At 34.2% G+C, this 121,896-nt stretch overlaps 8 protein-coding genes and 1 long non-coding RNA gene across 19 annotated transcripts in view; 5 read left to right on the top strand and 4 right to left on the bottom strand.

Moving 5' to 3' along the window:
• Nucleotides 1–10,565: 10,565 nt before the first annotated feature.
• On the bottom strand, nt 10,566–26,538 carry LOC145307551 (uncharacterized). Its single transcript, XM_080150008.1, has 16 exons — nt 26,276–26,538; nt 25,497–25,600; nt 23,714–23,768; nt 22,719–22,880; nt 22,375–22,457; nt 21,737–21,795; nt 20,392–20,483; nt 19,941–20,034; nt 18,373–18,415; nt 16,552–16,689; nt 15,066–15,165; nt 14,019–14,139; nt 13,097–13,146; nt 12,420–12,482; nt 11,551–11,692; nt 10,566–11,196 (listed from the first exon to the last, which is right to left on the bottom strand). The coding sequence occupies exons 2-16, from the start codon at nt 25,597–25,599 to the stop codon at nt 11,134–11,136; spliced, it is 1,368 nt and encodes a 455-aa protein (XP_080006134.1). The 5' UTR covers nt 25,600; nt 26,276–26,538; the 3' UTR covers nt 10,566–11,133.
• A 1,234-nt stretch (nt 26,539–27,772) lies between these two features.
• Nucleotides 27,773–38,573, bottom strand: LOC145307132 (putative neutral sphingomyelinase). Its single transcript, XM_080149492.1, has 14 exons — nt 38,495–38,573; nt 37,474–37,526; nt 36,665–36,716; nt 36,116–36,202; nt 35,547–35,656; nt 34,633–34,744; nt 34,238–34,306; nt 33,008–33,070; nt 32,542–32,613; nt 31,704–31,764; nt 30,785–30,913; nt 29,094–29,145; nt 28,260–28,316; nt 27,773–27,874 (listed from the first exon to the last, which is right to left on the bottom strand). The coding sequence occupies exons 1-14, from the start codon at nt 38,495–38,497 to the stop codon at nt 27,796–27,798; spliced, it is 999 nt and encodes a 332-aa protein (XP_080005618.1). The 5' UTR covers nt 38,498–38,573; the 3' UTR covers nt 27,773–27,795.
• A 565-nt stretch (nt 38,574–39,138) lies between these two features.
• LOC145307308 (putative neutral sphingomyelinase) lies at nt 39,139–41,681 on the bottom strand. Of its 2 annotated transcripts, XM_080149670.1 has the most exons (4): nt 41,015–41,681; nt 40,415–40,445; nt 39,591–39,648; nt 39,139–39,226 (listed from the first exon to the last, which is right to left on the bottom strand). In XM_080149670.1, exons 1-4 carry the CDS (start codon nt 41,055–41,057, stop codon nt 39,158–39,160), a joined length of 201 nt encoding a protein of 66 aa, XP_080005796.1. In that variant the 5' UTR covers nt 41,058–41,681; the 3' UTR covers nt 39,139–39,157. The 2 variants fall into 2 exon arrangements, with proteins under 2 accessions (XP_080005796.1, XP_080005797.1); XM_080149671.1 differs by lacking the exons at nt 39,139–39,226; nt 39,591–39,648 and adding an exon at nt 39,699–39,815.
• A 2,322-nt stretch (nt 41,682–44,003) lies between these two features.
• Nucleotides 44,004–62,720, bottom strand: LOC145307550 (serine hydrolase-like protein). The gene is made up of 15 exons (XM_080150007.1): nt 62,674–62,720; nt 62,118–62,151; nt 61,069–61,111; nt 59,854–59,923; nt 58,853–58,922; nt 58,539–58,591; nt 57,741–57,784; nt 57,119–57,170; nt 55,087–55,162; nt 53,825–53,866; nt 53,239–53,314; nt 52,020–52,082; nt 47,087–47,232; nt 45,213–45,304; nt 44,004–44,116 (listed from the first exon to the last, which is right to left on the bottom strand). The coding sequence occupies exons 1-15, from the start codon at nt 62,711–62,713 to the stop codon at nt 44,004–44,006; spliced, it is 1,014 nt and encodes a 337-aa protein (XP_080006133.1). The 5' UTR covers nt 62,714–62,720.
• LOC145307227 (uncharacterized) lies at nt 48,854–50,073 on the top strand. 3 transcript variants are annotated; one of them, XR_013875356.1, is made up of 3 exons: nt 48,854–49,034; nt 49,442–49,491; nt 49,793–50,073. It is a non-coding gene; the product is annotated as an uncharacterized LOC145307227 (long non-coding RNA). The 3 variants fall into 3 exon arrangements; XR_013875354.1 differs by having other exon boundaries at nt 48,854–49,106; XR_013875355.1 differs by lacking the exon at nt 48,854–49,034 and adding an exon at nt 49,081–49,110.
• A 4,733-nt stretch (nt 62,721–67,453) lies between the features above and the next one.
• LOC145307299 (acidic leucine-rich nuclear phosphoprotein 32 family member A-like) lies at nt 67,454–89,877 on the top strand. 4 transcript variants are annotated; one of them, XR_013875387.1, is made up of 13 exons: nt 67,454–67,544; nt 69,020–69,081; nt 76,745–76,793; nt 78,398–78,468; nt 79,173–79,254; nt 80,005–80,105; nt 81,484–81,570; nt 83,078–83,182; nt 83,906–83,981; nt 84,635–84,730; nt 85,436–85,490; nt 86,229–86,322; nt 86,677–89,877. XR_013875387.1 is itself a non-coding variant. In XM_080149659.1 (12 exons), the coding sequence occupies exons 2-12, from the start codon at nt 69,034–69,036 to the stop codon at nt 86,266–86,268; spliced, it is 810 nt and encodes a 269-aa protein (XP_080005785.1). In that variant the 5' UTR covers nt 67,454–67,544; nt 69,020–69,033; the 3' UTR covers nt 86,269–86,374. The 4 variants fall into 4 exon arrangements, 2 of the variants coding, with proteins under 2 accessions (XP_080005785.1, XP_080005786.1); XR_013875386.1 differs by having other exon boundaries at nt 86,553–89,877; XM_080149659.1 differs by lacking the exon at nt 86,677–89,877 and having other exon boundaries at nt 86,229–86,374.
• On the top strand, nt 89,863–100,183 carry LOC145307302 (E3 ubiquitin-protein ligase RNF181-like). The gene is made up of 7 exons (XM_080149664.1): nt 89,863–89,945; nt 90,713–90,841; nt 91,336–91,402; nt 92,353–92,388; nt 97,655–97,766; nt 97,945–98,066; nt 99,817–100,183. The coding sequence occupies exons 2-7, from the start codon at nt 90,772–90,774 to the stop codon at nt 99,881–99,883; spliced, it is 474 nt and encodes a 157-aa protein (XP_080005790.1). The 5' UTR covers nt 89,863–89,945; nt 90,713–90,771; the 3' UTR covers nt 99,884–100,183.
• A 529-nt stretch (nt 100,184–100,712) lies between these two features.
• Nucleotides 100,713–109,047, top strand: LOC145307300 (ubiquitin-conjugating enzyme E2-24 kDa-like). Of its 5 annotated transcripts, none has more exons than XR_013875389.1 (9): nt 100,713–100,795; nt 101,674–101,760; nt 102,548–102,607; nt 102,902–102,961; nt 104,094–104,198; nt 105,080–105,168; nt 105,613–105,687; nt 108,672–108,807; nt 108,975–109,047. XR_013875389.1 is itself a non-coding variant. In XM_080149663.1 (9 exons), exons 1-7 carry the CDS (start codon nt 100,742–100,744, stop codon nt 105,668–105,670), a joined length of 513 nt encoding a protein of 170 aa, XP_080005789.1. In that variant the 5' UTR covers nt 100,713–100,741; the 3' UTR covers nt 105,671; nt 106,628–106,646; nt 108,672–109,047. The 5 variants fall into 5 exon arrangements, 3 of the variants coding, with proteins under 3 accessions (XP_080005789.1, XP_080005788.1, XP_080005787.1); XR_013875388.1 differs by having other exon boundaries at nt 108,672–108,817; XM_080149663.1 differs by adding an exon at nt 106,628–106,646 and having other exon boundaries at nt 105,613–105,671; nt 108,672–109,047.
• A 2,145-nt stretch (nt 109,048–111,192) lies between these two features.
• Nucleotides 111,193–121,896, top strand: part of LOC145307298 (uncharacterized) — a 12,984-nt gene continuing 2,280 nt past the window's right edge. The window contains exons 1-13 of the mRNA XM_080149658.1: nt 111,193–112,719; nt 114,129–114,249; nt 114,538–114,633; nt 115,270–115,379; nt 115,622–115,818; nt 116,638–116,763; nt 117,378–117,471; nt 117,929–118,024; nt 118,549–118,676; nt 119,719–119,802; nt 120,221–120,269; nt 120,846–120,915; nt 121,630–121,725. Of these exons, the coding sequence (XP_080005784.1) occupies nt 112,652–112,719; nt 114,129–114,249; nt 114,538–114,633; nt 115,270–115,379; nt 115,622–115,818; nt 116,638–116,763; nt 117,378–117,471; nt 117,929–118,024; nt 118,549–118,676; nt 119,719–119,802; nt 120,221–120,269; nt 120,846–120,915; nt 121,630–121,725 (1,335 nt within the window). The 5' untranslated portion in view covers nt 111,193–112,651. The remainder of the gene's footprint in view (nt 112,720–114,128; nt 114,250–114,537; nt 114,634–115,269; nt 115,380–115,621; nt 115,819–116,637; nt 116,764–117,377; nt 117,472–117,928; nt 118,025–118,548; nt 118,677–119,718; nt 119,803–120,220; nt 120,270–120,845; nt 120,916–121,629; nt 121,726–121,896) is intronic.

The raw sequence follows: 121,896 nt of genomic DNA, 5'->3' as shown, positions 1-121,896 counted from the left end.
TTTAGCCAATGCAATTGCCTACAAAATTGTACTTCATCATCAACTTGATTGGACAACTCTTTCCCCTCCTAAATGTCCATTAAAACCTCGGAAACGGCAAAAATCGGCAAAAATCACGCCTTCGGCGGCAAATAACGGCTAAACTGTCAGCCGGAGGCGAATGAAACATAAATAAAGAAATGTCTGCCTCACAAAGTTGTTCAACATCAAAGAGATGCTTGAAGTCTCTAAAACGACTCCTTCCCTCCTTTAAGGGGAAAAACTGAAAAAACGTGATTTACAAAAGTATGCCCACTTCGTGGGTGTGGGGGGCACTGAACCCGTCACCCCAGGGTCACCAAATATAAAGTCTAGGCGGCCCACAATGCTGAATTTTCACCAAGTGAAAGTCTTGTGTCATTATCTCTTATGAGAAAAAAGTTATTAATTAATTAAAATTTCAAATTGTGATTTTTTGATGGATTTCTTTGATGAAATGACAGGCTGGTCAATTTTTAGGCCATTTTTTGCGGTTTTTGGGCCGTCAAGCCCAAACAGTTTGAGATAATCTCACGGGACCTTTTGCCCAACCTAAGTCTGGTTATTTGTGAGGTCTAGGAAAAAAAACAGACTTACACAAAAGATTATAATTATAATCTTTACACAGAAAAATGGCACGAGGTGAGGGTTTGAGGGGGCAAAATGAGCCGACCAGTGATTTTTGACGGCACGCAGCGACGTCGTGCTTCATCCAATCCGGGATTTTTTTTTCTTAGACCTTACAAATAACCAGGCTTAGGTCGGGCAAAAGGTCCCATGAGATTATCTCAAACCGTTTGGGCGTGGCGGGCCGAAAACAGCAAAAAATGGCCTAAAAATTGACCAGCCTGTCATTTCATCAAAGAAATCCATCAAAAAATCACAATTTGAAATTTTAATTAATTAATAACTTTTTTCTCATAAGAGATAATGACACAAGACTTTCACTTGGTGAAAATTCAGCATTGTGGGCCGCCTAGACTTTATATTTGGTGACCCTGGGGTGACGGGTTCAGTGCCCCCCACACCCACGAAGTGGGCATACTTTTGTAAATCACGTTTTTTCAGTTTTTCCCCTTAAAGGAGGGGAAGGAGTCGTTTTAGAGACTTCAAGCATCTCTTTGATGTTGAACAACTTTTTGAGGCAGACATTTCTTTATTTATGTTTCATTCGCCTCCGGCTGACCGTTTAGCCGTTATTTGCCGCCGAAGGCGTGATTTTTGCCGATTTTTGCCGTTTCCGAGGTTTTAATGGACATTTAGGAGGGGAAAGAGTTGTCCAATCAAGTTGATGATGAAGTACAATTTTGTAGGCAATTGCATTGGCTAAATTTCATGTGAAGTAAAATTTTTTGTACCTCTAACCGGTTTTGCTCCAGCTGAATCGATTTACAGATACCCCCTAAAAACCGGAAAAAACCGGTTTTTCACAAAATTCACGGCCGGTTTTGGCCGGATCCGGCTCAAATTTTGCACGGAGTCATCCTTTGATATTCCCAACAGTTGATACTTGACGCAGCAAGATCCCAGAAAAGTGTGGTATATCTACCCCCCCCCCCCACCCTCCTACATTCATATCTTGGAAAATAGACAGTACAATTTGATATTTATTGCTTAAATTTTCTAAATTAACAAGCTTTATACTAGTTCTTCAAGAAAAATGCATATTTTCACATTTAATGTCAGAAAATTTTATAACTCCATCTTTCATAAAATTGAATTCAGAGGCAAAAACATTAAGGGTGGGGGGTTTATTGTACAACACCCCTCCCCCTGAAATATAGTTAAACAAGACAAAATCCTAGTTCACACATACTAAATAGGGTTAACAAAATCCTAGCTCACACATACTAAAAAAGCTAGTTTTCATTAACTGAGACATAAACACTAAAACATATGAGCAGAGAATCTTGTAATAGACAACATCCATAAGTAGCGAAGCTCTAAAGTTATGGATGTACATCTGGAAAAAAATCAACTATAAATCAGTGTCATAAAAATAAACATTAAACTAAAATAAATCGCAAAACCTTATAAAATTTTTAATTTGAAAATCTAGGAATCGATTGAGAGCAAATTTAATGAAACTGTGGAAATATGTAAAATGTTACCTTATTTAATACCTGAAAAATTCAGGCGACTATCTTAAAAAGTAGCCAAAAAAATCATGTTTCTCCAAAAACGTTTCAGTTGACAGATAGATATTTCAAATTATAGAGTAGCTTCGCTACTAAAAATCAGAGTTCACTATTTTCTAAAAAGCAGTTCTCCGTAACTGAGACACAAAAACATATGAGCAGAGCATCATGTTATAGACGCATTATTTTAGAGATATTCTGGGAGGGAACTAAACTTTTATACTTTTCTTATCAATATAAAAATTAATATAGGAATAGTTATATATAGCATCATATTAGAGACAGCTTTTCGCAGAAATGAAAAGGAAAAATTCTAATGTTAAAACTTGTTTTGTTGGCCCCGAGGGGCCAAAGGCCCTGGCTAACAAAACAGGTATTGATATTAAAATTATTGTTTTAATATTTATAGAAAACTAGCTGTAATACAGTACAATATAGAGGGACAAAGTGACACTAAAATCAGCCATGTGACGTCATAAAAATGAAGGATTATCCTACTCCTTTTTAGGTGATTTCTATCCTACTTCTTCTCTTGTCCTCCTCATTTTTATGACGTCACATAGCTGATTTTTTATTCACTTTGTCCCTCTATGGTACAATATATGCTTTTTTAGTATGGCTGAGAACTGGTTCTAATAAATAAGATATAATTAAGAACAGTAAGTAATAAATCAATAGCATGTTTAGTCCTAAAATTTGTATTTTTTTACTGAAATATTATACAACTAGCAGCTTCTCGCCCCTAGCCTCTAGGTGTAAGAGGTATAATTACATCTTCTATTACCTACCCAGCGGAAAAAAATGCGAATTTGCAAAATTCGTAAAAATTCTTTTTAAAAAAATGGGGGGGGGGATTTATTTGTTTTTGGGGGGGTTGGGGGTGTCCAACCCCTCACGAAAATAGCCTAAAACCACCACCAGGGCAAGAAGGTATATTTCCTAAAGAGTAGAATACGGTTCAGGTGTTACTGAGATCTTAAGGGACGGGCTGACAGACGGACGGACATCAAGCTACTTTGTATTATAGATTAAATCAACTACTCTTACAAAACTCTATTTAAACAGATGATGGAAAAAAAACTAGCTTAAAGACTCGTAGACACACACACATACACACACACACATACACTCACATACACACACACTCATACACCCACACACACATACACACACTCATACACACACATACACACACACACATACACACACACACATACACACACACACATACACACACACACATACACACATACACACATATACATACACACACATACACACACATATACACACACATACATAAACACACACATACATATACACACACATACATATATACACACACACACATACACACACACACACACACACACACACATACACTCACATACACATACACACACACACGCATTTTCCCTGAACATGGCATGGAGAGCATCAAACACCCCCCCTTTTTTGAAAATTTGATTATTTCTCTAAGTCACATTAGGGTAATCTCTATTTAAACATATGATTGTAAAAAAACTAGCTTAAAGATAAGTAGACACTCATACTCACACACACACACACATAAACACACACACAAACGCATTTTCCCTTAACATGGCATGTAGAGCATCGAACACCCCCAATTTTTTTTTAATTTTGAAATATGGGAGGGGGGTTGAGTTTTTTTTATTTGTTTATTTCTTTAGGTCACATTAGGGTAATCTCTATTTAAACATATGATTGTAAAAAAAACTAGCTTAAAGACACACATACTCGCACACACACACACAAACACAAACACACACACACACACACACACACATAAAAACACACACACACACACACACACACAAACGCATTTTCCCTTAACATGGAATGGTGAGCATCAAACACCCCCCCATTTTTTTTTAATTTTGAAATATGGGAGGGGGGTTGAGTTTTTTTTATTTGTTTATTTCTTTAGGTCACATTAGGGTAAGGTAATTTAAGTACTGAGCAGCCCCACAGGGTTAGGGAAATAAGGTACTGCAGCTCTAGGGGCTAGGTATAGGTAAAAATTCTTCCCATCCTCTTTAATATTGGATTTATTTTAAAATTAGGAGGGGGAGGGGTACAGTACTCGACTGACACTTTGTAGGAAAAAAATGAGTCGCAGATATTTTAAAATGTAAACAATGATGCTTATATGTTATGTATATACATATTGAAAATATTTGATCTTTGAACACGGGCTTAAATAATTCTTAAGCTATGGAAAATTACTACATAAACATAGAAAATATTCTTTTTAAAGCGAAGCATTTTTATAGTTAGGGTCATTACGTCCGTATGTCCATAACAGTTAGCTATTTTTGATAATTTAAACATGTTAGAATTGCAATATTGCTTTACAACTTTGCATGATAACTCCTTGGGCAGTTAGGTACGAATTAGAAAGCTTAGTGACTATAGAATCATTACCAGAAAGTCCGTGCGTCAATTTAAAACATGCTGTTTTTTAACTTTTTTTTACATAATTTTTTCTTATATGTAATTATTAAAATAGGCATGTTAGAATTATCCTAATAATTTCAAACTTTGCATGATGATGCCTTTACAATTAGGTACAATTTAAAAAGCGTAGCAACTCTATAATCATTACCAGAAAGATTGAATTTCAAAGAATGTATATGTTTACGTCTGTCCGTAACGGATAGCTTTTTTCGTTAATTTAGGCATGTTAGAATTGTCCTATCGATTTCAAATTTTGCATCGTGATTCCTTTATTAGTAAGGTACGATTTAGAAAGTGTAGCAACTCTGTAATCATTACCAAAATGTCCGTACGTCCATTTTTAACATGTGGATTTTTTTACTTTAATAAAAAAATTGTGTGATTTAATCATCGGATTAATCTGATTTTTGGTATTTTGATTCCTGGGACAACAAAGCATAAAGAGATGCAACTCTATGATCAAGTTCTGAAAATGTAAGTATGTTTATAAACATTATCCTGTATCAAGCAGTTTTTCAACAAATTTACTTACATTTTTGCTTTGACTCTTATACATTTATATTATGATAATTCAATTATGACACTATACAAGTGTTAATGTCCGTTTGTCCTACCGTTTCAGTGCTTTGCTTTTATGGATGTTGGCCCTTATTTTATTGCACATTCTATACTGTAATCTTTAATAATTTACTCGCAAGTCAAGTTTTATGTCAGTTGGGACAATTTACCACATAGCTCCCTAACTATACATAGCACAGAAATTGGTTTTCTTGTAATCATTCGAATCCAGTGGATAGGAACCGGTTCTCATCCATACGAAAAATCTATGTATGTCTAGCATTGTATTATATCCAGCTTTCTATGAATAAAAAAATGTACAATAATAAGATTAATCTTATAATTGTACATTCTTTATCCGCAGAAAGCTGTTTATAATACGATGCGAGATATAAGAGTATGCATAACATTTTTCTACTGTTAACACAGACCGCGCAATTTGAAGTATAAAAATGTTTTCATTTATTTTTGCTCACCCTATATATGTTGCCCTGCTTATATCTATTCTTTGCAGGCTTGTCTCTTTTATTTTCAAATCTGGGTAGGATTATCATCATCCTCACAGGATACAACCCCCCCCCCCCCCTCCATCTCCCAAAAAAACTATGACTCTGGCTGCGGCTCTCGGCTCCTTGCCTGCCTAGCCTTTTTGTTGGATAGTCTTGCAGGATTAGAGAGTAAGTAAATAAAATTCGGATCAACTGCAGTTCACGGTAAAATATTGCTGGTAAGCAATATTTCCAAAAATCTATGAATTTTAAAGGCTGCTAGCTGCCAAACGACTGCTCGCACACTGTTTTAAGCTGCATACGAAGGCCTACAAATAATCTGGAATAGCCATAAATCAATAATGCATAGTTATCTCGCAGTGCAGAGAAATGTGCGAAAAAGACCTATTTTATGCGTTTTTTCTTCAGTGAAGCTTTCCCTGTGCATTATTGGATCTTGGCTATTCCAGATTATTTGTAGGCCTTCTTATGCCGCTTAAAATGGTGTGCGGGTATGATCTGTACGTTCAGTCGTTTGGCAGCTAGCAGCCTTTGAATTTCATAGATTTTTGAAAATATTGCTTACCAGCAATATTTTACCGTGAACTGCAGTACATCCAAAACTTGGATATTTGCAAAGGCATGCTTTACTGACCCCAGAATTGATTAAAATAAACAGGGATCGGCAGCCGCGCGTAAGCCTTAGTGAAACGTCATTACATCACTATAAAATTCAGCTGGATGTATAAAACTGCTCTTTAGCAGACAATACTTCTTTCTGAAATTTCTTTTTCTGCTCACAAACAGATTTAAAACTTAGGCTTATGCACGGCTGCAGAACCCTGAAAATAAAGATTAAAGGATAATGATTTGGCCACAATTAGTAATTTAGCAATTATTAATTGTTCTATGTATATATTTTTTTATTTTTTTTTAAATACATATGTTTGCATTGGAGAGTTTTTATTTTCCTTGCTATGATTTTTTTAAAGGAAAGCTTTTCTATTATTTGGGTCGGTCTGTCTGCCCGTATGTAATGGTTAGCTCTTATAGTTTAGGCATGTTAGAATTGTCCTATTGATTTCAAACTTTGCATGGTAATTCCTGTAGATGTCTGTACATCCATTTAAAATATTTATTCTGTGATATTATTTTTCAATTGATCTGATTTTTGAATACTGATTCCTATGACAACAAAGTACAATGATAAAAGCATCTCTATAATCAAATCCTAAAAATGTAAATATGTCGTTGAACATTATCCTGTATCAAAGCAGCTTTTTACTTTTATACTTTATTAGTTCTGATAATCTAAAATTACAAGTGTTAATGTTCATTTTTCTTACTGTTTCAGATCTTTGCTTTTATGGATATTGTCATCCTTGTTAAAAGCGAAGCTTTTCTATAATTAGAGTCGGTCCGTACGTCCGTCCGTTCGAGACAGATAGCTTTTTTGGTTAATTTAAGCATGTTAGAATTGTCCTATCGTTTTCAAACTTAGCATGGTGATTCCTGTAATAGTAAGGTACGGTTTAGAAAGCGTAGTAACTCTATGTGATCTAATTATCCGATTGTTCTGATTTTTGGTATATTGATTCCTGGGACAAAAAAGTACAATATTATAAGCAGAGCAACTCTATAATTAAAACCCAAAAATAAGCATTATCCTGTAACAAGAAGTTTATCAACAAATTTACTCACAGTTTTGCTTTGACTCTTATTCATTTATATTTTGATTATTCAGTTCTGACACTATTGTTAATGTCCGTTTGTTCCATCGTTTCAGAGCTTCTTTTCATTTAAATACCTTCACTTGACCATTATTTATTCAGGAGTATACATCAAAAGGCCATTTTATAGTAAAAAAACTGTCAAAAAATCGACAGAAATTTTTACCCTACAGAAACCCAACTTAACTTTTCGCGCAAATATAAAACGTAATTAAAATATCAATATAAAGAAGGATTTTTGAATTAGATATCTTAAAACTTTTTAGGATCTTTTAATTGTAAATCGGTCTTTTTAATAATAATCCCTTTTATTTTGGTTATAGGTTTGTATAGTCATTTAGGTTGCTAAATAATTATTTACGAGTTTTTTAAAGCTTGAATCATTTTTGACCATTTCTTAATATACAAGTAAGTTAGGCATGTTATAATCGTCTTACATATTTTAAACATAACAGCAGAGCAACTCTGTAATAACTTCCGTAAAGTCAGTGCATCCATCTAATTTTTAGGCTTTCTAGAGATATTACATGATTTATTTAAAATGATAAAACAAAAAGATTGAACATAATATTTTAATTGTAAAATAACTATAATTGTGAAAGAAATAAAAAAATCTTGCGGCAGTTTGGACGAGCACAGAACCCCCCATCCCTCCCACCTTATTAATTTGAAATTTAAAAAAAGTTGAGGTATTGGTTTCTGTGTTTGTTTTGTACTATGTGATTCAGTTTAGATTTTGTTAGGTACAGTGTAGCCCCGCAGCCTGACAAAACAAATTCAGAGATCTAAAGGGATAAGAGAATGGACGATAAATTGATGTACATCCCCAATTATGATACACATAATCATGGCTGAAACTTTTGGACATCCAACCTAATGAACGATCCTAGGGAGGAGGGGGACATAGGCTGCCCAAAGTTTTATAATAATGTTTTCTGATTTGGGAACTTTTATTAAATTTTGATTGGTTGGTTAATTAAGATAAGGGACTAAATGTTTCAACCACTAATATTTATCTACAGAAGGGGTAATTTTATTTATCATCATTGGATATGTAAGTTAATTTATCAACCATTGTCTCATCCATACAAAATAATCTAGTATGTTGATGATTACATTTAATAGTTGAAATATTTGGACACTCAACATAATGAGCCAACTAATTAAAATTCATTAAAAGTCCTCAAAGTTGTATAGTGAAAAATAAAAATAACACGTTATTTTAAAACTTTGGGGTTTCTGTGATCGACCAGGCAATTTAAAGGAATCAGTCGATTTTTATAATATTTTACCTGTATGAAGTAGTATAGAAACTATGAAGTATAACAGAATAACATTCTATGTTTAATTATCTCAGAAAAAAATATTTCAAAATTAATTCATAGATTTTTACAAAAAGGTTTCGAAGATTTTTTCCAAAAATTTTAAATTTATAACTTGAAATAAAGATATTTTTTTTTATAAAAGTAACAGGATGTTTGTGTGTATGTTTGTATTGAAGGATCTCTTAACCGCTGAACCGATATGGTCCAGAGAAGGTTTTAACTATTTTGTTGGAGGGTACCATCAACCTCCTAATAGAAATCTCCACTAGAAAAATCAGAGAGAGAGGGGACAATGGACTATTTATTACACAAGGCCCCAAAGTTTTAAAATAACGTTTTCCTATTCGTTTACTTACCAACTTTAGGGAATTGATTGGTTGGTTTATTAAATTGAGTGTCCATACGTTTCAACCATTGCACTGATTGTAATCTACAGAAGGGGTAATTTTCTTATCCCTTTAGATCCAAGAGAAACTAAAACGGCTGGTCTTTTTTATACAGGGAGGGAGGGGACATTAGACTCTAAATTACACTGGTTCTTTATATTCCTATTCGTTGGCTCAGAAGCCTAACAAAATCAGCGAGTTTTTTTCTAGAAACAATTTAGCCTTTATAGAAGCTGTAGCAATGGATATAAGATATACATGGATATATTGACAGGGGAAAACTTGTCGTCAATTTACTATTTTACTTGATAATATGGAATTCATTAATTGGTCAGTGCGTTTATCCAGTATTAGGGGAGAGGATAGGTTAAAGGAGGTGAATGAGAAGTATCGTTATTTTAGCCAGCTGCCATTATTATTATAAGAGTTCATGAAAGTCTGGTGCAACATCCAAGTTTTCGATTTCTGTCTAGCTCAACCCGCATTCAGCATATTTTTTTCCAGTATACCATTTATTTATCTTAAATATTCTCCTCTTCTATATTCTGTAATAACGGCTACACCCCTAGGCCTAGAGGCCTCTATGATGGAGGGTAAAGGTACGTTCACCAAAAATAGATAAAAACCTTTCCTGGATTTATCAGTAGCTTCACTGTAAAGGAGATCCTTAGGTATCTGTTGAGCGGTTTGCAAGATACTTTGCTACATACAAAAAAAGCTTAATACTTTATATAATAGGATTAGCTTTCTATTTGTTAGTTCCCAAGGCATTTTAAACAATTTACTAATCTCTTATTATTAAGGGGTTAACTTAGGCAGGAAGTGGACATTAGACTGTAAATTATACTGGTACCCAAAGTTTTATAAACAAGTATTCTTAATCTTTGGCTTAAAAACTTTGGGCACTTTAATTGAATTTTGTTAGTTAATTCTGACAGTGTCCAAACTTTTTAACCAATAATTTGTATCTACACAATAAGTTTGCTACCATACATTTGAACAAAATCGTTCTCTTTAAAGTTAAAATATGCATTTTTAATTTTGCCTTTAAATTTCAATTTTTTGTGTTAAATTTTTCTGCTTATCTCTAACGGTAAAAATTACCAGACAGAGAGAGATAGAGAGAGAGAGAGAGGGGGGACAATGGTCTGTTTATTACACTAGTCCCAAAAGTTTTACAATGATGTTTTCTGATTAATTGGCTTAATAACTTTGGGGACTAAAATAAAGTTTTTTATTGGATTGTTAATTAAGTTGAGTATCCAAACGTTTCAACCCCTAATTCTAATCTACAGAAAAGGGGTAATTTTGTGTGCATCTTTCGAGATGTACATCAATTTATCGGCCATTGTCTTATCTCTTTAGATTCCTGATTACGGACGAACAGACAGACAAAGATAATTGTATGTAGAGTAGCTTTGCTACTATAAAGAACATGGTAAAAAACGAGAATTTTTTATTTTTTACAAAATCTTGAAAGAACCAGAAAATAATATTTTTTATCTCTAACTTATCCAGAGCTGGATCTTTTAAATCATTTTAGTGGTGAGCCAGATCGGGGTGCGCCGAATTTCAGCCAATCGCAGCAGGGCATTTCATAAAATGCTGTGCTCTCATTGGTGGAAAGTTGGATCACCCGAATCTGACTCACCACTAAAATGATTTAAAGATCGAGAGCTGTCAAAAATGATCAAAATGCATGATTTATCTAACATTATAATTTACATATAAAAGTACTTTTTCATTTACTGGCTGAGAGTTTTTTATTTTAGTGGGGGAGGGGGGGCAAAATAGATTTTCTTAAGAGTGCAAAATTACACTCCCCAAAATGTTCATTAGTATGTATGCATGTCAAAATTATTTGGCGCGCTTTTTTACAATCAGCTGTTGATCAGGATGTACGTGTGTCAGAATTATTTGGCGCGCTTTTTCACAATCAGCTGTTTCTTGAGATGTATGCGTATCAGAATTATTTGGCGCGCTTTTTCACAATCAGCTGTTTTGAAAGTTCATTGATTATCAGGATGTACGAGTGTTTGTCTTTTGCTGCTAGGTTCACCAGAGTCATCTCTAAAAATAAAAGGATTCAACTTTTGTCAATTTATAGAAGATTAGCGTCTATGCCCCTAGTGATCTCTAGGGGCACTTTAGGGGAGGGATTAGGGGGGGGGTGGTCGGATACCGGATATCCGACTGATTTCTAATGCTGGATATCTAGTATCAGGTCAGATATCCGGCAAATTATACTTGCCTTTGCCCCTAGTAATCTCTAGGTGTACCTTAGGAAATTAATGGGGGGGATCATTTAGTTCGACCTTTTGTAGCTAGTTTTTAAAAAAGAAAAAAAATAGGGGGGGGGGGTGTTAAAAAAATGGGGGGGGGAATGCAAATGTAAATTAATTTTGACAAAAGTTATTCCTGTCCCTGTCATCTAGGGGTGCTGGTGGAGCTCCTGGCTCCCCCTCGGGGGGAGAATTGGGGCTCAGTTCAGTCTTGTCCTCCTCCTCCCCCTGGGGGGTACACTGCCCCTCCCCCTCCTCTTCTTTCCCATGCTTCAGCTGGTTCAATCTGAAATACATAAGGTACACATAATGGGGTAATATTGCAATTGTTTATCATCATTGAGGATGTATTGCAACTAATCATCCCTTGAGATTCCTGTAGAACCCGATTTTAAAACTTGTGTCCCCAGAAATTAGATATTCAGGGATATTCAGTGATAAGACAATGGTTGATAAATTGACGTTTATTACTATTACTATGTACTATTACCGCAACTTTTGTAACAGGACCTTTGTCTGTATGTCTGTACCTAAGGATCTTGCTAATTGCAGAACCAATATGGTTCTCCTATACACGGGAGCTTCCTTTAGGTCCTTAGATGGTTTTAGGCTATTTTATTTTTATTCCTTATAATAAAGTAACAGGACATTTGTCTGTATGTCTGTACCTAAGGATCTTGCTAACCGCTGAACTGATATGGTTCTCCTATACAGTGAAGTTTCTTATAGGTCCAGGGAAGGTTTTTGACTATTTTAGGTTAGGGTATCTCCCCCATTAATTGCATCTAGAGGCTTCTAGGGGACGTAGCCGCTAGTATCTTACAAAATATATGCACAGGTATGTAATTTTTGACAAAAAGTGGTACACACTTTATTATTTATTGCTAGGAAGTAATGTTGCAATTATATAAATACGCCTAAATTGAGAATGACACAATGAGAGTTGTACAAATTTAAATCACGACCCCAACCCATGACACTGCGTGGCAATATTCTGTCTGTAATCCTCTTACCTGCACTCCAGGGCATGGTGTAATGTCTCCCCCTCCTTCTGTGACAGAGAGATCAGAAAAATCCTGAATAAAAAAAAAGTGAATTATAGAGTAGCTTCGCTACTAAAAAGGATGACAACATCAATAAGCACAAAAAAAACATGGATGGCCAAACGGACATGACAATGAATCAAGCAAATGTTCAGTGGTCATACATGAAAAAGAGGACACAGGACAAAAGGAGATATTATTGATAGAAAACCTTCTGTAGATTACTATTAGTGGTTGAAACGTTTGGATACTCAACTTCATGAGCCAACAAATCAAAAAGTCTCTAAAATTAGTCAACTAATAGGAGTCATTATTGTAAAACTTTTGGGACTAGTGTAAAAAAACAGGTCCAATGAAATGTCCCCTTCCTCCCTGGTGGTACAGACTTGAACCCAGGTCACCTTCCTAATACACAGGGAGGAAGGGGACATTGGGCGGTTTATTACACTAATCCCCAAAGTTTTATATCAACATATTATTATTCAATGGCTTAACAACTGAATTTTGAATGGTTTGTTGGTTTAGCTGAGTGTCCAAACGTTTCAACCACAGAAGGGGTTATTTTGTTTATCATCGTTGTGGATGTACAACAATTTATCGGCCATGGCCATTATCTTATCCCTTTAGATCTCTGGTAATTGACTTACTTGATAATATTCTCATCCCATGCGCTTATTCTTATATTCTTGTCGTTCACCTAAAGTAAGAAAATAAATCAGGGGCGGAAAGTGATCCTTGGAGTACACCATCTATAATACAAAGTAGCTTGATGTCTGTCCGTCCCTTAAGATCTCGGTAACCACTGAACCGATCGGATTCTACTCTTCAGGGTATATGCCTATTTGTCCTGTGGTGGTTTTAAGCTATTTTCTTGGGGGTGGGACACCCCCAACCCTCCAAAAAACAAAAAAAAAACATTTATTTTTTGTTTATGGGGAAGTTAGTTCTTCACATAAAACTACTGACAGCACCAGTAGTACTTAATTTTATATATATTTTTTTAATTACCTCTTGGGGCAAAGTCCCTAGAGGCTAGGGGCAAAGCCGCTAGTAATATAATATTTATCCAGATAAAAGTATCAGGATGCAGGGGTGTATAGTTTCAATATTTTCCCCAGGAAGCGGCGGATTTAAAATTTAGGAGAAATTGTGTGTTTCTAGAGAAAGGTGTTAGGGGGATCAGAAAGGAATTCAATTAGGTTTGAAAATATACATCCCTGCAATAATGACCAACAAAATTAATCCTTCTAGAGGTTAAATTAAAGTTGAGGTTAAACTTTGGGTACCAGGGTAATTTACAGTTCTCTGTCCTTTCCTCACATCTGGGCTAGTATCATTGTTACTAGAGCTGGGCCAGATATCAAGCCATTTCCAATATCTGGCCAGATACCAGACATTGAAACTATCCGGATACCGGATATCAGGCTGATTTCTAATGTGAGAAATCCAGTTATCCAGTAATTTGCCAGATATCGAATGTTGGCCAGATATCTGGCCGGATACCAGATATCCGGCATTATAAATCAGCTGGATATCCGGTATTCACCCCAACGCTACTATCATTGTTACCTTTTCGCACACCATCTCAGGCCAGAGTTTGGTATTGAGAACAACTCGTTGTGTTCCATGTGTCCGCATCACAAGGCGAGAAAATACGTGGCCAGGTGTCGAGTTGGGCGAATCATTTAACCTGAATTTTATATTTAAATATAGCCTGTATGAAAACCATGGGTGAGCAGAGTACTACTTATACTTAATGACAATTATTCATAGGTCAGGATCAGAAGGCTAGATAATATGGAGCCTAGCATTGAGTTTTGCATGTATATTAACCATAAATTATATTTAGGGCCTGTATGCAAACAATGAGTAAGCAAAGCATTATATGATACACATGGTTAAGGTGTCTATAGAAAGGCCTTTATCCCATCAAAAAAACCCTAAACATTTTGAGTACCCAAAATGGTTTAAATCATGAATGTTTGGTTCATTTTAAAACTTAACGGTAGAAAATAGGTATACTTGATGATGTTTTATAAAACATACATTCTTTATGATGTATTAAGCACCTTCCAGCAGTGATTCTACATATTTTTTGTGTGAATATTCTTGGGTTATACCAACTAAAAAAATTTTAGTTTCACCATGGTTTTCTATAACTAAAATTTTGAAATGTTAAGCATTTGTTGATGAAATATCATCAAATGTTTTGTTGAGTTCAAAGGTTCAAAAAAAATAACATGCAAAAACATAATTAAATGCTGTAAATTACGAAAGTACACTAATAAAACTGTTTACAATGTAACAAGTTACCATCCCTTTATCTAAATTAACATTTTTCATCAAAAAGTTTTACTTTTGTGTCACAGCAATTTGAACTCAACAAAACATTTGATGATGCACAGCAAAAAAATGCATAACATTTCAAAGTTTTTTGGTGAAGCTTATTTTTAAAATTGATATAACAATGTTTAACATAAACCAAGCATATTCACTACAAAAAATACTATGGATCAATGTTAGAATGTTCTTAGAATCACTTGCTCTTGTTCTTGCATACTCCCCTTTAGAATCACTTGCTCTCGTTCATGCATACTCCCCTTTAGATGTATTTACCTTAGTACACCTCTACCTCTCTCCATCCAATTTCTGTTGGCAGAATCAAAAATAAAAAGTTTCACATTACACTTGAGTACATTCGATTCTTCTTCTTCTCCTAGATAGATAGATAGATAGATAAATAGATAGATAGATAGATGGATAGACAGACAGAAAAGATAGATAGACCGACAGATATATAGACAGACAGACAGACTGATAGATAAAAAGTTTGACATTACACTTGAGTACATTGGATTCTTCTTCTTCTCCTAGATAGATAGATAGATAAGGTAGATAAAAAGATAGATAGACATATAGATAGACAGATATACAGAAAGATATACAGAAAGATATATAGACAAATAGACCTAAAATAAAAAATAAATGTTGTCTTAGTCTTTATATATTTCAATACAGACTCTCTTAGCCCTTAACAATGCATCTCTGTTTAAATAACCCGCGGCGGTATTAGCAAAGTTGGTAACATAACAGCTTGTTGAGTTGGGTTCAAATCTGGACCACACCACATCATACTATCTGTCTGTCTATCTGTCTATCTATCTGTCTATCTATTTGTCTATCTGTGTATCTGTGTATCTATCTATTTATCTATCTGTCTATCTGTCTGACTATCTATCTGTCTTTCTATCTATCTGTCTGTCTATCTGTCTATCTATCTGTCTATCTATCTGTCTGTCTATCTATCTATCTATCTATCTATTTGTCTGTCTGTCTAACTGTCTGTCTATTTGTCTGTCTGTCTATTTATATGTGTATCTATCTATCTGTCTATCTATCTGTCTGTATGTACCTTTCTGTCTATCTATCTGCCTGTCTATATGTCTATCTATCTGTCTGTCTATCTGTCTATCTATTTGTCTATCTGTGTATCTGTGTATCTATCTATTTATCTATCTGTCTATCTGTCTGACTATCTATCTGTCTTTCTATCTATCTGTCTGTCTATCTGTCTATATATCTGTCTATCTATCTGTCTGTCTATCTATCTATCTATCTATCTATTTGTCTGTCTGTCTAACTGTCTGTCTATTTGTCTGTCTGTCTATTTATATGTGTATCTATCTATCTGTCTATCTATCTGTCTGTATGTACCTTTCTGTCTATCTATCTGCCTGTCTATATGTCTATCTATCTGTCTGTCTATCTGTCTATCTATTTGTCTATCTGTGTATCTGTGTATCTATCTATTTATCTATCTGTCTATCTGTCTGACTATCTATCTGTCTTTCTATCTATCTGTCTATCTATCTATCTATCTGTCTGTCCATCTATATATCTATCTATCTATCTGTCTGTCTATTTGTCTGTCTGTCTATCTATATGTGTATCTATCTATCTGTCTGTCTATCTATCTGTCTGTATATTTATCTGTATATCTATCTGTCTGTCTGTCTATCTATCTGACTATCTGACTATCTAACTGTCTATCTATCTGGAATCATGGATCTTGAGGGATAAGACAATGGAATATAATTATTACCTGTAACCACAGTCACTTGTTCATACTTCCTCTTGTTGCTGTTGGTCTGTTGGGTCAGTTCAGCCGCCGCCTCACTCAATGTCTTCCCGCCTTCGCCGCCGCCGCACTCACTATCAGCTCCGGCAGGAGTTGCGGTAACTGAATTATTTTAGAATTAATGTGGGTTAACCCTTAAAAGCCCCGCTTCAAATAACCAGTAATAGAATTGATAATTAATATTAAGGTTAAAGCCGCCTCACTCAATGTTTTCCCGCCGCCACCGCCGCACTCGCTATCAGCTCCGGCAGGAGTTGCGGTACTTAATTATTTAGGATTAATCATAGTTAATTATTGAATCATATTATAGACAGTTTTCCGCGGATAGTAAAGTGAAAATTAAAAGGTTAAAGCTGCCTCCTCACTCAATGTCTTCCCGCCTTCCCCGCCGCCGCACTCAGCATCAGCCCCGGCAGGAGTTGCGGTAACTTAATTATTTAGGATTAATCATAGTTATTTCTCATATTCATTTCAGACCGATTAATATCCGATGGATTAAAAACAGTTCTCATCCATACAGAAAAAAAATACAGGGTGCGCCACATAAATCCGGACTTTTTTAAAACGGCCATAGCGCCAAAACTACTTGGCCAATCAGGACGTTTGACCCCAATATAAAAAGCTTAGGTAATGACCTTTTTGCCCATGAAAATCTTTGGACGATGGAGGACGTGTACGCCGAGCTGGCCGCGCATATATTCAACAAGGCAGATTCGAATTGCGCAGATAAATTACCGTGGATTTATGACTTGGGCCTACTAAATCTGACCTCAGCCCATCTGTAGGTGAGATGGACTAATGTAAATTGCTGGAGATACTAACAGATACCTAGTGAAAACACTAGAAAAGACTAGAGCTCTCTATCCCAGCTGAAAAAGGTATAAAACTGTGGCTCAAATGAGAGCTGCCGTGTCAAAGAGTAGCTTAAAAGATGGGTTAATTTGGATCCTGCTGTTACTCACTCCTTAAGGATATGTGGCCTCCCAGCAGCCCCGATCTTAATCCAATGGACTTTTGAGCCTGGAGCGCCATTAAAGCATGAACCAATAGACGCGCTCATACCAAGAAGACCTCTCTCACTGCTCCTATCATGGAGAACTTCGCCTGCTTGAACAGGGATATGGTGACCAGGGTCGGCGGGCGGTTCAGGGGGCGGGTAGAGGCGATGATTGAGGCTGGCGGCGATTTTATTGAATATTCTAATAGTCATATACCTAGTTTGCTTTCCAGTTTTTAAAATTCCATAAAATCTTTAAAATTGACGATTTTATGTTCATTTGTTTAAAAATAAGAAAAAGTCCGGATTTATGTGGCGCACCCTGTATGTCTTGCATCGTATTATATCCAGTTTTCTACGAATATGAAAATGTACAATCATAAGATTAGGAGGAACAATCCCGCCATAATATTGGTTGGAAAGACAGACAGACATCCTGTTACTTTTCTATGCATATAGTTAATGTTATGCACAGTATAGATTTCAAACTGGTTGTTATCCGCTGGATTAGAACCGGATCTCCGCCATAATATCCGCGGCAAGCTGTCTATAATACAATGTAACTATCGAGTCCGCCTTAAGTTGTTTTTTTTTCGAAACCGTTTCTTATCCGCTGGATTATAACCGGTTCTCAGCCATAATATCCGCGGCAAGCTGACTATAATACAATGTCACTATCAAAACGGCCGTCAGTTGCTTTTTTTCGAAACCGTTTCTTATCCGCTGGATTAGATCCGGTTCTCAGACATACTATCCACATAATATCCGCGGCTAGCTGTCTATAATACCTGATGAGAAGCCAAGATCTTTTGTTTCTTTGTCAGGAGTTCTACAAACAGAATGTCAGATTTTTAAAACAAAACAAAAAATCACGCAACCTTTTTATATTGTACTAGCGGCTACGCCCCTAGAGCAGGGTTTCGGATCCGCATTGATTTTTTGCGGATCCGGATCCTCCAAATTAGGTCAGTGCGGATCCGGATCCGGATCCTACCGGATCCGGTTCCGGATCCTTGACAATAAAAATAAAATCACCAAATTTTTCAAAAATATTTATTCTTTAATTCGAAGTCAAAATTACTTTTAATTTTCAAGTCTGACCCTAAACCTTAAAGATTGGCTCTCATCAAGAGAATGTCTGAGATTTTATATAAATTTAGGTAGATTTTTCCATTTTTTCCGCATTTTTTTGAGTCCAAGGATCCGGATCCGGATCCGCATTTTTTTGCGGATCCGGATCCTTGGACCCAAAAATATGCGGATCCTTGCGGATCCGGATCCGAAACCCTGCCCTAGAGGCCTCTAGTGGCACTTTAAACGTATTTTTTTTTCGTGTCTATGTTGCTTTCAAGTCTCTAGAATATTAAAATATTTTTTTTTGATTTCTCTTGGGAGGGTGGTGGTACCCTCCCCCAAAATAGTTATAAACCTTCCCGGGACCTATGAGAAGCTACCCTGTAAAGGAGAATCATATCGGTTTAGTGGTTAGCAAGTTTCTTCAGTACAGACAAATAGACACACAGACAAACAAACATCCTATTAGGATTATTCTTGACCGACAGACCGACGGAGCAAGTAAATTATATACTGTATATTCACATAGGTATAGGAGATAGGTAATCCTTCCAAAAATTCGTCTATTTTAAATACCAGCCGAGTAATTCACGTTTCCCCCTAACGGATATATATTTTGAATTTTAGATCAATACAAAATAAAATATATTTGTAGCTTTGTCAGTCCATGGATAAGACAATGGCCGATAAATTGATGTACACCCCCAATTAGTATCAACAAAGTAAACCCTACCAAGATTATCACGATGCTATACATGATTGTTTAGTATGGCTGAGAACCGGTTCTAATCCAGCGGATTTTAATCAGTTTCAAAGCCATACGGGAAATTTATTTCTCCTGGTATGTGTTATCGTATAGTATTAAAGACAACAATCCGGAGATATAATGCGGATAGCATGATTAGAACCGGTTCTAGTCCAGCGGATATTAATCGGTTTTAAAGCCATACTGGAAATATTATTGATTCAGAGAGAGAGAGAGAGAGAGAGAGAGAGAGGAGACAATGAGCTGTTTATTACATAAGTCCCCAAAGTCCTATAATAATGTCTTCTTATTCGTTGGCTTAACAACTTTGGGTACTTTTTAATGAATCATGATTGGTTGGTTGTTCATTAAACTGAATGTCAACCAATAATTGTTATCTACACAAGGGGTAATTTTTTGTATCATCAGTGGGGTTGTGCATCAATTTATCAGCCATTGTCTTATTCTTTTAGATCTCTGAAACCAACCAGAAATACTTTTATTAAATTTTGATTGGTTAAAAAGTTTGACATTCCTTTGAGGTTCTTGTATTTGTTCTGTTGTTGATGTTGTGGGGGGGAGCAGAACTTTCTCTTTTAAATTCTCACCAAATACAGGTCCAGTCACTTTACTAAGAAAAAAAAGCATCAAAACATCTGTCTGTCTGTATGTCTATCTGTCTGTATGTCTATCTGTCTGTATGTCTATCTGCCTGTATGTCTATTTGCCTGTCTGTCTATCTGTCTATCAGTCAGTCTAGCTATCTGAATATCTATCTGTCTATCTATCTGTCTGTCTATCTAGCTGTCTATCTGTCTGTCTATCTATCTGTCAATCTATCTATCTGTCTATCTATCAGTCTATCTATATATCTGTCTGTCTATCTATCTGTCTACCTATCTACCTATCTATCTGTCTGTATCTGTAACATAATTATACAACTTTTCTAATAGAATAGGGGATAGGATTCCAATGGAACAAAGCATACCTTAGATTTTCCCCAAAGATTTGGGTCTTTTGCGCGGATGCCGCTGAATTATCTCCGCCCAGCTTTGATTGATTACTTGGTGACTTGGCGCCCTGCGGTATCAAGTTTATACACGCTGTAAAAGAGAACTCCAAATTTTTTTAGTGTCACCTTTGAACTCAACAAACAAAAATAATTAACATTTCAAAGTTTTATTCATAGAAAACCATGGTGAAACTTACATTTTTTAGTTTGTATATCTATATATTACACATAACCCTAGGATATTCATAAAAAAATAATTAGAATCAGTGCTGGAAGGTGCTTAGAATCACTTGCTTTCGTTCGTGCATAGTCCCCTTTGGCGACTTTGGTACAGACACACTAACATAAAGATCTTGTTACTTTATTATAATGTTAGCGACTACTCTAAATTTTTATTTTTAGTTTCAGAAATTTGTACTTTTTGGGGGTGGGAGAATTTTTTCAAGAAGTGAATTCTCTTGGTACGTAGGTGGTACCCTCCCCAAAATAGTTGTAAACCTTCCCAGGACTTATGAGAATCTACCCATTAAAGGAGAACCATATCGGTTAAGCAGTTAGCAAGATCTTTCGCTACAGACACACACATACACAGAGATGCTGTTACTTTATTATAAGAACTAGCGGCTACACCCCCCCCCCGCCCCCCCCTAGAAGCCTCTAGAGGCACTTAAGGTATGATGGAAAAATTGCAATGTCACTATTTCAATTTAGGTTTTAAAAGGAGAATTTTAAAAAAATTTCGTGGGGGGCATCTTGATAATTATTTGAAGCTTTCCAAAGAGAATTCAATAAGTTTATTAGTTTAATAAGTGTACATACACAAAAATAAACCTTACTACTTTATATAATAGAGGATTTTGTATGTCCATTTTTTTTTGGGAGGAGGGTGAATCAACCCCCTACCCCTTTCCCCCCCCCAAAAAAAAAATCACCGCAGGACCAGTAGCTATATTCCCACAAGAGTAGAGCCCACTCCACTTGGTTCAGGGGTTACTGAGATCTTATGCTTCAGACGAATGGACGGAAAGACAGACATCGTGTTTCTTTATTATAAGGACTTTAAATGTTTTTTATGCGTTCAAGTCTCCAAGTAATTTTTTTTCTTCTGATTTCTCTTCGTTGGGTGGTGGTACCCCTCCCCAAAATAGTTATAAACCTTCCCGGGACCTAATAGAGGCTACCCTGTTAAGGAGAACCCGATCGGTTAAGCGGTTAGCGAGATCCTTTGGTACAAACATACACACAAACACACAGACAAACAGACATCCTGTTACTTTATTATAGGGATAGGATATCCTTTATCCATATGTATAAACTTTGCCTTTTCTGAGTTAGCAGGAGGAGCGGAAACTTCTTTAGTGATATTATTTTCATTCTCCTAATCATCATCATATACATTGGATTCAATCATAGGCCTTTTAGTACCCAAAGTAAACTGGAGTACCGCAAGTACACTTGAGTACCCAAAGTACACACTAGAGTACCCAAAGTACACAAGAGTAACCAAAGTACACTAGAGTACCCAAAGTACACTAGAGTACCCAAATTATTCTAGAGTACCTAAAGTACGCTAGAGTACCCAAAGTACGCTAGAGTACCCAAAGTACACACTAAAGTACCCAAAGTACACTAGAGTACCCAAAGTACACTAGAGTACCGCAAGTACACTTGAGTACCCAAAGAACACACTAGAGTACCCAAAGTACACTGGAGTACCCACATTATTCTATAGTACCCAAAGTACACACTAAAGTACCCAAAGTACACACTAAAGTACCCAAAGTACACACTAAAGTACCCAAAGTACACACTAAAGTACCCAAAGTACACACTAAAGTACCCAAAGTACACACTAAAGTACCCAAAGTACACACTAAAGTACCCAAAGTACACACTAAAGTACCCAAAGTACACACTAAAGTACCCAAAGTACACTAAAGTTAATGCAATGATGTTCCTTGTGTTGATGTGGAGCTGCGCTACTCTGATCAGATGTTGTCCCAGCCAAGGAATTAGACACAGGCTTTGTCAGGGGGGTGAAACTAGAAAAAAAAGAATAGTTTGTGAGACTAATGAAAAGAAAGAAGTAGTTTGTGCTTTTATTGCGTAAAATCTGTGAGTAAGCTTCAGTTGAAAGCGATTATTAAGTCTAATTGTTATTTAATATGCATTTACTTATATTATGCGTTTTGTCAATATTAAGATCAGTTAGATATAATTAGACTTATTAAAAATTTGGGAACATTATCGACGCTTTTAATCTACCAAAGGGGTAATTATTTTTATGATAAATGAGGGGGTACCTGAAAGTTGTAGGTTTAACTGTTGGCGGCGCAGCCTCTTTCTCCTCAGATTTGGTGGGGGATGATGACAAGGTAGGGGGTGCGGGAACAGGGGCTGATGCTGCAGGGGGGGTGCTCAACACCCCTCCACCACCTCCCGGAGACCCAAATAACACAGAATTACTAAAAAATAAGATGGGGTAATTATGTGAATCATCATTGGGGATGTACAAACGTTTCAACCACTAATTGTAATCTACAATTCTTGTTTAATGGAAGGTTAGGGGGGGGGGGGGAGATGGGACAAGGGTAAAAATCTAAAATTACACTGGTACCCAAAGTTTTATAAAGATAAAGAGTGTCAAATAACAAAGAATTACTAAAACTAAAAAATAAAAATTAGCCATTGGTCTGTAAAATTATACTTGTACCTAAAGTTTTATAACCATATTATCTTAATGGTTGGCTTAAAAACACTTTGAGTACTTTTAAATTCAATTTTCATTGGTTGGTTTAAGACTAATAGTGACAGTGTCCAAACTTTTCAACCAATAAAATGGGTGTAAGTGTAAATTACCAGGGATCTAAAGGAATAAGACAATGGCCGATAATTTGATGTACATCCCCCATGATGATATACAAAATTGCCTCTTCTTAAGATTACAATTATAGGTTAAAACGTTTGGACACTTAAGTTAATGATCCACCTAATCAAAATTCCCCAAAGTTGTTAAGCCAACGAATAAGAAACTTTTATTATAAGACTTTTGGGACTAGTGTAATAAACAGCCCAATATGTCCCCTTCGGTAAATTACACTGGTGTCACAAGTTTTATAACCATATTATCTTAATGGTTCGCTCAAAACTTTGGGTACTTTTATTAAAATTTCTACAGAAGGGGTAATTTAGTGTATTATCATTGGGGATGTACATTAATTTATCGGCCATTGTCTTATCCCTTTAGATCCCTACAATAGCGCGGAAATACAAGATATAAATGTAAATAGTAAAATACCTTGAAGGGGTGAATTTAGATTCTGCTAATAATCCAAGTTTGCTCTGTTTGAAACCTGTAACAAAATATAATAAGGATGACAACATTGTAGTGTGTCAGAACTGAATAATCAGAACATAATTGTATAAAACCAAAATTGTAAGTAAATTCCTTGAAAAACTGCATAATACAGGATAATGCTTAAGGACATTTAAGCCAGTTGGGACATTTTACCACATAGCTCTTAAACTATACGTAGCACAGGAATCGTTTTTATATTTCCAAAAAATAGACTTCCTAACGGTTTTAACGATATGCGTAACATTTTTCTACTATTAACACAAGCCGCGAAATTTCAATTTGAAAAATGTCCGCATTTTTTTTGCACACCCTTTACTTACATTTTTAGGACTTGATTATAGAGATAATTTGCTTGTACTTTGGGCATTATCCTCTTAGAATTTTTTTTTTCAATTTTGAAAATTTGAGTACCCCCCCCCCCCCCGACAACGACGAACAACTATTTTAGGTTAGGTTTTAGGCTAGGGAGCCGAGCGCTGCGGCTAGGCAGGCTAGGGAGCCGAGCGCTGCGGCCAGAGTTCATAGTTCGCTGTCAGGGCGGGGGGGGGGGGGGGGAGGTACTTTAAAAATCATACCAATCGGATTATTATATCACATAAAAAATTCAGACATGGTACTACTTATTATAGATTATCATATATATATGAGTTATAAACACAAAATAACTCAAAATAATCTAAACCCTCCTCAAAAAAAAGGTACCTACGGGATAGGGAAGGGGGTGTTGTCATTCCTTTATACACCCCCCCTCCCCATCACAACCCATTGGACATTCAAAAACTACATACCATTACACACACACATAAACAGACAAAAAACACATGCATACACGCACATATACACACCTTACCTGTAAACTTTGTTTTAGTAAGGACTGCAGGACCCCCTAATCTTCTGTCCTACACAAACACACACACATACACACACACACTTTACCTGTAAACTTTGGCTTGGCTAGTACTGCGGGACCCTCATCCTCTGTACACACACAAACATACGCACACACACACACACACACAAACAAACACACACATACACACACTCTACCTGTAAACTTTGGCTTGGCCAGGACTGCTGGTCCCTCATCTTCTATCCTACTACACACACACACAAAATACACAAACACACACACACTTTACCTGTAAACTTTGGCTTAGCAAGGACCCTTTATTCTTCTACACACACACATACATACATACACACACACTCATACACACACACTCACACACACAAACATACACACACGTCACACACATCCTCTGTCCTACACACAAACACACACACATACATACACACACACACACACACACAAAAGTACACTAAAGTGCCCAAAGTACACTAGAGTACCCAAAGTACACTAGAGTACCCAAAGTACACTAGAGTACCCAAATTACATTAGAGTACCCAAAGTACACTAGAGTACCCAAATTACATTAGAGTACCCAAAGTACACTAGAGTACCCAAATTACATTAGAGTACCCAAAGTACACTAGAGTACCCAAAGTACACTAGAGTACCCAAAGTACACTAGAGTACCCAATGTACACTAGAGTACCCGAAGTACACCAGAGTACCCAAAGTACACTAGAGTACCCAAAGTATACTATAATACCCAAAGTACACTAAAGTACCTAAAGTATACTAATACTAGAGTACCCAAATTACACTAAAGTACTCAAAGTACACTTAAGTACCCAAAGTACACTAGAGTACCAAAAGTACCTGTAAACTTTGGCTTGGCAAGAACTGCAGGTCCCTCATCCTCTGTGCCCGGGGGCTTACCAAACTTGGAGGGAGCTAGGAAGAATCCTTTTCTTTCTGTCATTCTACAACATTCAGGGGTGGTGGGGTTGATTATAATTGGGGATAAGACAATGGACGATATAGTTTGACTTTGATATATGAAGAAAAAGGGAGAAAGAAATAGAAAAAAAAGAGAGAAAGAAAGGGAGAAACCTTTTCTTTCTGACATTCTACCAATTCATCTGTTACGGGGGGAAGGGTTGATTATGATCAGGGATTTTAATGGATAAGATAATGGATGAAAAATATTGATAAATAAAGAAAGAGATAATCAGATAGAAAGTGAAAACCTTAAAAACGATCAGCTGTCTATCTTTAACAGTAACAGAGATAATCTAATTCCCCCACAGCTTTACAGAAAATATTTTAAATACAATAATAGTTATTTGTTGTATTATAGACAGCTTTCCAAGGATATCATGTGGATAGTATGAATAAGAACCGGTTCTAATCCAACGGATATTAATCAGTTTCCCCCCACCTGTATTTTATAGTTACTTAAAATTATAGACATCTTTCCGCAGATATAACCGTTCTTAATTCAGCGGATAAGAAACGGTTTCGAAAAAAAAGCAACTTATGGCGGCCTCGATAGTTACATTGTATTATAGACAGCTTTCCGCGGATATTGAGCGGATAGTATATGACTGACAACCGGTTCTAATCCAGCGGATATTAATCAGTTTCCCCCCACCAACCTAATTCTCAGCAGCAGTTGGATTCAATATTTTTATATCAATATGTTGAAATCTGAAACTAATCATACAAAGTAACAGGATGTCTATCTTTGAGTTTGTCTGTCTGTTTGTACCAAAGGATCTCGCAATATAGTCATGCATAGGTATATTATATAAAAGTAACAGGATGTTTGTCTGTGTGTAACAAAGGATCTTGCTAACCGCCGAACCGATATGGTTCTTCCTTTCAGGGTAGGTTTTTAACTATTTTGGAATAGGTCCGCAAGTAAAATCACCCCTAGAAAAAAGTCCTCAACACACAAATTTCTTTTCATAACTTTTTCCTTATAACCTTTACGGATTTAAAATCTTAAAAAAGTGTCCAAAATAACACTAAAAAGATATAGTTATAGATTAAATGTCCACTTTAAAATTCATTTTTTTCATTTTTTTTATCTGAAAATAAATCAATTTTAGTCAGGAGTAAATATAATAGATACATATTTATAAAAAATGTAAATTTTTAAAAATAAATTTAGGTTAAAAAATATTGATATAAAAAATATATAATATAAGCACAGAGTTAAAAATAAGCATAGGTATAATAATAGTTATTTCTTTCAACGTATTATAAACCGCTTTCCGCGGTTATAGAATGTACAATTATAAGATTTTTTTTTATAGCTTTAGACACAAAAAATATTGTTTTTTTTATAAAATATCCTAATAAAAAAAGGGGACGGAGTGATACCGGATATCCGGCTGGTCAACACTGGATACCCGGCAAATAACTTGATATCCGGCTGGATAACCGGAATTAGAGATCAGTTGGATATCCGGAATCCTGATAGTCTCAGTATCCGGTAGGATATTGCAAATGGCCGGATATCCGGCCCAACCCTAGCCGAGTCTAAATGCATTACTGGGAATATTAAGTAGATTCCCGCCCACCACTTTTTAGGTTTAGGCCGTCCCGCAGGGGTTAGGCATAAAAAAAATTCAAAGTGTTAAATGCTAAAAATAATATAAGTTTGTAATTTTACTAAAATTAATGATAAGTACAATTAATTGTCATAAGTTTTAAGCCATGCTAATTCACTAAAAGGATTAGTTTATGCATTAAGTTGACTGTTCAAACGTTTCAACCAATAATTGTAATCTACAGAAGGGGCAATATTATGAATCTTTATTGAAGATGTACATTAGTTTATCGGGCATTGTCTTATCCCTTTAGATCCTTAGAGAACACCTAAGGTGAAATAAAAGAAAAAAAGGGATAGGGGAGGGGGGTTATGAATTATCATAGCTTTAAAACTTTATAGTCAATTTATCCAACAAACAGTACTAGTGTATTACAGGGATATAAAGGGATAAGACAATGGACGATAAATTCATGAACATCCCCAACAACTGATTGAAAAGTTAGACACTACCAGTACCCAAAGTTTTTAAGCCAACAAATAGGAGAGCATATTAATAGCCCTTTGGGTACCAGTGTAATTTAAAGTCCAATGTCCCCTCCCTCCCCTCCCCCCTGGGTTTTATATAGAACTGTATTTGGTGGAATGGACCATTTTATCCAGAGTAGCTGCAGCCGACATTAGCGCGTTCTTTTCTCGTCTAAAATAAAAATAAATTCATTAAAAAATCTTCCAAAATATTTATAAAAATCCTTTAATTTTAAATTTCTTACATTGATATGCAAACATGCATGAAACAATTTGTAATGTCTGAATAAATATGTGGGCGTCCAACCCCCCCCCCCCCCCCTAGAACGATTAAGATCAAGAAAGGGTTCTAAAGGGATAAGCCGTGAAATTTATGTATATCTCAATTATGATTTTAAAAACTACCCCTTTTAATATTACAATTTGAAGTTGAACCGTTTGGACACTCAACTAAATTAACCAACCAATCAAAATCAAAGTTCCAGAAAGTTATTATATAACTTTTGGGACCTGGGAAACGTCCACCCCCCCCCCCCCCCCCCAAAAAAAAAACTTACTTGTTGAATAGAGAAGCCATAAACAATGTGTAGATAGTACTTAAGACGAGTACAAATCTGAAATAAAAACAGTAATCCTTATAATAAAGTAACAAGATGTCTATCTGTCTGTCTGTCTAGTGTCTATACCGAGGGATCTTGCTAACTGCTGAACCGATATGGTTCTCCTTTACAATGTATAGATGGTACTTAACACAAGTACAAATCTGAAATAAAAACAGTTATTCTTATAATAAAGTAACAGGATGTCTGTATGTTCGTACCTAAGGATCTCGCTAACCGCTGAACCGATATGATTCTCCTTTACAATGTATAGATGGTACTCGACACAAGTACAAATCTAAAATATTGAACAGTAATCCGTAAAATAAAGTAACAGGATGTCTCTCTGCATGTATGTTTGTACCGAAGGATCTCGCTTACCGCTGAACCGATATGGTTCTCCTTTACAGGGTAGCTTCTCATAGGAATCTTGGAAGGTTTACTGTTTCAATCTGAAAACAAATTCAACTTCACCCTTCCTAAGTGCCTCTAGAGGCCTCTAGGGGGCGTAGCCGCTAGTATGTTAGGCTGTCTATCTGTAATATATCTATCATTATTAAAACTTTCAATCTATCTATGTCTGTCTTTCTATCTATGTGTCTATTTATTTATGTTTTTATTTATCTATCTATCTGTCTGTCTATCTATCTATGTGTATTTATCTATCTGTCTGTCCGTCTGTCTCTCTCTCTCTGTATGTCTGTCTATATATCTATGTGTATGTATCTATCTATCTATCTGTATATCTGTCTGTCTGTCTGTCTGTATGTCTGCCTGTCTGTCTATCTGTACCTGACAAAGAAAACCAGAGCATCCACAAAAACACTCTCAGTCAGAAAGAATGCTAAAACAATATAATCATTATTTAAAAGTAACAGGATAACAGTGTTTGACGGAAAGACAGACAGAGGAAAAAACAGACATTTATACGGACGGAGGGAAAGAAGGAAAGAAAGTTTCTTATAGGTCCAGGGTAAAAAATGACTATTTTTTGTACAATTACCCCCTCGTGAGAAATTCACCCCTCCCGACCCGGCCCACCGAAAAAAAGAATAAAATGTCAAGTGGAGGTTACAGTTGATCCTTATGTGCCCCTAGAAAAAATAACAGGATGTTTGTATTTCTGTCGATAGATAGACATATAGATAGATAGATAGTAGGGTGGGCCCATTTCACCCTTTTTTTTTTAGATTTTTATCATAAGTTGTGGAAGTCATATATATGTATGATAAGCCTCATTCAAGTTTCAAACGTGACTTGGCTCTTATGGCTGCCGGCGCGCGGGGGGTATAAATAGTACCCACCCCCTTATAAAACCAAAATTTAAATTCCTTCAAACACAGGCATGTTGCATATCAAAATGACCGCATTGAAATACTGATTACGAATCTGAAAACCGTTATGAAAAATATTGCTCCTAGTTCGAATAAGATCTCATTGTTTACCTAAAAACAGCTGATTTAGTCAAAATTTTTCATTTTAGTAGGTTATTTGAAAATCATTTCAGACTGAATCAATATTTTTCAAAACGATTTTCAGAGCTGTGACAACAGACAGACAGACAAACAAATAAACAGACAGACAGTAGTTTACCTGAAAAAGACGCCAGGAACAGGAACAAAGACAAACCACAGAGCACAGCATAGAAGATCATGTCTGTGACAACAAACAGACAGACAGACAGACAGATAAATAGACAGACAGATAGACAAACAGACAGATAAACAGACAGACATACAGACAAAGCACAAAGCTCAGCATAGAAAATCATATCTGTGACAACAGACAGAAAAACAAACAAACAGACAGACAGACAAAGAGATAGTTAGATAAACAGACAGACAGACAGTAGTTTACCAGAAAAAGACGCCAGGAACAATATCAGAGACAAACCACAAAGCGCAGCGTAGAAAATCATGTCTGTGACAACAAACAGACAGACAGACAGATAAACAGAGAGACAGATAGATAGATAGACTGATAGACAGACGGACAGATAGACAGACAGATAAATAGACACACAGATAGATAGATTGACATATAAGTAGATTGATAGACATATAGTTAGATAGACAGACACATATTATATATACATAGATAGATAGTTACATAGATAGATAGACAGACAGACAAACAAAAAGACAGACATATAAACAGGCAGACAAACAGACAGACAGACAGTAGTTTACCTGAAAAAGACGCCAGGAACAAGAACAATGACAAAGCACAGAGCACAGTATAGATGATCATGTCTGTGACAACAGACAGACAGACAGACAAACAAAAAGACAGACAGACAGACAAACAAATAAACAGACAGACAGACAGTAGTTTACCTGAAAAGGACGCCAGGAACAAGAACAATGACAAAGCACAGAGCACAGTATAGATGATCATGTCTGTGACAACAGACAGACAGACAGACAAACAAAAAGACAGACAGACAGACAAACAAATAAACAGACAGACAGACAGTAGTTTACCTGAAAAGGACGCCAGGAACAAGAACAAAGACAAAGCACAGAGCGCAGCGTAGAAGATCATGTCTGTGACAACAACTTTCTGGGCGCTCTTAATCAACTCCAGAGACTCAGTCACACAATCATGGCGGGCTAAAGAGAAATTAGTGGTTGAAATGTTTGTACACTCAATAAACCAACCAATCAAAATTTAATAAAAGTCCTCAAAGTTGTTAAGGCAATGGCCAATAAATTGATGTACATCAACAATTTTAATACACAAAATTACCCCTTCTGTAGATTATATTTAATAGTTGAAACGTTTGGACACTTAATTAACCAACCCCAATCAAAATTCATTAAAGTTCCCAAAGATGTTAAGCCAACGAATAAGAAAATAGGGATCTAAAGGGATAAGACAATGGCTAATAAATTGATGTACATCACCAATTTTGATTCATATAATTACTCCTTTAGATTACAACTAATGGTTGAAACGTTAAGACACACAACTTAATTAACCAACCCCAATCAAAATTTATTTAAGTCCCCAAAGTTGTTAAGCCAACGAATAAGAAAACATTATTATAGGACTTTGGGGACTTGTGTAATAAACAGCCCATTGTCCCCTCTCTCTCTGTAGTATTTCCAGAATCAGCCTTTGAAACCGATTAATATCCGCTGGATAAGAACCGGTTCGATCAGCCATACTGAAACGTCATGTTTAGCATTGCATTACAGGCAATTATCCACGAATAATAAAATAAAACATAATTGTGAATGTGAATGTACATCAATTTATCAGCCATTGTCTTATCCCTTTAGATCCAAGATTTTTAGAGTTATTTATCGCTCCGTATTAAAGACAGCTTTCCGCGGATATTATGGCTGAGAACTGGATCTAATCCAACGGATATCCATCGGTTTTGAATCTGTGCATTACCTTGGGAGAACTTGGTTTGATTTCTTCTGAAGACCAGATTATTATTAGGAGCATCTCCTTCCTAATAATAAAACATATAAAAGTACCAGGATGTTTATGATTCTGTTTGGGTTAATTTTGTTTAACATCATTGAGGATGTACATACTCGTTGAGTTTTATCCAAAAAATATCAAGATTTGGCGGGAAAGTATTGAGTTTAAGCGGGAAAATATTGAGTTTTGGCGGGAAAATGTCAAGTTTTTTCGGGAAAATATCAAGATGAGATTATTATTAGGAGCAACTCCTACCTATTAATAATAAAACATATAAAAGTAACAGGATATCTGTCTATCTGTGGGTACTGAATGATCTTGCTACTTGCTGAACCGATATGGTTCTTTGTTACAGTGAAGGTTTTTTACTATTTTGTCCAAATTATATTTATTTTAATTATTATTGAAGGATTTGTTTCGTTCAATTCTTCAATTGGGAGGTGTCATTGGATTACACTTGTACCCAAAGTTTTCTAACTGCATTATTATATTTGTTGGCTAAAAATAATTGGGTACTTTTTATTCAATTGTTTTTACCACCAATTAAAATAATCTACAGATGGGGTAATTCTGTTAACATCATAACATTCTCGAGTCCCTTAAGATCCCTGAGTTTTATCCATAAAAAAAGTTATAAGAATAATGTTTCCCTTTCTGTCAGAAAATTGACGGGAAAATATTAAGTTTTGGCGGGAAAACATCAAGTTTTGGCGGGAAAATATTGAGTTTTGACGTGAAATGTAAAGTTTCGTGGGAAAATGTCAAGTTTTAGCGGTAAAATGTCTAGTGTTGGCGGGAAAGTTACCTGGCTCTTTTCCTGGTCCAAATCTTGTATGAGTATTGTTGCCTGCACAGCTTCGTGATCACTGTAACTAACCTATATTTATATATATGAATAATAACAATTATGGAGTAGCAACACAGTTATGCCTCTATAGCAGGGAAGAAGGGGACATTCAGCTGTCAATTAAACTGTTAATCAAAGTTTTAGTAATATTTTCTGTTTTATTGGCTTAGAAACTTTGGGTACTTTGATTGGTTGGTTTATTAACTCGAGAGTTAAAACGTTTTAAAAGCTGATTTTAATCTACACAAGGGGTAATTTTGTGTATCATTATTGGGGAATGCACATCAATTTATCGGCCATTGTCGTATCCCTTTAGATCCCTGTTATCATTCCGTATTATAGACAGCTATCCGCGGATATCATGGGGATAGTATGGCTGAGAACCGGTTCTAATCCAGCGGATGTTAAACGGATCACTGGTTACCTGTGCTCCATAGGAAGATGGAATCCTGACTGGAAGGGGCAAAGTACACTCCACAGCTCTGGCCTGCAACAACAAAATATGTTCAGCAATGACGTCAAAGCTTTTATTTGGAGGGGAGGGATGTTGACAGTTATTATAACATAAATCAAAAGCAAAGCTTTTCTATCATTACCAGAATGTCCGTACTTCCATTTTAAACATGTTGATTTTTTACTTTTTTTAACAACAAATTTTTATGTGATCTAATTATCCGATTGATCTGATTTTGGTATACTACCATATTATAAGCCAAGCAACTCTATAATCAAGTCCTAAAAATGTAAGTATGTCCATAAATATTATTCTGTATCAAGCAATTTTTCAACAAATTAAGTTACAATTTTGCTTCGACATTTATATTCTGATTATTCAGTTCTGACACTATACAAGTGTTAATGTTCGTTTGTCCTACCATTTCAGTGCTTCGCTTTTATGGATGTTGTCATCCTTGTTTATATTTATATATTACATACAGCTTTCCGAGGATAACAAAAATAATTTAAATTTTATGATTTATATTTTAATTTTAGTGAAAAATTGTCTGTAATAAAAAGCTATCATAATTTTTTAGCACGACTAGGACCCGGTTCTAATCCAGCAGATATTAATCGGTTTCGAAGCCGTGTAATCTAATTTATTGGCTGGAAATACAAAATAAAATTTCTAGTTATTCTTGAAGTAATACTTGAGCATGGGGCTTGAGCTAGCCCTGATGGCTATACCAAAGGATCTCTTATACTCCATGAGTCTTCAGTCCAAACTTTGGTTAGAAATGGTTACTACTGCTGCTATGTCAGATGCGCGAGACATAAATAGTTAGAGTATGGGGAATGCCATGGCCCAAAACATGCGCAACTCATTACCATGCACAGTGAGTTAGGAATTCTCAAGACAAAGACCCTAGGCGATTGAGCGCGTTACATTGCAATTTAAAAAAGGACTTGTACCTGAAGCGTCACCGCGCCTCTAGAGTCAATAATCAATGGTTACTCAATGAAATGAATTACCTTTGTATTTGGACCAGATGAATACATGATGTAGTCAATTCTTTTTCCATTTGGAAAATCATTCCTCTCCGTATTATAGACAGCTTTCCGCGGATGTAATGCAGATAGTATAGCTGATAACCTGTTCTAATCCAGGGGATATTAATCGGATTCGAACATCAAATGAAACAATCAAATGAATTACCTTAGTATTAGGTCCAGATGAATACATGATGTAGTCAATTCTTTTTCCATTCGGGAAATCGTTCCTCTCCTAATTTTTAAAAATTGTATAATAAGGAAAAATAAGAAAAGTTGTTTGGGCTAAAGTCTAAAGTCCTAGCAAATAAAATGAATTTTAGATCATTAACCAAGCCAAGTACCCAAAGTTTTTAAAATGAGCCCAAATTAGTTATGTTGGTTAAAGTACCCAAAGTTTTGATTGATAATTACCCAAGCGGCAGTGATGGTTTTGTAGGAAATTCCACATTTTATTTTGCGGCATTCTGAAAAAGTCCCCAAAGTGCAAAAATTTAGCCAAAATAAGAGAAGTTGCGTTTGTTCTATTACCCAAAGTTTAACAAATCAGCTAAAAATTACCCAAGCGGCAGTGTAGGTGTTGTATGGAGTTGCACAGGTCTCGCCACCCTTGCCCTCACTCACAGCCTCGGGGTTCAGCTCTGCCCAACAATCTGACAACTGGCTCACAGTCCTGGGAGTTAAAAATTAGGGTTGGGCCGGATATCCGGCTGATTTCTAATGCCAGATATACGGTAATTTGCCAGATATCCGGCGTTGGTCAGATATTCGGCCTGATACTGGACATCCGGCATAAGTAATCAACCGAATTTCCAGCCAAAAAAGTATCCTACCCAACCCTAGTAAAAATAAAGTAAGATGATTGTCTCACATGCAATACAAACCAAAACTTCCCCCACGCTAAATTTTTAATAAGTATATTCTTAAATCCCACCAATATTTATTTTTAATAGGTATCAATTAGCCAAAAATAAGTTGTATCGGTCCAAGAGAATCAATATAATAATTCTTGAATGTTAGTAACTTCAATATGTAGCACATTTTATACAGTGGAATCCTGCATGTTTACTCAAATTTTTAAAAATTGGCCAAAAATAACAAAAGTTGCATTGATTCTAGTACCACTGTGAGGGTTTAAAGGGGGAGGTCATTTTCTAGTAAATTCCGTAAAGGTGTGTAAAGGTGTGTGTGTTATAAGGCCTAAAAATAGTAGTAGAACGATAAGGTGCTCCTTATTGTTCTATTCAATAGGGAATACAAATATATAGAGCACCTTATCGTTCTACTACTATTTTTAGGCCTTATAACACACACACCTTTACGGAATTTACTAGAAAATGACCTCCCCCTTTGTTGCTTATTTTATAAGAGGCATTCAACGCGGGTACCCAAATTTTTAAATTTGGCCAAAAATATGAAAAGTTGCATCGGTTCTAGTACCCAAAGTTCCCAAAATATGCAAATGTGTTCCTGACCTAAATATTGCATAAGGGTTGTCTGTAGGTTCTGTGTTGAAATCTCCAGCGTATATAGTTAGGTCTGCACCGCTAGTGGTCAGCTTGATCCACTGGGCGGCTTCAAGTGCCTTAAAATTATTATGTTTTTTATGTTCTTTGTTGACCAATGTAACCCCCCAATCCTTATCTTTAAAATAAATTGAAAAGTCATGACCCCTGGGGTGCCTATTCCCGCAATGCCCCAAAACAGACGAAATTCTACCACCTCAAAACCCCTTTTTTTCAATTTATTTAAAAATAAGAGGGGGTCCCTATGATCAACAAGGTTTTTAGAGGGGTAACATTATTTTTATGGAGGGAGGGGCCACAAGGCTGTTTATTACACTAGTCCCAAAATCTTTATAATGACCTTTTCTTATTTGTTAGCTTAACAACCTTGGGAACTTTTATTGAATTTTGATTGGTTTGGTCATTTAGGTAGTTAACCACTAATTGTAATCTACAGAAGGGATAATTTTGTGTATTATCATTGCCAATGTACATATATTTATCGGCAATTGTCTTATCCCTTTAGATCCCGGGAATACCTGCATGACCCTGTGTCCCAAGAACATATCCTGGCTCCTACAGTACTCGGCGTGGAGGTGGGACACGAACACGTGCAGTACGTAGCCCTGTAAAATGTTCAAATTGTCAAAAAGAGCTGATCGGGTAGGCAAAAAACAGCTGATTGGGTGATGTAATAGGCAAAAAACAGCTGATAGAGAAATGTCATAGGCAAAAAACAGCTGATCGGGTGACATAACAGCTATTCTGATGCAATGTAACAGGTAAAACAAAAACAGCTGATCAAGTTTGAAATTAATAGAACAATTCCAACATGTATTAATTAAAGATAAAGAGAGCATGTTAGCAGTGTCCTACAGATTTCAATATTGACGTGATGATTTCTATAACAAATAGGTACAATAATATTTGTACATTAGTAGCAGAAAGTTCATCTACCTATATTAGACAAGATTATTTATAAAAATAAATTTTTTCATCTAGGCAAATACAGTTAATTTTTTCACTATTCCTTACCCCTGCGAGCTGCCCTAACCCTGTGGAGCTAAATTGTACAGCAAGAATGGTACCTTAAAGAGAATCTGAGCTACTCCTAGGCCTTTACCAGCATAGAAGTCTCCTAAACATCATAGAATAATAAAATAACATTCTCTAGGTACCTAATCATATTTAGAAAATGTGTAGGATAATATTCTATGTAGACTATATATTCCAGTGTCCCCAGAGGCCTTTTGGGGCACTTGAGGAACACAGGGGGTTAAATTCAACCACCTACCCCCCTTTATGACTTATTTTCCAAAAAAGTTTTTAAAAATTTTATGAGGGGGGGGATTTTTAGCAGGGTTGTGGTATCCCCTAAATGCGAAGTAACACTGTAAAGAAGAACCTTATTAGTTCAGCCGTTAGCGATATCCTTTTTGGAGCACATTTTATTTTTCAATGTTACTGAATTTTGAAAATGATCAACTTTGATTTTTAGTGTGTCTTAATATCTCTTATACTTTACGAGATAGCAAGGGCCATGGCACCCTTCTTAGTGATTATTTGGAGGCCCCCTGGAATTGGGTTAAAGGAGTTGAACTTATCAATAGAAAATGGATAGTTTTTCGTCTACTGGAAAGACATTTTTCCTGTGATCTGACATTTGCATGAGTTTTAAACAAATCACGGCAGCAATTTTCTGTACATTTTGAAAGATTTAATAATCCTGATTTTAATTTAGTATTAGTTTCCTTAATTTTCTTTTGTAGCGAAACATAAATTTTAAACAAATATTGTAATTATAAATTATTGAACTTACCTTAAATGAAGCGCTAAAAAAACAAATAACAAGACAGAGATATATCCTGATACTTAGATTATTTATTATTTTATTCCTTGATGTATTTTGTGTGGGTATCCATTTAGTGAGAATTCGTGGAAAGTTGTGTCCTAAAATTTAAAAAAAAGTAAGTCAAAACCTAACATGTACAAGCGGACAGATAAAATTTGAGCTGTAAATTCATAGCACAGAGGAATCTTCATCAAAATTTAAAGCTCCATATCTTTAAAATAAGCTTAGCAACATCAAAGGTAAAAAAATCAGCTCTACATGTTGCGTCACAGTTGTTCTGATAACGTCAGAGGTATAAACTGCTAATTAGGTGACGTAACAACTGTTTTGATGCCATCATAAGTAAAAACAACTGAGCTGGATCTTTAAATTATTTTAGTGGTGAGCCAGATCAGGGTGAGCCAACTTTCCACCAATGAGAGCACAGCATTTTATGAATTGCCGCGCTGTGATTGGCTGAAATTCGGCTCACCCCGATCTGGCTCACCACTAAAATAATTTAAAGATCCAGCTCTGATTGGATGGCGTCACAGCTGTTCTGATGAGGTCGTAGGTAAAAAAAAAAACTACTGATAAGATTATGTTACAGGTAAATAACAGGTGAAAACATAGTGGTTCTGATGAGGTCAGAGGTAAAAAAAACAGCTGATTGGATGAAGTCAGAGGTACAAAATAACAGCTGAACAAGTGAATTTAAGATAATCTGATAACGTATAATTTAAAACAACTGCTGACTAGGTGAAATCACAGATAAAAAAACAGCTGGTCAAGAAAAGTCAGTGATAAATAAAACAGCTGATCTGATGACGTCAGAGGTAAATAAAACAGCTGATTGGGTGACGTCACACTTGTTGTAAAAACTTACCATTATAACATGCATGGAGAGAACACAGGGTTGATATCACAAGTTAGTAAGTTAATAATACATAAAAAGCTGATCAGGTGACATGACAGGTAAATAAACAGCTGATCTCATGACGTCTATGCTGTTGTTGTAAAAACTTCAGGGGTGTATATTCTGCATAAATGAATCTTGTGCAGAATATACACCCCTGAAAAAACTTACCATTATAACATGCTTGGAGAGGACACAGGTGCCACTGCCAGCTATTCCATTGTCAAAGAAATGATTGTATGGGTAAGCATCCTAATGGTCATTCATTTATTTTTATTATTTATTCATTTCTATTACAAAGGGGGTCACTTTTTAAATAATGGCTGGTAGGACAACAAAGAACAATATTCTAATAACTATACATTTTCTAGTTCTAAAATGTAAGTATGTTCTTTATATGCTTTCAAAGGGATGGTTGCATGAAGTGCATTTAAGAAGTTTGATTACAAGCTTAAGGTACAAGAATACCTACCATCTAACATATATAATTTTGTATTACAATAAATAGCAATCAATTAGGCACCAACAAAATAATCATCATGCTATTTTTGTGGTAACAGGACAGCCATTTATGTTGCATATATCCAAAAAAATGTGATTTTAAAGTGTTGATATTTTTAAGACTACTTGGTAGAAATTTGAAATTCTTTCAAATATATGTCCTATAGATGTATTTTCACCCATTGAACAGAAAAAAATATGCAGTTCACTAAATTCAAGTTTAAATGCACTTAGAGCAACTAACTCTTTATTTTTTGCTTATTAAGTCTTGAAACTTAAATTTGTTAGTTTTATCTTTTAGGTTAGGTAAGAGATTCATCTTTGTTTTATTCTTCAAAAAATAAATAAGGTTTCCTGAGTTCTTGATTTAATTATCTCCCAATCTGAAGGCATCCAAACTTCCTAAAATAAGGGTTGGGCCGGATACTTTTTTGGCCAGATACCGGATACCTGGCTGATTTCTAATGCAAGATATCCGGTATCCAATTAGATATTAAAAATAGCGTGATATCTAGCATATTACCAGATATCCCATATTAAAAATCAGCCAGATATCAGGTATTTGGTTAGTTTCAATATCCGGTATCCGGCCGGATATTAAAGCCGGATAATCATATATCCGGCATTAAAAATCAGCCAGATACTCAGTATATTCCCTGAAGAGTAGAAGCCAATCGGTTCAGTGATTACTGAGATCTTAAGGGACAGACGGATGGACGGACTGACAGACAGACATCCTGTTAATTTATCATAAGGATAATCATACCTGAAGGAGAACAATATCATTGTCGGACTTGGAAACAAAATCAGAGATGGCCTTCACTCTTAATAGAGAACATAGACTGGTCAATGTGTGAGGTTACAGATGCCCTGGCTTCATATAACCAGTAATATAACATGTTAGGTTACAGAAACCCCGGCTTCATATAACCAGTAATAGTTATTTATATCATTGTCAGACTTGGAAACAAAATCAGAGATGGCCTTCACTCTTAATAAGGAACAATTTTTTACTCTCAACTTTTAAGCGTTTTGCAGCCATTCTTGCAAAGGGTAGAAGATTTGAGCATAAGAAAGTTTGCTAAAACCCTTTTTAGATGTTGCACCTAAGTTTTGAATTTTTGATTCTTCTGTACTTTTAAAATAAAAACTTAAACATTTTTTTGATGTTCTATTAATGGTATTAAAAAACGAAAAAAATAAGCCATTAATCATTAAATTCTGATAACTTTAAGTGGTTTAAAACTGCTTTCAAAAAAGTTCTCATAAAAAAAACACTAGAATATAAATTTAATGTCTAAACAGGATACTGAGCAAGGACAAACTTACGTTTTTAGGACTTGATAATAGAGATGCTCCGCTTATAACATTGTATCTTGTTGTAATAGGAATCAGAATTCCAAAAATTAAAATAACAGGATAATTATGTCACTATAAAATTTTTAAAAAGTTTTAAATGTTTAAAATAAAAGTTCGGACATTCTGGTAACAAAGAAAGAGTTGAGGTTAAAAAAATAATAAGGTATGTACAGACAAACGAACATTTACATGTTATTAAGTAGCTATGCTACTATGCTAAAGAAGACCAACCTTATAACTCTGTCAGCAGAAATACCAAAACCTAAAAAAAAAATATTTTTTAGTATGGCTTCCACACCGATTAATATCCGCTGGATTAGAACTGGTTCTAGGCCATACTGAATACCTACCATATTATATCCAGTTTTCAACGAATATAAAAATGTATAATCATAATATTAAAACCAGTTTTGTTAGCCCGTGCCTTCGGCAACTCGGTGCTGATTTTTCAAAGGGCAATTTCACTTGGTATACCCTCCCCCAAAATTGTTTTTAAACCTTCCCTGTAAAGAAGAACCATATCGGTTGAGCGGTTAGCGAGATATCAAGTAACAGACAGACAAGACATCCTGTTACTTTTATATCAGGAAAAAAGAGAGAGAGGGGGGGACAATGTGCTGTTTATTACACTTGTCCCCAGAGTTTTATATTCACGTTTTTTAATTCATTGGCTGAACAACTTTGCAGACTTTTACTTAATTTTGATTGGTTGGTTTTCTAAGTTGATTATTCAAAGATTTCAACCACTAATTTTAATCTACAGAAGGGGTAATTTTGTGTGTCACTATTGGGGATGTACATCAATTTATCAGATCCCTGATAAAAAATTACCTATTCCCCAAATGTTGAGTGTAAAAACTTTCACTTCTGCCATTTTTATTATTTCTGAAACTGTTAAAAGCTGATATTAATTTCTAAGACTAAGCAGTCAATGATAGTTATTACACAATAATTTAACCACAATGAGTATTAAATGATTTTATAATGCTAGCGGCTTCGCCCCTAGAGGCCTCTAAGTACATATAAAGGTTCTCTTTCAATCTATCTTAAAATCAGCTATTTACCAAAATAATTATTTTTTGCCACAAGATGGGGTTGGTTATGTTTTTTTTGACGATTTTTCTTGGGAGGGTGGTGGTACCCTTCCCCAAAATTGTTATAAACCTTCCCAGGACTTATGAGAAGCTACTCTGTAAAGGAGCAAGATCCTTCAGAACACACAGACAGACATCATGTTACTTTTAAGAATATCCTGTGTGGTTTAAAATCCGATTCAATTAAAATTTTCCAGAAATAATAAAATATACCAATATTTGGGCCGATTGCTCTTCTAATTTAACATTTTTCTAACCGCGGAAAACTGTTTATAAACTGATGCAATAGATAAATACGGCGGCAAATCCGATGAATTTCCGCTGGATTAAAACCGGTTCTAAATCATGTCAAATTGACTGTTTTCAGGATCTGGCTGCTGGAACTCTTTCTCAAGAAAATCTCCTGTTACAAAGTATTATTTCATTCAGCGGGGGGAGGGGGAGGGTGTATTGGTAAAAAATACTTTTTTTGTTCAAAGATGCAAGAAGAAGGAGGGGGGGGGGGGGGAGAAAATTAGAGTATAACACTATTTACCTTCCTCACCCCCATCTTTAAACAGAAATCAGTAAAAAAACTCACCCCCCTTCCGGCCAAAAGCTGATTTTTGTATGCAAAGGGGAGGGGGGGGGGAAGGGGGGTAGTTAACAAAGTTTTGCACTAATTAAGCTACTCCCCCCCCTCATAAATTTTTGCATATAAGCAACAATTTGCACTAATTCACAACCCCTCCCCCCCACCACTTTCTGAATTTTTTCACAACCCCCCCGCCCCCCCCATTCCCCCTTCGAAAGAAATCTGAATGACGCTGAAATACTTTTCCTATAATGGGAGCCAGAAGATGGGGGGTGTTGAGGTGTAGATGGTGCCCCCCCTCCACTTCTCTGTAGATAAAGTTAGGGTTGTGATTCCGATATACCTAATTAATTACTCAATAATTATTTTTTAATAAAAGTAATATTTGAATAAAATTATAAAATTGAAACAAGGATGACAACATCGATAAGTAGCGAAGCTAAAAAAAATATGGATGGATATTATATACGGAAAAAATGAACTATAGATCAGTTTCATAATAAAACCAGGAAACTAAAATAATCACGAAACTTTGCAAGATTATTAACGTGAAAATATAGTAATCGAACTAGCACCCTAACTAATATGCAAATTTCGATAACAAACTTAATAAAAGTATGCAAAATATGAAAGTATTCAATCCCTGAAAATTTTAGCCGTCTATCTTGAATAGGATTTGAGAAAACCTTGAAAACTTAAAAATGTAGGAATCGATCTAGCACCCCAACCAATTGACGAATCCTAATGAAACTTGGTGAAAATATGAAGAATGTTGACATATTTAAACCCTATAAATCTCTATCTTTTATAGGAGCCTAGAAAATCATGTTTCTCTATAGATGAAATTGGGGTTGGGATTACGGTAAAGCTAATTAATCGGGGGGGGGGGGGGGGGGGGGGTAACTCAATAAGTTTTATAAACTGGTACCCAAAGTTTTAAAAACTGGTACCTAAAGTTTTATAAACTGGTACCCAAAGTTTTTGAGGTGTAGCTGATGTCCCCCAATTATTTTTTAATTTTAGGAATATTTAAGTAAAATTGAAAGAATGAACGTACGGACATTCTGGTAACGATTAACAATTATAGAGTTGCTACGCTTTCTCTGTAACTCACTGTTAAAGGAATCACTTTACAAAGTTTAAACTCGACAAGACAATTCTAACATGTCTAAATCAATGAAAAGAGCTAACCGTTAAGGATGGACGGAACGACCTTAAATAAAGAAAAGTTTCGCTTTTAATAAAACTGCTTATTGGCCATAACTTGCCTAATATAGGCCTCTAATAATCAGGGATCTGAAGGGATACGACAATGGCCAATGAAACTCCAATGATTGTACACAAAATTACCCCTTCTATAAATTACAGTTATTGGTTGAAACGTTTGAACACTTAACTAAATGAACCAACCAATCAAAATTCAATATTAGTCCCCAAGGTTGTTAAGCCAACGAATAAGACTAGTAAAATAAACAGCCAAATTGTCAATATTGCTTAGTAACATGGAACTCATTTATTGGTCATTGGGTAAAGGGGTGGAAAGAGAAAATCGATGCGCGTTTCCCTTTATTAGAAAAAATGAAAATCTGGAGTAAGATCCAAGTACAATACATTCATTTTGATAAGACACTTCTAACATGCCTAGATTAATACTAAGAGCTATCAGTTACTGACAAACGGACAGGTTCTAATTATATAAAAGCTTCACTTTTAAACAAGGATGACAACATCATTAAAAGCAAAGCACTGAAACGGTAAGACAAACGGAAATTACACCTTGTACAGTGTCAGAACTGAATAATCAGAATATAAATGCATAAAAGTCGATGCAAAATTGTAAGTAAATTTGTTGAAAAACTTTTTAATTTCAGAATACTGTTTATGGACATACTTACATTTTTAGAACTTGATTATAGAATTGCTTCGCTTATAATATTGTACCTCATTGTAATAGGAATCAGTACACCAAAAATCAGATTAATCGAATAATTTGATCACATAAAGAACTGTTAAAAAAGTTAAAAATCAACTTTTTAAAAATGGACGTAAGGACATTCTAGTAATAATCATAGAGTTGCAAAGTTTAAAATCGATAGGGCAATTCTAACATGCCTACATAACGAAAAAGCTAACCGTGACGGACTGACCCTAATTATAGAAAAGCTTCGCTTTTGTAAAAGAAGGTACTAAATAAATAAGTTATTATTGAGTGTTCCTTAAGTAATCTGTTATAACTCTCATCTGTCATATATTTACTGGAATCCTAGGTTATAAACACATCACAGGTACCCAAACTTTTATAAACTGGTACCCAAAGTTTTACGAACTGGTATCCAAAGTTTTATAAACTGGTACCCAAAGTTTTATAAACTGTTACCCAAACTTTTATAAACTGGTACCCAAAGTTTTATAAACTGGTACCCAAAGTTTTATAAATTGTTACCCAAAATTTTATAAACTGGTACCCAAAGTTTTATAAACTGCTACCCAAAGTTTTATAAACAGGTACCCAAAGTTTTACGAACTGGTATCCAAAGTTTTATAAACTGGTACCCAAAGTTTTATAAACAGGTACCCAAAGTTTTATGAACTGGTAGCCAAAGTTTTATAAACTGGTTCCCAAAGTTTTATAAACTGGTAGCCAAAGTTTTATAAACTGGTACCCAAAGTTTTGTGAACTGGTAGCCAAAGTTTTATAAACTGCTACCCAAAGTTTTATAAATTGTTACCCAAAGTTTTATAAACTGCTACCCAACGTTTTATAAACTTGTAACCAAAGTTCTTTAAACTTGTACCCAAAGTTTTTTCTATTTCTTTAATCCTTACACTACACACTGATGAAAATCTTCTGATACAAGTAATATAAAATATATAAAAGGTATTAAGAGATAAGAGAATGAACAATAAAGTGTGCCGCCCTGGAAAAGGGGGAGGTAGGTTGTGCTGAAATATCGTAAAGGTGTGAGTTTTAAGGCTTAAAAACAGTAGTAGAACGATAATATTCACTAAATATGTGCATTTCTTTATAGACAAATTTTTTTTAAAGTTAACATAAATTTTATCGTTCTACTACTGTTTTTAAGCCTTAAAACTCACAACTTTACGGAATATTAGCACAACCCACCTCCCCCTTTTTACCCCACTCCAAAATGAGGTTGATTTATGCAAAAAAAATGGCCCAGGAAAGGCCTTGAGGAGTAGAATCAGGAACTTTTGTCAGTTTCAAAATATCTCGTTCCTAGCCAAGGAAAATACCAAAAAACCTCTACAAAATTCTCAATAAAACCCAAAAATGGTGGTTTTTCATTTCTAAGGCTAGGAACAAGATATTAGAGGTTAATTATGTGTTGTGTGTTTTCCTTGGCTTTGATGAAAAGATGTGGAGAAGAAATTTTACTGGCATATTCTTCAGCCACCTCTTGTACCATGTTAAAAGTTGTAGGAATTCTTAACCTGAAAAGTAACAGGATGACTTTATATTTGTCTGTCTATCTATCTGCCTGTATGTCTGTCTACCTGTCTTTCTATCTGTCTATCTGTCTGTCTTAACCTCCTGTAAAATGTTAAAAGTGGTAGGAATTCTTAACCTGAAAAGTAACAGAATGTTTGTCTGCCTGCCTGCATGTCTGTCTGTCTGTATGTCTATCTGCCTGCATGTCTGTTTTTCTATCTGTCTATCTGTCTGTCTTAACCTCTTGTACCAGGTTAAAAGTCGTAGGAATTCTTAACCTGTAAAGTAACAGGATGTTTGTCTAAGTTTTTTTTTAATTTTGCAAAGTAGAGGGTCACCCCACTCCCCTCCCTTCTGTAAGTCTGTCTGTTTTTCTTTCTTTCTATATGTTTATCTGTCTATCTGTCTATATATCATTATCTGGTCAATCTATCTCTCAGGCCAGTCTAGTTAATTTCTGTCTGTTTGTATGTCTGTCTTTCTATCTGTCTGTTTGTATGTCTGTCTTTCTATCTGTCTGTTTGTATGTCTGTCTTTCTATCTGTCTGTTTGTATGTCTGTCTTTCTATCTGTCTGTTTGTATGTCTGTCTTTCTATCTGTCTGTTTGTATGTCTGTCTTTCTATCTGTCTGTTTGTATGTCTGTCTTTCTATCTGTCTGTTTGTATGTCTGTCTTTCTATCTGTCTGTTTGTATGTCTGTCTTTCTATCTGTCTGTTTGTATGTCTGTCTTTCTATCTGTCTGTTTGTATGTCTGTCATGTCAGTTTTCTATCTGTATAATATCTCTGCATGGTTTGTCTTTCTGTCTGTATTGTGTATCTTTATTTCTGTAAGTCTGTATTTCTAGCTGTCTGTTAGAATGTGTAAAATTTCTGTCTGTTTGTCTGTCAGCCTGTGTGTCTTTCTATCTATCTCTCTGTCCGTCAGTCTGTATGTTTGTCTATCTGTCTGTCTGTCAGTATGTCTGTCTTTCTATCTGTATGTCCGTCTTTCAGTCTGTCTATCTGTTTGTCTGTCTATCTGTTTGTCTGTCTATCTGTATGTCTCTTTGTCTGCCTGTATGTCTGTCTTTCTGTCTGTCTGTCAGTTTGCCTATATGTCCGTCAGTCAGTACCTGAGGTCAGCTGACCAAGTGAAGAGATCTTTATCATGAGGATGTGCTACGAGTCTGTACCTGAGATCAGCTGACCAAGTGAAGAGATCTTTATCTTGAGGATGTGCTACGAGTCTGTACCTGAGATCAGCTGACCAAGTGAAGAGATCTTTATCATGAGGATGTGCTACGAGTCTGTACCTGAGATCAGCTGACCAAGTGAAGAGATCTTTATCATGTGGATGTGCTACGAGTCTGTACCTGAGATCAGCTGACCAAGTGAAGAGATCTTTATCATGTGGATGTGCTACGAGTCTGTACCTGAGATCAGCTGACCAAGTGAAGAGATCTTTATCATGAGGATGTGCTACGAGTCTGTACCTGAGATCAGCTGACCAAGTGAAGATATCTTTATCTTGACTTGAGGATGTGCTACAAGTCTGTACCTGAGGTCAGCTGACCAAGTAAAGAGATCTTTATCATGTGGATGTGCTACGAGTCTGTCTATCTGTTTGTCTGTCTATCTGTCTGTCTGTCAGTCTTTCTGTCTGCCTGTATGTCTCTTTGTCTGCCTGTATGTCTGTCTTTCTGTCTGTCTGTCAGTTTGCCTATATGTCCGTCAGTCTGTACCTGAGATCAGCTGACCAAGTGAAGAGATCTTTATCATGTGGATGTGCTACGAGTCTGTACCTGAGGTCAGCTGACCAAGTAAAGAGATCTTTATCATGAGGATGTGCTACGAGTCCTCTGTACCTGAGGTCAGCTGACCAAGTGAAGAGATCTTTATCATGAGGATGTTCTATGAGTCCCCTTTTCATCAATACCTCTACAGATTCCTACAATATAAAGATAAATAATGATTCCTGTGACAGTAAGGCATAATTAAATTAAGAAATGTACGTCTGTCTGTTTGTATGTATGTCTGTTTGTTGCATGTACACGGTGTTTAAAAAAAAACTGAGTTTTCCGGTTTTGAGAAACAACCAGAAGGAATATGAAAAAAAGGATTATAGGTCCATATTCTATGTTAAAATGTACATCTGATTTACTTAAGGTGTTTTTTAATATCTCTAAAAATGCGGCTGTACTGATTGGTACATGTAGGGGAAAAATGCTTGATGTTGAATATGAGATATCAATTAGATTGAAATAACTTGTATATTTTGCAACATATTGTTTCAAAAGTACAATATCAAAGTAGTAAAAGGTTGAATCAATGTCCCTCTATGAAATCTTTTACATATATTTTTTTTTTGGCTCCATGCAAAGACCTTTTTAGGTTCTTCAGAATTTAGTTTTTTCTATTTCTCTATGGCAGTCATTTTTAGAAAAAAAGTCTCTATTAATACTGTGTGCATTGACAAATAAAAGAAGTCCCTTTTTATTTCATTTCAATATCTTTAAAAATAAGCAAGTTATCATGGTTTGAAATAGTCGGTAAAAAATGCGTTTTCTTAAATTACTCCTGTTTATGAGATGATCTCTTATAATCTGTCAATCAAAATTAAGAGATTAAGAGATTAAAAGGGGAGGGGCGAGGAACGAATATGAAGAATTTTAATATTAAGAACTAAAATCCAAGCAAAAAAGAATATTGTTTTTTGTTTAAAAAAGGCATTTTAAATTAGATTTTAATAGTTATTTATCATATTTTCGTAATATTGTGAATGCGAGAAAGGATTTTAAAATTATTTCAACAAATTTGGTCATGTGATCAAAAATTTGAATTGTCCGTCTACTTTTGCCCCCCTGTGGGGGCGAAGTAGGTGGAAATTAAAATTTTTGTCACTTGACCTTAATATTGATGAAATGATTTTAAATGACCTTTCTTGTATTAAAAATATTATTAAAATTATGATACTTGGGTTTGTTGGATTTAAACCCTGTCTTAAAAACTCAAAACTGAAATAATACATATCACAAGGGTTAATTATACTGTACGTTTATTGGTTCTCTGTGCCTTTCTTTCCCTCTCCTCTCTCTCTTTCTGTCTGTTTCCTTTTCCCCTCCCTCCCCATACACCGTCTCATTCTCTCTTTCACTTATATATTTACCCCCCCCCCCCCACTTCATCTAATTCTTTTTTTCTCTCTCACATGCTATTTCTATCTCTTCCCCTCTCTCTCTTCAAAAGATAAATATATTTTTTATACCGTCCTATTTGTAACAATGAAATTTTTCTGTTTTATAAAAATAACTTAATTTTTCATTTTAGCTAATTATTTGAAATCTTTATATTTACCCCTTTTTCTGCAAATAAAATGATCAACTAAAAATTGATTACCCGTTTGTTCCCTGATTTCCAAAGTTGTACGACAGATAACCTAACTATTGCAAAAGCTAATATCAGCCAATCCAGGCAAAGGGAAAAGCTGAAATGAAAGGGGGGGGGGTATAATAGTTCTTCTATTAATCACCAACGCCCCCCCCCCCACCCATAGTATAAGTCCTCCCTTTTTTAATTGGAACTCCATTTAATAAAACGTAAAAATAGCTTAAGTTGTGAAAACTAAATTTTGATTTTTTTTAGAAGTTTGAAGCTTTTTAAACTAGTAGTAAATATTTAGATAGGATGACGGTGACACATACAAAATCGGAAACTAAGATTCAGCTGACCTATAAAGTTCTTTAATTTAATGTACGACAATGTTTTTAAACACTTAGTAATCATTTGAACATTGGTTTATGCGGAAGTTATGTGAGATAAAACGTAGGTATTTTGTTCAGTGTTATTTTATTATATAAAGTACATTTTTTGCCTGAAGCTAATTATCTTTAAAAAATGCTTGTTCGATTAAATTGTACTTTTCAGGGAAGCTTTATTAGTGTCTTGAACTATTACATAAAGTATTAATGTTTTTTGTCTGATACTTATGATCTCAGAAATTACTGGTCCGAATGTTTTTTTTTCAGTTTAGCTTTACATAGGTCCTTGGATGGTTTTAGGCCATTTTTTTCTGTCCATTCTTTGTACATGGAAGCTTGGGGGCGCAGCTATTATTATCAATATTTTTATAAGAAATATAATTATATAAAATATTTTAGGCTTGTCAGAAAACTTGAATCTACCATTTTTTGCTGCGAGTGTTTGCATGGTAAGTTTTGTTAAATCTAGCTTCTCTATAATTAATGCCCCTTTGTTCATTCGTCTGTATGTCTTTTCAACTGTTTATCCACATCTGTCTGTTTGTAAATCTGTGTCCGTAAGTCTGTCTGTCTGTGTGTCTGCCTGACGGACTTTCTATTGGTATGTACATCAATTTCAACATACTTAGACATGTTATAATTGTCCTATAAATATTAAACTTGTGTTTTTAAAATTGCAAAGATTAATGCTTTAATAGAAAGACAAATAGATTTTATTACCAACCTATCAAAATAATTGTTATATTTTAGGAGAATTAGCTTCCTTCCATTCTGCCTGTTATTGATTATGTAAAAGTCACTTGGAGATGTGGCAACGATTTTGGTGTCTGCTTGCAAAATTAGACATGAAGAAATCAACTGGTTATTTTATATCTATTTTGTTAAATGTTTACCTTAAAATAAATGTTAATTTAATTTATTTGTGTATTTATAAAATTTTTGTTTGGCAAACCTACTCTATAACTCGAGTTTTCCTGAATGTTTAAACTTTTGTTAGTTTTAAGTGTAATGTTTTAAAAGATTCTGTGAGCGTCAGGGGGGGGGGTCGAGGGGTGTCTCCCCCCTTTCAGAAAAAGCTTGGGCTTTGTCTGTAACAAAAAATATACCCCAAAATAATTTAGCTGCATCTTTTTTTAATGTTGGAATACTATGTTTTTTTAATCCTAGAATCAACCAATAAGAAATAGGCATAATATAGAAAAAGTTAGGAATAGAAATTATTTCTTTTGTATAAATTCCTTTTTCAAAATAAGAAATTTCCTATTTGTGTAATGTTGGAAAAAATATTATTTTTTTAACAATCCTGACGTCAACCAAGAAGAAATAGGCATGATGTAGTAAAAGTTTGAATAAAATTTTTTTTATTAATTCCTTTCTTTAAAATATGAAATTGTATAATTATGAAAATGTTGGAAAAAATATTATTTTTTGTTAAATCCTGGTGTCAACCAATAAGAAATAGGCATGATGTAGTAAAATTTGGAATAAAAATTATTTTTTTTTATTAATTCCTTTTTCAATACATGAGACTTTATAGTTATGAAAATGTTGGAAAATTTTTTATTCTTATTAAATTCTGATGTTGACCAATAAGAAATAGGCATGAGGTAGTAAAAGTTTGGAAAAAAATATTATTTCTTTATCAATTCCTTTATTTTAGAATATAACACTTTAATTTTGATAATGTTGGAATAAAAATTATTGTTTTCTAAATTTTTATGATAACATGCCTATATCTTATTGGTTGATAGTAAAATTTAAAAAAAAATAATATTTATTCCAGTATGAAGAGAAATAAATTTGAAAAAAAATAATTTTCTTTCCCCTATATTTATTATTCCAATATGCCTCGAATTAATTTTGAAGAAAAATAATTTTCTTTCCCATATTTTTATTCCTTTATCTTATTGGATGTCATTTTATGTCCAATAAGAGACTAGTGTTTAAATATTTTAAAGGTTATTATTGTATTTATTTTGAATATGATAATAGCAACATTATCTCATTAAATACAATAAATGTAATTATTAGAATATTTCATTGAGCATGATATGATGTCGTTTTCATGTAAAAAGAATAATTTAATTGAACGTTATAGCCCTAAATTCTACATAAATAAAGCAACACACATACATTTTGAATTCTTTAAGCTCTAAAAAGCGCAATTGTTTTAAGAGATATTAAAAAACACCTTTTATAAAATTGATCCATATTTTTATAGAGAATAAGAATATATAATTATTTTTTTCATACTCCTACTGGTTGTTTCCCAAAACCGGAAAACGTAGTTTATTTTGAAACACTCTGTATGTATGTCTGCTTGTATGTCTGTCTGTCTGTCTGAATATCTATCAGTCTGTCTGTATGTTTATATGTCTGTTTGTATGTCTGTGTGTATGTCTGTATGTCTGTTTGTATGTCTGTGTGTCTGTTTGTATGTCTGTGTGTCTGTTTGTATGTATGTGTGTCTATTTGTATGTCTGTCTGTCTGTATGTTTATATGTCTGTTTGTATGTCTGTTTGTATGTCTGTGTGTATGTCTGTATGTCTGTTTGTATCTATGTATGTCTGTTTGTATGTCTGTTTGTATGTCTGTGTGTCTGTTTGTATGTATGTATGTCTGTTTGTATGTCTGTTTGTATGTCTGTCTGTCTGTTTGTTTGTATGTGTGTTTGTCTGTCTGATTGTACACACACACACTTTATTAATAGAATTTCAGAACACTATGGCTACATACACACACCCAACCACACACACACACACACACACACACACACACAAACACACAAACCTTAGTAATAGAACCTAGTCCTCTCACACAAACACACACACACTCACACACACAAACCTTAGTAATAGATCCTAGTCCTCCCAGAATATTAGCCAAACACACACACACACACAAATCTTAGTAATCCTAGTCCTCCCAGAATATTCGTTACAGACACACAAATAATACACACACACACACACAAACCTTAGTTATAGATCCAAGTCCTCCCAGAATATTCGCCGCCATGAAAGCGCGGCCACAAGAGTCCTAGTACATACACAATATTAACATAACAAGGATGAAAACATCAATAAAAGCAAAGCTCTGAAATGGTTGGACAAACGAACGTTAACACTTGTAGAGTGTCAGAACTTAATAAGTAAAATATAAATGTACAAGTAAAGTCTTTGTTGCAAAACTTCTTTAAAACAGAATACCTACTGTATAAGGACATACTTACATTTTTAGTATTGATTATAGAGATGCTTTGCTTACCTATCTGTCCTAGAAATCAGTATTAAAAAAAATCAGATAAATAAAATATCATACAAAAATTTGTTGTCAAAAAGTAAAAGATTAAGTTTGTTTTAAATGGACGTACAGACTTTCTGTTTATAATCATATAGAGTTCCTAAAGGGTATCTAATTTTTATAGGAATTATCATGCAAAGTTTGAAATCGACAGGACAACTCTACCATATTAAAAGTGGTACACCGACAAACCTCCTAAAGGGACAAACGTCCTAAACCTCATAATGCGACATACATCCTAATGCGACAAACCTCCTAAGCGACATACCCCCTAATGCGACAAACCACCTTAAGGGACAAACATCCTAATGCGACATTTCTTAAGTAAAACGTCCTAAAATTTTTCAAAAGTTAAAAAATAAAAAAAATCTTCCAAAATTTGAGGACAAAATCCACCACTGCTGTTAAAAAAGTTGAACAATAAAATCCAATATGGCGATAAAACGCACAGGGACGAAATTCAAAACCGAAATTTCTTTCTTGAATAACTTTGTCCACAGGGTGAAATTTAAAAATCCGTCCGACAGTTGTCCCAAAGTCTGAGTTGGCTACCCAATGGCATGGTTTCGAACCCGATACAACCTTGCATTAAAAATATCGACCCTTACCTCACACTTAATAAATGTGATATCACTTGAAAAGTTTTTAGGGGGTTTTACTTAAAAGATGTCGCATTAGGAGGTTTGTCGCTTAGGACGTTTGTTGTTTACAAGGTTTGTCGGATTAGGATGTTTGTCGCATTAGGACGTTTGTCGTAGTAGGACGTTTGTCGGTGTACCAAAGAAACTAAAAGAGTTAAACGTTCCAGACTGATCCTAATTATAGAAAAGCTTAGCTTTTTAAAAAAACACTGTATATAATAATATATATATATTCTAATATTGTTGTATGCCTCGAAATTATAGTATGGAATTTTACCGCCAGAGGCCAGTTTCTTGTGTGTTGACACTGCTATCTTTACTGATTTTCTATACAAAACAAGGATGACAACATCCATTATTAAATAGACCAGCAAAAATCAGAAACTTTAGTCCGTTTCAAAATATCTCGTTCCTAGCCTTGAAAATGACTAAAAAAAACTCTAAAAAATTAGTCAATCTTGAAAAAAAACTAAAAGTGGTTTTTAGTCATTTCTAAGGCCAGGAACGAGATATCTTGAAACGGACAAAAGTAGGAAGTGAGCCTTGACTTTCAATCAGTGAGCAAAATCATCCAGAGGTGTATCATATTTAAACAAATCATATGCAAGTTCCCGCTATGGTCTCAGGTAAAAATGTCCAAAATCGCCCCCCCCCCTTTTCTTATTCTTTTTCTCTTGTGACCTTATAATCTACTTTGTCAGTTTGTCAATCAATGTTTTTCAAACTATTTTTAGATTTTTTTAGGTAATTTTGTCTGTAAAAAGATTCAATAGCAGCGTATTTCCGCAGACTTGTCGATAATATACAATACATGATTTTTAAGCATGTAATTATTACCTTGAAGTTGACACATGTTTGTCCAATTTCATTGGCCCAAAACTATTCACAGTAACACAGATAAATAATAGTACTTAAAGTTTTATAACTACTTTTATTACCCTGGTACCCAAAGTTTTTTAACCTTAGTACCCAAAGTTTGATAACCACTTATTTATTTACTTATTCATTGGGCCAAAACTATACTGATTAATAAAAGTTTTTTTTTGGTATTGTCTCTTTCGTGGCAACGCCTCTTAGAGTCTTAAGGGGCGTTTCATCGTATTTTCACAGTAGCATTTAAAGGTTAGGTTAAGTTGGGTTAAGTGATTGCCCCGCAGGGGCTAGAAATAGGGAAAAAGCTACTGTGAAAATAAGACGAAACACACCTTCAGAGGCGTTGCCACGAAAGCGACACATGTTTAATTGAGCCAAAACTTTACCTACGGTAGCATAGATAACTAACAGTTATTTCTCGCATAGTATTATACACAGCTTTCTGCGGATATTAAACTGAAAAAATTAGTTTTTGTAGCCCCGAGATGCCGAAGGCACGGGCTTAATAAAACTGGTTTTATTCTTATGATTGTACATTTTTATATTCGTAGAAAACTGGATATAATATGATGCTAGACATAGTTTTTTCGTATGGATGGATGAGAACCAGTTCTAATCCGCCGGATATTAATAGTTTTTGAATAAATACAAGAAAAGTTTTTTTTTAAAGCGAAGCTTTTCTATAATTAGGGTCGGTCCGTCCGTCCGGAATTATAGCATTTTTGCGTTTATCAAGGTTTGTTATAATTGTCCTATCGATTTCAAACTTTTCATGGTGATTTCTGTAGTAGTTAGGTACGATTTAGAAAGCGTAGCTAGCAACTCTATACTCGTTACCAAAATTCCCATACGTCTTGACTGACAGAAAAAACATAAAACCAAAGTTGTTTGTTATTAAATTGCCTACAAAAAAGTATAAAAGCAAATTTTTGTGAGATGAATTTTGAGGATACTTATTAGGTCTCAAAGTCGGATAATAAAGAGAAAAGTAAGTTGCGGGTAAAATCCGTAAAGGTGTTTGTTTTAAGGCTTAAAAATAGTAGTAGAACGATAATATTCACTAAATATGTGTATTTCTTATTGAAAAGAACTAGGGACAAATTTTTTTAAATAATATAATTTTTTTTACCGTTCTACTACTGTTATAAACTTAAAACTCACAATCTTTACGGATTTTACCCGCAACCTACTTTTCCCTTTTTAATTTTTATATATCTGTTACTTGCCTAATGAGGTCTATAGCCACAACCTTAGTGACCTGTTCTGGAAACAAAGCTGAATACCAGAGTCCCATTCCCGCACCTAGAATGAATCCGATTAATATCCGCTGGATTAGAACCGGTTATCAGCAATGCTATCCGCATAATATCCGCGGAAAGCTGTCTATAAAACGGAGCAATAAATAATGCTGAATACCAGAGTCCCATACCTGCACCTAGAATGAATCAGATTAATATCCGCTGGATTAGAACCCGTTATCAGCAATGCTATCCGCGGAAAGCGGTCTATAATACGAAGCAATAAATATAGCCACAGCCGTAGTGACCTGTTCTGGAAATAATGCTGAATACCAGAGCCCCATTCCTGCACCTAAAATGAATCCGATTATTATCCGCAGGTTTATAACCGGTTATCAGCCATGCTATCCGCATAATATCCGCGGAAAGCTGTCTATAATACGGACCAATAAATAATGCTGAATACCAGAGTCTCATACCGGCACCTAGAATGAATCCGATTAATATCCGCTGGATTAGAACCGGTTATCAGCAATGCTATCCGCATAATATCCGCGGAAAGCTGTCTATAATACGGACCGATAAATAATGCTGAATACCAGAGTCCCATTCCTGCACCTAGAATATTCGAAACCGATTAATATCCGCTGGATTAGAACCGGTTATCAGCAATGCTATCCGCATAATATCCGCGGGAAGCGTTCTATAATACGGACAGATAAATAATGCTGAATACCAGAGTCTCATACCTGCACCTAGAATGTTTTAAACCGATTAATATCCGCTGGATAAGAACCGGTTATCAGCAATGCTATCCGCATAATATCCGCGGAAAGCTGTCTATAAAACGGAGCAATAAATAATGCTGAATACCAGAGTCCCATACCTGCACCTAAAATGAATCCGATTATTATCCGCTGGATTAGAACTGGTTAGCAGCCATGTTGGTCTATAATACGGAGCAAATAAGGCTTTGTCTTAGGATTGAGAGGAAAGATTATTTAGCAAAGTTTCCTTTTTAGATGTAGTTTTCGTATTTTGAAGAAAAAAAATTGAATTTGGCCTCCTGGTTCAGGTGTTGCAGGCCTCCAGGTTGTCTCTTGACAGGTAAAATAAAGAAATTTTTTTTTGAAGAGTTAGAAGTCAACTTTTAAAAAAATATGCATCTTTTATCCTCATAGCACGAGGAACTATTTTCTAAAGTTTTTGTAATGAACGATGTTGTGCTGAAATTGAGTTAGTGTCCCACCCCCTCCAAGAAAATAGCCTAAAACCACTACAGGACCAGTAGGTATATTCCCTGAAGAGTAGAATCCGATCAATTCAGTGGTTACCGAGATCTTAAGGGACAGGCATAATTCTACTTTGTATTATAGATATTGGAGTGCCACAAGGTAGCACATTAGAGTTAGAATATTACCTAAGAATATTGGAGTGTCACAAGGTAGCATATTAGAGTTAGAATATTACCTAAGAATATTGGAGTGCCACAAGGTAGCATATTAGAGTTAGAATATTACCTAAGAATATTGGAGTGCCACAAGGTAGCACATTAGAGTTAGAATATTACCTAAGAATATTGGAGTGCCACAAGGTAGCATATTAGAGTTAGAATATTACCTAAGAATATTGGAGTGCCACAAGGTAGCACATTAGAGTTAGAATATTACCTAAGAATATTGGAGTGCCACAAGGTAGCATATTAGAGTTAGAATATTACCTAAGAATATTGGAGAGCCACAAGGTAGCACATTAGAGTTAGAATATTACCTAAGGATATTGGAGTGCCACAAGGTAGCATATTAGAGTTAGAATATTACCTAAGGATATTGGAGTGCCACAAGGTAGCATATTAGAGTTAGAATATTACCTAAGGATATTGGAGTGCCACAAGGTAGCATATTAGAGTTAGAATATTACCTAAGGATATTGGAGTGCCACAAGGTAGCATATTAGAGTTAGAATATTACCTAAGGATATTGGAGTGCCACAAGGTAGCACATTAGAGTTAGAATATTACCTAAGGAGTGGCCCATAATTATGCATTGGTCCCATTTCAAATGGTCTAAAACCTGAAAAAACAAGGATGAAAAAAAGAGAGAGAGAGGGGACAATGGGCTGTTTATTACGCTAGTCCCCAAAGTTTTGAATAACGTTTTCTTATTTGCTTAACAACTTTGGGGACTTTAGTGAATTTTGATTGTTTAGTTCATTAAGTTTAATGTTCAAACGTTTCAACCACTAATCTTACTCTACAGAGGGGGTTATTTTGTGTATCATCATTGGGGATGTACATCAATTTATCGGTCATTGTCTTATCCCTTTACATCCCTTATGAAAACATCTTAATATCTTGCTAACAAATTGACAGATATGGTTCTCCTTGATAGTTATGCTTATTAATGGCCAAGGGAAGGTTTACAGCTGAGCTATTTACGGGTAGAAATACCTCCAACCTTCCAAAAGAGATCAACCCTAAGGGAAAAAAAACATTCCCACAAATACATTATTCAACATTTTATCTTAAACTAAATAATTTGAAAGTTGAGGGTCTAGTCTCTCCCCCCCCTCTCTCCCTTCCCCTATTTCCCATTTCTCAAAGTGCCTCTAGGAGCACAGCCAACAGTAAAATAGATATTTACCTCTCTTATAAATGTAAAAGCGTCTGATAACTTGTACTGCATCCCTTAAAAACAAAGAATATCATGTTTATAAGTTGCGAAATAATAATAAGACAAGCGGTTTCGCCCCTAACCTCTAGGGGCTTTGCCCCAAGAGGTAATTAAAAAAAAATTAGGTACCTCTGGTGCTGCAGCTACCACATTTTTAATTAACTGCCGAAAAAAAAACAATTGGAGGGAGTTTTTTGTTTTTTCGGGGGTTGCGGGTGTCCCATCACCAAAGAAAATACCACCACAGGACCAGTAGATATATTCCCTGAAGAGAATCCAATTGGTTCAGTTGTTACCGAGATCTTAAGCATCAGACGGGACAGACATCAAACTACTTTGTATTATAGATAAACAAGGGGGGGGGGGGGTTGAATATCTCCCCCCCCCCCAATCTCTGTCTTAGAATAATTTAGACATGTGATTTCCATTAAGTTAGAAACATGTAGCCTAGATATCCTTATAATAAAGTAACAGGATGTTTGTCTGACTGTTTGTTTATTTATTGTCTGTCTGTACCAAAGGATCTCTCTAACCGCAGGAGTTCTGCTTTACAGGGTAGCTTCTCATAGGTCCTAGGAAAGGTTCATAACTATTTTAAAGCAGGGTACCAATATCCTTCCAAGAGAAATGTCTCCTAGAAATATATTACCCCCCCCCCAAAAAAAAAAAAATTTCCCCAATTGGGTTATGGAATTCAATTTCCCCCTCCCCTAGGGGGCGTAGCCGCTAGTAAATCGATTATTGGAGACCTGGAGGATAGGTACCTACCTGGAGGATAATGTGAAGAACGGCCGTGACCCGGATGATCCAAACAAACAAACCTGCAACAACAAGGGATAAGACAATGGACGATAAATTTTTGGGTCGGATTCGGATTCTTTCAAAAATCCGCCAAGAAATAAAGCAGATTAATTCTTGGATTGCGGATTTTTTATTTTACTTTGCGGATTGTGGATTTTTGGATTCCAAACAAACAAACCTGCAACATCAAGGGATAAGACAAACCTTTAGATTACAAAAAATTCCAAATACCCAAAGTACACAAGAGTACCCAAAGTATACAAGAGTACCCAAAATATTACCTGTATCCTGGAGGCAGCAACGGGATGAGATTGTCATGTGTACCTCCATTATCCAGCCATCCATGTAAACCTGGACAAAAGTTATTTTAGTATTATAGACAGCTTTCCGCGGATATTAAAATAAAAAATTATAAAATTAAAACCAGTTTTGTTAAGCTCGTGAAGAAGGGGCCGATGGCCCGTGATAACAAAACTAGTTTATAATTATTATTTTAATATTTATGGAAAATTGACTTTAATACGCAGCTTTACATGATTTTTCATTAGGGCTAAGAACCAGTTATAATCCAGCGGATATTAATCGGTTGGATATTAATCGGTTTGAAGGCCTACTGGAAATTTTGTTGCACCAAATTTTGAATCATTTGACACAAACATACCTACCTACCTACTTTTTTGATTTTTTTTGTTCAGTTTGAAATATTTTAAAAGTCAAGTGAAAATATAAAAGAAAAGTTTGTCTCAAATGATTCAGATTGATGAGAAAAAGCAAAAATAAAAATTGGCGATTCTTGGCGCAAACGACAGCTTAGTAAATGTCTAAACGGAAAAAATAGCAAGAAACATATTTATTTAAAAGCAGACGAGAAATTAAGCTTACAGACATTAACATTTGTAATTATAAAACAGAGAGAGAGAAGGTGGGGGGGGGGGGAACAATGGGCTATTTATTACACTAGTCCTCAAGGTTTTATAATAACGTTTTCATTTTCGCTGTCCTAACAACTTTGGGGACTTTAATAGGTTGCTTCAAAAAGCTGGGTGTTCAAATGTTTCAACCAATAGTTAAAATCTACAGAAGAGTAATTTTGTGTATCATCATAATTAGTGATATACATCAATTTATCGGCCATTGTCTTAATCCCTTTAGAACCCTGTTTTTCATAGTTATTTTTCGCTCCGTATTATAGACCGCTTTCCGCGGATATTATGCGGATAGCATGGCTGATAACCGGTTTTAATCCAGCGGATATTAATCGGTTTCGAACATGATCTCTTGCCTAGAACTGGTTTCCCCTGCGGGTCTCCCCAGGCTTTGCCAGCTATGTGTCCATACGGTACTGGAATTCTACACCAATTATTAACTATAAATCTTTGGGTACTCTAGTGTACTTTGGGTACTCTAGTGTGTGTGTGTGTGTCTGTGTGTGAAGTCATAGGGAACTGGAATTCTACACCAATTCATAAATAATCCTTATATAAAAGTAACAGGATGTGTGTGTGTATGTGTGTTTGTGTGTGTTTGTGTGTGTGTGTGTACAGAAGCTTATAAAACCACTGAACCGTTTTAGTGCTCCCTTACAATGAAGCTTCAAATAGGTCAAGAGAAATTAATTGGGGAGAGAGTAAATGCCCCAAAAAGTATTAAAAGGTAGGTACCACTAGAATCCTTATAATATAATAAAGTAACAGGGCGTCTGTCTGACTGTCTGTACTGAAGGATCTCGCTAACTACTGAACCGATATGGTTCTCCTTTACAGGGTAGCTGCTCATAATTCCTGGGTAGGTTTATAACTATTTTGGGGGAGAAAACCGCCACCCTCCCAGGAGAAAACACAAAAAATCGATTTTTTACCACTGCACTGAACCGATATGGTTCTCCTTTACAGGGTAGCTGCTCATAATTCCTGGGTAGGTTTATAACTATTTTAAGAGAGGGTACCACCACCCTCACAAGAGAATTCGCAAAAAAACATAACTAATATTTTTTGGTAAACAGCTGATCTTAACATAGAATGAAAAAAAACCACATTTTACATGCCCCTCGAGGCCTCTAGGGGCGTAGCCGCTAGTATTATATTGGGTACTAGTTTAAAAACATTAAGTAGGTACCAGTTTATAAAACTTTGGGTACCATTTTATAAAACTTTGGGTACCATTTTATAAAACTTTAGGTACCAGTTCATAAAACTTTGGGTACCGGTTTATAAAACTTTGGGTAGCATTTATAAAACTTTGGGTACCAGTTTATAAAACTTTGGGTACCATTTTATAAAACTTTGGGTACCATTTTATAAAACTTTGGGTACCAGTTCATAAAACTTTGGGTACCGGTTTATAAAACTTTGGGTAGCATTTATAAAACTTTGGGTACCATTTTATAAAACTTTGGGTACCAGTTCATAAAACTTTGGGTACTAGTTTAAAAACATTAAGTAGGTACCAGTTTATAAAACTTTGGATGACTAGGTATATTTCATAGTTATTAATTCCTGATTTCCTCCCAAGAATTGTAGCCATTGCTGCTTAAATCGCGCCTAGATAAAAAAAAATCAGTCATAAATGAACTAGCGGCTACGCCCCTAAACGCCTCTAGGGGCATTTGAGGGGGGAAGGGTTGAATTCGATTATTCAATTATTTATTTTAGATTTTCAATTTAAATTTAAAAAAAAAAACTTTTTAGGGGCGATTTCTCTTGATTGGTACCCACCCCCCAAAAATATTATAAACCTTTCCAAGACCTATGAGAAGCTACCCTGTTAATAAGAACCCTTTCGGTTCTGTGGTTGGCGAGATTCTTCGTTACAAACAATCAAAAGAAACAGAAATCATGTTACTTTATTATAAGGACTAGCGGCTTCGCCCCAAGAGGTTTGATCAACCTTATTTTTCGTTATCTAAATTTAAAGAGTAAAAGTAAAAAAAATAATTAAGGGGGGGATTGGTTAGTCGACACCTCTATTATTTTAATTTTAGTTTTAAAAAGAAATTTTTTTAGGGGGGGAATTTTCATTTTTGGTTAGGTTGGAGGTGTCCCACCCCCCCCCCAGAATATAGCTTAAAACCATCACAGGACCAGTAGGTATATTCCATGAAGAGTAGAGCCCAATCGGTTCAATGGTTACTGAGATCTTCAGCTTCAGACAGACAGTGCAAAAAAACACACAAACATATATTTTGCACCTGTCTAAGGGTCAATGCATTCACCCTCCTCTTATTATTATTCTGTCCACTTTTAACGTCTCTAGCATGTTGCAGTGAGGTCCAGACTTGAACCCAAATGAAGGCCATATACACTATACGCTAACGCCACGGGTGAACTATTTTCCAGTTTGGATTCGAAACCGATTGATATCCGCTGGATTAGAACCGGTTCTCAGCCATACTAAATAACAATGTATAGCATCCACGAATATTAAAATAAAACCAGTTTTTTTAGCATGGTTCTTAGTCTTCTCGGAGCTAACAAAACTAGTTTAAATCTTTTTTTAATTTAATATCCGCGGAAAGCTGTCTATAATACGATGTGATAAATAACTAACCTTTGATTATTGAGAACTCTGACTAAAGATTGTCCTAACAAGATCGGCGTACACTTCTAATGTCCTTATAATAAAGTAACAGGATGTCTGTTTGTACCGAAGGATCTCTATGGTTAAATTAAATTGAAAGATAGGAGGCAGTGTTTGATTATCGACCTTATAATAAAGTAACAGGATGTCTGCCTGTCTATTTTACTTAAGGATCTAGCTACCCGCTGAACCGAAATGGTTCTCCTGAAATAGCTTCTCGTCCTTATAATAAAGTAACAGGATTTTTGTTTGTGTTTTGTTTACAAAGGATCTCCCTAACCGCTGAACCGATATGGTACTCCTTTAGAGGGTAGCTTCTCATAGGTCCTGGGAAGGATTAAAACTATTTTGGGGAAGGGTACCATGACCCTCCCATGAGAAATCACAAAAAAAATCTTTTTTTTTTGCATAGAGACTTGAACGCAACATAGAAATGTTACCTACGTATTATTTTTAAAAAAATTTAGAGGCCTCTAGGGGCATAACCGCTAGTGATATATCCATTAGAAGTGTATTCTCTGCCCACCTTCGAGTAGTAACTGAGGCCTTATCTTTAACAAATACATTTTTTTACAGTCTGAAATTTAAAGATAATACATAAGTACTTTTAAAAGCGAAGCTTTCCTAAAATTAGGGTCCGTCCGTACGTCTGGACCGGATAGCTTTTTACGTTAATTTAGGCATGTTAGAATTGTCCTATCGATTTCAAACTTTGCATGGTGATTCCTGTAGTAGTTAGGTACGATTTAGAAAGCGTAGCAACTCGATAATAGTTACCAAAATGTCGTACGTCCTTTTAAAGCATGTTGATTTTTGTAGACAAATGCAGGAGTGTCTAAAATATTAAGTTAATGAAGTATTTCTATAAAGGTTAAGCAACAAAATGTACCTAATTATCTCTTTAACCATTTACAATGAAATATCTCTTTAACCACTGAACCGATATAGTTCTCAATTACAATGTAGCTTTTCACGGGTCCTGTGAAGATCATTTAAAACTATTTTTTGGGTCCCATAACCCTCCCACAATAAATTGCCAATAGAAAAAAATAACCCCTCCCCTACTAAAAATATATACATAAAATATATAATGTTTTGGCGTTATCCTCTTTCAAAATTGAAAAAAAAAATTTCTAAGAGGATAATACAAATATTTTTTATCAAGTCCCAAATAATCTTTAAAAGACAATAAAACCCAAGAAAAACCAGTGATGCATTTTTCTACACTAGCGGCTACGGCCTTAGAGGCCTCTAGGGACACATTAGGTGGGGTAGGGAGGGGGAGGGTTTACCCTATTTATCTATTTCTATTTCAAGACTGTCATCAATATTTTTCGTACTACTTGCTTTGCCCTTAGTCTCTATAGGAGGGCAGGGAATGTCAGAATAATATCCTAAAACCAGCAATAGAGATTTATAAAACCTACTTGAAAAGAATAAGTTTATAACCAATGCAGTCCAGTATTTTCTGAGATCGTTAGCTAAAAAGAAGAAACCCACTTTATATAGTAGACTAGCAGCTGCGCCCATAACGGCTCTGTTTTCTTTGGAAAGATGTAGGCAGAAAAATAGATTAAAACCACAACAAAGAGAAATTTCTAACTTAGAAAAGAGCCTAAAACAATTCCAGGATCTATTTTAAAGCTTCCCATAAATTATAAATCAATCGGTTATTATGCTTCAGACAAAATAACACCTTACTTCTTTATATAATAGGATAAAGGATGAAAAAAATATGAAAATTTTAAAATCCGCAAATTGTTGCCATTTCTCAATGAATTGAACTTGTGCCTTCACACAACACTTTGATTGCACTACCCTTATCTGGAATATGTATTGATGTGTATTGTAATAAGTTGCTCTACCTAGGTATTAAATTTTCACATCTTGTAATATTAAACTTTATATAATCAAAATATCATTGAAACTTTTCTATAATTATGGCCAGTCCATCCGTACATCCGTAACAGATAGCTTTTATCTTTAGGCATAGTACTATTGTCTTATTGATTTCAAACTTGTCATGTGATTCTTGCAGTAGTTAGGTACAATTTAGAAAGCATAGCAACTCTATTATTGTTACCAGAATGTCCATTTAAAGCATATTAATTTAACCTGTATACATCAATATCACATCCAACATATCATCCCTTTTATTGATATATATGTTTTTTAAAGTCAAATAAAAGACATTTGACTCATATATTTGCAAAACTTTATAATCATTCGTTAGCAGAGAACTTTGGCTCCAAAATTTGATGGTAATGTAAAGCAGAGATAAGATGTACATCCCTAATGATAATATAGAAATTACCCATTCTGTAGAAAATACCTATAATTAACGTTTGGACACTCAATTGATTCATCAACCAATAAACATTAAATAAAAGTCCCAAAGTCGATAAGCCAACAATGAAGAAAATGGGGACTAGTGTTTAATATTATTTTAAAGTTTGGACCAAAAGTACGTCTTGATATAGGAAATGTCTTATATCACTTAAAATTTAAGGATATAAAGTAGTGAGGTATCTTTAAGTCTAAAGCTCAAGATCTCTGCAATAACTACCTAATGATCCAATTAGGTTCTCTATATAATATATATAGAGATCATGTGATGATTTATGGCCGGCTAGCTATTATGTTTCCAGATTGAAATATCGGGAAGGTTTTAAGCTATTTTTTTTCTAAAGACCCTCGATAGTTGCTAAGAGCGCACATGACTGCTAGAATTCTAAAAATAAAACTATACTTTAAGGACCTAAGTGGGACTGTTGGAGTATATATTTGTACTAGTGGCTACGCCCCTAGAGGCCTCTCTTGGGAGGGTTGTTGGTAGTATCCTCCCCCAAAATAATTAATTATATTTAAAAACCTTCCTTGGACCAATGAGAGGCTACCTTGTAAAGGACAATCATATCAGTTCAGTGGTTAGCGAGATCCTTCAGAACAAACTTACATAAAAACATATACACAAACAGACATCCTGTTACTTTATTATAGAAATATCTTTTATAGCAACACTGACGAAGCTAGGTACGAATTTTAATCCCTGTACTATTAAGTAAGGTAATTTTATAAATCAATACATACATAGAATTAGAACCAATTTACAGTTATTTATCGCATCATATTACAGACAGCTTTCGGCGGGTAATGAAATAAATAATTATAAGGTAAATCCAGTTTATTTAACCCAATGGGCCGAAGGAATAGCTAAACTAGTATTAATCTATTTTAATATTCATGGAAAATTGTCTATAATACGATGCTTAACATAATTTTTAAATGTGGATAACAACCGGTTCTAATCCAGCAGAAATTAAACGGCTTTAAAGCCATATAATGGAAATGTAGTTATAACTGGAATTTTAATAAGCTGCCTTGTTTGACAACTTTTGTTTACACCTAAATTTCATAATTTGTCGCGGCATTTTTCTCTCCTTGCGCAAACATTGGGGGTAGCAAAGTTTCTCTGTCGAAAATTCCCTCATTTATGGAAGTACAATTTTTTTATTATGGTAAAAATTTTTTAAGGTAAATTCGTTCTCAAAATAAATTTGTCTATAATTTGTTCTCCCTTTGTGATAAAATCGTTGTGTTAATACAAAAATTCGACTAATACTCCTAAAAGAATTACCTGAATTAATGGGGAGAAATCTTATAGAAGGATTTGTCCCAAATATTTTTATGCGGATTTTCGTTTTCATTTTTAGAAGATTTTTTTTGTTTCAATTGTTTGTTTTTAATTATTTCTGCTATGAACGGGGGAAAAAATAATTTATTTATATTTTTTTCTTTCAACTTTTGTATCAATTCTATAATATAAAGTAGTAAGGCTTTTTTTAAAATTTTATAAGCTATAAAGATCTCAGAATCTGCTTATCTTATTTGATTGTACTTTTCAGGGTAGCTTTAAAATTGTCTGGGGGTGGTTTTAGGTTTTTTCTCTTTATGTATCCACCCTTCCCTATAAGCTAAGGATAGTGCAACGATTTTTTAAAAAAATTTGTATCAAAGGCGACACTTAGATTTTTTGTATGGTTTGGTTTGGCCAATATGGAGTCTAATCCTTAAATAATTATTTTACCGGTCGTTTGTTTTTTTGTCATTAAAATTAATTTCGAAAATAACAAATATTCTTTCTTTTAATATTTCAAAATTAGATATATCAATTTTTTTTGTTTTGAATATAATTTTCTTTTTATTCAATTTTTATCATAATTTAAGGAAAGAACTTTAGGATTATTTATTTGTTATGGTTTTAGTTATTAGTTATTCAGTAGTAAGAAAAGAAATAAGTTATTGGAATTAGAAATTTAAAAAAATTAAGGGAAAAGTTTTCATCGTATTTGTTAAAATTCTAATGAATTATATATTTTATAATTTTGAACCCAGCTAAATTATATATGTTTTAATTTTTTTTGTTTGTTAAAAATATTTTTGATTTCCCGGCCTTATATGGTAATTAAAAAAAAATTAGGTCTTTCCAAAATTGTTGTGTTAAAAATCCTCCAAAATTACATAAAAAATGTACAAAAATTAAATATAATCTTATGTTAATAACCCTTCTATGAATTTATTTAATTTTTTTTTAGTTATTGCTAAAATATAAATCTCGCTATTATGGTGGAAGGATGTTTGTTTGACTGTCTTTTGTGTTTACAGATCAGCAGGGATAAGACAGTGGTCAATAAATTGATGTAAATCCCCACTGATGATACATAAAATTACCCCTTGTATAGATAAAAGATTAAAAAGTTTAGACACTGAACTTACTGAACCAATGAAATTCAGTAAAACTCCCCAAAAATTGTTAATCCAACTATAAGAAAATGTCTTTTAAAAACTTTGGGGACAAGTGTTACAAACAGCCTATCCCTTCTCTCTCTGGTGCTGAAGGATCTCGGGCCTAATTAATTACCTCTGAACCGATATGGTTCTGTATTCTATACAATAAATTGATTAAGCTTCTATCTAATAGTTTCAGGGGAAGGTTTATAACTATTTTAGGGGAGGGGACCACCACCCTTCTAAGAAAAAAATGACCATGAAAAATTTTTTATCATAAGCATACAACTACAAAGGAGAGGACATTCTTCGGTACAATCAGACAGACAAACATCCTGTTACTTTATTACAAGGGGCAAAATAATATAGTTTTATTGTCCAAAGTCTAAGATTTGATTAACTAGGTACTTAATTAATTTAATTCTCCTGTTAAGGGAAGCCTTTGGTCCTTCTGGACTAATAAAACTGTTTTTTTTTAAATTTAATATCCACAGAAAGCTGTCTATAATACGATGCGATAAATAACTAATATTTCAGATAAGAAATTGTTAAAATTTTAATAGTTAGAAAGATCTGGGTACAATCATCGATTTCTCATCAAATATTAAGGTAGATAGATAGATAGTAAGATAGATAGTTCAATACATAGATAGTTAGATAGATAGTCAGATAGTAAGATAAATAGATAGATATTAATAGAGATAGTTAGATAGATAGTTAAATAGATAGTTAGATAGATAGTTAGATAGATAATTAGATAGATAGATAGATAAGATAGATAGTTACGTAGATAGTAAGATGGACAGTGAGATGTAATATTTAGGTATACATTAATCTTATAATATGTGTGTCATAAAAGATCTCGTAAACCGCTGTAAGCTTGGTATTGGTCCAGTTGTTGTATTTTTCCCAGAGAGAGAGAGGGGACAATGGGCTGTTTATTACACTAGTCTCCAAAGTTTTGTGACAACTTTTTCTTATTCGTGGGCATAACAACTTTGGTGACTTTAGTGGATTTTGATTGGTTGTTTCATTAAGTTGAGTGTTTAAACGTTTCAGCCACAAATTTTAATCTATAGTAGGAATGATTTTGTGTATAATCATTGGAGTGGAAACTTACATTCATTTATCGGCAATTGTCTTATCCCATTGGATCCACGTATTTTTTCTCCTTCCCCTTTCCAGAATGTCCGTACGTCCATTTAAAACATGCTGATGTTTTACTTTTTTGACAACAAAGTTTCGTATGTTAATATTATTCTTTTCTTCTGCTTTTTAAAATAATGATTCCTGGGACAACAAGGTTCAATGTTTTAAACAAGTCCTAAAAATGTAAGTATGTCCCTAAACAGTATCCTGTATTTAAGGAGTTTTTCAACAAAACTTAGAATTTTACAAGACCTATACATTTATATTCTGCATACTGATTTCTGACACTCTACAAGTGTTAATGTTCGTTATCGTTGCAGAGCTTTGCTTTTATGGATTACCGAAAATTCCCCCGCTGGTGGGGAATTTTCGGTAACTTTTTTGCGGTCAATTTCGGCAAACTTCTAAAAGTCCTAGGATAACGTCCTGTTAGGACCTGATAGTCCTTTCCATAAGCTTTCTACCGGTCTTGGTTTCATTTGAAAATATTAATATTTACCCCATTTTTTTTCAAAAAAAAAACGAAAAAATACCGAAATTTCCCCCCCTTACCCTATATTATTTAGGTATTTTATTTTATCAAATTCAATAATGAACAAAAATTTATATATTAATTTTAAGGTAGGAGCCGGAGCCGTAGCCGCATCAAAATTATACGGCTCCGACACCCTGGTTTAGGTTCCCCTGATAGTGAACAAAAAATCAGGGATCTAAAGGGATAAGAGAATAGACACTTAACTTAATGAACGATCACAGGAAGAGTGGGGACATTAGGTTGTTTAATATACTGGTCCCCCAAAGTTTTATAATAACGCTTTCTGATTCATTGGCGTAACAACTTTGGGGACTTTTATTTAATTTTGATTGGTTGGTTGATTAAGTTAAGTGTTCAAACGTATCAACCAGTAATATTTATCAATTTTTATTTTGTAAAGGTTTAAGTTTGAGAATGGAGAAGAGGATATCATTGGAATGTAGGGGGAAGGATCCGGCTCAGGTTAGTTTTAGTATTATAGACACCTTTCCGCGGATATTATGCGGATAGTATGGCTGATAACCAGTTCTAATCCAGCGGATATCAATAGAGGTTTTAAATCCATAGAGGGAAGAATCCGGCTCATGTTAGATTAGTGTTATAAACACCTTTCTGCGGATATTATGCGGATAGTATGACTGTAAACCAGTTCTAATTTTGCCGATAGCCCTCGGTTTTGAATCCATACTGTTCATAATAGTTTGAGTATGGAGAAGGTTCGTTCTCTATCTATCTTTCTATCTATCTATCTTCCTATCTATTTTTTATTTATAAAAGTCGGCACAGTGTCGTCATCCCGTCAGTAGCCTTACTTTAATATCTGTCTATCTGTATGTCTGCCTTTCAATCTTAATGTCTGTTTGTTTTTTGTCTATCTATCTGATTTGGCATGTCTGTATCTATTTTCAGTCTATCTATCTATTTATCTATCTCACCATATTTCCAGCTATCTATCTATCCATCTATATTTCCACCTATCTATCCCATATAACCATCTATCTATCCATCTCACCATATTTCAAGCTATCTATCTATCTATCTTTCTATCTATAGAAGTCTGCACTGGGTTGGCAGACTTACTTTAATATCTGTCTGTTTTTTGTCTATATCTATCTATCTAACCATCTATACGTCTACCTATCTATTTACTAAGAAACAATGGCTACACAAACAACAAACAATCTATTTTATATATCCATCTATCTATCTTTCTCACCTTATTTCCAGCTATCTATCTACCTATCTTTCTATCTATCTATCTGACAATCTATATATCTATCTATCTTTCTTTCTATCTATCTATTCATCGAGGTTCGAATCTCGGCTCAACAACGCGTCATAATTGACTAAAGACGTCGTGCAATCAAAGGGTTGGTTAATTTGGACAGAATAAGAGATTATTTTTGCTCTCTTTGGTCGTTAATCTTGACCTAATAATGTCATGGACAGCAGTCTCGCCCGCACGAGGTGGTCTTTTCAGTTTATGCTTACCTACCTAGTTAATGACCTCATTGGGGGGGGGGGGGAGGTTGGGGGGTTTCCTTTGATTTATTTCAATGGATCATCTATAGAACTCAAGACTTGTAATGAGATGCAATATTCTTATTGGGGTCCTTATAACAAAGTAACAGGATGTATGTCTTTTTGTTTGTATGTCTGTACTGAAGGATCTCACTAACTGCTGAATCGATCAGGTTCTCCTTAACACGGTAGCTTCTCATAGGTCTAGGGAAGGTTTTTAACTATTTTGGGGAAGGATAACACCACCCTCCCAAGAGAAATCACAAAAAATCGAAAATTTTAAAAGTATTCTCGCTTTTCGTAGAGACGCAAAATCGACAATTCTTTCTCAATTTAGATAGGTATTTGAAGAAGAAAAAAACATATAAAGTGCCTGGAGAGGCCTCTAGGGGCGTAGCCGCTAGTACTCTTATATGGGATTTAAGTAACTCCAACCAACCCTACGATTGACGACATTTGTCAGGTAGTCCTAACAAGTTAGAAGGTAATGAGATGAACATAAAATAAAACTTAAAGTTGGACTGACGGACAGACATTTATATAGTATCTTCGTTACTAAAAAAAACATGTTCATTGTGTTATGAGGTTTTAATCTTCGCAATTATACATTGTACTATAGACAGCCTTCCGCAGATAATAAAACTGGTTTTTATGTTTTGAATTTTATTTTAATATTTATGGAAAATTGTTTGTAATACGATGCTATACATGATTACTAGCTGAGACCCGGCTCTAATCCAGCGGATATTAATCGGTTTCGAAGCAATACTGGGAAAGTTGATAGATAGATATACTGTTTATATTTAGACTCATGGACTTAATTTGGATATTAGTATAATAGACGGCTTTCCGCGGATATTATGGCTGAAAACCAGTTCTAATCCAGCGGATATCCATCGATTTTGAATCCACACTGACTGTGCATGATAATTTGAGAATTAACATTAGCCTTCGTTCTCTATCTATCTTTCTATCTATAAAAGTCGGCACAGGGTCGTCACCCCGTCGGTAGACATACTTTAATATCTAGGTGTCTACTTATATATATAAAGGGGGGGGGGGGGCGAAAGTGACACTTTTTGAAACCAAAATTAAAAGTCAAAGGAACTCAACTAAAAAAAGAGTTACAGGTCTGACATTTTGCATGGGAGTTGCTTTATAGGGGTACAATATGGAACTGTGAAGAAACGGCGGCGCAACCGCCGAAAACCGCCGAGAAAAGGCAACAAAAATTACGGCGGGAAACGGCGGTTTTCGGCGGTTGCGCCGCCGTTTCTTCACAGTTCCATATTGTACCCCTATAAAGCAACTGCCATGCAAAATCTCAGACCTGTAACCCTTTTTTTAGTCGAGTTTCTTTGTTGACTCTTAGTTTTGGTTTCTAAAAGTGTCACTTTCGCCCCCCCCCCCCCCCCCCTTTTAATGTCTTTTTTTTTATTTGTCTGTCTATATGTAATACATGTCCCACCCCCAAGATTATAGCTTAAAACCACCACAGGACCAGTAGATATATTCCCTGAAGACTAGAATCCAATCGGTTCAGACGGTCGGACGGACGGACAGACATCTTTCTACTTTCTAGTATAGATGTATCTATCTGATTTGGCATGTCTATTTTTCTGTCCATCTATCTATCTGAATGTTTAAATCTCTATCTATCTGAATATATAAATCTATCTATCTATCTGAATGTATAAGTCTATCTATCTATCTGAATATATAAATCTATCTATCTATCTGAATATATAAATCTATCTATTTATCTGAATATAATTATAAATCTATCTATCTATCTGAATGTATAAATCTATCTATCTATCTGAATGTATAAGTCTATCTATCTATCTGAATGTATAAATCTATCTATCTATCTGAATCTATAAATCTATCTATCTATCTGAATGTATAAATCTATCTATTTATCTGAAAGTATAAATCTATCTATCTATCTGAATGTATAAATCTATCTATCTATCTGAATGTATAAATCTATCTATCTATCTGAATGTATAAATCTATCTATTTATCTGAAAGTATAAATCTATCTATCTATCTGAATGTATAAATCTATCTATCTATCTGAATGTATAAATCTATCTATCTATCTGAATGTATAAATCTATCTATCTATCTGAATGTATAAGTCTATCTATCTATCTGAATGTATAAATCTATCTATCTATCTGAATCTATAAATCTATCTATTTATCTGAATATAATTATAAATCTATCTATCTATCTGAATGTATAAATCTATCTATCTATCTGAATGTATAAGTCTATCTATCTATCTGAATGTATAAATCTATCTATCTATCTGAATCTATAAATCTATCTATCTATCTGAATGTATAAATCTATCTATTTATCTGAAAGTATAAATCTATCTATCTATCTGAATGTATAAATCTATCTATCTATCTGAATGTATAAATCTATCTATCTATCTGAATGTATAAATCTATCTATTTATCTGAAAGTATAAATCTATCTATCTATCTGAATGTATAAATCTATCTATCTATCTGAATGTATAAATCTATCTATCTATCTGAATGTATAAATCTATCTATCTATCTGAATGTATAAGTCTATCTATCTATCTGAATGTATAAATCTATCTATCTATCTGAATGTATAAATCTATCTATCTATCTGAATGTATAAATCTATCTATCTATCTGAATGTATAAATCTATCTATCTATCTGAATGTATAAATCTATCTATCTATCTGAATGTATAAATCTATCTATTTATCTGAAAGTATAAATCTATCTATCTATCTGAATGTATAAATCTATCTATCTATCTGAATGTATAAATCTATCTATCTATCTGAATGTATAAGTCTATCTATCTATCTGAATGTATAAATCTATCTATCTATCTGAATGTATAAATCTATCTATCTATCTGAATGTATAAATCTATCTATCTATCTGAATGTATAAATCTATCTATCTATCTGAATGTATAAGTCTATCTATCTATCTGAATGTATAAATCTATCTATCTATCTGAATGTATAAATCTATCTATCTATCTGAATGTATAAATCTATCTATCTATCTGAATGTATAAGTCTATCTATCTATCTGAATGTATAAATCTATCTATCTATCTGAATCTATAAATCTATCTATTTATCTGAATATAATTATAAATCTATCTATCTATCTGAATGTATAAATCTATCTATCTATCTGAATGTATAAATCTATCTATCTATCTGAATGTATAAATCTATCTATTTATCTGAAAGTATAAATCTATCTATCTATCTGAATGTATAAATCTATCTATCTATCTGAATGTATAAATCTATCTATCTATCTGAATGTATAAATCTATCTATCTATCTGAATGTATAAATCTATCTATCTATCTGAATGTATAAATCTATCTATCTATCTGAATGTATAAATCTATCTATCTATCTGAATGTATAAATCTATCTATTTATCTGAAAGTATAAATCTATCTATCTATCTGAATGTATAAATCTATCTATCTATCTGAATGTATAAATCTATCTATCTATCTGAATGTATAAATCTATCTATCTATCTGAATGTATAAGTCTATCTATCTATCTGAATGTATAAATCTATCTATCTATCTGAATGTATAAATCTATCTATCTATCTGAATGTATAAATCTATCTATTTATCTGAAAGTATAAATCTATCTATCTATCTGAATGTATAAATCTATCTATCTATCTGAATGTATAAATCTATCTATTTATCTGAAAGTATAAATCTATCTATCTATCTGAATGTATAAATCTATCTATCTATCTGAATGTATAAATCTATCTATCTATCTGAATGTATAAATCTATCTATCTATCTGAATGTATAAGTCTATCTATCTATCTGAATGTATAAATCTATCTATCTATCTGAATGTATAAATCTATCTATCTATCTGAATGTATAAATCTATCTATCTATCTGAATGTATAAATCTATCTATTTATCTGAAAGTATAAATCTATCTATCTATCTGAATGTATAAATCTATCTATCTATCTGAATGTATAAATCTATCTATCTATCTGAATGTATAAATCTATCTATTTATCTGAAAGTATAAATCTATCTATCTATCTGAATGTATAAATCTATCTATCTATCTGAATCTATAAATCTATCTATTTATCTGAATATAATTATAAATCTATCTATCTATCTGAATGTATAAATCTATCTATCTATCTGAATGTATAAATCTATCTATCTATCTGAATGTATAAATCTATCTATTTATCTGAAGTATAAATCTATCTATCTATCTGAATGTATAAATCTATCTATCTATCTGAATGTATAAATCTATCTATCTATCTGAATGTATAAATCTATCTATCTATCTGAATGTATAAATCTATCTATCTATCTGAATGTATAAATCTATCTATCTATCTGAATGTATAAATCTATCTATCTATCTGAATGTATAAATCTATCTATTTATCTGAAAGTATAAATCTATCTATCTATCTGAATGTATAAATCTATCTATCTATCTGAATGTATAAATCTATCTATCTATCTGAATGTATAAATCTATCTATCTATCTGAATGTATAAGTCTATCTATCTATCTGAATGTATAAATCTATCTATCTATCTGAATGTATAAATCTATCTATCTATCTGAATGTATAAATCTATCTATTTATCTGAAAGTATAAATCTATCTATCTATCTGAATGTATAAATCTATCTATCTATCTGAATGTATAAATCTATCTATTTATCTGAAAGTATAAATCTATCTATCTATCTGAATGTATAAATCTATCTATCTATCTGAATGTATAAATCTATCTATCTATCTGAATGTATAAATCTATCTATCTATCTGAATGTATAAGTCTATCTATCTATCTGAATGTATAAATCTATCTATCTATCTGAATGTATAAATCTATCTATCTATCTGAATGTATAAATCTATCTATCTATCTGAATGTATAAATCTATCTATTTATCTGAAAGTATAAATCTATCTATCTATCTGAATGTATAAATCTATCTATCTATCTGAATGTATAAATCTATCTATCTATCTGAATGTATAAATCTATCTATTTATCTGAAAGTATAAATCTATCTATCTATCTGAATGTATAAATCTATCTATCTATCTGAATGTATAAATCTATCTATCTATCTGAATGTATAAATCTATCTATCTATCTGAATGTATAAGTCTATCTATCTATCTGAATGTATAAATCTATCTATCTATCTGAATGTATAAATCTATCTATCTATCTGAATGTATAAATCTATCTATCTATCTGAATGTATAAATCTATCTATCTATCTGAATGTATAAGTCTATCTATCTATCTGAATGTATAAATCTATCTATCTATCTGAATGTATAAATCTATCTATCTATCTGAATATATAAATCTATCTATCTATCTGAATGTATAAATCTATCTATCTATCTGAAAGTATAAATCTATCTATCTATCTGAATGTATAAATCTATCTATCTATCTGAATGTATAAATCTATCTATCTATCTGAATGTATAAGTCTATCTATCTATCTGAATGTATAAATCTATCTATCTATCTGAATGTATAAATCTATCTATCTATCTGAATGTATAAATCTATCTATTTATCTGAAAGTATAAATCTATCTATCTATCTGAATGTATAAATCTATCTATCTATCTGAATGTATAAATCTATCTATCTATCTGAATGTATAAATCTATCTATCTATCTGAATGTATAAGTCTATCTATCTATCTGAATGTATAAATCTATCTATCTATCTGAATGTATAAATCTATCTATCTATCTGAATGTATAAATCTATCTATCTATCTGAATGTATAAATCTATCTATTTATCTGAAAGTATAAATCTATCTATCTATCTGAATGTATAAATCTATCTATCTATCTGAATGTATAAATCTATCTATCTATCTGAATGTATAAATCTATCTATTTATCTGAAAGTATAAATCTATCTATCTATCTGAATGTATAAATCTATCTATCTATCTGAATGTATAAATCTATCTATCTATCTGAATGTATAAATCTATCTATCTATCTGAATGTATAAGTCTATCTATCTATCTGAATGTATAAATCTATCTATCTATCTGAATGTATAAATCTATCTATCTATCTGAATGTATAAATCTATCTATCTATCTGAATGTATAAATCTATCTATCTATCTGAATGTATAAGTCTATCTATCTATCTGAATGTATAAATCTATCTATCTATCTGAATGTATAAATCTATCTATCTATCTGAATATATAAATCTATCTATCTATCTGAATGTATAAATCTATCTATCTATCTGAATGTATAAATCTATCTATCTATCTGAATGTATAAATCTATCTATCTATCTGAATATATAAATCTATCTATCTATCTGAATGTATAAATCTATCTATCTATCTGAATGTATAAATCTATCTATCTATCTGAATGTATAAATCTATCTATCTATCTGAATTTATAAATCTATCTATCTATCTGAATGTATAAATCTATCTATCTATCTGAATTTATAAATCTATCTATCTATCTATCTATTTGTTTAGGTTCACGAACTTAACTTGGACAACTGCAGAACTGTAGGAGAATTTGAAGGTAAATATCCGATTAATATCCGCTGGATTAGAACCGGTTCTCAGGCATACTATCCGCGGATAGCTGTCTATAATACAGAATAACCATACAATAGAGGGATAAGACAATGGCCGATAAATTGATGTACATTCATTACACAAAGAGAGGGGTAGGTTTCTAGCAGAATCCGTAAGGGTTATGTGTTCTAAGTTAAAAACAGAAGTAGAACGATAAAAATTTATGTTAACTTAAGAAATTTTGTTTATATGTAGTTCTTTTCAATAAGAAATACACATATTTAGTGAATATTATCGCTCTACTACTATTTTGAAGCCTTAAAACACACCTTTACGGATTATACCAGAAACCTACCTATCTCTTTACCACTTCTGTAGTGGTTGAAACGTTTGAACACTTAACTTAATAAATGAATCAATCAGAATTTAATTAAAGTCCCCAAAGTTGTTAAGCCAAGGAATAAGAAAACGTTATTATAAAACTTAGGAGACTAGTGTTATAAACAGCCCACTGTCCCCTCCCTCTCTGTGTAAATATCAGTGAAGATTCCCACAGGGCTGTTTATTAGAATAGTCTAAAGTAAAATAATAACTTCTTCTTATTCGTTGGCTTAATAACTTTGGGGACTTTAGTGAATTTGATTGGTTTATTAAGTTGAGTGTCCAAAGTTTCAATTATTATTCTTAATCTACAGATGAGGTAATTTTGTGAATCATCATTGGGGATGTACATAATTTATCGGTCTTTGTCTTATCCCTTTAGATCTCTTAATCATCCATGGATTTTGTCATCCTTTAGAAGCGAAGCTACGCTACAATTCACAGTCCGTCCGTCTTAACGGTATGGGGGAATGATTTTCTCGGCTTCTATTTAAGATTGAGCAACATTCCCACTATTATGGAGCATAATTAACTATAAAACATCCATGGCGGTCAGACGGCGTTTTAGAAGGTTTTTGGCTATTTTTAGGACTTTTTGAAAAAGAAATGCTTCTCAGTACTTTTTTTGTTAATTTATTTTACTTTAGTGCTATTATATATGTGCATTTTGTCTGTTTTTCTCGGCTGATATCGAAAATAGAAAGCTGATATTTTTAGTGAAGATTTCTGTTATATATGTGCATATACTCTATACATTATTTTGTCCGTCTGTTTGTCGGTCATGCTTAAAAGACAAAAACGTTATTGTTGGAGAAATATGATTTTCTCAACTGCCATTGAAGATAGACAGCTGCAATTTTTAGTCAAGATTCCTAATATGTATACGAATCTGCTCGATGCAGTTTTTGTGCGTCTTAAAAACAAAAACCTTATTATCCTTAAATAAAGTAATAGGATGTCTGTCTGTTTGTTTGTTTCTCTGTTTGTACCGATTTATCTTGCTAACAGGGTAGCTTCTTATAGCCCAGGAAGGTTTGTAACTATTTTGGGAAGGGTGCCACCACCCTCCAAGAGAAATCACAAAAAAAACGAAAATTTCGTAGAGACTTGAACGCAACATAAACATGAAATAAATAAAAATATTTACAGTGCCATTAGAGGCCTCTAGGGGCGTAGCCGTTAGTTAAGTTCATACAGTTCTCAGTTTTCATTTAATTTTAATTTCAGGTTTGACCGAAGAGTTTGTTAATTTGACAAGATTAAGCGTAATTTCTGCTGGACTCACATCATTCAAAGGAAACAGATTATACAAAATTAGCGAAGCCTCTAGGGGCACTTGATTTGGGGGGCCTCCCCCCACTCTTTATAATTTAGTTATAAAAAGAAAAAGGATTTCCTGGGGGGGGGGGGGGCTAATGGCAGACAGGCGTACATTGTGATACTTTTTTAAAAAGGATATTTTGTGGGTGGGGTTTACTATTAAGTGAGGCAGGTAGGGGACATTAGACTGTAAATTACACTGGTACCCAAAGTTATATAAACATTTTGGTTTATAAACTATGGATACTTGATCTACAAACTTTGCCACCAATATTTTTTTTTGTAATTTTGCAATTGAGGATATCCTTATACTAAAGTAACAGGATGTCTGTCTGTCTGTTTGTCTGTGTGTTTGTACCGAAGGATCTCGCTAACCGTACAACTGATCAGATTCTCCTTAACAGGTAGCTTCTCATAGATCCCTGGAAGGTTTATAACTATTTTGGGGGAGGGAACCACCTCTCTCCCGAGAGAAAGTTATAATAATCTAATTCGTTTGTTTACATTATTGAATCTAAATTGGTTGATTCCAAACAGTGACCTAATTTCAAAATCTAGGCCACTTTAGGTACCTAGGTACTTCTATTAAATTTTGATTATTTGGTTCCACTCAAGCACTGTACTACAAACTTTCCACCAATAATACCTATTAAAACATTTTGTATACCTAATCTGCGCAGGATTCCCTGGTAAATCTCTGACCAACTTGGAGAAGTTGGATGTTAGTGAGAACAGAATCTCAAACGGCCTTCATCACATACAAGGTACCCAAAGTTGCACTGCCCAGCTACGTTTAGGGGAAACATGATTACCGCAAACTCTATACAAATATTTTGTTGTGGTTTTGTTATCCTAAAGGGGCCGAAGGCTCGGGTTAACGAAACTGGTATTAATTTTAGAATTTTTATTTTAATATTTACCTATGATACATGATTTTTCAGTATGGATTTGAAGCCATACTGGAAAATAGTAAAAAAAAATTTTAACACAAATTGAAGGATGTTCATGGTGAATTATTGCTGGTTCTTTGGATTATTACAAGGTTCCTTGATCTAGCATTAGTTGAAATATTTGCAGGATGCTAGCTAACAGGAACGAAGTATTTAGGAATATATGTGTGCTGCTGGATCCAGGATCCTTGTAATACTAATAATCCCAGGAATTAGGAAGCATTCGTTACCAGCAATATTTCACCATGAACTGCACTTGGCCCATAAATAACCATAAAAAAAACTTTAAATTGTCCCAGTTTAACACCTGAGTGGAAACAAATTGAAGGATGTTCATGGTGAATTATTGCTGGTAACGAATGCTTCCTGGTTCTTGGGATTAATACAAGATTCCTGGATCCAGCAGCACGAATTTTCCCCTTAATCCCAGGTCACTGGATTATTTCTTGCTATGCTAGATCCAGGAACCTTGTAATAATCCTAAGAACTAGGAAGCATTCGTTACCAGCAATATTTCTTCATGAACTGCACTTGGCCCAAAAATAATAACAATAATAACTTTAGATTGTCCCAGATTAACGCACCTGTGCCTGAGTGGAAACAAATTGAAGGATTTGTCAGTGCTGGAACCCCTTGCTAAACTGGAGAAGTTGTCACATCTTGAGGTAACTGGTTAGGATACAGATAGCCCGGCTACAGATAGCCAGTAATAAACTTTTTCAACAAATTTTTGAAATCTCAAGGTTAATTAACGGAGTTGAAACTCACACTTTACAAAGGATTTTAAAGGGGGGGGGGGGGTTATATAAACAAATTGAAGCATTTGTCAATGCTGGAACCGCTCGCTAAACTGGAAAAGATGTCAGATCTTGAGGTAACATGTAACCTCTCTATCTATCTAACTATCTATTCATCTATCTATATTGTTTATTTAACTATTTATCTATCTATCTATCTTACAGCACTTTTTGTTGGTTGTCTTGTACCAGCGTATGAATAGAGATGCCCTAAATCTATGGTTAGGCCGGATATCTGGCCAACGCCTTATATCCGGCAAATTGCCGGATATCTGGCATTATAAATCAGCCGGATATCCGTTATCCGGCCCGATATTGAAAAGGGCCGGAAATCCTGCCTCACTGGATATATGGTTTAACCCTACCTAAATCCTTAGGTACCTATTTTTAAAAGTATTTAAAATCTGGTGATACACCCCAGAATGTTGAGAGCTTTTAATGGAACATGTAAATACCTTTCTATAGACACCTTAGCTAGGTACCTAACTGAATCCTAGACGATGTGGTGCAAAAGACAGACCTGTCAAACATCGATATCCCAAAACAACATAACCGCCTTCCCAATTTTTGACGGGTTTGGCTAGTGCTATGCCAAACTGTCTAGGATTGAGTTAGAAACTTGGTTACGGTGTCTATAGAAATCCCTTTCGTGGCAACGGCCCTTAAGGGCCGATTCGTTGTATTTTTAAAATGGCTTTTGATAGGTTAGGTTAGGTTATATTGGGTTAGGTGATTGCCCCACAGGGTTAGGCAATTGGGCCCGTAGGGTTAGAGCCCCCCATAGGAGAAAAGCTGCTGTGAAAAAAAAGAAGAATCGCCCCTTAAGGAGCGTTGCCACGGAAGGGACTACACCCGAAAGTCATTCTCATATTCCATTAAAACTCGATCACCAAGATTCTAAATAATTAAGACAGTTCAAATTGTGAGCACTTGGTTTTTAGTAGGGCAGCCACTCTATAATTCGAAATGTCTGTCTGTCTGTTAGACACCAAATGCGGGAAATATGATTTTCTCGGCTCCTATTCAAGATAGACAGCTGAAATTTGTAATGATTTAACATGTTTACATTCTACATATTTCAAACAAGTTTAATCAAAATTACCTTAATAATTGGGTTGCTAGATCGTATCCTAGATTTTTAGGTTTTCATGATTTTTTTTATATCCATGTATATTTTTGAGATTTGCTACTCATGGATGTTGTCATCCTTTTTTTTCTTTACACCCTTAACTTATTTAAATTTTAGTTACTGAACACCCCCATCAGTGAGCTGGAGAAGTACAGAAGTCAAGTTTTTGAATTGTTGCCCCAGCTCAAAGTTGTTGATGGACAGGTAGAGAGTTGGTTTGTCTGACATTGCCTCTTAAGGGGCTTTGACATTCGGGTTTATTTTGTGGCATCGCCTCTTAAGGGGCGTTTGGTCGAATTTTCACAGTAGCTTTTCTCCTATTTCTAGCTCCTTCAGAGGCTCTAACCCTGCGGGGCAACCATGAACAATAACATTTACCTAACCTATCAAAAGCTACTGAGAAAATACGATGATGTCATGAAAATAACTGACATTGCCTCTTATGATAAGATGCGGTATCTCCCCCCGGGGATGTAAAATAAAGGGGCAATGGGGGGTGGTGTCACCAAACCTAGCCAATGTTTTAGTCTTTTATCCTTATGTTTGACTGTCTGAACATTAATGAGTGATAATTCTTTTGTTTCATAATTTGCCAGCCTTCAACCCACATGTTTATTTAGTATTTTGTTTCCAAAATATCACAAATTTTGTCATCCTTATTTTTTAGAAATTCTTATTGTATGCAAATCTAGTTCTACCTTCATGTGTCTGTCAGTCATAATTCAAAGACCTAAACCTACTTTTTTTTATTATGGATGAAATATTTTATTTTAGTTATTGCATACCTACTATACTCTCACTTTTTTGGCTTTTTTAATGACAACTGAATATCTGCTCTATAACTTTGTATGCTTGTCCAATCCATGATTTTTTTGTGCTTTGCTCATTATGGATGTTGTCATCCTTGTTGGTAGTTAAAGTTCTCAAAGGGGGTAGTTGCACAAAGTGCATTTAAACTTGAATTTAATGAACAGCATATTTTTTTATAGTTCAATAGTTTAAACTACATCTATAGGACATATATTTGTAAGAATTTCAATTATCTACTAGGTAGTTTTAAAATTATCAAGACAAGACTTGAAAATCATTTTTTATGGACATTTGCAACATAAAAGTCCTTCCTGTTTTCACAAAAAAAACGGCATGATGACTATTAATTGCAATTTATTGTAATACAAAATTATGTATGTTAGATGGTGTTCTTGTAACTTTTGCTTGCAATTAAATGGATAGTTGCATGAAGTGCATGTCAGAAAAATGATTTTAAGCATAAGTTACCAGTATACCATCAAACATACCTATATGATTTTGTATTACAATAAATAACAAACAATTAGACATCACTAAATTAGTCGTTAAGGCAGAATTTGTTGAAAATCGCCAAGTATTTTTTTTTTATACAAAATTTCCCAACCTAATGAAGAAATTAAGATATAGATTATTAATTTATGTCAATGGCAAGTGGGTTATATTAAGCAATACTTTTGTCCTATTAAAAAAAACACTCTGTGTATCCTCAATATATGATTTTTAAGTCTTGATATTCTTAAAACTACCTATAGAAAATATAAATTCTTTGAAATATATGTCCTATAGATTTAGTTTAAACTTTTGAACGAAAAAAAATATGCAGTTCACTAAATTCAAGTTTAAATGCACTTCGTGCAACTACCCCGTTGTTAAATGCACTTCATGCAACTATCTCTTTTAGGACAAGGAAGGGAATGAGGCGCCCAGCTCTGATGAAGAAGGAGAGGGAGAGGAGGGGGGCGGGGGTGAGGGAGACAGCCAAGCAGTGAACGGGAATTCAAGCAAGGTCAGAATTTAACTTTTGTTTGAAAATTCTGTTTTTTCCATGATTTAACTGGTTAAAACTAGACTTTTCAATTGTCCACAGACTTTTCTAGAAAAACCCTTAGGTATATTTGGTTGAATGGATGATTTAGCATCAACATTGCCAGTTATTTCTTCTTAGAACGTGTAGGCCATGCACAATGGTTCCCCAAGCATTAGATAAAATACCAGAGGAAGAAGGGGTTAAATAACTGTATTTCCCAATCACAATGTTCTTGTGCAAACTCTCAATTGGGGTCATTGAAAATCAACCAATCGTGTCAGGGATATTAACACAGCCAAGTAGCAGAAAACAATTTACTAGCAGACGGAAAATGTCATTAAAAAAAGGAGGGAGGTAGTTATCTAATTAAAATGCTTTGGCCTAGTGTAGTTCATGGTGAAATATTGCTGGTTACAAACGCTTGCTGGTTTCTAGGATAGTTACAAGGTTCCTGGATCCAGCAACACAAATTTCCCCCTTAATCCTAGGTCACTGGATTATTGTTTGCAATGCTAGATCCAGGAACCTTTTAATAATCCTAGCAACCAGGAATCAATCGATACCAGCAATATTTCACCTTATTCCTCTTAATCCTAGGTCATTGGATTATTTCTTGCAATGCTAGATCCAGGAACCTTGGAATAATCCATGGAACCAGGAGGAAGTGTTTGTCACCAGCAATATTTCAGCATTATTATTAAGGAGGTTGTTGATTGTGAGGAGGATCTTGAGGAGGAAGAGATTTCAGAGGGAGAGGAAGAGGAGGAAAGTGGAGAAGGTGAGCAGGGAGTGAGGGGACATTTGCCTGTTCATTACACTAATCCCCAAAGTTTTAAAATAACTTTTTCTTATTCGTTGGATTATCAACTTTGGGGTATTTTCTTAAATTTTGATTGATAAGTTCAATAAGTTGAGTTTCTAAACATTTCAACCATTAATTTTGATTTAAAGAATGGGTAATTATGAACATCATTTTACAGCTATTGGCTTTGCCTTGTAGATCCCTGGAATCAACCCTCGGATGATAAGGGATAAGACAATGGGTGATAAATTGATGTACAACTTCATCCCCAATTATGAACAAAAGGTTTTTACTCATGAAAAATATGAAAATTTTAGGTTTGTACTTCAAAAAAAATCCCTACCCCCGTAATAGCATATTATAGATAATGGCATTCTACTACTGGGATCTTAAGGGATGAGAATGAGACAATGGACGAAAAATGAAGTTTTGCATGTCTAAAGTTGTCTTAACACGGATATCTTTTTTCTGTTTTAAAAAGGCAATTGTTTTCATTAAAAATGAAGGTTATCTTGTTTACTTTTGGGCATTTTTCCAGATATCTTTAGAGATAAGGTAATGTATGATGATAGACAAAATTAAGACTTTTGGGCTCTAAACTTCACATTGAATTTGTTCTGTATCTTTAGAGGATGATGGACCTGGTTTGTCAGCCCTGTATGGAGATGGTAACCTGGAGGATAGTGAAGGAGATGAGGATTTCAATGAGGATGGAGTTGAACCAGGTTAGCAAGTAGATATATAGGTAGTGCCCCAAGGTAGCATTTTGGTGGCTGTAATGCAATTAGGGACAACATAGATAGTTAGATATTGTAAGTGGAGTGCACCAAGGTTGCATTTTAGTAGCTATAGTGCATATAAGGACATCTTTATAGATAGATAGATAGTGGAGTGCCCCAAGGTAGTATTTTAGTAGCTGTAATGCAAATAAAGACTAAATTATAGTTAGAAAGTTAGTGGAGTGCCCTAAGGTAGCATTTTGGTAGCCATAATGGAATTAGGGACAATATTATAGATAGATAGATAGTGGAGCGCTCCAAGGTAGCATTTTGATTTTTAACTTATTAAAATAAAAAAATTTTGTGAAATAATAATCCAATTGATCTGTTTTTTTAAATACTGCTTCCTAGGACAACAAAGTACATTTTTATTAGGTAGAGAAACATCTTTATAATTAAGTCCTAAAAATGTCAGTATGTCCTTAGACATTATCCTGTATTCAAGAAGTTTTTCAACAAATTTACTTACATTTTTGTTTCAACTTTTATACATTTTATTCTAATTATTCAGTTTTGACACTCTACAAGTGTTAATGTTCATTTGTGCAAGTGTTAATGATCGTTTGTCCTACCATTTCAGAGCTTTGCTTTTATGGATGTGGTCATCCTTGTTTTCTTTCTTCTATCCTTTAAAGAAATTTGTTTATGTAGATGATGATCATGAATTAGATGATTCTGAAGATGAAGTAAACCAGTCTGAACTAAGGTAAACAATTGAATTCAGTTTTTATCTTAGTAGTGATGTTTATTGTTCTCTGTTATGATGTTCTCTGTTAGGTTCTCTGTTATATGCTCTCTGTTATACAATGACCGATATATTGATGTACATCCCCAATGATGATACAAAAATTTACTCCTTCTGTAGATTAAAATTAGTAATTGGAATGTTATAACACTCAACCTAATGATCAACAAACCAAAATTCACTAGTGTAATAAGCAGCCCATTGTCCCCTCTCTCTGTTAGATTCTCTCATATGATGCTCTCTGTTAGGTTCTCTCTTATGATGCTCTCTGTTAGGTTCTCTCTTATGATGCTCTCTGTTAGGTTCTCTCTTATGATGCTTTCTGTTAGGTTCTCTCTTATGATGCTCTCTGTTAGGTTCTTTCTTATGGTGCTCTCTGTTAGGTTCTCTCTTATGATGCTCTCTGTTAAGTTCTCTCTTATGATGTTCTCTGTTATGTTCTCTCTTGTGATGCTCTCTGTTAGGTTCTCTCCGATATAGGGTTGGGCCAGATATCTGTTTTGGCCATTTTCAATATCTGGCTGGATACCAGATATTGAAACTATCTGGATACTGGATATCTGGCTGATTTCTAATGCTGGATATCTGGTTATCCAGTAATTTGTCGGATATAGAACGTTGGCCAGATAAAGGATATTGGCATTAGAAATCACCCAGATATCCGGTATCCCGCCCAACCCTATTCCTAAATGTATTTAGGGGAAAGAAACGGAAACACGAAGAAGAGGAGACTGGGTAGACAAAGAGAAGAAAACACATATTGTATTTCATCCCTATACATACATACATTAGGGTGGGTCTATTTGGAACCTTTTTATCCAAGGCCAAAGCGGGAACTTGTACATGATTTTTAAAAGTATAATACACCTTTGGATGAAAAATGTTAAAAATTGACCCGCCCATCATTAGAGTGGGTTTATTTTGGACCTTTTTATCAGAGACTAAAGCGGGAACTTGCACATAAATAAAAGTATGATACACCACTGGATGTAAAATGTTAAAAATCGACCCGCCCATCATTAGGGTGGGTTCATTTGGGACCTTTTCATCCGAGAACAAAGTGGAAACTTGCACATGATTTTTAATACACCTCTGGATGAAAAATGTTAAAATTGACCCACCCTAATAAACATACAATACAACATAGTAAAGTACAATTATTATTAAACTAGGAAGTGATATTGCTTCCAAAGAAAAAACTATTTTGCCCATAACATTCAATTGCTAATATGCTGTAATAGTTATATCAATTTTTGGACTGATAATAAAAGCAAAGTTGTATCATTTGGATATATTATCACTTTTCTAATTTTGATATTTTAAGATACAAAGGGAGGAGTTTGTTTTAATTGTTATTGACTAAAATTACCTTGTAAGGGGGGGGGGGGTAATATGGATTATTATTAGGGAAGGGCTGGATTTCCGGCAATTTTCAATATCCGGCCGGATACCGGTTATTCAAATGATTTTACATGCCTGATATCAGGTTATCCGGATGGATATTCGGTAATTTGCCGGATATCGAACGTCGGCCGGATATCCGGAATTAGAAATCAGCCAGATATCCGGCCAAAAAGGTATCTGGCCCAACCTTAATTATTATGAATTAAAATATCCTCTCCCCCCCCCCCTGAAACACCCCTTAAACCTTCCTTCATATATAGTTAGGGATCCGACACAAAAAAATCATTTTTAATGAATTTTGCAAAATCTGTATATTTTTAGTAGTCTAGCTATTTTATAATAAGGATTTTTACGTTTGTCCGGCCAAATTTCATTAATCAAGTGTGCAAAAAAAATGTGGACATTTTTAACACTTTTCTATTTTCTATTACATACACAAGCCGCGCAAAAAATGTATGCACATCCTATTCTCTAATATTAGTGATATACTTGCAAGACAAGTTTTAGGTCAGTTGGGACATTTTGCCACGAAGCTCCATAACTATACGTAGCACAGAAACCATTCTTATAATTCCAAAAAATAGAGTTCATAGCGGTTCTAACGGTATATGCATAGAATTTTTCTACTATTAACACAAGCCGCGCAATTAGAATTTTAAATTTTGTTTTGTTATTGCTGCGCTATATAATTTTTATTTTTTTTTAGCTACTAGGGTTGGGCCGGATACTTTTTTAGCTGATTCTGGATATCCGGCTGATTTATAATGCCGGATATCCGGTTTCTGGCCGGATATAGTAATTGGCCCGATATCCGGCAAATTACCAAATATCCGGCATTAGAAAGATTCCGGTATCCGGCCGGATATTAAAAATGGCCGGATATCCGGTCCAACCCTATTAGCTACCTACTTTTTATTATATACTAAAATCTCAAAGGGAACTAAACACGAATGAGAGCAAGTGATGTTACAGACAATTTTCCGTGGATATTAAAATAAAAATCATAAAATTAGTACAATTTGTGTTAACCTGGGCCTTCGGCTCCTCCTTCGGCATGTTCTCGTTCGTGAATAGACCCCCCCCCCCCCTTGACAAAAATATGTTTTTTTTTGTATATTTTTAATAATTCTTTGTAATCCTTATACTAAAGTAACAGGATGTTTGTATGTGTGTCTGTGTGTGTATCTGTGTGTCTGTACCAAAGGATCTCGCTAACCGCTGAACCGATTGGGTTCTCCTTAACAGGGTAGATTTCCGGGAAGGTTTTTAACTATTTTGGGGGAGGGTACCACCACCCTCCAAAGAGAAATCACAATAAAATCAAAAATATTAAATATTTCCGCCGCATAGTGTCGCTAGCATAGTCGCCCTACGTAGTCGCGCTGCTTAGATGCATGAATTTAACAATTAATGATAACATAGACAAGTTATTTCTCAAATTAGATATTTAAAATAAAAAAAAATAAACATTTAAAGGCCACTAGAGGCCTCTAGGGGCGTAGCCGCTAGTACAGGAATATAAAACATAACAAAATAGAAATTATCTTTCATTGATATATCTCTGTAACCTGCAGTAAAATTAATTATAGCATTTGTTTTTAAAATAAGATATTTGTTAAAGGAAATTTTTTTGGGGGGGATGTTAAGATGTTTCTGATGTTTAGAACAAAATGTATTTAAACTTTATCTTATTCAAAAAATAAAAGTATCATCAAGAATGAAGTATTGTTAAAGGAATCACCCCCCCCCCCCCAAGCATTAGGTATAAATGATGTATTTTTTGTATCAAACAAAGTATTTTTTAAAACTTGTAGTATGCTGTATAACTATGTAAGCCTTTCAGAGACGTGCAGAAGGTTTAATAATGGTCTATCCCCCCCCCCCCCCGCTGATATACTCCACTCTATGGGGGTTAAAAAAATCCACCCCCCAAATCACTCAAATACAACCCCTTCGATTTGGATTTAAGGGGGGTGTCTAAAGCAAAAAGGGGGTGTAAAAATATTGGCAAAATCCTCTGCACGCCACTGATCCCTTCTGTTTTAAATGATTTGGTTTCTTTAAAGAAATTAGATAGGTACCTACTGAAAGGTATTTTCTATTTAGGTACCTATTGAAAGGTATTTAGGTACCTACTGGAAGGTATTTACTTTTTAGGTACCTACTGAAAGGTATTTTCTATTTAGATACCTACTGAAAGTTATTTAGGTACCTACTGAACTGTTATAAAATATAATAAGGCAGATATAGTATTATTATTATATTTATAGAAAACTAAAATACATTGTCAAAATATCTTTTTTTCGCCAGTTGACAACATAAATAACATCATAGAATTGTTATTAACACAAGATTTTTTTTTGTGTAGATTTTTTATGTGATTTTAGAGGATTTTTCACAAAAACAAGTTTGCCACACCAGCAAGTAGCGACCCAATTTTTTTAAAGAATCCCCCTTTGTATAGTGTATAGGAAATGATATTATGAATTTATTACTTGGATCTTACTCCAGATTTTCATGGTCTTTAATGAAGTAAAACTTGTAGCGGGCTAAAATACCCCCCTTACTCAAACGCTACTATAGGCGGGGGTGAATAATTGTCTACACTAGCGAATGAGAATATTTTGCTATGGAATATTTGTTTATCGTATCGTATTATAGATAGCTTTCCGCGGGTATTAAAATGAAAAATATAGGAATTATACCTTAAGCCACTAAGGGCTAACAAAACTGGCATTAATTTTATGATTTTTATCTAAATATTTTTGTGGAAAACTGTCTGTAATACGATGCTATACATGATATGTATATGGCTGAGAACCGGTTCTAATCCAGCGGATATTAATCGGTTTGGAAGCCATACTGGAAATAAAATTATATCATAAAATGTGAATTTTTTCAACAATTGAACCAAACTAAACATGTTAAAATTATACTTTTAGAATTTTTAAAAAAATGTTTAAAAATTGAAAAAATTTGGCAGATTAGTACGAGTGCTCGAAGTAAATTTAGGTAGGTAGGTTTTAAATATTAGGTTTACGCCGGATACTTTTTTTGGGCGGATACCAGAAACCGGATATCCGGCCGATTTCTAATGCCGGATATCCAGTATCCGGCCAGATATTGAAAATGCCCCGTTATCCGGCAAAGCTCCGGATATCCGGCAGGTTAACCGGATATCCGGCATTATAAATCAGCCAAATATCCGGCCGGATATTGAATATGGCTGGATATCTGGCCCAACCCTAATCTATTTATACTTAACATCCGCTTGACGGTCGGGGAGGTGATAAGTTCGAATCTCGTCTCAATACTGCATCATAATTAAAGACGTTAAAAATGGTTCCTACTTGCTGCCAAGTCAGATGCGCGAAATTTATAGACAGAGTAAAGGGGGGGAATGCCTTGGCCCCAAAATAGGCGCAACTCATTACCATGCAATTGCACAGTTGGAACTTCTTGACAAAGGTCGTGCATTCGTTGGTTTTCTGTTGGGTGTTACTTACCCTAATATCCCGGGTGTTTGGACAAAAAGAAGAGATTTGGCTACAGTACACACAGGCATCTTGTTACTTTTTGTTAGTACTAGCGGCTTCGCCTCTAGAGGTAACTAATAACGTTTTCTTATATGTTTACGTAACAACACTGATTGGTTGTTCAATTAAGTCAAGTGTCCAAACGTTTCAACCATTTGTTGTAATCTACAGAAGGGGTAATTTTATGTATCAAAATTATTGGGGATGTACATCAATTAATCGACCATTGTCTTATCCTTTCAGATCTCAGCAGCTGACTGTCCAGATAAGAAGCTACACTATATCGGTTCAGTGGTTCCAGAATGTCCAGCTATTTTGATGAGCATAACTGCGATCCTTTGCCAGATACAGGAGAAGCATCCAGTAGGCCAGGTGAGGCTTTTTTAAACCCAATTAATATCCGCTGGACTAGAACCGGTTCTCAGTCATACTATCCGCATACTATCCGCGGATAGCTGTTTGTAATACGGAACTATAAATAACTATAAAATACCAACTTCAGTAGATTATAATAAGTGGTTGCAACGTTTGGTCACTTTGCTTAATTAGCCTAATTTCCTATGCCGGATAGGAGGTTATCCGGCCGGATATCCGGTAATTTGCCGGATATCCGAAGTATGTCTGATATCCGATCGGATACCGAATATCCGACATTAGAAATCAGCCGGATATCTGGCCCAACCATAATAAATTTAAATGTAGAATATTTACATTTTTAAGACTTAGGATTATAGAGATGCTTTGCTTATAACATTATACCTTGTTGTAATAGGTATCACTATAATGGAGAACCATTTAGGTCCAGCGGTTGCCGAGATCTTAACCAACAGACAAACAGACATCCTGTTATTTTTATATAATTTTAGTTGATTTGCTGGAGTTTGCTAGATTTTTAATCCTCACTGGCAACTGGCAGCACAATGAATTTGCCAGGTAAATAATATTCAAAACCGATTAAAATATCCGCTGGATAAGAACCGGTTCTCAGACATGCTATCCGCATAATATCCGCGGAAAGCTGTGTATTATATGGAACAATAAATTACTAAAAAATACATGTATCTAATAATGGCCGATAAATTGATGTACTGTACATCCCCAATGATGATACACAAAATACCCCTTCTGTAGATTACAATTAGTGGTTAAAACGTAGAACACTTCAAGAACCAACCAATCAAAATTCAATAAAAAGTCTCCAAGGTTGTTGAGCGTACGTTATTATAAAACTTTGGGGACTAGTGTAATGAACAGCCCAATGTCCGCTTCCTCCCTGATTGTCCGTCTGTCTGTCAGTCTGTACAGAAGGATCTCGTTACCGCTGAACCGATATGGTTCTCCATTACAAAGTGTTGATTTATTTCAATGCAAGCTTTTATCAAGTTCGAAAGTTAATTACATAGCCAAAACAGACTGAGGGGAGGATTTTTAAAATTAAGAGGTCGACAAAATTATTTAAAAATTTTGATTACCTATGTGGTAGTGAGAGAGGGGACAATGGGCTGTTTATTACACTAGTCCCCAAAGTTTTATATTAACGTTTTCTTATTTTTTGTCCTACCAACTTTGGGGACTTCAGTGAACTTTGGGTGATTAATTAAGTTGAATATTCAAACGTTTCAACCATTAATTTTAATCTACATAAGGGGGATTTTTGAGTATGACCAATGTTGAATTTACCATATTTCGCAACAAATTTATTTACAATTTAGTTTTAACTTTTATACATTATATTCTGATTATTCAGTTCTGACACTCTACGAGTGTTAATATTTGTATATCCTACCGTTTTATGGATGTTAAATAATACGTCATATAATAAAATTTACTGTATTTACGCAATTTCACAACAAATTTATTTACAATTTTTTTTTGTTTTTCAGTATGTTTGCGGACAGACCTCCTCCCCCTACGTCAAAGTGAGTAATAGTTTTTTTTTTTTCTCAGGGATCTAAAGGGATAAAACAATAGCCGATAAATTGATGTACATCCCCAATGTTAATACACAAATACACACAGCTTACTGCGGTTATGAAAATGAAAAATTATGAGATTTAAATCAGGTTTGTTAGCCCAGAAATGCAAAAGGACCGGGTTAACAAAACAGGTTTAAATTTTATGTTTTTTATTTTAATATTTGTGGAAAATTGTCTGTAATACTTGCTTTTTCAGTATGGCTGATAACCGTTTCCAATGGCGTGCGAAGCACTTTGTCTAGGGGGGGGCATTTTGAACATTTTGCTAAATTTTGCCCCCCTCCCTAAATCAAAGTATCAAAGGATATTGGGGGTGCCACAAATTTTTAGTTTTTAACCCTCCCCCAAATAAAAAGCTTGGACGTCCTTGCTTTTTCCCCTTCTCCCAAATACTTGAATACAGTGGTTCATTAAAACAGACGAACAGTTGTGAGAAAATTACTTGGATAAAAGTTTGAAATGTATTTGTAAATTGGCGCGCAAATTTTTTTGTTAAAATATTTTATGTTTACAAATGATTTAATAGAAATAACAAGAAAATATAATATGTGATAACAAGGATGACAACATCCATAAAAGCGAAGCTCTAAAACGGTAGGACAAATGAACATTAACATTTGTAGAGTGTCAGAACTGAATAATCAGAATGTTAATGTATAAATGTTGTTACAAAATTGTAAGTAAATTTGTTGAAAAACTGCTTAAATACAGGATATACTTACATTTTTAGGACTTGATTATAGAGATGTTTCGATTATAACATAGTACTTTGTTGTCCTAAGAATCAGTATTCCAAAAATCAGATCAATCGGACAATTATATCTCATAAATATTTGTTGTTAAAAAAGTAAAAAAATAACATGTTTAAAATTAAAATGGACATTCTGGTAACGATTATAGAATTGCTATGCTTTCTAAGTTGGTCCTAACAATACAGGAATGATCAAGCAAAGTTTTAAATCGATAGGACAATTCTAACATGCCTAAATATACGAAAAAAGCTATCCATTACGTACGGACGGAAGAACAGAACGACCCTAATTATAGAAAAGCTGCGCTTTTAAAAAGCAATTTAAAATAGCGTGAAGCGCAAATTTTTCTTTTTCAAATACTTATATTATATAAATAATTTATTTCTTCAGTAAAAATTTTATATTATAAAAAAAGGATGACAACATCCATAAGTACCAAAGCTCAAAAGTTAAGAATGGACATCAAAAAATAACAATAGAGCAGTGTCATAACAAACTTAATAAAATAAAACACCTAAACTTTTAAAAACATATATTATTATATGAAAATCTAGGAATTAATCTAACTCCCCATCCAATTAGCAAATCTCAATGGAATTAGGTGGAAATGAATTAGAATGAAAATTTATACAATCCCTGAAATTTACAGCTGTTTATCTTAAATATGAGTAAAGAAAATCACAAAAATTAGAAAATTTAGGAATTGTTCAAGCACCCCAACCAAAATGCAAATCTCAATGAAATTTGATGGAAATATGTAGAATGTTAACTTATTCGAACTCTGAAGAAAATTTCAGCTGTCTTTCTTGAATAGGAGCCGAGAAAATAACGTTTCCCCCATAGTGTTACAGACTGACTGACAGATAGCTAGACAAAATGAATTATAGAGTACCTTCGCCAATGAAACAAAAAATGCTTCCCATGACCTGTTTTGTTATGTACAGGCATAAACAGATTACAACTTTTCCTCGGGGAGGGAGAGGACATTGGGCTGTTATTACAGTAGTCCCCAAAGTTTTATAATAACGATTTTTTTTGTGGCTTATCATGTTTGGGGACTTTATAGGATTTTGTTTAATTGATTCTTTATTTGAGTGTTCAAACGTTTCAACCTATAACTTTAATCTAAAAAAAGGAAAATTTTGTGTGTCATCATTGGGGATGTACACTAATTTATCGACCATTGTCTTATCCCTTTAGATCGCTGGCTTTTCCTGCATAAGTTAAAAAATGTATTTGTAATAATTCTAAAATTTAGTAGGTTTTGGTTGATTGATTCATGAGGTTGAGTGTTCAAACGTTTCAACCACTAATTTTAATCTGCAAAAGGGGAAATTTTGTGTATCATCATTGGGAATGAACACCAATTTATCGGCCATTGGCTTATCCCTTTAGATCACTGACTTTTTCTACATAAGTTAGAAAATGTATTGGTAATAATTCTAAAATCTAGTTGGATTAATTAAGTAGTAAACATTTTTGGCGCGAAGCGCCAGAAAATTTTTGAAATTGAAAGAACATTTCTATCATGCCTATAATACAAAGTAGAACGCTGTCTGTCTGTTTGTTTGTTTGTCTGTTTGTACCGAAGGATCTCGCTAACCGCTGAACCGATCGGGTTCTCCTTTAAAGAGTAGCTTCTCATAGGTCCCGGGAGGGTTTATAACTATTTTCTTGGGGGTGGGACACAAACACCCCCCAAAAAAAAACAAAATTTTTTTAATAACTAAAATTAAAATAACGGAGTCGACTAACCACCCCCCCCCAAAAAAAAAAAAATCCCCCCCCAAAAAAAAAAAATTTCTTTTAAATCTAAAATACGAAAAAATAGGTTGATCAAACCTCTTGGGGCAATAAAATTATCTCTTACGGACGTAAGGACAACTTCTAAATTGTACCTAATGTTTATATGTTTTTACAAGCGACTACGCCCTTAGAGGCTTTCAGGGTCTTTATGGACACTTGAGGTAGGGGGGGGGGGGTTACTGTTACTTTATTATAAGGATAATATTTGTATACTGATTCCTATGACAACAAGGTACAATGCATCACAATAATAAAATCCTAAAAACTAAGTATTTCTAAATTGTTTATCTTATACAGCATGACCCTCGAAAAAGTATTTTTAAGCATCTGCAGCCTATATTTCTCAATAAAATATTAAAAGATTCATATGTACTTGTTCTCTATAATTTTCTACATCAAAGGATATCAAAATATTTTTTTACATCAATTAACAGCCGAGATTTTTAAAGCCAAAGTTTGGAAAAAGTGCTTGAGAAACTGGATATTACTAAATATTTCTTAGTTTTTTATTAGTATATTACTTTTTATCAACCAGTTAAAAAACAAATAAGAAAGAAGAGCAAGTTTACAATTGATACATTTTTATTGCATTAAAAAACGTTACTTTTACATATAAAAAACTACTTTTCAAATTTTACTGAATACATTTTTCTTATAACCATTTTCCCTCAAATCTTATAATATCTCCCACTTATTAATATGACCTTAAATAAACCCCTCCCCAATTTATGCTCATTACCGGAAGGATTAGCGCCACCTTTACCAATAAATTCATGCCCACTCATCAAATTAATCTAAGACACATAAAAATCATTTAAAGTGTTAAATGTTTAATAAAAGTTTAAAGCTGTAACTTTTTTGTTTTTTAACTTATTTTGATAAAATAAAAAGTGTTTGATTTCTGTTTATGTAAACTTTCAATTTGCTACTATTTTTTATAGGATTTCTTTCTGTAAGGGTGTTTTTGCAATTTACACTAATCTAAAAATGCCTTTTAGAGCAAGTGAAAAAAGTGCTTTCAGCATGAAATAAATTTCTTGGAAACATCTTTATATAAGTTTTATAAAAAGTATTGAAATTATGAGGAAAACACGTCATTTCACTTTAAAAAAAAAACATTTATCTTGAAAAGTTACTTTTTCCTCGGCCACTTTTTCAAAACTTTGGCTTTAAAATCTCAGCTGTTAATTGATGTAAAAAAAAATATTTTTATATCTACTTATGTGGAAATCTACAGAGAACAAGGACATATACATTTTTTGATAATTCATTGAGAAATATGGGCTGCAGATGCTTAAAAATACTTTTTCGAGGGTCATGCTGTAGTATAGTGGAGTGTCCCAAGGTAGCGTACTAGGTACCTACTGTGATATTTCCTTGTTAAAAATAAAGCTTTTCTAAAATTAGGGTAGGTCCGTCCATTAAGGATAACTCTTTTCGTTAATTTAGTCATGATAGAATTGCTCTTTCGATTTCAATCTTTGAATGATGATTCATATAAAACTTCAGCGCTTAGCGGGATCCTTCGGTACAGACAGACACAAAGACATCCTGTTACTTTTATATAAGGATTATAGTAAGGTGGAGTGCCCCAAGGTAGCATACTAGGTCCTCTGACGTTTCCTTGTTTTTAGGTCATTTATTGAATTATTGGATTTCATTATTAAACAAGAAATGTTAGAATTATCTTATTGATTTCAAACTTTACATGATGATTTACTATGACCATTAGGTACAATTTAGAAAGCATACAACTCTCTGATCGTTTCCAGAAAGTGAGTACGTCCATTTTAAACATGTTAATTTTTAACCTTTTTGATAAAACAAAATTTATGTCATAAAATTTTCCTATTGTTATGGTAATTGTAATATTGATTCCTAGGACAACAAGGTACAGAGTTACAATTTTTCCATGTTTTTAGGTCCTTATTGAATCGTTGTAACGAGAAGACAATGGCCGATAAATTGATGTAAATCCCCAATGTTAATTACCCCTTCTTTAGATTACAATTAGTGATTGAAACGTTTGGACACACAACTAAACAAATCAACCAATCAAAATTAATTGAAGTCCACAAGGTTGTCAACAAAAAAGAAAACATTACTATAAAACTTTAAACAGCCTAATGTCTCCTCCCTCCCTGATAGAGGAGTGCCCCAATGTAGCATACTAGGTCCTCTGACGTTTCCTTGTTTTTAGGTCATTTATTGAATTATTGGATTTCATTAATAAACAAGAAATTTTAAAATTACCCTATTGATTTCAAACTTTGCATGATGATTCTTATAGTAGTTAGGTATGAGTTAGAAAGCGAAGCAACTCTATAATCGTTACCAGAAAGTCAGTACGTCCATTTTAAAAGAAAAATTATTTCATATATTTCTCCTATTCATCTGATTTTTTGAATATTGATTCCTATTACAATCTTTCCTTGTTTTTAGAACAGATCTATAGCATACCTCCCATCTTTTTGCAATTACCTTTTTCGTCTGCTTCTAAATTGTTTTCTGCTACTTGGCTGTGTTAATATAGACAACACCATTGGTTGATTTTCAACAACCCAATAGAAAGGTTACACAAGGTTGATGCGATGGGGAGATACAGTTATTTAACCCTTTCTTCCTCTAGTGTTTTACTCTAATATTTTTAGGTCCTATATTGAATCACTGGAACGCGAGTGTGTAGATGAAGGCTGTAAACTGTTAGACTCGGAGTGTCCAATTTGTCTCAAGAAATATGAATTACAAGATCAATATCTACAGGTACGGTTTTGGGGAAGGATGGTTTGTTGTACCCAAAGTTTTATATCTCAATACTTTGGGTACTTTTATTATAGTTTGATTGGTTGGTTTCAGAATAGGAGAATAGTTCCTTTATGGCAACGCCTCTTAAGGGGCATTTTCAGAGTAGCTTTTCCAAAATTTTTATCTATCTATCTAGTTGAAATGCGGCCACAGTTTCCATGCCACGTGTCTGGTGCCCTGGCTGGAGAAAACCTGTTCCTGTCCGCTGTGCCGGGCCAGTCTGCCATCAGCTGATCCTGACTGGGAGGAGCTTCAGAGGTAGGGGTGTGTGTGTGTCTGTGTCTGTGTGTGTGCTGATCCTGACTGGGAGGAGCTACAGAGGTAGGTGTGTGTGTGTGTGTGTGGGTGTGTGTGTGTGTGTGTGTGTCTGTGTAGGTGTGTGTTTGTGTGTGTGTGTTAGTGTGTGTGTGTGTGTGTCTGTCTGTGTGTCCGTTGTGCCGGGCCAGTCTGCCATCAGCTGATCCTGACTGGGAGGAGCTACAGAGGTAGGTGTGAGTGTGTGTGTGTCTGTGTCTGTGTGGGTGTGTGATTGTTAGAGTGTGTGTGGGTGTGTGTGTGTTTCAACCAATACCATGGGCAGGTTTTTCCTATTGGCTGATTTAGAAAGTATGTTTCTAGATTATCTTTTTATCATAATGTTCTCAGGTACCTAACTAAGGAGGAGGGGGGGGGGGGGGGTATTATGTTGTCCTGCCACAAGTTAAATACAAAAATTGGCTGATTTATTTTTTTCTAGGGGCATTTTAACTTAAAGGGACTGTGAACGTAAATTTTTCTCATCTTAATATCAAATCTTAACATTATCTCATTCATAATATCTCTCAGATAGAGCAAAACGCGCTTTTGTTTGCTTAAAAAACGGCTTTTTCCGACGATTTTTATAAGGTACAGGGAAAGGAAGAAATTTTCCGTATTATATAAAATGTGCATTAAATTGCTATTTTCTCCCATTATAGCTAAAATTAAACTTTTTCACATAGTTCTTGATTTTTCCTTACGGTTAAGCTGACTTTTAACATAATCCTTGCTTTAAACCAATGTATACCTAGTTACTTAGAAATTGATAAAATAAGCAATATTTTTTATTGAAAACCAAATACAATAACAAATTTAGAAACAGGTTTTTTATTAGTATCCAATTAACTTTAGATGGCCCATCTCTCGCCCAACTTTAATTACAAATTTGTAAATAATAAAGACGCAATATTTCTTTATAAACAATCTGATAAAAGTGTAAACTAATTCTCCAAAATGGGTTATTTATTGTCCAACACAATAAAAAAGGATATTATTATTTTAAATAACCTGTGAGATTCAACCCTTTGTAAATCCTTAACAGTAAGTAAATTGTTTCAACTATATATGACAAGTTAAATATCCCTACAAACATTATAAGAAACAAAAATGTTCAGATTTTCCCTGTTTTTTCCTTTTTCCCTCCCAAAATACCATAAAATCAAGGCATTATTCCTGCATATTTTTGTTAATAGGACGTTTTTGGTTGATCAGTGTAGTGAAATGTGCTTAGAAAATGTTATGATTTGATAATCAGATGAGAAATTATTACGTTCACACTCCCTTTAAAAGGGTAAATGTACCTTAACCTAAAATAGTTACAAACCTTTCCTGGACCTATGAGATGCTTCACTGTAGAGAAAAAACTGATAACAGCTTACAATTATCTGGATGATAATCCTTCCCCTCTCTAACCTTCATTGTGAAAAAAAATTGAAAATAAGGAATGGTGGGGTGGGTATTTCTTTTTTTCTATGCCTAACCCCTGTGGGGTGCATAACCTTGTAGGGCTATTTAGTAAACAATATATCCCAACCTAAACTGACTAACAAATAAACAAAAACTACCTCGATTCTCCATAATTTTCAATTTATTTCAAAAATGGATTATCTGACACCGGAAAACTACTTCTGTAAAGCGGTTAGCACTATCCTTCACTACACACAGACAGACGGACATCCTGTTACTTTTATATAAGAATTTTAATTTATAGGCAGAAGAAACGGGAGAAGGAGAGAGAGGCAGACTTGGAAGCCCTGCATAACTCCATGTTCGGATAGAAGACGACTTTGTTTCTGTTTACTAATAGGGCGACATTTGATTTCGCTTACTGATAAAGACAATATTTGATTCCACTTAGTAATAAAGACGATATTTGATTCTCCTAACTAATAATGACAATATTTGATTCCACTTTCTATTAAATACGACATTTGATTCCACTTTCTAATAAAGAGAACATTTGATTCCACTTTCTAATAAAGACGATATTATATTCCACTTAGTAATAAAGACGACATATGATTCTGCTTACTAATGTCTGCCCTTGCACCTATTTTGTTATCATGGGGGGGGGGGTGTGGGGCTGAGCATATTATAATTGTTATTAAATGTAGGGAGGGAGGGGTCAACCGACTGTAAATTACACTGGAACCCAAATATAATCACATTTATTTTGTGCATATTGGCTCAAAAACTTTGTTTAAGTGCCTACTTTTATTAGATTTATAATTTTTGGTGTCCAAACTTATAAACCAATAATTCTAATAAGTTAAATAAAAGTTCTTGAGCCAAGGATACATTATTATATAACTTTAGGGACTCAGCTTAATGTCCCCTCCCTCCATAGACAAATATCATGTATTTACAAATTACCACCTCTGTTGTTAAATAGATATCAAACATTGTAATGTTTTTGATGAATTGTAGATGCAACTAGTCAAATAAAATTGAAAAACTGTGATAAGATTTTCATATAGCAAAAAATCTACAGTTAGTAGACCAAAATGTGCTTTTATCATTTGTTTTCATTTTTGTTAGCATCCTCTTTTATTAACCAAATGAAAGAAAACTTAAAAATTTGCATTTGATCCAGGTTTAAAAATTTTTGTGTTTCAGAATAATAATTTGAAAACAAAATGGCGGATACAAGTGGAAGTGACCGGCCAAAGAAAGTTACCCCAAAGTCCAAGGTAATATTAATTACGATTAGGCCGGATACTTTTTTGGGCGATTACCGGATATCCGGCTGATTTCTAATGCCGGATATCTGGTATCCGGCCGGATATTGAAAATGGCCCGATATCCGGCAAATTAATGGACATCTGGCCGGATATCTGGCATTCTTAGGTATAAGACAGAAATAAATCTATATATATAATGAATAATGATACATCATGACAAACAGTTTTAACTCCACTGTAGATTATTGGTTTAAAAGTTGGGACACACTAGTTTGTAACAACATAACCAATTAGAATTCAGTATGTCTGTACACGCAAAGTAATCACTTTTCAATTTCTAAAAGGCAATAATTGTCAAGTGGGTGCTTGATGGAGACTTACAATGACTACCTCTTAGTTGATACAGAATGATGATCTAACTTTTCTCCTGATTCTTACCAAATTTAGTCTCCAGGTTCACCACTGTAGCTGGCCTCGAGCATATAAGTTTTCTGCAATTGGGGATGTTTAGGTAGCGGAGCAGTTGATGGTTTTAACTTGAAGTAGGATTAATACAAAGAATCTTAAGACTCTTGTCCTAGCTACCTGCCTTATTTTCCCTCCCCTACATTAATATAATTGATAGGGTTAATATTGTTGCTATAGAGAATTGGCTGCTGTATGTTGGATAGTGCCAGCCTAGGATTTCTCTTAAGAGCCGGCATACATTATAGATGGTCTAAAAAAAGTTTATTTTTGTTTTGAATTTGAATTTGAATGACCAAATATATATATATATATCTGCCGCAGTAAACTGAAAGCAACCTTCTGTTCTGGCCCGACCTAATAATGGACTGCACAATATTATTTTATGAAAACTAATCTTGTTAATTGAACTTTATTTCTAGGCTTTGGGAACCTCTTCAAAAAGAATTTTAAAGGAGCACTCTGAGATTACATTGGACCCACCCCCAAACTGCAGCGCTGGACCAAAGGAACACATTAGTTCTTATTTGTAGCAAAGCTAAAACTGACAGCACGTGCATGTGCAAATGCAGCGTGCAAACATGAAAACTTTTTGGCCTTATGTCGCAATAGTGTTGAACTAGATAAATAAATTAGGTTCACAACTGTTTTTTATAAAAGGGTTTTTTGATTATAATATTTAGTTTTAATTCTGTGTTAGAACCCAAAGTCTTAAAAATTAGTCAAAATAAGAAAAGTTGCATTGGTTCTAGCATCCAAAGTGTTAATTGATTATTACTGTAGCTACACTATAATTCACTTTGTATGTCTGTGCGTCATTTTGTCAGTTATTCTAAAGAGAAAATATGATTTTCTTAGCTGTTTTTTAAGATAGACTCAAGAATGTACAATGGGGAGTATACTAGGTTTGGGCTGGATATCCGGCCATTTTCAACATCCATCCGGATACTGGATATTGAAACTATCCGGATACTGGATATCCGGCTGATTTCTAATGCCATATATCCAGTTATCTGGCCGGATATCTGGTAATTTGCTGGATATTGAACGTTTGCCTGATATATGGTATCCGGCAAAAAAAGTATCTGGCCCAACCTTAGAGCCTATAATAATAATACACAGTTTCCATTGGTTTGTTGGTTCATAATGCAATTAGAATATTGTTAAGAGATATAATCAAGTATGTCAATTGGTAGAGGCAGGGTGATTATTTTGTCAAAAGACCTGCCAATTTTAGAGTATGACAGGTGTCCCAAACAATGAAAAATATTGAACTAATGTGTGTGTGTTTGACAGAGTGACAACTTGTTTGAGTGGATTGCCACAATTCTTGGACCTCCTGGCTCCCCATACGAGGTCAAAACACACTTTCCCCGCCATTATGTTTTATTTTTTCCCGCCATTTATCTTGCGCCATTTTGTTCCTGCTATTTATAGTGCGCAGTACATACCATTTGATCTATGCACTGTTGGGAGGCAGCTGAAATTTATTTTTAAAAGGCAGTCATTTCTATACTTTAAACTGGGTAGCCCCAAAAATAAGGGGTCACTTTGAAATAAACCACTATATTATATCCTTATGATAAATTCTTGTAAATATATATGAAAAGGACTATCACTAATTGAAAGTGTGTTTTTGTAAATTTGCAGAGCGGAGTTTTTCACTTGGACATCCTATTCTCCAGAGAATATCCATTCAAACCACCCAAGGTACATATCTTTTTTTTACACATATTTAGCAACTCCTTACTTTTGGGACTACCTGACTAAAGGAAAGAGTTGGTTGGTCTGCAATCAGGAGGGGCTGCTATTCAGCCAATTAATTACAGCTGAAAATGTTGAAAAATTTAATATTTTGTTGAAATAAAATTGGAGTAAATCTAGTTTTATGTAACTGAAGGGTAGTGACTAAGAAGGATAGAAAAATGAGAAGGGGGTTGTGGGGAAATTTTCCTTTAGAATTGTTTGTCAGAATCACATTCCCTTTTCCCTGGTTTGCAATAGTCAAAATGTTAGTGCATAGGTAAAAACCTAATATATACTTAAGGTCTAACCTTCCCCAGAGGTATTAATCATAGTTTTGACACTACTATTTGAGAACTAACCAATCCCAATTAAACAAAAGTACCCAAAGTTATTGAGCTAACACATAAATTGCCAATTACAATAAAGGAAACACTATAGGACCTAATATGATACCTTGTGGACCTTCATTCTAGAAATATCAAAGGACCTAATATGCTACCTTGTGGTCCTCCATTCTAGAAATCTCAGAGTACCTAATAAGCTATTATATGGCACTTCATTCTAGAAATATAAAAGGACTTAATATGTTACCTTGGGGCACTCCATTCTAGAAATATCAGAGGGCCTAATATGCTACCTTGTGGACCTCCATTCTAGAAATATCAGAGGACCTAATATGCTACCTTGTGGACTTTCATTCTAGAAATATCAGAGTACCTAATAAGCTATCTTATAGCACTTTATTATAGAAATATAAAAGGACTTAATTTGCTACCTTGTGGACTTCCATTCTATAAACATCAGAATACCTAATATGCTACCTTGTGGACCTCCATTCTAGAAATATCAAAGGACCTAATATGCTACCTTGTGGACTTCCATTCTAGAAATATCAGAGTACCTAATAAGCTATTATATGGCACCCCATTCTAGAAATATCAAAGGACCTAATATGCTACCTTGGGGCACTCCATTCTAGAAATATCAGAGGACCTAATATGCTACCTTGGGGCACTCCATTCTAGAAATATCAGAGGGCCTAATAAGCAACCTTGTGGCACTCCACTAACTCTAATGTCATGCTTGTATTATCTAGGTGACCTTCCAGACCAGAATCTACCACTGCAACATCAACAGCAAGGGAGAGATTTGTCTTGACATCCTCAAGGATAACTGGAGCCCAGCCCTCACCATCTCTAAGGTAGGAGACAGATTTACAGACCGACATACTTAGACAGACAAACAGATAGGTAGATCAACTGACAAACAGACATATAGATAGACAGGCAGACAGACACATGTAGACAACAGACAGAAAACAACAGATAGACAACAGACAGTCAGATACAGACAGATAGGTAGACAGACACACTTATACAGACAGATACAGATAGACAAACAGAATGACAGATTGATAGATAGACAGACAGAATGACAGACAGACATATAGACAGACAACCAAACAGGGCTGTAAATTCTGCATGGGATTCCCTGCTAAAGGTGGAGGGGAATTAAAAAATATGTGAGGGGGGGGGGGTGAATGAAATTTTTTTGAAAATCAGACCAAAGATATAAGGGAACTATTTGAAAAATTAGCAAAATGCTACTTGTTCTCCCATTAACAGACACAAAAAAAAAACCTTAGTAGAGGGCGATATTTAACTTCAATTAAGGGAAGAAAAAAAAAATTCTGCAGGAAAAAAGATACCTAAGTCTTATTCAGAATAAACACCCCAGCAACTAATCCTGGGTGCTTACCCTTAAAGTACCTGTTAAGCACTGAAAACCCTTTTCTTTTTTTGAAAATAGAGGAAATGGAGAGCGATTTTTATGGGGCCCTAACCTTACAGGATTACCCAGTATCTAATATAACCCAACTTGCCCTAAAACAGTTTACACACAAACAATAAACTGATACCCATCCTTTTTTTTTCAATTTATTGGTTTTCTTTGGGTTTTTTTTCTTAATTATCTCACTTACTTTTTCTTCTTATTACAACAGAACATCTGTCCGTTTGTCCATTCTAGGATTTTTTGTGTTTTGCTACTTATGGATGTTGTTATCTTTTTTTTTTTTGCCAGGTGTTGTTGAGTATTTGTTCCCTGTTATCAGATTGTAATCCTGCAGATCCTCTGGTGGGCAGTATTGCCACTCAATATCTCGCAAACAGGTATAATTTGTCTGTCTATATGTCTGTCTATCTGTCTGTCTGTCTGATTATCTGTCTGTCTATCCTGCAGATCCTCTGGTGGGCAGTATTGCAACCCAATATCTCGCAAACAGGTATAATCTGTTTGTCTGTCAGTCTATTTGTTTGTCTATCTGTCTGTCTATCTATCTATTTGGCTGTCTATCTATCTGTCTGTCTGTCTATCTGTCTGTGTAACTGTCTGTCTATCTGTCTGTCTGATTATCTGTATATCTGTCTTTCTGTCTGTCTGCCTGTCTATCTATCTGTCTGTCTATATGTCTATCTGATTGTAATAATATGTCTATCTGTCTGTCCTGCAGATCCTCTGGTGGGCAGTTTTGCCACTCAATAACTCGCAAACAGGTATAATTTGTATGTCTGTCTGTCGATACCTTTCAACCACTTATTTTATTGTTTGTTTAGAGAAGAGCATGACAAGATTGCAAGATTATGGACCCAGAGATACGCTACTGCTTCTTAATCTTCATATTATACTAGGTAAAAATTATATAGAATACTTTGGGCACCAATTTATAAAACTTTGGGTACCAGTTTATAAAACTTTAGGCACCAGATTATAAAACTTTAGGTACCAGATTATAAAACTTTGGGTATTAGATTATAAAACTTTGGGTACCAGATTATAAAACTTTGGGTACAAGATTATAAAACTTTGGGTACCAGATTATAAAACTTTGGATACCAGATTATAAAACTTTGGATACCAGATTATAAAACTTTGGATACCAGATTATAAAACTTTGGGTACCAGTTTATAAAACTTTGGGTACAATTTTATAAAATTTTGGGTACCAATTTATAAAACTTTGGGTACCAGTTTATAAAACTTTAGGTACCATTTTATAAAACTTTAGGTACCAGATTATAAAACGTTGGGTACCAGTTTATAAAACTTTGTTATCATTTTATAAAACTTATATTGTGTGGAATTGTCGCAACTGCTTCTTAATTTTCATATTATACTAGGTAAAAATTGATATTGAAAACGTATATTTAACTGATACCCAAAGTTTTATTAATTGGTACCTAAAGTCTTAAAAATTGGTACCCAAAGTTTTATAAATTGGTACCCAAACTTTTATAAATTGGTGCCCAAACTTTTGTGAATTGGTACCCAAAGTAAGTTTTATAAACAGAGATACGCTACTGCCTCTTAATCTTCATATTATAATAGGTAAAAATTATATTAACTGGTACTCAAAGTTTTATAAATTGATACCCAAACTTTTATAAAATGGTACCCGAAGTTTTATAAATTGTCACCCAAAGTTTTATAAATTGATACCCAAAGTTTTATAAAATGGTACCCGAAGTTTTATAAATTGATACCCAAAGTTTTATAAAATGGTACCCAAACTTTTATGAATTGGTACCCAAAGTAAGTTTTATAAACAGAGATACGCAACTGCTTCCTAATAATCTTCATATTATAATAGGTGAAAATTGATATTAACTGGTACCCAAAGTTTTATAAATTGATACCCAAACTTTTATAAAATGGTACCCGAAGTTTTATAAATTGATACCCAAAGTTTTATAAAATGGTACCCAAAGTTTTATAAACTGGTACCCAAAGTTTTATAAATTGATACCCAAACTTTTATAAAATGGTACCCGAAGTTTTATAAATTGATACCCAAAGTTTTATAAAATGGTACCCAAAGTTTTATAAACTGGTACCCAAAGTTTTATAAATTGATACCCAAACTTTTATAAAATGGTACCCGAAGTTTTATAAATTGTCACCCAAAGTTTTATAAATTGATACCCAAAGTTTTATAAAATGGTACCCGAAGTTTTATAAATTGATACCCAAAGTTTTATAAAATGGTACCCAAACTTTTATGAATTGGTACCCAAAGTAAGTTTTATAAACAGAGATACGCAACTGCTTCCTAATAATCTTCATATTATAATAGGTGAAAATTGATATTAACTGGTACCCAAAGTTTTATAAATTGATACCCAAACTTTTATAAAATGGTACCCGAAGTTTTATAAATTGATACCCAAAGTTTTATAAAATGGTACCCAAAGTTTTATAAACTGGTACCCAAAGTTTTATAAATTGATACCCAAACTTTTATAAAATGGTACCCGAAGTTTTATAAATTGATACCCAAAGTTTTATAAAATGGTACCCAAAGTTTTATAAACTGGTACCCAAAGTTTTATAAATTGATACCCAAACTTTTATAAAATGGTACCCGAAGTTTTATAAATTGTCACCCAAAGTTTTATAAATTGATACCCAAAGTTTTATAAAATGGTACCCGAAGTTTTATAAATTGATACCCAAAGTTTTATAAAATGGTACCCAAACTTTTATGAATTGGTACCCAAAGTAAGTTTTATAAACAGAGATACGCAACTGCTTCCTAATAATCTTCATATTATAATAGGTGAAAATTTATATTAACTGGTACCCAAAGTTTTATAAATTGATACCCAAACTTTTATAAATTGATACCCAAAGTTTTATAAAATGGTACCCAAACTTTTATGAATTGGTACCCAAAGTAAGTTTTATAAACAGAGATACGCAACTGCTTCCTAATAATCTTCATATTATAATAGGTGAAAATTGATATTAACTGGTACCCAAAGTTTTATAAATTGATACCCAAACTTTTATAAAATGGTACCCGAAGTTTTATAAATTGATACCCAAAGTTTTATAAAATGGTACCCAAAGTTTTATAAACTGGTACCCAAAGTTTTATAAATTGATACCCAAACTTTTATAAAATGGTACCCGAAGTTTTATAAATTGTCACCCAAAGTTTTATAAATTGGTACCCAAAGTTTTATAAATTGGTGCCCAAACTTTTATGAATTGGTACCCAAAGTACGTTTTATAAACAGAGATACGCTACTGCTTCTTAATCTTCATATTATAATAGGTAAAAATTATATTAACTGGTACTCAAAGTTTTATAAATTGGTACCCAAAGTTTTCCTCACACACCACATCCTTCTTTCTTCCTCCCCCCCCCCCCCCCACACACACACTTAATTTTAATCCGCTTCATGGCTGGCAATCCGAATCCGACCCCAAAATTCTTTATTTTGTTCTTTCTTCTATTTTTCTTTGTTATGACAACTGAACTAAACATCTGCTCTAAATCAATCGCTTTGTCTGTTTGTCCATTCCATGATTTTTTGCTAATTATGGATGTTGTCATCCTTGTTTTATTTTTATATTAATCCATTTCACATGAATATAAGTGTTCTCAGGGATTTAAAGGGATAAGAAAATGGCCGATAAATTGATGCCAATGATGATTCACAAAATTCCCTCTTCTGTAGATTACAATTATTGTTTAAACGTTTAACTTGATAAGCCGACCAATCAAAATTCACTAAAATCCCAAAGTTGTTAAGACAACTAATAAGAAAACGTTATTATAAAACTTTGGGGACTAGGGTTAAACCAATTGTTTTAATTTTTTTTCTTTCAGATGCTGACAGCTGAAGTTACAAAATTGCCACAACTTTTAGAGTTTGAAACAAGAATTTAGAAAACCTTTTTTTCCAGTACGGCGTCGAAACCGATTAATATCCTCTGGATTAGAACCAGTCCTACTGAAAAACTATGTATAGCATCGTATTACAGACAAGTTTCCTCAAATATTAAAATAAATATCATAAAATTAATACCAGATTTGTTAGCTCGGGCCTTCGGCCCCTTGGTCTAATAAAACTGGTTTTTATCGTATTTATTTAAATTCCACGGAAAACTGTCTATAATACGATGCGATAAGTAATCTGCTGACATTATGAATTTTTGAAATTAACTGTTGTATGTGTTTTTAATGATTGTACCGCATCGTATCAGTAATGACTCAATGAGTATTATCCTCTGATGTAAAGTAGTAAGCTTTTTGTCTGTAGCGGGGGACCTTGCCTATCGATATGTTTCTCCTTTACAGTGAAGCTTCTTATAGGTCCAGGGAAGGTTTTTAACTATTTTGGAGGAGGGTGCCCCCCCCCCACCCATAAAAGAAACTTGTAGGAAAATTACACACCCCCCAAAAAAAATTATTTTTAGTGCCCCTAGAGGCCTCAAGGGTCGTATCTGTATGTCCTTTGATATGCAATAGCAAGATTTGTTGTTGTCTGAAGCTAAATATCTCAGAAATAGTTGGTCTGAATGGGTTGGACTTTACAGGGAAGTGGTATAAATGTCCCTCGTTGGTTTTAGGCTATTTTTCCTGAGAGGCGTAGCAACTAGTATTATTTAAACTTTCTTTTATAACAAATGTTCTAGAATTAAATACTAAAAAAATAGTGAAATTTAGAGGATATCATAAAAACAAAAATCATTTTTCTATTAAATGTTATGAGAACAAAATTTAAACATTTACATTCGTTTGTTGTTTCAGGGAGGGAGGGGACAATGGGCTGTTTATTACACTAGTATCCAAAGTTTGGTAATAATGTATTCTTATTCGTTGGCTTAACAACTTTGGTGACTTTAGTGGATTTTGCTTGGTGATTCATTAAGTTGGACGTTCAACCACTAATTGAAATCTACAGAAGCTGTAATTTTGTGTATCATGATTGGGGATGTACATAAATTTATCGGCCATTGTCTTATCCCTTTAGAACCTTGCATTTAGGTTATCATATTTTTTTAGGGGGGGGGGATCAATTATAGATACATCTATAATACAAAGTAGAACGATGTCCGTCTGTCCGTCTGAAGCTTAAGATCTCGGTAACCACTGAACCGATCGGATTCTACTCTTCAGGGTATATACCTATTGGTCCTGCGGTGGTTTTAAGCTATTTTCTTGGGGGGTGGGACACCCCCAACCCCCCCCTAAAAACAAAAAAATCCCCCCCCATTTTTTTTTTTTTTTTTTTTTACAAATTTTACGAATTTTATGAATTTTACGAATTTTACGAAATTTACGAATTTTACGAAATTTACGAATTTTGCGAATTTAATCGCAAAATGTTTTCCTGCTGGGTAGGTGCGAAAATTTGTGATCCGTTATGCTGGTTAAGTAATAGAAGATGTAATTATACCTCTTGGGGCAAAGCCCCTAGAGGCTAGGGGCGAAGCCACTAGTTGTAATCTAAAGATTAAGATGGTATTTTGATTGTCCCCCCCCCCCTCATCAGTCTCTCTGAAATTTTATGTTTGGGAAACCTTTTTAAAGAAAAAATATTTAGGTTAGGTTAAGAATAGTTTGAAAAGCCCCCGTAGGGTTATAGCACCTTAAGGAGCTTGAAATAAGTATTATAATTAAGGGAGAGGGGGGGGGGGGAGTATCAAGGCTTTAGATTTATTGAACAAAAATCATGTAACTTTTTTAGAATGCAAATCCCCTCCAACAAAAAGGCACTTTTAATAGCCAATTCTGTTTGTAAAAGCAAAGCTTTTCTGTATATCAGATTTTTTCGTCCTAATGACATTGAATATGTAATTTCTATTCATTTTTTAGGCATAAATAAAATTATTTTTCTGATTTTTGAGAAACTTAATATATAAAGTTCGAAAAAAAACTAAAATTTTTTTCTTGATTTTTGAAGATTGTTTTTTTTTGTTATATTATGTAGATCGCTGTGTAAACTCTTAAGAATGAACGATAAATTCAAATAAAATCCCATTGAAGATTGACAAAATTACCCTTTTTGTAGATTAAGGGGGGGGGGTTAATGCAACCATCTCGTAATCAATGTATAAATGGCACTTAGAATTTGAATTTCGATCTGAAATTTTGCATGAGTAATCCTTGGTAGGTCTATTTTCCCTAAATCAAACAAAAAGTTGGAAAAATAACGGCTAACAGCTGCCGGCTCAGCCGTTTAGCCATTTTTTTGGGCTATTTTCAATACAAATCATCACGAAACCTATCTCCTCATAATACTAGTTGCTACTCCAAAATGTTTTCAATCGGTTCTAGCCGGTAGTTGCTGGTACTAGAAATCTAAAATGTTTTTTTTTGTATCATTTCACATGATTTAATGACAGATTTGCCCTTAAAATAGCCAAAATAACGGCTAAACGGCTGAGCCGTATTGAAAAGATTTGACATTAAATCTATCAAAATTTGTATAAGTACCCAAAGTTTTGGAGCCTATGAATAACTTTGAGGACCGCTTTTTATTCTATTATGGATGTTGTCATCCTTGTTTTTAAGCTTAGATGTGGTAGCTATATTCAGATCAAAAACTTTGGATACTTTTATTCAATTTTAATTGGTTGGTTAATTTATAGTAGGTACAATTTAGTTTATCATCATTGGGGACGTACATCAATTTATCGTCCATTGTCTTATCCCTTTAGATCCCTGTAATATCTATTGTGCTGCTTATGGACAATATTGTCCTCACTGTATTATTTTAAAATGCATGAAAAAAAGAAATGTTTAATTTTTAGATTATATGTGTTTTAGTAAAAAAAAACCGGATCTAGTGCAGTTTATGGTGAAATATTGCTGGTAACAAATGCTCCCTGGTTCCTTGGATTATTGTATCCAGGAATATTGCTTTAAACTCTTATTTTGGCAACCTGCAAATTTTCCCTGTTACCAGCTTTAATGGAAGGTCAAACATTGGTGGCTCCAGAAATATTTCTTGTACTGCTCAGGGTTTCGGATCTGGATCCGGATCCGCAAGGATCCGCATATTTTTGAGTCCAAGGATGCGGATCCGGATCCGAAAAAAAATGCGGATCCGGATCCTTAGACTCCAAAAAATGCGGAAAAAATGGAAAAATCTACCTAAATTTATATAAAATCTCAGACATTCTCTTGATGAGAGCCAATCTTTAAGGTTTAGCTTCAGACTTGAAAATTAAAAGTATTTTTGACTTCGAATTAAAGAATAAAATTTTTTTGAAAAATTTGGTGATTTTATTTTTATTGTCAAAGATCCGCATCCGGATCCGGATCCGCACTGACCAAATTTTGAGGATCCGGATCCGCATAAAATCAATGCGGATCCGAAACCCTGGTACTGCTAGATCCAGGAACCTTGTAATAATTCCAGGAACCAGGAAGCATTCGTTACCAGCAATATTTCACCATGAACTGCACTTGACCCACTTAAAAATACTTTTCAGAATGTGCATTGACAATGGATAGAGTTGGTGTAAGTTTAAAGAGAACTATGCACGAACAAGATCAAGTGATTTTAGACACTTTCCATCAGTGAATTCAATCTTTTTTTGTGTAAAATATACCAGGTTTCTGTTAATTTCTGGACTATTTAGTTTGGCAGATTAAGTCACCATGTAATGAATGACACTCTCCTCAGAGGAGCTTGGCATTGAAGGATGTTGGTATTATACACTTGATTATTAGGCATCCAAACTACCTAACAATCTCCCTTCTACCGCAAGTAGGTGGAGGTTCTGTGAATTAATAAGAAAAGATGTTGTTATAGCAAAACTCATATTGTCATTACCATAACTCAGTGTGCTATCAATATGGAGGACAGTCATCAATTTCTGCTATTACCTCCTGAAGATCTACAAGCCCAGAGAAATCTAATTAGGCACGAAGATAAATGTAATAATCAAGTATAAGGATGTCTGTCTGTGTGTGTCTGTATCTAAAGATCTTGCTAACTGCTGACTGATATGGTTCTTCTTTACAGTTAAGCTTCTTGAAGAGGAGACCTGCATACTCCTTCTAAGAGAAAATGTTTGGAATATTGACAAGAAGTTTCAGCCTTCTATCTTTTAAGGGAGCCGAGAAAATCACGTCTCTCCAAAAACGTTTCAGACATATGATATGGACAGACAGGCATTTTGAATTATAGAGTAGCTTCACATAAAAACAATAAAATAAACAATACCTGAAATTTGTAAAAATATGCCCATTTATCTCTGACAATGATCACATAGAAAAATATGTAAAGATTAAAAATAACATTAACTTGAGTGTTCAAACGTATAAACCACTAATTTTAATCTACAGAGAGGATAATTTTGTCTGTCATCAGTGGGGGAGTACATTAATTTATCAGCCATTGTCTTATCCCTTTAGATTCCTGCATTTATCTTTTCCAATTATCTCAGAGAGAAATATGAAACAATTAAAAAAAGAGCATTAACTTGAGTGTTAAAACATTTAAACCACTAATTTTAATCTACATAAAGAGTAATTTTGTCTTTAATCATTGGGGGAGTACATCAATTTATCAGCCATTGTCTTATCCCCTTTAGATTCCTGTATTTATCTTTTCCAATGATCTCAGAGAGAAGTATGAAAAGATTAAAAATAGCATTAACTTGAGTGTTTAAACGTTTAAACCACTAATTTTAATCTACATAAAGGGTAGTTTTGTCTTTAATCATTGGGGGAGTACATCAATTTATCAGCCATTGTCTTATCCCCTTTAGATTCCTGTATTTATCTTTTCCAATGATCTCAGAGAGAAGTATGAAAAGATTAAAAATAACATTAACTTTAGTGTTCAAACGTTTGAACCACTGAATTTAATCTACAGAAAGAACAATTTTGTTTCTCATCATTGGGGGAGTACATCAATTTACCAGCCATTGTCTTATCCCTTTAGATACCAGTATTTATCTTTGCCAATGATCACAGAGAGAAATATGAAAAGATTAAAAATAACATTAACTTTAGTGTTCAAACGTTTAAACCACTGAATTTAATCTACAGAAAGAACAATTTTGTTTCTCATCATTGGGGGAGTACATCAATTTATCAGCCATTGTCTTATCCCTTTAGATTCCTGCATTTATCTTTTCCAATTATCTCAGAGAGAAATATGTAAAGATTAAAAATAGCATTTCTTAAGTGTTCAAACGTATAAACCACTAATTTTAATCCACAGAAAGGATAATTTTGTCTTTAATCATTGGGGGAGTACATCAATTTATCAGCTATTGTCTTATCCCTTTAGATCTCTGTATTTATCTTTGCCAATGATCCCAGAGAGAAGTATGAAAAGATTAAAAATATGTGCAGCCACCAAACAAATATTCTACTAGAAGCCCTCCTATCTTTACAAAGTCTGAAAGAATTGAACGAGGATGGGGTGAAGATTCTATCAAAGGCAAGTGCTAGGCTATGTGGCAGAAATATTGGGTATAGTCCCTTTCGTGGCAACGCCTCTTAAGGGGCGATTTGTTGTATTTTCACAGTAGCTTTGTGAGAGGTCATGTTAGATTAGGTGATTGCCCCACAGGGTTAGGTAATATAAGAAAGATTTAATTTATTGTTTAATTTACCAAAAATTAAAAGATTTTTTCTGCTTTATTTGGAAGATTTTTATTTAATTTTAAATTTTAATGTTGAACAAAAACTAAAACCAACATTTCTGTCATAGTTTTAATACCCTCAGGCACTGAGTGCTACGACACTGGAAGATATTAGAGCAACAATCAACAATACCATGCAGATCTTCATCAATAGTTTAAACACAAACAAACTTATTCAGGTTTCAGATAACTTTTATTATACCCTATAATATAAAGTAGTAAGGTTTTTTTGTCTGAAGATCTCAATGAATATCAAACAGATTGGGTCCTCTAAATTTGTCCTGTGTTGGGTTTCTTCTTTTTCTTTTTTAGATTAAGACTTGGGATGGTTTTAGGCTATTTTTCTAGCCCTTCGCTGTACCCTTGAATAAAAAGACCCTAGACTTCATTTGCTCCTTATTCAATCCCCTTCTCTTTCCCTCCCTTTCTTTTTCCTCTTCCCTTCTTTTTTCCCTACCCCTCTTTTACCCTCCCTTTACTTTCCCTTCTTTTTCCCTCACCTTAACTTTCCCTTTTTTTTCTTTCCTTTCTCTTCCCCACCATCCCATCTCTTTCCCTCCCCTTTTCTTTTCCCTCTCTTCTCTTTCGCTCTAATTCTCTACCCCTCCTCCCTTTATTTACCTCCTCTTTTCTCTCCCTCCCCTTCTCTTGCCCTTCTTTCTTTCCCCTCCCCATCACTTTTTTCCCTCTTCTCTTCCCCATCACTTTTTTCCCTCTTCTCTTCCCCATCACTTTTTTTTCTCTCCTTTCATCTCTCCCTTCCTTTTACTTTCCCTCCCCATCACTCTTAAAGTTATCTATATCATTAATATAAGGAAACCATCTACAACCATCTGATGTTGAAGAATACATCATCAAACAACAATCTAGATGATTCATATCTCCACAGAGATGATTATGAATCCATCATTGATTTACCAGAGGAATAGATATATAGAGTGTGTATCTAGGGATCTAAAGGGATGAGACAATGGCCAACAAATTGATGTACATCCCCAATGATTAAAATTATTGGATGAAACGTTTGAAGACTCGACCATTCAAAATTTACTTAAATCTCCTAATAAGAAAACTTTATTATAAAACTTTGGGGACTAGTGTAATAAAAAGCTCAATGTTCCCTCCCTCCCTGGTAAGTATCTATATTATCTATCTATTGCCCAAGGATCTAAACTTGGAACAGGATATTAAACCCAAGGATTTTTTTCCACAACATCTTGATCATCAAGAGGAGAAATGTTTTGAAATCAAAGAGGAGAATAGAATAAAAGAAGAAAATTCAGGATTTGACAATGTTGAGGTGACAGTTAAGTTAGAAGAGACTCCTGTAGAAGATGATACTTTTGAGGAGACTTTTGGCAAAGGTATTCAATTCGTGACTTATATGATACCTTGCGGCACGCCACTATCTAACTCTAATAGCGACTAATATGCTACCTTGTGGCACTCCACTATCTAACTCTAATAGCGACTAATATGCTACCTTGTGGCACTCCACTATCTAACTCTAATAGCGACTAATATGCTACCTTGTGGCACTCCACTATCTAACTCTAATAGCAACTAATATGCTACCTTGTGGCACTCCAATATCTAACTCTAATATGCTACCTTGTGGTACTCCAATATCTAACTCTAGCAGTGACTAATATGCTACCGTGTGGCACTCCACTATCAAGCTCTAGTAGTGACTATTATACTACCTTGTGGCACTCCACTATCTAGCTCTAGTAGTGACTAATATGCTACTTTGTGGCACTCCACTATCTAACTCTAATAGTGACTAATATGCTACCTTGTGGCACTTCACTATCTAACTTTAATAGCGACTAATATGCTACCTTGTGGCACACCACTATCTAACTCTAATATGCTACCTTGTGGCACTCCACTATCTAACTCTAATATGCTACCTTGTGGCACTCCACTGTATCTAACTCTATATAATATGCGGCTCAGTAATTTTGTCATAAATACATTTGTCATAAAGGTACACTTGTCATAAAAGGTATTCTTGTCATAAATACATTTGTCATAAAAACATTTGTCATAAAGGTAAATTTGTAATAAAGGTACATTTGTCTTAAAGGTACACATCGGTTAGCGAGATCCTTTAGTACAAACAAATAGACAGACATTCTGTTACTTTATGATAAGGATTGTTATCCTTGTTTCTTGTTTAGATTATGAAGAAAGTGTTGTTGCAAGTGTGAAAGTGAGGAAAAAGAAGAAGAGAGTGAAGGGAGTGAAAACTGAGAGAAAGAATGAATATAAATGTGAATACTGTGACTATGTTTCTAAAACTAAAGGCAGGCAGAGATATTAATATTTTTATGACAATTTCTTTTTGCAGTGAAGGGGAGGGAAAGACTGTTTTCCTCTCTTCTATTACCAACCCCTTCTCTTTTCTTTTTTTCTCTTCCCTCTAACTTTTCTTTTCCCACTCTTAAATCCAACCCCTTTTCTTTCACCTCCCTTCCCTCTCCCTTTTTGTTCCACTCTTTTATTTCAAACTCTTCTTCTATCCCTTTTTTTCCCTTCCCTTCCCTCTCACTTTTCTGTTTCCCTCTCTTAAATTACCAACCACTTTTTGTCCCCTTCCCTTCCCTCTCTCTTTTTGTTCCCCTCTTTTATTTCAAACTCCTTTTCTTCCCCTTCCCTCTCACTTTTCTTTTCCCTTTATTTCTATTACCAACCCCTTTTTGTCCCCTTCCCTCTCCCTTTTCTGTTCCCTTCTTCTATTTCCCACTTCTTTTCTCCTTCCCCCCTCCCCTTTCTTTCTCTTTTCTTTCCCTTTACTTTCCCTTCTCCCCTCCTCCCTTCTCCTCCACTGACTTTCTCCCCTTCATCTCCCTATCCTTTATAAGTTCCCTTCACTGTAGCATTCATTGTCTATAATATATTGATCCCACTGTGAACTCAGGAGGACTTAACCAGCACCTGGGGGTGGTGCACAAGGAGAAAGCAATCACCTGTGATGTCTGTGGTAAAGGATATGTGTACCAGCACAACTTTAGGCAGGGTTGGCAGTACCCAAAGTACATTAAAGTACACAAAATACACTATATGTCTGTGGTAAAGGATATGTGTATCAGCATCTGTCTATCTATCTGTCTATTTATCTGTCTGTCTGTCTTTCTCTCTTGTCTGTCTGTGTATCTGTCTGTTAATCTATCTGTCTGTCTGGCAATCTATATCTATCTGTTAATCTCTGTGTCTTTCTGTCTACCTATCAGTCTATGTATCTGTCTGTTTATCTGTCTATCTCTCTGTCTGTCTGTCTATCTATCTATCTGTCCATTTATATGTCTATCTGTCTGTCTATATATCTGTCTGTCCATCAATATGTCTATCTTTCTGCCTATCTATCTGTCTATCTATCTGTCTATCTGTCTGTCTATCTGTCTGTCCATCTATATGTCTATCAGTCTGTCAATCCAGAAAAAGCCGGATTTTAGCCAACCCTGACTTTAGGGCCCACATGAAGACCCACCAAGACGCAGCTGCAGCTATTGATAACCTCGCCACCAAACAAAATTTTCATTGCAAAGAATGTGATAAATATTTCAGGAAAATTTCCCTTTCTTTTCCAGTATGACTAATATGCTACCTTGCGGCACTCCACTATCTATGACTTCAAAATTGATTAAGATCTGCTGCATTAAGATCTGTTCTCAGCAATACTGAAAAATCATGTATAGCATCATATTACAGATAATTTTCCATGAATATTAAAATACGGTTTCCTTTATTGGGGCTAACAAAATGGTTTTAATCTTATATTTTGTCATTATCATATCCATTTAAAGCTGTTAATAATACAATGCGATAAATAATTATTCCACACGTTAGGTATCTTTTTGATTGGCTCAAAATATTTAAGAAGACAAATAAGAAAAGTGTTTAAAAACCAGAGGCGGATTCTTCAAAACTTTTTGGCTCACTACCTCACTAAAATTAGTGAGGCTCGCTAAAAAAATTGTGAAAAATCTTCTAAAATCGCATAAAAAATGTACAAAAATTAAATAAAATCATAAAAGTCCAATTGTCGCATCCAAAGTCTCCACGAAAAAAAAGGGATTTTGAAATTTTAGAATCAAGTGCCACTATGAGGACCATCTACGCTGGCACACAGGGGAGAGAAGATACAGATGTGATCACTGTGGTCAGGGATTTATGAGAAACTATGGACTCAAGCGCCACATTATCAAAGCACACACAGGCAGGATGGAAAAAAAAATCTGAGAAAAAGAATTAAGAGTTAAATAGGATTTGTGAGAATAAGGAAGAAACTGAGACAATTAGGAAGAATTTGTAAATATTAGGCAAAAGGGAGGGGTAGGTTGCGCTAAAAAGGAAGGAGTAGGTGTCGCTAAAAAACCATAAAGGTTGTGAGTTTTAGGTTAAAAACAATACCTAGTAGAACGATAAAAATTTATGTTAACTTTTAAAAAAATTGTGTCTATAGTTCTTTTCAATAAGAAATACACATATTTAGTGAATACTTCTGTTCTACTACTATTTAAAAGCCTTAAAACTCACACCTTAACTTATTTTTAGTGCAACCTACTCCTCCCTTTGTGCGAGTAAGGAAGAGTTAGGAAGATTTAAATAAAAGGGGTTATTTTTCTTAATGGTTTGCCTTTCAGTATTTTTTAAAGACAAAAAGAAAATATTTTTTTATTGCGTTAAAGGGATAGTTGCACAAAGTGCATTTAAACTTGAATTTAGTAAACTTTATATTTTTTTCTGTTGATTAGTTTTAACTACATTTACCTATAGGACATGTATTTTAAGGAATTTCAATTTTTACCAGGTAGTTTTAAAGATATTAAGACTGAAAGATCATATTTTTTGGATATCTTAATTATGCAACTTATATGTATGTCTTTTTTTCACAAAATCAGCATGGTGACTATTTTGGTGGTGCCTAATTGATTGCTATTTATTGTAATACAAAATTATATATTTTAGATGGTATTCTCGTAACTTATGCTTGGTAATCAAACTTGTTAAATGCACTTCATGCAACTATCCCTTACACAATTATGAATCATATTAGGCAAACTTTCCTGAGCTGGATCTTTAAATCATTTCAATGGTGCGCCAAATCGGGGTGAGCCAACTTTCCACCAATGAGAGCTCAGCATTTTACAAAATGCCGCGCTGTGATTGGCTGAAATTCGGCGCACCCCGATTTGGCGCACCATTGAAATGATTTAAAGATCCAGCTCTGTTAAAATATTTTTTTCCTGGTTATGTAGGTGAAATGGAACATAAATGTGAATTTTGTCAGAAAGGTTTCTTTGAATTGAACTCCTTGAAAGAACACATAAGACAGCATACAGGTATTAGTCTGGAGGGAGGGGGGCCGGGGGGTAAAGGACTGTAAATTATACTTGTACCAAAATATTTACAAACCACTTATGTTAGTTGACTTTGGGTACTTTGATTGGTTGTGTCCATACAGTTGCACAGATCCAGAGTAATTGTGTATGACAACTTGATTAAATAGTAAGATGTTTGTATGTGTGTGTATGATACTAATTTATATATAAACTAGCAGCCACGCCTCTAGAGGCCTTCAGGGGCATTTGAGGTGGGGTAGTAGAAATCAACCCTTTTACTTTAATTTTAGTTTTAAAAAGAATTTTATTTGGTGGTTGCCTCTCCAAAAGTAGTTAGTATAGGAGAACCACATTGGTTCAGCAGTTAACCTGATCCTTCAGAACAGACAGACTTTTAAATTGAATGATATATTTTTAGGAGAGCGACCATTCCAGTGTGATATCTGCTCCAAAACTTATACCTCAAGGCATTCACATAGAATTTTATCATACTAAAATAACTGTCCAATTAAACAATTAAGAATAGGATTAAATAATTTGTAGGCATATTTTATGGTTGTATGGAGCAAATTTCGACAATTTAGGTCTTTTATCAACTTCATTATAACCTACTTTTAAAAAAATTTAAGACTTTGAGCACCCAAAATCCTACACACCTAATTCTTTTCCCACACACCTAATTATTTATTATTCTACGATCCAAATAATTTACCCATGATCCAAATAATTATCCCTTGCTTCTAAGAATAATCCCACGCTCCTAATTATTTTCCCATGCTGCTAATTCTTTTCCCACACACCTAATTATTTATTATTCTACGATCCAAATAATTTACCCATGATCCAAATAATTATCCCTCGCTTCTAAGAATAATCCCACGCTCCTAATTATTTTCCCATGATAATTATTTTCCCATGCTCCTAATAATTTTCCCATGATAATTATTTTCCCATACTCCTAATAATTTTCCCATGCTCCTAATAATTTTCCCATGCTCCTAATAATTTTCCCACAATAATTCTATGTAAATAATATTTATCAGAGATGGTTTGAAAGTTCACAAGTTTGCCCACTCTGCAGTTAAACAGTTCAAATGTAACGTTTGCAACAAGGTAACAATTAGTAATTGAAATGTTTGAACACTCAAACAATCAAAATTCAGTAAAAGACCCCAAAGTATTTATAGCAATGATGGACAGACATATAGACAGACATATAGACAACCAGATAGACAGACATATAGACAGACATAGACAGCCAGATAGACAGAAATATAACCAAATATAATTTGCAACAAGGTAACAACCACTAGTACCCAAAGTACTTAATTAAACTGGTACCCAAGGTTTCACCCAGGGATGTAGAGATTAATTTATGACACTCTACAAGAATTAATGTTCGTTTATCCTTCCTTCAGATTTAGATCTTCATGCTTTTATGGCTGATGTTTTTCTAGTAACATAAAGATAGACAGACAGGTAGACAGCCAGATAGACGGACATATAGATAGACAGACAGATAGACAGACAGATAGACAAATAGATAGATAAATAGATAGATTGACAGGCAGATAGATAGATAGATAGACAGATAGATGGACAGGCAGATAGACAGACAGATGGACAGACAGATAGACAGACAGACAGTAAGACAAATAGATAGATTGACAGATGGACAGAAAGATAGACAAATAGATAGATAGATTGACAGACAGTTAGACAGACATATAGATAGACAGATAAAGAGAGACAGATAGATAGACATATGGACAGACAGATAGACAGATAGACAAACAAACAAACAATAATTTTTTCCTATTTTTTTAGGCATTTCACAAGAGTACTGTGTTGAGAAACCATATGTTTATACATTCAAACCAGAAATTTGCTTGTACATTCTGTCCTAAAGAATTTAACAGAAAGGTAATTTATAAAGCTATAGATTATTCTGAAATAATAAAACAATGTAGGTATTAGGAATACGCATTATGTCGTAAAGAATTTAATAGAAAAGTAAAAGCTAACCCTAACAGGTATAAAGTATCGAGATGTGTGTCTGTCTGTGTGTACTGAAGTATTAATTTTGATAACTGC

The sequence above is a fragment of the Acartia tonsa genome, chromosome 15, assembly GCF_053477335.1.
Source record: "Acartia tonsa isolate MP-2025a chromosome 15, ASM5347733v1, whole genome shotgun sequence".
NCBI lineage: Eukaryota > Metazoa > Arthropoda > Copepoda > Calanoida > Acartiidae > Acartia > Acartia tonsa.
This window is presented reverse-complemented; position numbering and strand designations above follow the sequence as displayed.

Excerpts from the sequence above, each read along its gene's own strand:
- LOC145307551 (XM_080150008.1), bottom strand. The coding sequence starts at position 25,599 with ATGACAGAAAGAAAAGGATTCTTCCTAGCTCCCTCCAAGTTTGGTAAG. Across the intron at positions 22,881-23,713 it reads TCTAAATTCACCCCTTCAAG|TAATTCTGTGTTATTTGGGT; the intron begins GTATTTTACTAT and ends CTTATTTTTTAG. Across the intron at positions 20,035-20,391 it reads ATCTTTGGGGAAAATCTAAG|TAAAGTGACTGGACCTGTAT; the intron begins GTATGCTTTGTT and ends TTTTTTTCTTAG.
- LOC145307132 (XM_080149492.1), bottom strand. Across the intron at positions 34,745-35,546 it reads AACCCTTATGCAATATTTAG|GACTGTGAGCCAGTTGTCAG; the intron begins GTCAGGAACACA and ends TTTAACTCCCAG. Across the intron at positions 29,146-30,784 it reads GTTCCTGGCGTCCTTTTCAG|CATTCTTTCTGACTGAGAGT; the intron begins GTAAACTACTGT and ends ATATTGTTTTAG.
- LOC145307308 (XM_080149670.1), bottom strand. The coding sequence starts at position 41,057 with ATGGCAGAAGTGAAAGTTTTTACACTCAACATTTGGGGAATAG. Across the intron at positions 39,649-40,414 it reads TCTGCTGACAGAGTTATAAG|AGTGAAGGCCATCTCTGATT; the intron begins GTTGGTCTTCTT and ends TTCTCTATTAAG. Across the intron at positions 39,227-39,590 it reads ATGATATTGTTCTCCTTCAG|GAAGTTTGGATGCCTTCAGA; the intron begins GTATGATTATCC and ends CCCTTATTTTAG.
- LOC145307550 (XM_080150007.1), bottom strand. The coding sequence starts at position 62,713 with ATGTATTTGTTAAAGATAAGGCCTCAGTTACTACTCGAAG. Across the intron at positions 57,785-58,538 it reads TTCTTCACATTATCCTCCAG|GGATGCAGTACAAGTTATCA; the intron begins GTAGGTACCTAT and ends TTTGTTTTTAAG. Across the intron at positions 53,867-55,086 it reads GTGGCTATAGACCTCATTAG|TTTTGGGCCAATGAAATTGG; the intron begins GCAAGTAACAGA and ends TACTGTGAATAG.
- LOC145307299 (XM_080149659.1), top strand. The coding sequence starts at position 69,034 with ATGGAGAAGAGGATATCATTGGAATGTAGGGGGAAGGATCCGGCTCAG. Across the intron at positions 79,255-80,004 it reads CGGCCTTCATCACATACAAG|ATTGTCCCAGATTAACGCAC; the intron begins GTACCCAAAGTT and ends TAATAACTTTAG. Across the intron at positions 84,731-85,435 it reads TGAGGATGGAGTTGAACCAG|ATGATGATCATGAATTAGAT; the intron begins GTTAGCAAGTAG and ends TTGTTTATGTAG.
- LOC145307302 (XM_080149664.1), top strand. The coding sequence starts at position 90,772 with ATGTCCAGCTATTTTGATGAGCATAACTGCGATCCTTTGCCAGATACA. Across the intron at positions 91,403-92,352 it reads CAGCACAATGAATTTGCCAG|TATGTTTGCGGACAGACCTC; the intron begins GTAAATAATATT and ends TTTGTTTTTCAG. Across the intron at positions 92,389-97,654 it reads CCTCCTCCCCCTACGTCAAA|GTCCTATATTGAATCACTGG; the intron begins GTGAGTAATAGT and ends TAATATTTTTAG.
- LOC145307300 (XM_080149663.1), top strand. The coding sequence starts at position 100,742 with ATGGCGGATACAAGTGGAAGTGACCGGCCAAAGAAAGTTACCCCAAAG. Across the intron at positions 102,608-102,901 it reads CTCCTGGCTCCCCATACGAG|AGCGGAGTTTTTCACTTGGA; the intron begins GTCAAAACACAC and ends GTAAATTTGCAG. Across the intron at positions 105,169-105,612 it reads ACTCAATATCTCGCAAACAG|AGAAGAGCATGACAAGATTG; the intron begins GTATAATTTGTC and ends TTGTTTGTTTAG.